This window comes from Pleuronectes platessa, chromosome 10, assembly GCF_947347685.1.
Source record: "Pleuronectes platessa chromosome 10, fPlePla1.1, whole genome shotgun sequence".
In the NCBI taxonomy this organism is placed as follows: Eukaryota; Metazoa; Chordata; class Actinopteri; order Pleuronectiformes; family Pleuronectidae; genus Pleuronectes; species Pleuronectes platessa.
The window spans coordinates 11,778,315-11,922,493 of NC_070635.1; the positions used below are offsets into that span (position 1 = coordinate 11,778,315).

Consider the following 144,179-nt stretch of genomic DNA (forward strand, 5'->3'; position numbering starts at 1 on the left):
GTGTTCAGACTGGAAAGTCACTCCCTCTGGTTTTGGCAGAGGAGGAGGAGGAGGAGAAGCAGGAGGAGAAGCAGGAGGAGGAGAAGGAGGAGGAGGAGAAGGAGGAGAAGAAGGAGAAGAAGGAGAAGAAGAGGAAAGTGATGGGGGTTGCTCCTGTATTCGTACCCCCTCTACTCCTTTACCCTCCACATCCCCCTGACCCAGTTCTCCTGTTTGACCCTCTGCTTTGTCTGACAGGACAGGTCCTGTATTGATGTCCTGAGGGCTGCAGCTGGATGTCTCCTCCTCGCTGCCTCCTCGATCCAGATCATCCACATACACCAGCTGAGTGTAGGTCATGGCCGGTGTTGTGCTCTTCGACCTGTCTTTCTCAATCCTTCTTTCCTTCCGCACTACGTCTCTCCCCCTGCGCCCTGCTCTCGGCTCATTCAGGTCCACGCCCGAGTCCAGACTGGCATCGTTGCCGTTGCCATGCCTCCTGCCTTGCTGACCTCCTGACACTGGCATGTTGTTTGGGCACCCCGCCCGCTGGAGGTCGATGTAGGAGTGGCGAATGTGAGCATTGGAGCGTCCATCCAGTGAGACAAACCAGGCTCGTGGGTGAAGAAGAGGCTTACCTCCTCTGAGCTCCATTAAAGTCTTTTCAGCCCACAAGGTGTCCTCACTGTTTATTTCCACAAGAGATGTTTCGCCTAGAGCTCCTGGAATAGACAGAGACTCAGTTAGGCCACGCCCCCTTTGGTCACCCTGCTGGCTGGGACCTGGCGTGCAGTCTGTGGAGGCTTGCCCCAGGGGCTGCTGGGAATGTGAGGCATTGAGCTCTGCCTGGATGCTCTCCAGATCACTCTGTTGGTCAGACTGCAACAAGAGGGCCTGACCGGATAGTGGGTGCTCCCCAGGAAGGCGCATGTAGTGTGCTGGGATCACCAGTGTTGGGCGCACCCTCGGGTATCCTTCTCCCCCACTCAGGAGGTCCACAGAACCACAGCAGAGCAGCTGACCTGGACGGGACAGCAAAGGCGGGCTCGGCCGCTCCAGGTGGTCCACAGACCGGGACAGAAGGTAGTCAGGAGCCCTGCACTCAACTCCCTCCACTCTAATGGGGGAGTGGGGAGGAGAGGAAGGGGAGATACAATCAACCATCCCAATATTGCTCAGCTGGTTAGTTGACACCTGACCATGATGTGCTGACGAAAAGGCCTCTGAAATCGGGTTGCTGGACGAGCAGACGGAGGTGTATGATTGGCGGTAGCCCCGGTCTGTCCCGGCCTTTAATTGGAACGTCTCCACAGACTGCCGGTAGTCTCTGCTGCGAGGCGTCAGGTTGCCAAGAGATGAGCCTTGGTGGCTGTTGCCGAGAGAGGAGCGGCTGTGTTTGCTGTGATGTATTAAGCTGTGCTGACGCTGATTGTCTTGGCGCTCGTATGAGAACGGCTTCAGCATCGGTGTGGTCATGTCAGGCTCAGTTGCTGTAGAAACAAGCTCCAGCTGCACCTAAAAAACAGTAAGAAACGATTTAGATATTCACATAGAAAACATTGTTTATTCAAATCAAGGAAAGTTTAATTTAATCACAGGGAAGGCAAAGAGAGACAGATTTTGAAATATCCATAGGGGATTGTGGAAAATCCAGAGTCAATACAGCACTTCCCTGGAACTAAGTGGGATATTGTCACTCTTCTTGACACACATGCGCCAAAAAAAGGAGTTTGAACCAAGCCATCCAGGTCTCAATTCTAAAAGGTACTTCCTCCATGTAATATTTACATTACACATTAGTGAATGAACCGTTATCCGAATGTCAGACTGACCTCATTGCTGATGAGGTTGAGGTGGGACATGGAGGTGGCTTGGTCCCTCTTACTACTGTCCAGACTGGAGGACAACGTGAACTTGTGTCGAGATCCTCGAGGCTTCAAACAACGACGCCTGCACAACACAGAATAAGAGCAGAGGTTTATGAATAAATTAGAGGAGTCAGCTTCTTACATAAACAAACTTTTTAACAATTAATTAAAAATGAGCTTTTATAAATTGAAAACAATCACATGAAACCTTCCTTGAGTGCCTATAGTTGCAGAACAGCAAAGTTACCAAACTAACAAAGTACCAGTCTGCTTTAAGTGAGCTCAAATCTGCATTACACCATTTGTGCTGCAACCAGAACAAACAGCAGCATGACGTACTATTCACAACTTAGATTTCCACTGGAATCCTGATGAAGAATACGTAATTACATTATTGTTCAGTCTTGACACTTTCCAAATAGTAAATATCCTGCATTTAGGGATAAATCTGATGAATCTCTGACAGTCTTAAAGATGCAACATATTCCTGTAGAAAGGTTGTTTTCCAAACCTGCAGTAGTACAACAGAAGGCACAGCAGGCAAAGCAGAATGAGAGCCATGCCTCCCAGTATGGCCAGTAGAAACAGAGTGTGGTATGTGCTGATATCCTTCGCAACCAACGGATCTGTAAGAAGGAGAATATGAGTATATGTGTCTGCAAGACTGTCTACTCACAGTATACATCATTGAGAGCACATGCCTAGAGGTATGTTCGATTTCATTTCTGTTTTTTTTTACAGTATCTACTTTAAATAAAATCAGTGTCAAAGTGGTTTATCACCTGAGTGCAGTGGCGACATGGCGGCAACCCAATATCCTAGCTGAGGAGCAATGTAGGTCAGACTGAGCTGGTTGCCTTCCTTCTGCACATGACCCCAACTGCTCTTTATCCAGGCGCCTGCAAACACACACAGACATGAACTATCGGAGCTTGAAATCAAATTCTCAACATTTATTCTGTGTAAGCACCAGGCTCACTGTGTGAAGACAACTGACATGACCTGCAGGAACATCCCGCCTGACTCTTAGTAACTCAATAAACACAAAGCAGCTCTCCACTTTACTCCATTCATCTACGTAAACTAGTTACGTTTAAGGCCAAACTATTCAATAATGTGACAGAGGTAAACTCAATTAACAGGGTCACTGCAGGGTTGGTTCAATCTAACACTTAAAAAACAAAAACACACTTAGATCACCACACAGAATGACATTTAATACTGTATTAAAATATATATGTATACATATATTAAAAAACATTTTTATTATCAGACCCAACACAGTAGGATGTAAAAATATTGTTGTGGTGATTATGGCAAAAAAATATTATTATAATATCAAATTTTCTGTATCCGGTGCTTTAACTAAACCATTTGAAGTTACCCTTTGAAATGTTCACACCATGTTTCATCCATAACAACAACTACAACACATCCTGTTCCATGGCCCACTTCTTCCCAGCACATCATAACCCGAGTGCTCCTATAAAGGCAGTTATTTGACCGACTGAATGAAATCTTGACCCTTCCCTCTGGCTCAGATCTGTAATGGGGTCTCATACATCATGACTCATCCCTCCACAAAATTCCAAAGAAATTCGCTTGAGAAATTTTTGCCCAATTCTGCTAACTTACAAATGTATAATAAAAACCATACTCCCTTTCCGAAGGAAACTAGTAAGTATAATATCTGCAACTAAATACCCAGCCAAATATCATTAATTATAATTTAATTAACCAAATTAATGCAACATGAATCCAGTTAAGCATTTGAAAATAGATTAAATGATTAATCCATCTAATTTAATTAGGTTTTTCCTGACAGCCCATTACAAGACTATGAGCTTACTTCGATGCTACAGGTCTTGTAGTGGTGCTAACTGAACCGCTCCCCATCTCCCAACACCACACCCATACACCAAAACAAATACAATCCTACTTGTACTTTATAACATCCCCCAACAGCCCATAATTTGTTACAATAACACAATGTATGCAACTACCATTATAGCCTACAGCTAGACTTGTATTATCTTTTACAGCCTCATTTGGGCTGAAACTGATGTTAATGCTTTTTGAGACACAATTTTAGACAAAACCTGGAGATACCAGATATGCATCTGGGAAATCGCTATTTCAAGCTCATGACTGATACAGAGGAGAGAGTGTTGTGGCAGTACCTTTCCACAGGGAGGCAGCGCTTTCTATCAAATATTACTGGGAGCCAATGAACAGGAACACAATGGCAGCTCCAACCATGCCAGTAACAAAAACCACAACAAAGCCAAAATCACTGACGGATGGTTCACAGTAAATCTGCACCAAGAGGAAGCATTCAGTTGTGTCTTTACCCTGCCCCTCCTCTTAAAGCCTCAGGGTTAGCACGGGGACAGCTACTTTGTTCCTATGTTTATTTGTAGTTGCACAAGAAGAAGTCAAGAGTCAGCATCAATCTTAAAGAGGGAGGAAACAAAACAACAAGGAGAGGATATTCAAAGAAATAGAAATACGTAAGGAAAGGGAAGAGGGGGAAAAAACAAGGAAGCAAGAGTGGACAAGTGGAAGGAGAGATAAGGGAACAGGCAAAAGAAACAGAGGCAGGGAGAAACTAGAGAAGCTGTGTGACTCAGCATCGCAGGCCTGCACGCACAGACACACACAGCCCAGCTCTGCCCAGTGTCATTCTGGTTCTGTCTTTTCCACAGGGGGGGCCCCATCTCTATGAGGCTGACCTGTTTAATCACGACATTTAATGACTCTGTTCCCACGCCTCCATACAATACAGCGCTGACAGTCTAAAAACTGCTCAGACACAATGCAAACATCTATAATGTGAATGCAGTTTGCATATGACTTCTGCTTCAAGGCCATTCATGCAAAGTCAACACAGCTGACGATGGGACTTTTTACTTCAGCACTTGCATCATTCATAGATCGCCGTCGGCTCTTCCCTCGTTTGCATCATTGTCAGACTCCTCTCAGCATGAAGGTGTGTCTGTTTATGAATAACACATAAGAACTTGATCTGACTAAAAATATGACATCATTCAGCCCAAAGCTCACCTGATGTCTGAGAAGTTGTCAGTTATACAAGAGAAACTGGTTTTTGTGTGTGTGGTCCATGTGTGCACTTTGTAAACAAAACTGGCTTCTTTGTGAGGAAGCTTTTATCAGCCTGAGGTTTTACTCCAAAAGGGCACCAGACAGATATTAAAGTTTCTTCTTTTTGTGTGTTTTTTATCCTCAGTTTTAACAAATATAACACACACACACCCAATACCACTCAATCAGGCGTCAGGTCTTTCTGTTGTGTAACTTATTTGGTGGGTTGCTAAGGAACATGAGATGTGGCCCGGAGAGGGGTCCAGAGATAGCTTCTGTTGTGGAAATACAAGTGTGTGTGTGTGTGTGTGTGTGTGTGTGTGTGTGTGTGTCTTCTTTCAGATTTTATCAAAGCCCTTTTTATAAACTCTGAAAGTTCTTACATTTAAACTAAGCCCTGGAATCCTTAAAAACCATCACAAGAGAAACCCTGGTTGAGATTTTAAACAAAACATTGGCCTAATAAAGCTTTGCTTTCTTAGCAGGAATATTATAAGGGGATATTTGGAGAGTAAGATGTCGGGGATTAAACATGTTTAAAGTGGAAGACATTTATGAGTCATGCAGGGGTATACTTCAGTCCCCTCTGCTACAACTGTTCTCTGCCTCATTCAGCTCCCCTCAACTTGAAGACATCATATTTAGAATTGTTCCATGTAAAAAGTGATATATTTTATAGTATAGTATAGTATATTTGTCAGACTGGTAGACAGAAAAAAGTTGATATTTACTTCACAAACTGGTAGTGACCAAAACTAGAGCTAATAGAAGATTGGACATTGGTCCCGCATCTTACTGTGTGTACGTATGACTGCTTATGTATGCTCCATAGCTGCCATTTAATAAAAAAAAAAATTATAAGCAAATGCCCCAAATGTCCCCAAAAATGACCTGCTGCAGGCTTTAAAAAAAAAAAAAATTTGATTAGCAAAATTGCTCCACATTTAGCTTTTGAACTACAAGACGATTACACGACTAATCTTGTCCACTCTAGATCAAACAACTCAGTACTTTTTTTGTTGCCCCAGAAGAATTTTAATTGGCCCTGCACTCGTACAGCATGACTGTAAAGTGGGGAAACAGTAGATGGGGGAATGTAACACTAATGTACACAGAGCGCGAGGCTTTGTAGTGCAGACACATCTGACTGGACTGATGATCTAATCGCTGTCTTTCAGCTCGGCGTGTCCAATAGGAGCTGGGCGTGTCGTGGTGCAGGATGTCTGACAACACAGATTTAGGACTGTTGAAATAAAGCTTTGGGTCCAGAGAGGCTTGAAGGGGCTCGGCTATAAGACTACAAATTTGTATGCTCTCCAGATTAAACTGAGTTTGAGAAGATTAGGCATCCACGGTCCAATCTTGTGATGTGTAGCAGTACTCTTGTTTTAATTTGCAGATTAATGTGGTGCGATATTTCGAAAAAAAAAAAATGTGACCTTATGAATAAATTCATTCACTGTGTTAATGTTCTCGTGGTTCGAGTCAATGCTCCTATTTTTCCCAATTTTCACAAAACATTTACCCATGGAGAGCAAGCCTCATCACTGTAGTTAATAATTGACTGCATTGCAGGCTCACAACAGTTAACTTTGTTCTTCCTAAAGAGTGATACAAACTCAAATGTAGAGGAGTAAGTATTTAGTGCTCAGAAAGTCAGAAAAGCTTCGGTGTTTGTGTCAGTACATACCCAAGCGCGGGTCAAATCTCCAAGCAGGGATGTGATCATTTTCCTTCAGGCCGCTGTCAGCCGGCAAGGGCACAGACACCGTGATTGGCTCATTCACCTGCAGCTCCACACCGTCACTGGCCAGTAGATGAACAGAGATGGCTGCCACGGGAGTCAACTCAAACTTGTTCTCAGCTCCTGTGAGTGAAGCAGGGAGAGTGTAAGAGGGAGAAGCATGTACCAAAAAGGAGCCAGAGTGGGAGTAAGGTGCACAGGAGGGGGAGCAGGGAAACGAAGTGGGCAGCAGGAGGGGGGGGGGGGAGCAACATAAAACAGCTTAGATAAAGGAGAGTTGTCAGGGGAAAGACAGACAGGAAAGAAAACAAAGGACAGACAGGATAGAAGGAAATGTGCTGCTGAGTGAAAAAAGAGAGTGACCAAGGTTGGAAAGTGTCACAAAGCAAAGCAAGTATGTCGGTGCTGCCTGGAGGGAGATGAGAGAAGACGCACGCTGTGGGGAGGGGGAGCTTTTGAGAGGTATTCAAGCTGAAGGACACACAAAATAATACGACACACATACAAAGACGCACCAAAAACGTGGATGCTTGAAAGCATGCAGACAGGGGTCTTGTGTTATAACAGCGAGCACACACAGGGGTTATTGTGTTTCAGGAGGTCAGAAATAGAGGCCTCTCCAGGGTAGCATCTCTCTGATGTACCACTGCTGCTACTCTTCACTCCGCATCCCCTCCCAGTAGTCTTCTCCCCACTGTCAACAACGCCCGACTAGTGTGGAGTCTTAAAACTGCTTTGTGCTGTTTGCCAGTTGCAGCCTCACCTGTGCCGTTGCCGCCGAGGATCTGCAGGTGGGGGAAGTGCTGGATGTGTGAAGGGGTGCTGGCCACGGTGAGCAGAGCGGTCAGGTTGGCGTAGGAAGTGTTGGCAGGAAGACTCAGGGCTCTGCGGGGGAAATGAACGTTGGGCTGACGTCTGAAACCTGTGGAGTAAAAGAAACACAGATATCAGAAATCAGACATCTTTCATTTATGGTGTTCAATTTTTAAACATAAACAAAGAGGACATGAACAAAAATAACGTGTCGACAACAAACACGTAGCATGGCAATTTATTGTTTTGCATCTTAGACCAAAACTCCCAAGACCAAAACTACAATCACTTTTTCTTCAATTTGTCTTTTTTATGTTTGACATAGCTCCGCTGACCTAGGAAGACCACAGCTTTATTTTTTTCTGTCATCTCTTCTAAGCGCTCTCTAATGTAGGCATTCAATTCCCTCTAAAAAATATGTCCATCCATCTATCATCTTCCGCTTATCTGGGCTCGGATCATGGATGTAGCTGGCCAAGTATGGTATCCCAGAAAGAACTCTCCCTTGGTTGGGCGTGCCCGGAAAACCTCAGAAGAATGGCAGGCAGGATTCATCCTACCTAGAGGCCTGAACATCCTCAACCGTCCCTTTTCCCTCTGAGATCCCCCCAGATGTCTGAACTCCTTACCCAGAGCCCAGCCGACAGAGAACACTAATTTCGGCCGCTTGTATTCGCAACCTTGTTCTTTCGTTCACTACCCAGAGCTTGTTACCATATGTGATGGTGTAAAATTAAATATATACACACAATATATACATACTAAACAGATGTTCTTTGGTTGTAAATAACTGACAATAGTTACTTCTCTAAACTGTTTGGTGTGCAAGATATTGAAGAATGATTTATCACTTTTCTTGCTGGCTATTGTGTAACTTTATTCTAGTCCAGTTTTATTTTACAATATATAGTCCCCCTTTCACACACACAATCATACAGGGCTTTTATATATAGAACTCTATCACACACAATTCACACACTGCCAGCACAGTCGCCGTCCGCTTCTTGCCCGAGGACGTTCCTCCTGAGCTACAGCCGCTGCCAACTTAACTTTCCATTTCAGTGTCCCTGTTAAATTTAATGGAGAAATCTGAACTCAAATCCCCAAACTTCCCATAAACAGTAAACACATTACACAGCATTTCTCTACTCCTCGTCTTTGCAAAATGTGTTTTCATAAATTTACTATCAAATCAGGCTTAATGGACGTAACTCTGGATCAATGCAGTACATATAATGTGTTGTTCTCTCAGCCACTGTGATGCCTCTATTTGATATTTTGTCAAGCCATTAAATATTTATTTTTTCATTTTTCTACATCCCTGCATAAGACCAGTCTCTGTTCGACATTAACAAATTATGGATGAAGAGCAATAAACAGTCAAAACTGCGTGTAGCTGGACTCAGCAAGGTGATGTCATTGTGGTCCGACTGTGCCGAGCACACATTCCTGAGCAGTGAGACACAGATCCAGCTGTATATGAATGTTCGCAGTGTTTGTGTTTCTAGTTCAAACTCTACATGAAGTCTGGCTCTGCAGCAAGACCGGATCTTTTAACTTTCAGGTTTGTTCTTGTTCTTCAAATTCAGGTGTAATTCTTCCTCTGTGGCTGTGTTGGTGAAAGAAAATGAGTTTCTGTTCTTTGTGTGATCGCTTCCTTAACTCCTCTTTGCTTCTTTCCCTCCACTTTTCTTTCACCTCATCTGTTCCTCCTTCTGTTGGACACTGTGCAGCCCATCCCCCTTTCTCCCTTTCACCCCTATTCTCTCCAACTACTCCACCCACAACCTCACTTCCCAGCACATACTGTATCATCCTCCTCCCGCTCGACGCCCCGCTTTTATTCTCTCTCCTCGTGCCACACGCCAAGTTTATGACCCCCCTGGGCGCCTCAGTTCACAACATCGTGACAAACAGCGTGTGTCGAACAGAGAGCACACGTAATGCTCCGCTCAGGCATTTACTGTAGGCAAGAGATTTTACATGTTAATGGCGTCTGTGCTTTTATGTATTGTGTCCGATGTTTCTTTGTAAGACAGCACAGCTGACGTGTTAAATTACTCCCGAGACACACAAAAGACAGAGCAGACGAAACGACCAAATAGATTTTGCCTGAGTGAGAAAGCCTTATCTAATATAATTACCTTAACAAAGAGACTGACTAACAAAGACAGACTATGAATGTATATTTGGGGTTAGGGTTAGGGTTAGGGTGTGTGGGTGTTTGGACAGAGGAGGGTGGATTTTTCAGGATCTAATCAATGAGATCTCACGTAACAAAAGGCTATATAATACAGAGTTTAATTATCTCAACTTTTTTTAATAAAAAAACAGTTTATAAATATATCAGTATTCATTCTGATTGTTGGGCAGGGTGAATGGGTGAAAATCAGATTTTCAAAATACTTAGAGTCTAAAGTCTTATTTAAAGGCAGATATTAGCCAGGTTTAATGTTTGCCATCTCAGTATATCTGATCATTAGCTGCCTTCAGACATGCATTGAAAAAGAGATCCGACGCCGGTGTGTATGTGCTGTGAATAAAAGACGTTAACCTACATGAAGTCAAATCCCAGGAAATTTGGATCTAGACCTTTTCCAGTTTGCCTTTCACATATGAGGAAAGCTGCAGGAGATTGTACTCATGTCAATATGCTGTAAATTTGAATATTGTAACTTTGTAGCTCAATGTGTACGTAATGTACCCAGATGCTACTTATACCCTGAATGTTGCTGTTTTCGTGAACTCATGTGACCCGGAAAAATTTCTGCTACGTTCATCACATTACATTATATTTAGCTGACAAATAAGTGCATTCAACCATGAGGGTACAAACCCAGAACAACACGAATCAAGAAAGTACAATTTTCTTCCTCATACGTGAAAGGCAAACTCCAGAAAATGACCTAACTTTCCAGACATTTTCTGGAGTTCATGTCTGGAAACAGCTTTAAAATAGCATGTTGACATGACAGTGAATGGGAAAGTAGTCCAAGCCTGTGTGTATACGCACGTGCACACACACACGCCCGCACACACAAAGGTTTTAAATATTGTGGCTAGTTGGTATCCCCAGTAAACACTGTATTTACCTTGTAGGCCTGACACAATCTCCACCACATCTTCATACACCATCAGAGTAGCAGCTCTTTCTGGGAGCAGGTCCAGGCTGATGGAGGAAAACACTGGAACACAAACAGAACCACACACTTAACACACATGTACACACTGCATCAACTGATAACAAACATTCACAATCAGATAAGAAACAATTTGCTATCTACCTGGCCACTTCAGAGAGAGAGAGAGAGAGAGATCACTATCCAACATAACAAGTCATTAAAAAATCTTTATGCATTTTTAATAGTCCAGCTTTCATCCTGTCTGCTGTGCGGGACCCAAGTCTGACCCAGCAAACTGCATTTCTTTCCTCTCCCTTCCTTCCTCTCACTCCTCCATTGTTCAGAACTGGTAAGCGTGTTAATCCAATTGGCCGCCGTTCCGTTGGCTTATGATAACCACCCTACTTGAGTGCCCCCACCGAGTGCAACATACACACATGCACACACTCCCAGACACACAGAACTGGTGCTTTGTATATGAGAGTGTGTGTTCCTGAAAGGGAGGCTTAAGCATCCCCCTTGCTGGGCTTTGGCATCTATTGTTATAAATTAGTAATGGAGCAGTCCACTTATCATTAGCTCCAACACCTGGCACAAAGTCGCACAATTTTTATTTCACTTTCAATCGTACACACACATATATATACCCTCATACAGAGAGGACAGAAAACATGGAAATCAATAACCTACCAGCCAGCAGGGCCATTCTAAATGTGGGTATTTCATAACATTCCGTCTGTGTCTGTCCTAAAATATCCAGCAATCCCTCTCTCATTCGCAAACGTAGAAAAACATTAACACACAGACACACAAACCTACCAGGTAATCTAGAGGGAGTCCAGGGCACAGAGTTTGGCACATATCCCTGTTTAGTTGCAGTGACGACCAGTGGTGTCCCGAGGCGGTAGGGGAAGCGCAGGTAGGTGTTGCCATCAGCTGATGAGGTCTCCGTGGTTACAGACGTGTGGTTGGCGAAGAGCTGGATAGCGGCTCCTCCCAGGGGCTGGTGAGTGCTGGCATCGCTCAGGTGAACCTTCAGAGTCACCTCTGTGAACAAACAGAGCGTTTACTGAGCCACGTATACAGAATCTGTTTGTTCTGGCGAGGAGAGGGGAAAACACTGCAGATAAATTCAGAGCCACCATGACAGGGAGTGATGTTTAGACATAAAACACAGCAGTGTTGTAATTACAGTCATCTATTTCACTGGGTTCTGTTTTGGTGCCAGGCCCTTTGCCTCTAAATCCACAGATATGACATTCCGAATCCCGGCCAATCACAAATAGACGGCCATCTGACCATTTCCTGGACTCTTGCCCATGGCACTTCCCCTCTAAAACAATGGACCATTTCCCTCTGTCAAAGAAGCCTTGGACCAGAGAGGAAAAACAAATGTGCATCAGGACACCTTCTCTAATGGAGATGAGGAAAATAAAGTCTTACTCAGACTGCCTGTTGATTGAAGAAAGGCCCACAGAGGAGCGGTGGACTACGTTAATTACATGTTACTCAAAAGGGTCTAATAAACAAAAAGTTTTACAAATTCTTTGTTAGATGTGCAACAAATGCAGTATAATGCTATGATTTAAACAGAACTAATCAAATACTAACTGACTATAAATGTATATGTATTAGTCATTAGTAAGTCATTAGTCAATCAACAGAAAATTACCCCGCTACTGTTTGGATCATAAGTTGGTTTAGTTATTTTACAAGAGTGAGGAGTTGCTGCTTTCTTTGTCATGTGACAGTAAACTGGTAAAATATACTAGTAAAAATATATTTGGGCCATTTAAACCGTTTTCAAACATTTTGGACAAAACAAAAAAAGAATTGCTAGTTCTAGCTGAAGTAAAAAAAAACATGTCATCAACTCATGTCTTCCAATTGCACAACTCGTCTGCTGCAAGCAGACCTACAGGAAAGCTATGTGGCTAAAACAATACATTAGAGGTCTATTTTTAAGTGTAAATAAAGTTGTGTAGGTCCATTGTGAAATAGGACACACTAGGGTAATTAACAGAAAACACTGCTGCATATTTATGTGGAATTTCAAAAATAATTTCAAGGTGTGTATTTAAAGCCCGGGTCAGCAAAAATGTTGACCTTCATTCTGCTTCTGTTGATCTTCACCTTGGAATTTAAAAACAGCAGTTGGCATTCCTCTCACTTTTTCTTAAAAGACAGAAAAACAACAAAAAGACAGAGCCAGACTTTACACTGGTCACAGAATATAGTTCAATACAATAGCTGCACCCAAGGAAAAGAAGGCTGATATGCTGTTTTAAGATAAAATGTTTACACTACTTTGTGTAATCTGCATAATTTAATTTCAGAGTCTGATTTGTTTGTAGTTTGTTTACGTGGGGTGTCGAAGGAATCAATCTGGGAGAATTTGGTTATAAATTTCAGACACCATTAGGGATTTCAGGAATGTATCTTGAATCACTAAAACTCAAAATTATCTGTCATCCATCCAAATATTTCACTATAGTTCTCTCAGAATAGCATTTGTTTGAGATTTCCTAACATTGCAGAGTCAAACAATGCATCTACTAACCCTAACCCTACTAACCACCCTGCGAAGCCAAAAAAGTAGTTTTGTAAAGAAACTGGCAGCTCACTGGCGCTGCCGATGATCATCACAAGCTGAAAAACAAACAAGCCAACTATTTCTGCTTCATATCCCCAAGGTATGAAAAAAACAAACCTGGTACAAAAACATTATTATTCAAGAACAACCAAGGCCCATGCCGCTTCTGTTCCTGGACGCATGATATTTGTTGGCCCTGTTTATGATTGACTGCCGACTGACCCATGGTGACCTTTCAATTAAGGCTGAAAGAGTAGTCACCTCCATCTCCCTTGACCTAAACATACCCACCTCCCCCATACTCACTGAATTTGGTTGTACCTCTTTCTTGTAACCCCACCCTCCGTGACACACGCGCTAACACATACATACCGCTGGCAAGGCTAATCCCCTTCCCCCCACACAGAGATCCTGCGGTAAGCGAGGAACCACTCTGACAATATCTGGTAAGAGTTCAGCCCGAGTGCAGGCTCCACCTAAAAAACTGAGCAGTGCACAAAATGATACCTTTGCCTGGCAGGACGTTATGTTGTGTTTTGTAGGCAGTGAGGTTTGGCGAAGCGACGTGTCGGCCGCAAACGAAACACATCATTACCCTAAAAGGTCTGGTGTAAAGATGCACTCTGACCCTTCACTTCATTCCTCCTCTTTATTACTGTCATAGCAGAGAAAACTAAAGCTGGATTTCCCCTTGACAGAAACTCCCCGCTGCATGAGGATCTGGTGTGTGTGCGCTTGAGAGACCCTGACCTCACTTCCTGTCCCACTCCCACTGATATGTTCTTAGGGGTACCAGCTGTGCTCACTTTAGAAGAACTCCCCTGGGAGACTCCAGACATGCACACTCAAATGCAACAGTCCCCTCCCAGTCCTCATCCAATAAATCAGTACTGTGGTGACATCATTGTTAAACAAGCTCAGAGTCTTCTCTCTGCTCCGACACACTGGGGAGAAGATGGTTGGCCTGAATAACGAGGAAAGACTTAGATTCTGCAGCTAAACCAGAAACTCCATAGCCGCTTCTCAGTATTGTACCCTTATCTGTGTGAGTAGAAGTACCATATGGAGGATAACGGCATCAAAGTGAGTTCAGCCTGACCGACGCTGCAATCTCAGACCAATTATCTCGGACAACAGCAGTCAAAGCAGCAGGGTGGTGGAGTGTTTGTATGACAGTGGAAATACATGAGAGGAGGAAGCAGTGAGGAAAATGAACCGGTGTGTGTCTGTTTATCAGCTCCACATCAACCTGAGTTAATTCATGGTCAGTGTATAAATCAGAAGCTAGACGGACAAGAAGCATTTCTGCCCTCGTGAAAGTGAGCTGTGATAAACTGGAAATGCATGGAATGACCGGCCTCCACTGGGTGTGTGAAGGGCTTTGGTGTTCGTCCAAACAGAGGGGGGGGGGGGGGGAGACAGATGCTTTCTGCACACAAGGCTAAGTGGAAAGCTTGCTTATACACAACATTGAGCATTAAAGGTGTAGTTCCACTAGTGCTCGCTGCTCATTAAAATCAGTCACAAGTTAATGGAGGTGAAAGTGATGCCAGTGAAAAAACTAAAGGTTCATATAATGAAGTTAATCAAACACACAGTTTACAAGCTGTAGAAGAAGAAAAGGTGTTTTTATGTTTCCTAGAAGATTTAAATTATACCATCATATGCTAACTATATTATGTTATATGTGATAGCTCATACACTTACACAGGAGAATTTGTGAACCAGGAAGAGTTTCTATCATCAGAGAAAGTGGAACTGCTCCAAGAGGTCAGCTTGTCTCAGAGAAGCATCACAGAGCAGATAAAGAATGTGTCATAAGAAACTCAAACACTAAAGTAAACATAAAAAAAATGTCAGTTTTTATGTAAAGTAGGCAATATCGTTATGGCCAATGAGGGAACTCCATTACTATGCCAGCCAAACAGTGGTGTAACTCCATCACTCGGCCACTAGCATTTGCATTTCAGGGGTTGACCTCGCTGTTGCAGTCCAGCCAAATAGTAGCAGGTATTAGCTCTGAATTGCACAGATGTGTCCAAGAACAACCTGTTCAGTCTGGAGCTGATAATAAGGGAAACAGAGAAAGTGTCAGTTGCTACAGTTACTGAGTTTCTTGTATTTACAGAGTTTCTAAGAAGTTGGGAAAGTGAAAATATGAAATAAACTGAAAGTGAGTTTCTGAGAAAGACTAGCAAAAACAATTTCAAGTCCTAATTTCAAGTCTTCTTCACTTTGAACAGCCCCACATTAGAAATCTGCTTAGTATTATGTAAATGCTTTTTTACCAGCTTTCACTTTTAGGCAGCATATTGATTTAATTAACTGCTTTCATTTTTAATTGGATTGAAAATCCCTTTGTTTTAAATTTAAAACTGATGATAAACAAAACACTGAATGCTATTAAATTTCCTCGATTCAGCAGTTACTCCCAAGATTTTATAATTAGAAATACATTGCATGCGCCGTCGTGGAGAATATCCCAGTGATCTACAACGGAGTACCAGTTAAGTTTTAGGAAATTGTGATGAAACATTACCAAAGGAGAGTGTGACAGCAAAACAGGGAATTTCACCATCTGAGGCCGAAACACATGGTCGAGCACGAGAGGAGCCAGAAATCATGTGACAAAGAAACAGACACACTGCACTGGGGGAGTCTGGAATAAAATAACACTGGAGAGTTGTTTGAGTAATGAAGTAAATCAATTAGAAAATGATAAACAAAGCGTTTTCTGTATTTTACCAACCCACAAACTGCAATTTTACAAGATTAGATCAACCAGTGTCCGCTAGCCGGTATCGGACCATCACAGATTTATTGAAACATGTTGTCCAACACAAACCTTACAATGCAGAAGAACATGCTTGGGGTCATTTAGAAATAGCATCCTCATATAGTTTATCTAGCAGCACAAGCTCAGACCCCACTGTTTACAATACTGTCAGCACTGTCTGCAGCACATGGAGCAGAGAACACATCACAGAGCAGACAGTGGTGCAAACTCAAGCATGTCTTCACGGTTAATTGCTGCCTTGTTTTTTAAATACATTATTGGAAAGTTGATGACAAGCCCATTATTTCCCTTATCTAGAATTATTTATACACACAGCATATAAAGTACAATTGGTGTAAGGGTTGGCCCTAAGATGGAAGAATGGGTCGGGCACTAAAAGACAACATGATCCATCCCTGCTGTCGAGCAAACAATCAATTCATCATTTTGAGCACCACAAAAACAAAGCCATCCAGTTCAGCGTTACGAGAACTACAATCACGCATGCCTTTTAAACCTAAGGCGCCAACAGTCTGTTGTTTATGCTTCTGGATTTAATAACTCGTTCAGCCGCAGCAGAAGAAAAACCCAATGACTGGAGCCATTTGCTTACCATTCATATGACTATCAAACGTCTGATTTGCAATGTGATGGTCTGACGAATAAAAATAGATGTGAACAGGCATAGTATGAATCACCAGCGGGAACAAGGGACGGGACTCCTGAACGTTTCACAGCAAGAAACAGGTGCATAGGCAAAATGAGGCAACAGAAAAGACGACGCACAAATCACAAACAATATCAATAGCTATCAAAAGCTATCAATAGGCGCTCGGCCTGCTATTTACCCTCACCTGGATTAAAAGCAAGATTAGATAGCAGTGGTCAATTCCATTAACTCAGCAGGGGAGTCGGCAATTAGGTTACATCACCAGGCTTAAGAGCGAGTGGACGCTCTCCATCTTACCTCAGTTAACTCCAGTCTATATACCGCTCTATTTAACATTAGTGGTTCTGCTCTTCGGTTAAGGAGCCAGTGGACACAGCCCCTAAACTCAGTGCCTTCTCGTGACCTGCTGGATCCTGGTCGAAGCGGGCTGCCGCTGGCCCTTTACACCAGCATCTCATGATTACAATTAAGCCAGGCTAGCTGATGACAATATGATTTGATTGGTCTGCTTCCCGGCAGCCCTTGCACAGCTTCGGCAAATGTTTGCCTGTTGGAGAGGCAACACCATGCCTATTATGGGCAGCAGTAATGTGAGTGAGATCTATATCTGCGGGTAGATTGTCTGTCTGGCTCCAGTCATCCATACAGTCTGCTGGACAGACCAGGAGAAATCCTCGGTATCGACCCGAACACACCCCCCTTCTCTTGGGAACAAGTGAAGGTCACTCTGGGTCAGACTAGGGGAGTGGAGAGAAAGAAATGGAAAATAGGGAGCAGGCAGAGGCCGGGATGGACTTCAAAACATCTCATGGAATCTCCAGAAATTATACCTTGTTTGTTTTTTTCAACATTACACAGAGGTTCTAGTGTATCTAGCTGATTATCATGCCTGATGACAAGCCTCAAGACATTAACTGCTTCAAAAAGTCATGAACTTCTTATAAATGATAAAAATAAGTAAGGGACTGAGTAGCCAAGTTAACTTTAGAGACAATAGGTGCTCATTGTTGTATTTTCCAACTCTGGCCAACTTACAGAGACAGTTACTCCATGTTTACATTCATACTCCCACTGTAAACACAGTTGCGGGCGCGAGGACAAAATGTGGGTCGGCCAAAAATGAAGGCGAAGACAGACGGCCGAGTATGAGAGCTTGTGACTGAGAGATATAGTGATGGATAAAACAGATGTGGTTCCACTTCAGCAGCTCCTCTCGACAGAGGCGTCTTTGAAGCGATTGACCGAAGGAGATTCCTGCAGATTATCCTGATTCGTGGTGGCTATGAAACGCTGCATGTGTCTGCTGCTGCGGTGACGGGATACCCTCTGAAAACAGACCCGCTCAGATCTTCAAAAAGTTGGTGTGCAGACCTCACCGAGGGGAAGACAACATGCTCACTTATCACATCTCTGTTTTCATCACAACGCCCTTGTCATTGTACTTTATTTCTAACTTAAGTTGTCATGTTTAGTGCATTTTATGGTTGCAACCTATTTTTAGAAGCAATTACTCAGCAGATTGTTTGTCCCTCAAAGTCTATATGGTATATAAAACATCAGGAACCAAAATCAACCCCAAAACGCATTGGTAACTATACAATTACTTTTTATAAATCAGATGATCAATACCCCAAATTAAAGATGATGGAAAATAATAATTCAAGTACCACTTATAATCCTCACAGATTTGAACAAGATATACATTTTATGAGTCATTAAAGGTCCCATTATTGTTTATTCTCAGTGTAAAGTCTCTGTTTGCTCCAGAGAGAAGGTTGAGCTTTTCAACTCTTCTTTAATTAAAAAAATATATAATTCAAATCGGAGGTAGATCAAATTATGTGTTATACATCCTCACTGTGCACAACGTATAAGCAATTTATCAACATATATTGGACTTTTGTTTTATTGCTATTGAAACAACCTACCTGAGGAGAAAAGGCTCACAGAGACAGACGTGCTTTCTTGTGATGGTGTGTTTTTATCGTTTGCTTTTTTCGCCTTTTCATTTTGCTTTGTCTCATTTATTTGTACTGTCATATTACTGTTTTTATGTGTTCAAGTATTCTGGTGACACAGCTCCATATTTATTCATTTGATTTGAACACCACCTAAACGTGGTTGCCTGGCCTCCTGGTCACTTTGCTTCCTGCTGATTGTTATTTCTCTCATCCTGAAGTTTCTGGCTTTGCTGTCAAAAGAAGTGCCATATAAACAAACTTATTATTATAAAAACCACCTTGAATCAAAAATGCATCAGGCCAACATGATAAATAGTGCAAGCTCTGCAGACCAGATGGAGTTTATATGTCCTGTAGATGTTGACCAGTGATGCTTGTTGGAGAGAGAGAAAACGTGTGTTTACTGAAACACAACAGCTAAAAAGAAGACAAATCCCAGCAGCTGCTCCTCGACACCAGGATGTGCTCACTCACTAACAACACGTTGAACTGCAGTAACTAAACCAACAGCACATATTGGTTTTGAAATATTGTCCAGGTGTATGAAGACTCAAGGGTTTGTATTAAAACAAACCCTTGAGAGGTGGTGAAGTCCTCCTGCTCCCTCTCTCTGTGTGTGTGTGTGTTGGGCTAACCCGCTAACGCTAAGCTACGTTCAGGTCACATCAGCATCCCAGCAGCTAGCGGCACCACTAGCCGCAGCTAACAGCTTTTTCCCGGACAACGTGTGAAAACGCACTTTTACCTTCGGTGGCCGAGTCCTCCGGTAGCGTTTTGGCGGCTGCTTGGGAGGCGAGGTATCCCAGAAGGCAGAGAACCAGCGCGTCTCCGGCGCGGCTCCGGTCCGCAGCCCGCATCGCTGCAGATGTGTGTGAACGCAGGTTAAATGAAAAAAACTAAGTAGAAACCAAATCTTCGGCTTTTTCCAAAGTCACTGACCGGACACATGGGCGCACACACGGTTAATTCCACAAAGGAGGTCCCGCCCCATGTCCGGCAGCCGCAGCGTGTCTTGGTGTTTCACGCCGGGGAAGAGCGTAGTGTGCTCGGTGCTGTCGTGCATCACCAGCCCTTTGGCCGCTCGGTGGATTTTTTCATCGACTGTCCAGAGTCATGGAGGAGGACGGCCCCGCTCCTCTGAGCCTCAGGCCCCAGGAACAGCACCGACAGGCGGCTTCCTCCACACTCAGCACCGCTGACATCCGCGGACCCTCAGCGCCACCTGCCGGCCAGAGGGCAGTTTCTTTCAGCTTTTAATTTATTGAGTCAGCAGACAAGGAAGGAGCCCATGCACTTGATGATTTTGTTTATATAATTATAATAAATAATAATAATAATAAATCGGGACTATAGGGCCCTGAATTGATATATTGTTTAATTGTCAAATCATTTTGATAAAATAAGATAAGATAATCATTTATGTATTAGTCCCTCAATGGGGGAAACTTGCACTATTACAGCAGCAACAGTCAAAAATAAACATCAGTAAGTAATAATAAGTAACATGCAATGTGTAAGGATAATAATACTTAAGTGTAAGGAAATGTCAAAAATATAGAAGATTTTGAACAACTTTAGGTTTGTGTTGATTCACCACAGATTCACAATCTTGAGAAATGGATTTGGATTATTTTTTTCAGTGATAGGCCAGTCAGTTTCTGTTTTCTTTTAAAAAGCTTTTTTTCTTCCAACATTGTAATAAAAAAAGGTTTTTGAATCGACTGGTTTGTATTTCTAATGATCTCCTTGAGAACAATTGTAAAGGCTACACACAAAACAACAAAGCACTCTTTTAGATTTGGGATTCTCTGTCTCACGTGTTGCCACAGCAGACACATACCAGGTCTTGAAGGGACAGTTCACCCAAAAATGTTAATTCAATCATTATCTACTCACCTCTATGCCGATGGAGGGGTGGGTAAATGTGTTTGAGTCCACACACAACTTTGGAGTTTCAGGGGTAAACAGTGTTGCAGCCACACTGCTCCTGTGGTGTCATTTTCACCATGTTTTTAGCCTTAGTAGACACATTTAGGACATTTAGGCTAAAAACCTGGTGTAAATGACCCAGTTTCGAGTTTTCATTACTCAATGAACTATCCCTTTAACAAGGGATGTGCTGGTTAGACACACCTGTCTGTAAAAGGGATAGTCTCTTGGTAGACCAGCCTACCTTTGGGCACCGGCCTCCCTATGCGGCCACCAGCACTCAATTACTTCCTCTTGTAACTTTGTTTATCACGTGATCTGCTACATATTATTGTGTTGGAAGGCGGTTACAGGAAACAGGAATAAAGATTGAAAGTCGTTTCTTGCAGAGAGTCTTCAACAATGACGTTCTCCCTCTCTGCTCTCTGCTCTGCTGTTCTAATCCTGACGCTCAACAACTTCTGCACCTGTTCACAAAGTAAGAATGAATTTACTCCTCTGTTCTTACAAGATCAATAGTAGAGATGTGGAAACATTTATTGCTGAGGGTGTATTTTAAACTTTTGTTACAAATAAAAATGCCTTTAAAGAAGAAGCCACTTTAAACAGAATCTACACTGTAGCTTTTTCCTAAGTGTAACTTTATAGGAATACTTTTCCTCTTTCTCACTTTCTTTTTCAGTTGCCCATGAAGCTGTCACTGTTGTGGGCTGCTTTGAAAATGGTAGCACTCAGTTGCATGAAGAATTTGATGGTGAAGAGATTGTGTACATAGATTTCGACAGAAAGGAGTTTGTATACACCGTGCCCACATTTATCGTGCCGAACCCAAGAGAAATAATTGGTGACTTACTTGATCATGGAATTATCAGCAGAGGATATAAAGCGTGTGCAGTAGCTCTTGCATACAGCATAGCAGAGGAGAAACGTCCATCAGAAGAGAAAGGTAAGGGATGTACTGTGTGGAAAAAAATTAATTAACATTGATTTTTGTAATGAAGTGATCCAGAAAAATGCTGATTTGATTTGTTTTGAACCCACTAAAGACCCCCCTGAGAGTATCCTCTACCCTGCAGAGGACGTGCATTTAGGAGTTGAAAACAGCCTCATCTGCTTCGTGAATAATTTTTTCCCACCTTACATCGAAGTCAGCTGGACTAAAAATGATCGTCCGGTGTCGGAGGGGGTGTCACTCAGTCGATATTACCCCAATAATGATCAGACCTTCCACATGTTCTCCACCTTGACCTTCACACCGAGCGAGGGGGACATTTACAGTTGCACTGTGGAGCACTCGGCCCTCAAGAGGCCTAAAACAAGAATCTGGGGTGACTGTGCAATCTTGTATAAAAGTGATTCAATTATTTGCTCGAAATTACTTCCTTGTGTCTGAATTGATGAATATTTTCTCACTTTCCTTTACAGAAGCTGATTCTAGTCATCAAAGACATGGAGCAGATGTTTTCTGTGGAGTCGGCCTGACTCTTGGCTTATTGGGGGTAGCAGCTGGTACATTTCTGTTTGTCAAAGGACACCATGGATACTAATTTCTCATTCTTAAAAGATGCTGTATTTTTTCTCACTGTATATCTCTACTCGCGCATATTTCAGAGGGGAATATTACGAGTTTTACACCAATACTTTTATCTGATAACTTAATTACTTTACATCTTAAACTCTACATGCAAACATATGATGAACTCATAAGTTTAATTGAAGTTGTCCTAGACTGGCTACAAAATATTGAGTCAGTTTATACAGGTCCAAATGCAGAAATATACTGTAGTTCACCAGAAACTGCATTTGAATCCTTTATGTTAAAAGTAGAACTTCTCAACATGCAAAACTACATAAAAACCTGAATTTGAATCCCGTTGTATGAATTTATATTGTTTAACATTAGTAAGACATTGAAAGTGAGTGAGTGTGTATTTGCAATATTTGAAAATGTTTTTGTGGATTCCAATAAACTTGACACTGTATGTGACTGTGTGAGATTTTATTAATTTGCTCAGATGGTTTGTTCCTCCACACAATTCCACATTCAGTTACGAAACCCTAACAGATGTTGTCGGTTCTCTGGACCTGAACGACACGTAGATGTGGACATGGATCAACGAGAGGGAAGGAAATGATAAAAAACACACAATAGGTGTTGTGGGACGGTAATAAATTATCTGCGCTTGACTGCAGATCGGTGTTTCACCAATGTTCCTATTTACAATGCAAAAAATTTCACACTTCTATTTTTCACTTCCAACACAAATCATCCTTCACCAGGTTCATTTTGGGGAATTCTTGCGGGTTATGATACAGTAATATCCACTGTATGTACTTTTTTTATATTTGGCAAAAGCTTAAAAAATATCATTTTACAGATTCTGACAATACATTCAAAAATGTCCATTCTCACTTTCAGAATTATTTGACTAATCTATCAATACTAAGGTCACATAATAAATAAATAAAAAAAACAAGCAGTGCTCAATCTTGGAAAAGTGTCGAATTTATTTTAATGATAGCGTCGTGGTTGTACAAAATGTTTGTACAAAATTACCATAGATACATAATAACAGGTGGCTCCATTTGCACCACACCTGTTGGCAGTAAATATACAACACTGGGCGGTCCCAGTGCAGCAATTTCACTTCCTCATGTTTCTAGTTTGAGACTAGATTTACTTTCAACTTCTTTATGACTTGATATCATGCATGCTCGCAGCTTCTCTTCACTTCTGTGCGTACTCCTGTGGTTTCCGATAGCAGGTGAGTAACATTGATTCTATCAAGGTTTAGTTGTGTTGTTGTAGTTCAAAGCTGAATTTTGACATGATAGATACAAATCCTGAACTGATGAAAGGTGTTCAGGGAAATTACCTGGCAGTGACCTAATTATATTGAATTAGCTCCAGCAGGTAGTTGAACTTCCTGTTTATTGCAGGTTATTAAGCTTTTGAACTTAGGTAATAATAATATTATTCAACACAATAAAAACTTGGACTTATAATAGATTAAACCGAATCACGTACCGGCTCACTCCAGTATTATTTTTGAGTTAATGTGGTTTCAGAAGAATCGGGTTCCTGACGACGTCCAGGTTTTTTTCAAATTCCGACTTCAAAGCACTTGAATGCATCAAAGTCTGAACGACTTTACAACTGTAGTTTACAGATAAAGTAAAGAATAAAATTAAAACACTAAAGTAAAGTTCAACTATACCTGGGAATCATTCTTAAATTCAGTACCTGATCCCCTGTTCCTGGCCAACTTGTTCATTTCTACCGCTGTCGGGTTTCTTAAAAATGTATGAAACTGTTCTAATCAGCAATACAATTTTAAAAGATTATTCCTATTATTGTTTTGTTATGAATTACAAAACACTGTCTGCAATAATGTGTCAGGGACGAGACCTGTGTAGGACCGAAATTGCCAAAATTAAAAAAAAAAATAAAAATAAATAATTAAACATGTAACATGTAACATTTCTTTGAGTAAAATAATCCCCCAACAAGTTTGTATGTATTTCTGCATTTGTGTAATCATTTGTTATTTTACACTCATTTCTTTATTTCTACATTTACTCATTTATGTATTTCTTTAATTTTATGTTAGTGAGGAATACTTAAATGTGGAATAACATTGACAACTACATATAGAAATACATAGGCTAAATTACACATACCCTCACCGAACTTTATACGTTTTTTGATTTGTTGTTTTATTTATTTATGATTAATTTGGCAATTTCGGTCTTTGATGTAGAACAAGTGACTCTCTGCCTTATCTAATGCTTACTGCCTTTATGTTGCAGATGCTTTCTTCATGCATGGGTTAATTCGTTGCCAACCTATATCCAAGCATGAATGTGTGTATCTGGAACAAGTCTACTTTAATAAGAGGCTTATTGGCCAGTACAACAGCTCCTTGGGAAAATATACCAGCTACGTTGAATACACAAAGGAAGTTGTAGAATACCTTAACAACCGTCCTTCTTTGGAAAAAAAGAAAAAGGATATTGAGAAATGCAGAAGCCACTTATCAAAACTGGAATTCCTTTCAACACCAGGTAATTTCAGAATAGCAACTTTGTGTTTCAAGAATCAATTCCACCAACGGCAGTGACACTTTTAGAGGCACAAAATATGTACTTTTTTGTAAAATAAAGTTTTAGTTTTTTTTCTTGACCTGAGTGCATGTTAGAAATATCTGTGCATCAGAGTAAATCGTATTCAGACAGAGGGGGAAGTGTCTACTTATGATAACCTCACTAAATACTACAATAAATGCAGCGCTTTGACTTTCATTGTGCACAGATAAAAAGGAGAAACTATAAAAGCAGAAATATTCTTGGTATTTCCAAATCAGCTGAAATGGCAGTAAATCCTCAGGAGTTTTTTTGAGTTCATTTGGTGGCTTTTCCAACCCGCAATCGGACTACTAAGGTTTTCATTGACAGCTGTTTTTAGCTTTATCTCTAAAAAACCACGACCTGCTCAGCAGTAGTGTTGTTAACCTGCTCCTATGTGACCTATTTAGTGTGAAGAATAAGAAACACATATTAAAATTTGAATGTTCAGTTGTATTTCAAACACAATTTTGCACAAATTGTGGATCAGGGATTAGTTCATAACTTAACTTGAAAATTATGTATTTTCTCTGAGACATTAACCAGTAACTATTTAACAATGTACTTTATTTTCTAACTAACACAGCAATTGTAGGTCAACCCTGAATCCCAATGTGTTACCCTATGTTCTTCCCTGCATAACGAGACTATTGATTAAAGATCTGTGGGTGTTTCCTCCAGTCAAGCCCTATGTCAGACTGAGTTCAGCTGAGGCAGACAGCGGCAGACATCCAAGAGTCCTTGTCTGCAACGTGTACAACTTTTATCCCAAACATATCCGAGTGACATGGCTGAGGGACGGAAAGAAGACAACCTCTGATGTGACGTCCACTGACGAGATGGCCAACGGGAACTGGCTCTACCACATCCACTCCCATCTGGAGTATACGCCCAGACTGGGAGAGAAAATCACCTGTGTGGTGGAGCACGCCAGCTTTAAGGATCCACAACTTTATGACTGGGGTAAGAGAGAGGCAGGGGAGGATTGGACTAACTTTAATGTCACCAGAGCAAAACGTCTTCAACAATATGAATAAAGAAAAACAAATACATTCAATGTATAAGGCTTGTACAGAGTGTAAATGTTTGTTTGTGGTAAATGTGTTTTCAGACCCCATGTCTGAGTCCGAGAAGAAAAAGTTCGCTGTTGGGTCTGCAGGGCTGCTGCTTGGTCTTGTTGTTTTAATTGCTGGGGGGGTTCAGTACAAGAGGAGCACTACTGGTGAGAGACAGCACTGAATTAATAAGAAATAAATAAAGAATATCCAATATCAGCAGCGAGGAATAAAACTGTTTAGAGATAAATGTTGAAATCTGTCACATCAAACATATCATACATATCAGTGCGTATCAGTCAAAAAAAAGACTACTTCTTTTTAAATCCTATTCAAGTCAAAATTGCCACTGATTATTTGAAAAAGTCTACCAGTTACCAAGTAATTGTGATTTAAAGTCAGTAATATCTGAGTCTGTGTTTTCTGTTTTTACTCCAGGTCGGGAGTTGGTGCCAACGGGTTAGGATTTTACCTCTGTCAGCTGAAATATTTGTATTCAAAATCAAAATGGCACAGAGGAAACGAGGTCATGTGGAGTAAATCACTCGGTTCTTTGAGTATACACTGTTTACGCAGAGAGTGACTTGTTGTAAATCTTCAAGAGTATTTGTGTTTTGATATCAATTTATCAGAAAATAAGCTTTTATGATTGTTTTTCTGTGGAATTTGGGTGAAGTGGAAAATATTAAGGTTTTCTTTTGCACTGTACAAATCACAATGATTCAATGGTATGGCTAAACTGAGGAAGGCCATTTATTGTCATTCAATTGAATTTGCTAGTGGTTCACAAATTTTATAGTTTAAAAATGAAGGTTTGAGGAAGTGATTTTACTTGCTATGAATGGCTGGCATCTTGTAAACCCAGACTGGGGAGGGTTGAATTCCAAGTCAGCTGGCAGTGCCAACGAGTTAAAGTATGTGTTGACATTAAACAATCCTAACAGTGTGTGAAGCATTTGTGACATAAGAGCAATTATCTGCCTCAACACTCAACTCCTCCAGCAGGTTTTAAAATACAAAGCAGATACAAGAAGTCAAAAGAAGTCTGTTTCAATCCAGTGAATAAAGTGAGTGTGTCTGTATGTGTTGATTTTACAATGAATCCTTACATGATTCATTACTCATATTCCTGTTTATTCTGCAAGTATAAATCTAATATTCACCATATATGACTGTGAAATTAATACAACTCGGTAGTTTAAAAGAATAAAAAGCCAGACCAAATTCAAATCACTGATTTCTCTGTACCTCCCTGCAAAATACAACATGATTTGACCCACTTTCTACTATATCATGGGGGTTTGAGGCCCTTAGAAATGTCTTACAGGCAAGAAGAGCGTGCTGCAGTACTGTGGCCTCAACAAGATAAGACAGATTGGATGCATAGCCTTGTTTAATACGCATTAGCAAAATAAATAGGGAAGGTGGAATATCTTATCTTGAGGGTTGCATGGGTTGTCTTCAATGTCACACAGACTTCTTTCCTTACACTAATTTCATCTCCTAACAGGGACCGACTGTGATTGTGCTCATATCATGTGCTCTGTGGAGGTTCACAAGTTTTAATGTTACAGATATGGGAGGATGCCAGTTGAAAAATTACTGTCAGTGCTTCATAACTGGGATCATATTGTTTATAACCTCTTGGCCACCATGAGGCCCCAAATGAATAAATAAATCAGCTTTGTGCACACCTTAAGCCTCTGTCTTTAATTCAAATTTGAATAAACATTAATTTTTAAACTCAAACTAAATTAAATTACTCAATTGACTGATTGACTGAACATTTCTTTTTTTAACTTGTCAGAATTTAGTTTCATGTTTCCTTCTGGTTCCAAATGGCAACTTTTCAAGTAAGCTTTTGGGTATTTAGTTTCTCAATACTATATGCACTAATCAATAGTTGCTGATAAAGATGGATGACGTGTCTCCACTTCCTCCTATACTATTCAGAAATGAAGTCAAAACATCCTGGAGACGAACACCGCCATCTTGCGCATTTGGGTCTGTGCACTAGAGATCAGGGGACGTACACATCCTTCAAATACATCCGCTCAACCAATCATGAGTCAATGGTAACTTTTTAAACCAATTAAAACAAATCTACCAGAAAAAAAAAAGAGGGCTATGATCCACACGTGACATTTAGGTGAAGAACATGGTGTAAGTTACATCGTTTCTAGTCGTGTATGACTGTCGGGGCTTACAGACACTTGGATGACACCACAGGAGCATTTTATGTCTCTTTTCTGTTTATTTTTTTTTTTTTACATTTGAAAAACCATTTACTTCAATTGTATTGGATTTGGCTGCAACGCTGTTTACCCCTAAAGCTCCAGCAGTGTTTTGTGGACCCTTCACCCTTCACCCACCCCTCCATCGGCACAGTGGTGACTGGCTGAGGAGTGAATTGTCAGTATTTGGGTGAACTATCCCTTTAATGTTGCCTGTCAGTCACGGTGCAGGGCTTCTCCTCCGGCGCATGCGCTCTGTGGAATAATGAGCCGCTTCGGATTCTACTGTGTTTTCATCTTCTTACTGATAAAAAGCCCGAGTTTGATTCTCTTCTTTTGTTTCACCATTTTTGTTTTTGTTCACTGCAGAACGCGATAAGAGTGGAACGAGCGGAGAGTGAAGACCGAGATGAGATAGAGACAGATTCTGGATGGAACCTCCATTTGTTTATGTACTCTGTAACGCGTCATGGAACCTGTCGTCCTTGTCTCCGCGGCTCTGGATGGCGTCAGTCTGGAGTGATGGACCGAGCTGTCCCCGTCACGGAGGTCGTCACCCCGCATGGTGGCGTGACCGAGCGGAGATAAGAAGTAAGAGCCTGATGATAAGAGTCTAATAACTCTGATCCTCACAGAGAGAAGATGTCAGCTCCTCTCAAACCACCGCAGGGAAGGATTCATCTGATCAGCAGGTGAGACACGAGGAAACAGTTTTATAAACCTTCTATTGTTTCTAATGACCTAATGTCTATTCTGACTTATTGACACATTTCTCTATGTTAGCTCATCTCAATAGAGATCATTTAACACAGAGGGATAACTCCCAAATACTCCCGAGGGAAACACTGATTAGGCTTGAATTTGATATATTGTGATTTAAAGACCTGTAGATTTAAACCTGTGTATATAAAGATACATAAAATACATTGAATTTGCTTCACCTGGGTGACGACATTAAAATACAGCTTTGACCTTAAACACATTTGTAATCAAAAAAGAGCATTAATTTTTTTTTTCAAACATAAAACCTTTAATGGAGAATTTTGACAGAGTGATATTAGTGCTTTTTCTTAAGTAAAAGATATGAGTACATCTTCCATTCTACTTCAGTCCATCATCATACTGAAATTGAAAAGGCTGAAGTTAGAAAATATTTGGTATCTCTGCTTTAAATCAACAATCGGTTAGGAAAATAGTTTCGTATGAATGTACATTTTTTCTGTTCAAACTTTCAAATTTAATTAAATTGGTCAATGAACTCTTTCATCAAGTAATTTATTTAACTCTACTTCTTCATACTGGTTATTTACCACCACTCTGGTTTTCAGTCATTTTTATACACCTCCCACTATTCTGCTGCACTCCACCTTGTTCTTTGCTATTTTAAACACTTTACTCTATTCAACCTCTAACTCGATTTTAGGTGAAACTCTTCTGTACTTTATTTTTACATGTATGAAAAAAGTGATCAATTAGCAGAGGTCAGACGTTCGTATTTTTATGTTAAGTTATTTTATTACTAATCCAGCACAGTTTGGTTACCATAAATAAATAAAACTAATCTAAGTTCAAAAACAGAACTTTTATGGAATTGATTTTATTTTTTGTGTTTAAATTAATGTTTGGTTTGTCTTCTCCCCAGTTCTTCCCTGACAACACTCAGCAGTAACCCTCAGTCTCTGTCGACTCTTTGTACCGATGGGTCTCTCCCTGTCTGCGTTGCTGTGCAGCAGAGCAGCTCACAGCCCCCCCTCCTCCTCCTCAGCCTTCCCTCCCCTCTCCGTACCCACCTCGTCTCGCCTCGCCATCACCCTGACCTTTTCCCCCTTCCCCCCGGGAGACAGCCGCTCCCACTGGAGCTCTGTCCACCGCTCTCCTCACCTCCGGCTCTCCGCCTGCAAGCAGCAGGTCACGCGTTGGCCCGTGGAGCTGAGCAGCGACGGGGTGAGAGCAGAGGTGGGGGTGACAGGAGGCCTTCACGTCTGGGAGGTGCTGTGGAACCCGGACCACAGAGGGAGTCACGCCGTCATGGGCATCTCCAGGCGGGACTGTCCTCTGCAGGCCGCGGGGTACAACGTCCTGGTGGGTGGGGATGAACAGTCCTGGGGCTGGGAACTCAAAACCAATCAGCTCTGGCATGGTGGACACAGTGTTGGACTTTACCCAGAGAAGGTGAGGAGGTGTCCCTCTGATTTGAAGCCAAACACTTCAGACAAAGAGGATCCAGTTGAGGCCCCTCTCCCAATCCCGGAGCGGGTCCTGCTGGTCCTGGACACCGATGCCCGGACCCTGGGATTCGTTGTGGATGGAATCTTCCTTGGCGAGGCGTTTAAAGACCTTCCTCCTGGGGTTGAGCTGTTCCCAGCGGTGAGCAGCGTGAGAGGGGGGGCCAGCATACGACTGCGCTACCTGAACGGGGCCACACGTGAGTCCAGTCATCATAACAACAATTACTACAGCAACAACAGTGACACAATCATGGTGTAACTTGGTTCTTACGAAACTCATCCTGTAAAACTTTTCCTTTTCTTCCGTTCTCAGGTGACCCTCCTGCCCTGATGGCTCTATGTGGACTGTCCATTCGTCAGTTTTTAGGGGAACAGAGGCAGAATCAAACTCACAAACTGCCTCTAGCACCTCGTCTGCAGAACTACCTGCTTTCTACTCATTAATCTGCAAACAAACACACACACACACACACACACACACACACACACACAAACACACACACACATGCAACCAAACCCTTACCCTTAAACCTAAACCTTATTCTCACTCTAACCCTAAAACCAAGTCGTAACCCTCAAACAGCCCATTGAATTTGTGACGATCAGCCAAAATGTCCTCACAACGATGGTATCAAACCAAAATCGTCTCCCATAACTATAGATAGACACACCCACTTGCACAATAGGAAAGATTTTGTTTTTATGCACAGAACTTACAGTTTGTTTACCTTTATGAAAAACACTGTAATGTTTGCCACATTAGGGTTAAAGAAGTGCATTTATTATTCATTTTATTTATTGATGTGCGATAATTATACATGTTCCACATGTTTTATGTGAGATATTAAAATATCAAATATGAACTGGAAATTGGAAATGCTGGGATACTGGGAATGCTGTGAGCACTGTTTTGCAAATGTTGCGTGTGTCATTCATTCTGAATGTTTCTTTCTTTGTGTATAAAATAAATGTCTCTAATTTGAAGTTACCAGTATTTCTGTTTTACATTAGGAGTAGAAAGGAGAAGGAGGACAGTTTGTGATGTGGAAGTTTTCCTTTTAACAAACAGGACGAAGACAAGAATGATATAAATAGAGACAGTTCACCAACAAATATTCCTGCAGCCCAAACTTTTGACCTCTGCAGAGAACTCAGTATAAACTTACATCTGCTTTAACTGACTGACTATACACAGTTGGACGAGACAGTATTTAGATATCATCAGCATTTATTTGTATCTGTACACGAAAGATAATGAAATCAGAAAATACCTTCCTATAGTGACATTTTTATTATACAACACGAACAACTGCAGATTAAATTATTAGTCATGCATGGACCGTTCAGTCACAAATAATAACACACATAAGTCAGCTTTAGTTTAGTTTTGAGACTCACAACTGGAAAGTAATGGGGAGATTTTACTGACACGACGATACATTTTTCTCTTGTCAATAACATGTCTTGTGTAGTTGATAAAGTACAGAGGTTGCAGAACCAGCTCTGTTGCAGTATAGGCCCTATCTCCCCTTTTAGGGATAAGCAAGTGCCGTTCCTAATCCTGAGCTCTCACTCGCACTTTGATACCATTTTACCATCATACTGTTATCACTGGCCAGTCCGTGCAGAGTCCAGCCTTATCAGCCATCGACTGGGGCATCGCTTATCATCAGTTCTTTCCTCACCCCACGTGTAAGGGGATTTACACTGTGTGTTTCTTCCCCTCAGTGTCCCTCTGTAGCGGAGCCGGGATCCTGGTCATCATGATCATGTTATTAGCGATGGCGTTGGCCATTGCTCCCGAGGCTTTGCAGCTGTGCTGCATGCTGATGATGTCGCCGCTGGTGTGCTCGGGCTCTGCGCGACGGAAAAGCTGTCTCATCGTGGACTGGTCGGAGAAAAGGGCCGTGGTCATCATTCAGGGAATCGATTAAGTAAATATTGTAATAGGTGCGTGATGGAGGGATACAGGAAAGGATGGATGGATCAGGTGGAAGAGAGGAAGGATGAGAATGAGCGACGGTCTTACCTGGAAGTTATTTGTAACGAAGCAGTAGACGACAGGATCCATGCAGCTGTTCAAACTACTGAGAGTGACGGTCAGGTGATAGACGATGACATGATGAGGCATGTCGGGGTAGAAGTACACAACCACCTACAACACACACAAAATTATACTTGACAATAGTGTTCATTTCATAAGAAAAAGTTGCAGAATTAAAAGGCCCAATGATGCTTGATGATGCCTCAGACATTACATATATACGTACCTCCACTTAGGCCCAGCTTATGAAACCACATTAAAATTCACTTGATCCAGGGTCTTGTTTGGATCTGAACCAAATTGCACACCCTCATAGGAGTCCCCAAATATGCCTGATTTAGTTTGATCAAGATCCGTGATTTATTCCCTGGGAAATCAAACATAATGTTTTTCTCCTCCCTGACATATATGACATCTTTCTCCCAAACTCAATGGAAATCCGTCAAGTAGTTTTTGCATAAACCTGCGATCTAACAAACAGGCAGACGAAAACATCCTCCTGGGCAGAGGTAACAATGTGTGATACCTGTTGCTCACCCACCTGTCTGACGTGGAAGGGTGTGAAGCACACGGTGAAGATGATCAGCACTGTGGTCAGCAGCTGGACGGCCCTCTTCCTCCTCTCCCTGACAAAACAGTTAAAACCACCACCACGTCATCCCGTCAGCTTAAGTTTCCCCCTGTACTTTGATTAGTCTGCCATATTTTATTAAATCAAAAGCAGCTACTACAATCAAATACTGGACAACATAAATGTCGGTATTCTTTTTCGTTCCTTTCCATAACAGCATGTGTACCTGCTCTGCTGCATCAGGCGGCGGTCAGCCAGGGCCCACATGATCCTCACGGTGAAGACCACGATGATGACGAGGGGTAGGAAGAACTCCGTGATGGTGAGAAAGAGGAGCTTGGAAAGGCAGCAGCCCGTGTGCTGGAAATAGGTGGAGAGGAAGGAGTAGGTGACCACGATGGCAAAGAGCCACACAGAGACACACACACATTTGGCCACGCCGGAGTTCCTCCACCGACGGGAGGCTTCAACCTGCAAGGTCACAAGAAATTAAGTACTTTTGGATTTCCTGGAAAGAGACGATAAACCCAACATTCACACAGAACCCACCTGCACGATGGCAAGGTAGCGGTCGACACATATGCAGGTGAGAAACAAGATGCTGCAGTACATGTTGACGAAGTAGCTGAAGATGTGCAGGTAGGTGCAGGTGAGACAGGCTCCTCCGCTGTAGTAGAGCAGGATGCGAGTGGGCAGGGAGAGATTCGCCAGGAGGTCCGTCACCGCCAGGTTGATGGTGTAGATCACGGAGGTGGTCCTCTGCTTGGTGCGGACACAGAACACATACAGGGCCATCCCGTTGAGCACCATGCCTACCTGGAGACGAGAGGACGAGAGGAACAGGAGAGACAGATGTGGGCCACTGAGGCAGCACATCTGTCCTTCTTGTGGCCCAAACATGAGCAATAGCAACAGCAACTACTGTATGGCCCAAATATCCCGAAACAAATGTGGGGCTTTTTTTGGTAAACATGCAGTGCTCTCCGCAAGATGTAAACTGGATGTGAACCTAAAGTGGCCCACTAATTCGGGCCACCTTTGGTTGCCAGATCTGGCCAAAAGGAGTTGGAACTCCCTATTGCAATCCTCCCACATTGTTTGTGTGCCAGATGGGGGCCAAAACAATTTGCCAAGTGGATGAGTGTATGTATAAAACCACCAAAGAGACTTAATATAGAACGTTTCCTACCAGGAATATGAGAGAGTTTATGACCATGAGTGTGACCCAGAAGCCGTAGAAGTCGTTGTAGAGGCCCTCGTCTAAATGAGCCAGTCTATGAAGATATGGCTCCATGCCACTCCTGTTAGTGGGACTGGCTATGACAGGCAGGAGCGGGAATGAAGTGTTGACGAACACCCAGGACTCAGTGCTGTTGAAGTCCATCATAATGGGGATGATGCAGATGATGCTGCTGATGATGCTGCTGCTGCTGATGATGCTGATGATGATGATGATGATGATGATGATGATGATGATGATGACGCAGGTAGGTGATAACGGAGATGATGATGATGGAGCTGGTGCATACACTGTCAGACAAAATGAAAGAGTGTTTTAATACATAAAAAATGTACTTTACCATGTTGTTGCTAACGGTGGCATGGTGGTGTGGGGGTTAGCACTGCGGCCTCACAGGAAGGAGGAGTTTGCCTGATCCCCCATGCATCTCCCTGCATGGTCTCTATCCCATCTTTCATCCAATCTCAGCTGGGATCGGCTCCAGCTCCCCCCTCGACCCTCACAGGATAAATGGTATAGATAATCAATGGCTGGCTGTTATGTACAATATGAAGTTTGCATTTGAGTTGGAGGCTATCCCAGCTAGCATTAGGGAGACACGTCACAAACGCACAGTTCTTCACATTGCCACATATGCTCCTGCACCTACTGCAATCAGCTGTGGAAGTAATGTAAACCATATATTTATAATATCAGCAACATATAATTGTTTTACTGTAAATTTTACTTAAAATCGAATGTGCCATTCGCCTCTTTCTTTCTCTTATTTATTAGCTGATCCACCAACATTCAGAAGCATCCACTGTCCTGCCCTGTCGCCCCCCCCCCCCCCCCCCCCTCCGCTCCGGTCTCTGACCACACTGTGGTTGTTGCTGTTGGCACGGCCACACTGACAGAGCCTTGTTTTTCCAGTATCTGATTTATTTACACTGTTTAATTATGATCTAATTGTTTAGTCATGCCTACAGTGTCTGTGCGACTCCATCCTGATCTCAGAGATGGCCTGAGATGGGTTTATTTATCTCGGAGAAAGATGGTGAATTCTTCTGGTAATTGGATATAAACAAAGTGGAACTGGTATTTTTGGGATGTTTCGCAATTTTGTCGTTTCCCATGTTGTTTCACTTCACAACGTACAGAGCACAATCAGAATCCTGCTGTTATGAGACATCACACATTCAGACACTTGAGTATCTGACCTGATCCCTATGGTGTTTTCCGCTGTGGGGAGGTAGGTGCAAATATGAATCAGATTCCACTACTTATAGACAGCAGGGGGCAGTCAGTCACTGCATGAGACTCATGGGAATATGGTCAGAGAAAAGATATTATACATTTAGCTCATATGAAGTGCATCTTGTCCATTGAGCTGTCATATTAGGACAGAGCCTTGAGGTTGTATGAAGAATTACTAAATTAGAATTTCCAAAAAGAAAGCTTTACATATACAAAAAATACATTTGACTTTACATTTTTTATTTTATTTCTATTTTAATGCTAGTCTATGTTTTTGGGGGTTGTATTTCACATTATGTGTTCTCTTAATGTACATTTAAATGTGCTATAATATATATAATATAATATCTATAGATATATTTTCCTACTGATTTTACCTGTTGGTACCAGTTTGTTTTATCGGTTTTTATAGATATAGATCATTGGTTTTACTTTATATGTTAAATTTAAAATGAGTTGATCTGAGGACTCACATTAGGAACAGAATCATTTGAAAACTCTGAGGAGATGCAAAAAAACCCATTTGGACTGAATGTAAAAAAGTATTCAGGTGAGTGTAGACAGCAACATTGTGGTGCACTGTAGTTTAATTGCTTATGTGAGTCCCAGATTGAAAAGGTCTTTGGAGAAGCCAAGCATATTGTGTTGTGTTTATACTCATGATTCACAACTAATCTCTCGCAGCAAAATAATCATGCGGCTGATGAAAAATGTCGTCTATTCAGGCTAATGAGAATCACTTGCTCAGCTGAGGCTGAGGCGTGAATAATGTGATTCATCTGCATTACCACGACCAGTCTGGCCACACAACATTAAGACCACTGAAGAAAATAAATGGCTGTTTTCACAGTAATATCCCCTGATATTATTCAGTGTACTGGAGCCAGTTCATCATCATTAACGACGCTAACGAGTGTTATGAGTGCTGCTCCGAGGGAATTGTGTATTAAACCACTTATTTCATGTGCTGAGAATCAAATGACAAGGACAAGTAATGGATTTCACTTCTTTTCATTGATGTATTTTATAAGCTGACCTAAATAGACTAAGCTACAGACTGCGTTCTTCTTAGCCCTATGTTTTATCAGAATATCTCTGGTGATCCCCTGACCTTTACTCTTGCCCCACCATGAGGCAGACGTCTGTGGTTATGACTTATATCCATAATTATTAGATGGACAATCATTAAGGTCTGTACAGTCATGCCCCCTCGACTTCAGATCAAATTGTGATAACTTGGTGGTCACTTACCTTTCCCCCAGCTTCACCATGAGGTCCATCTTTTTTATTCAACATTAAATTACAAAAATATCTTTGCAGAAAATGTATTAAACAGGATTGATGGGATTTATGGCTCATACTGCAGCCAGCCACCAGGAGGCAATCAAGAAGCTTTGGTTTCCCTTTAGTGAGCAGTCATATTGTCCATCTTTCCTGACGTGTGCATTTAACTTTAAGACGATACTGTGCTAAAGCAAAACCTTCAGTCATTCAGGCATAAAAAGAGAGAGTGGAGAATCATTCTTTCATAACTTTTTAAAAAGTTGCTTATTTAACTGAAGCGATGACCTGAAAAATCTCTTTTAGTTAATATGATAAAACCAAATTACAGGCAAATATAGGCTTGGTGATTTTTGATCTATGAACCATTAAACCTGACTTGTCTCTTGGTAACTGATCCTTTTTCACATATCCAACGACAAAACACAATAATTCAAGCTTTTAAAAGGGAAATCTTTCAATTTGCTGTAAATCCTTGAATAAACTCTGAGCAGAGGCACTAATTAAAAAAGCAGATAAGGAGAAAACAGGTTTTATGTAACCTCAGTTGTTTGATAATCTAATGCATCACTGCTTCTTCCCTATTGTTGCTCCTCCAGCATCAAAGCCAGTGGTGATGTAATGGTTATAAAGGGAGACTGAAAGGAGAGCAGAGGGCCCGCAGGCAGATCACAAATAACACTGTCCAAATAAATTCCAGCAGCGTGGGAGCCCTGTTTGTGTGCGTGTGCGTGTGTGTGTGTGGGTGTGTGTGTGTGTGTGTGTGTGTGTGTGTGTGTGTGTGTGTGTGTGTGTGTGTGTGTGTGTGTGTGTGTGTGTGTGTGTGTGTGTGTGTGTGTGTGTGTGTGTGTGTGTGGGGCTCGGATTGTACGAAAAGACGGAGACATGTATAAAGGGAGAGAGACAGGATGGGACGCTGGTTCATAGATCTCACGCTGTCCTGCATCAAATTATAGCTTTTCACAGAACCCCTGGAGGCAGATGGAAAATGTAGCTGTTGCTGCAACTCTAAAATTAGGGATAGTTGTACTTGCATTTACAGTTGAGAGGAGCCGTTCCTTGTGCTCTGGTGTGAAATATATATCACGGTCTGAAGGGCAGCCGGGGAACTTTCTCTAACATTCACTTATAGAATGAAATCTACTCTCATGTACACTTATGAGGTTTTGTATTTAACCTTCTGATTAGTCTGGTTTCTGGGATGAAACATGAATGTGAGACTTGATTTCTTTTCCTTTCTTTTAAAAACACTTTGCCGGCACCATTCATCCAGTGTGGAAGACAACTTACCTGTGGAGAAAAATAGTCGAACCAGTAGATAAACTGTAGACTTGGATGTAGTTGCGGTGTCTGTATCATCCGTCCCAGTCTACAAATCCTCTTTCAATGTGATTCAAGGTGACGCTGCATCTTTTCCAAGTGGACGCTTCAAACCTCAGTGACCTTTGCACCCTGGCATCACCTCCGAACATCCAGGTACATCAGTGGCTCCCCTGTCTGACTTTCTTCTCCCTCGTTAGGGTGTCAGTCATGTCTCCTCTTTCAGGTTCTCTTTCAGTCATATCAGTTTGATGTAGCAATCAACTCCTCCTCTTCTTCTTCCTCTTCTTCTTCAGATCTGCACATCCATAGCTCTCCCTGTCACTTCTGTCACTTTGTCTCACTCAGCGTTCTGTTTCTCATTTGATTTCTCAAACTCCCTCAGTATCTTCTTCTGCGGTTGCAGGTCTCACTCCCTTCAGTGTGTCTTTCTCCTCCTCCTTCTTCTCTCCTTCTCTTTCTCCCCCCTTAAGCATCATTTTCGGTCTCACTCTCCTTTCAATGGCTGTCGTTCTGCTTCCGCTCCCTCCCCCTCCCCCTCTCTCTCTCTCTCTCTCTCTCTCTAAATCTTCCCTAAGTTTGGGCTTGAGACGGGAAGTCTAAGGATGTGTTTACATTCTGCTTTGACACACAGACACACACATACAGTATGAACACACACCAATGTTGGAGCACACACGCAATAAATAGATCAAAATACCAAATAAACTCTGGGACACAACATCAGAAGCACAACTCGTTCATGAAATGTAGTGACACTGTGCAGTTCCTACGAAATTCTTTATTTATTATTAATTAAAAGACCATTGCTAAACACAAATGATGGATATATATATTTATATATGTTTTTCTGAGTACCTCTCATGGAACTAGGGTTTTGGTGTAACCAGTGTGGAATAATACATCATGTGCTATATTCTAAATTACGAGAGACATGTCAGTGAAAATGTTCAATAGATCGAGTGTGCAAGTGATTCTAGGTGAAGATGAACGGACATCAAGTATTTTATATTTATTTATATTTTATCTATTCAATTGTCTGTCGATCTATCTATCTATCTATCTATCTATCTATCTATCTATTCTCTCTGAACATCAATACCTTCTCATGATACATTCACCTGGTGTCAAAATAATAGAAACAATTTGTTCCACTGGGAAAATTCCTGTGACCACCATCTCAAGTGGGAACAAAACACATTTTGGTCCACGAGTCAATGACGTCATCACACCCATCTCCAAATAGCAGATTTTAATATGAACTTGTCAAACTTTACACTTTTATCAATCTATCTTTCACAAGCACCTAACACCCTCATTTTCGGTCAATACAGATTTTTAGTTTTAATGATGAAGAATAAATTAATCCTTAGATTATTTGTAAAGGATTAACTGAGAGTGTTGTTGGTGCTTCAATAAATCTCTTCCTTTTTTTTGTTAAGAAAACAGTAGAGAGTGAGGTGTCTTGGAACAGGAAGGACGGATTTGGTCTGTTTCTTATTATAAATGTGGATATGAATGAAGATTGATATGTGAAATTGAACTGGAAGATGAAGACACAAAGCGTTCGTGTGCCTGCTTTAAAACAACATAACTCACACTTGTGACACGCGAGTCTTCACACTGAAACACCTCATATATCTACAAACCTAATCATAAACCAGCAAAGCAAAAAAAAAAAAAGTAAATAAATATGAAGACTGTGGTGATAAATCAAAAATAAACTCGCAACACAAAATCTTGAACCCGACCAGAGCTTTTCATCTCACTCTGCCCGGCCCGACGACGACACACGTCAGGTTTAACAAGTGATCAGATGTTCTCTTCATCCGACACTTGTTCCTGCTAAAAGTGGAAAACAAATCAAGACAGGCAACATGGTCTTAATGGGGGGTAATCACTTCCCTCAACCTGATTAAACTTCCTCCAGGCTGCTGGAGTAAAATCTCCACTGGCTGCCTGAGCTCCATTGTGGACGAATTGAAAGAACAAGAAAGATCTAAATGCATTAAAGGGAAATATTAACTTAAATAAAACTGATTCCTGCTGCCGGACACCATCAGACACACAGAAATGTTCATAATGTGGTTCTTTTCCAAATCTTGACAAGCAAATAAACACAAATGAGTTCTGGATATAGATTTATATCCTTATGTGTTAAGTGTGCGCTTGTAAATCCAACTCCAATGCTAAACACCAGTAATTTGTCTCCTTTAAAGTGCTCTTCAGAATATGCTTTGTGTATTAGTTTAACACATCTGTGTAAATACACACGCACCTGACTGAATGTTGTTTTCAAATGCACAACAGGGGGGAGTCTGTCTCTTTATAAGGCGTCTCTGAGCCCTACGCTTCATCCGTCTTTGCAGAATGAGACGGGCCTGTGTCTCCTGGTTTCCTGTGTGGAGGATCATCATCACTCACGGGCTGTCAGTGCTCCTCGGAGATCCGGAATAACGGATGTCAGGAGGAGAGCCATGGATCAACCTGTTACCGAGGAGGACGACGCTCAAAGAGGAGGAGTAGGATGAGGACTTAGAGGAGAGGAGAGCGAGTGGGGGAGGTGTGAAAGCAACAATTAGATTAAACAAGGTATGCAGACAGAGTGTCTGTATGTATAGGTGTCAAAGTGATGCATGGAACATTATGTGACATGTTTGTGTGTGTGTGTGTGTGTGTGTGCGAGAACAAAGCCGATGAATCAGTTTGTGACTCAGTCCAAGCAGGGGAACTGGAAGGCTTTGTTTATGCCAGGAACAGTCTGACTATCGATGACGGATGAGACACGACAGGGTTTCGTCTCTTTTTGTCCTCTCGTGGTTTACTTGTCTGGGAAGAGAAGGAGGGATGGAGGTAGATTTACGGTCGTCCCGCAGGAGAAGCAGCGCGTTCTGGCGGTGGCCACTTTCTTCAGCGTGACATAGGAGCGTTGGGAGATTTAGATGAATTGATCGCTTGTACGGAGAGTAACGCACTTATTGAGATGCACGTCCTCCACTTCTCTTTGTAAAGCATCGACCGACATCACTTCAGGTGCATCACATCTACAGGTCCAAAATAAACCACCTCATTAATTCACCTACAGTCCAATTAAGACCATGAGCTTGTTTACATGAGTTTCTATATTCTTTAAGGTCCCAGGAAGTATAAAACCTGTCCTGACGTCCCCGATTAATTGGTTTGTGAACTGCTTCTTGGTCGGCAACATCTTGGTTTTTTGAATTATCCTTATTTTGAGGAGCAGGGGTTCGGAGGTGAGAGCTTGAGGACACTGTACGCCCACCTACACCCGTGTCCTGCACCCATTGGACGCTAGTACCTATCAATCACACGGTATTTATTGTTTATTTCTGACTCTTAATTGAACCATCATTTATTAAATGAACATCATGCTGTTTTGAAACTATAACAAGTTTAATGTTACTGACGTTACAAACTGGGAGAGAAGTTGCTTAATTATCTCATTTGTATAGAAACTGACTTGTTTTGAAGGAATAAAGGTTTCAGGCACTTTCGCATTGGCTTCACTTTCCTGACCAAGAGGCTAAATCCATTTTTAGATTCAGTCCATGGTCCCAAACTGCTTTGATAAACAGAACACAACTAGTGTTTAAAGCCCTTTTTTGGATTAGAAAAAAAAAACAGGTGTAAAAAAGAAAACATCTGTAAATTCTTAAACTTTGAGCGAGAGCAACGCCTCTATATCGTTCTGTGTATCCTGCAAAGCCACGTCTCCTTCTCCTCTAGGCTGTAATCCCCCCCAGACGATTGTTTAACCAAATGTCACACTTGCAGAGCAGGTACACACACGCCTACACAAAAAGTGTGATCTGCCTCAGACTCGCTGTTTAATTCTCTGTCAACCTGATAAGATGCAGGTTCACAGTCCTGTCGAAGTGACGGATCTCCTCGCACAGTCACACCGACACGTCTGTGACATGTTTACGCATGATTACGTGACCCTGGATGTCCAGTAGATAGAGTGTGAAAATCCCAACATCTTCAGTTTGATTTTCAGCCCAGTGAGAACCACATTCAGAAACTAATGATTTAAGACCTGGTGTCCTGCATGTTTGACTGAACCCCGGAGCATCAGAGAATGAGTAGTGACCGTGTGTGGAGATGACACAGAGACGTGTGAAATGTCATTCACGTGGTGTGTTTATGATTTGGGCTTTTAGCAGATGTTCTTGTCTGGATTCTGATAACAGGAGACACAAAAGGTAATTGAAATGAAACACAAGCTCATTTATTAAGCATATGATTTGTTTTTTAGACTTTAAAAAAAAGTGATTGCATATGTGTTGTATTATTGTCATGGCACATCAGGTATAAAACAAACAAAACAAAACAGAAGTACAGTAATGCTGGCTGTTTTCATAATTGACAGAGTAAAACAGATTATTAAAATAATCCAATAAATTCAACATACATTCATTATTCTTTGTAATGTTCTTCTAGCAGAATAGAGAGATTAGGACAATTTGGCTGTCAAAGAAATAAAATCACAGTGGTTTCATAAATCTAGGAAATAACTTCCAACAAGGCACTTGCAAAACATTGTGTGTTATATTTTTGATCAAATTCAGTGATAGTCACCAAAGAGCCCTAAAGGGAAGACACATTAACGGTCAATAAATAATCCTGCACGTCGCTATTGTTGCAGAATCAAATGCAATAAATTATCCAATAAACTAACATTACAGCCTCAAACTGGCAACTTAACAAGGCTCTGGAAGAAAAGTCATCTGAGTAACAAGCTGCAGTTTTATGTTGTTGCTGTACAATAGTGTTTCAGGTACACATTTCTCTACACAGTCCACTTCCCATGAGCAATTGTTCCCAGCAGAGAGAAACCAGAGCCAAGGGGTCTAATGTAAACATGCTGTCATCATGATCAGCTCATCCTGACATGCAGGCGACAGTATTCATTTTCTGTACCGCAGACAAGTCGTATTTATGAGATGCAGGCGGAAGAAGAGTGAGACAAAGAAACTACATGTGGTTTGTTTCTGTGTGTGTGTGTGTGTGCATCAGTTAGCCTCCTGACTGTGCTGCATGACATAATAGTCATGGACGTACATCAAGACGGCGAACGGCTGACCGAGGATGATGGACATCCACACTGCAGCGTTGCCGTAGTTACCGCGCAGGAAGCGCCCGACGAACCAGGCGAATGGAAGCTGATGAGTCAATAAAGAAAAAGCTAATTAAATAAACACGGTGGGTGATTGTGTTTCTCTTAATGACTAATTACAGTCGGAGTGTCCAGATTCCTCTTGTCTGAGGTGTATGACTCAGCACACGTGATTAAAAAACTAACATAGTCAGCAAAAGAGCAAGAGGCACTTACACAGTATTACCTATTGTTCCACCATATTCCCCCACGATACATCAAACATGCCCTGCACTGCCACTGAGGCCATTAATTACCTTAATGATAGTGGAGCCAAGGCCAAACACTGAGAACACCTTTTAAAGTATCCCACAGGAACATCATCCACAACACATATGATTGAGCTGCACTAATGAACTATTTAATCAATGTCTCACTACCTCCAGCCCATCTTCACCTACTTTTAACCTTTTCAGATGTTAAAAAGTAATATCAGAAACAAGAAAACACTATAAACACTAAACACTAACAATACAATGTCCTTAAAAGGTTTGCGCTGTAAGTTTAACATCAGCTAAATGAGGTGTTGGGTCTTACCTGCACCATCATGCCCATGAAGGCCCAGATTCGGAACATCCTGAGAGGAACACTCACCAGGTACTGACACACAGACAGGAAACAGAACAGGGGGCATTATGGTCTAATATCAGGTAGGGGTTACTAAAGTCTGAGACTAGTCTACAGTAGATCATCACTGAAAGTTGTTCTGGTTCTCAGCTCTTACCTCGTGGAAGAAAGCCGACAAGAAGAAGACAGCTGATTGGCTGATCATTTTACTAAATCCTCTCCTCAGCAGCGGCTTGTAAAAGTGGCTGAAACACAGGCAGAGACGGATTATCAAACACGTTGATGCACAGTGAAGAATTGAAATTATAAATCTACATCTCGATAAGTTTATTTTTCAAGATTTCCGTTTCACTTGGTCCAAAACCCACTGCTGTTCACTTTCCTATCATGTATGACACTTATTTGATGTTTTATTTTACTATTATCCTTCATATTATTGACAAAATGATTTGTCAAGAAAATACTTGGCAGAAAGATCAATCATGAATATAATTTTGAGAAGCAACTCAAAATGGGAATGTGGACTAGAGCGCAGCTTGTGCAAGCCCATGAGGAAACTAACTGAGTCTGACCCAAATCCAACATGTCTTTATTTTTATCAAACTTATTATAAAGAATGAACAAAATGTACTGCCATACACAATAAGAAATACAAGTGATGTGGTATAAATGAGAATCTATTTTGGCCCCCTCGTTATGTTGTCAAGGCTGATATAATATAGATCACCCCCTGGGGCCTTGACACTGGGGTCATTAAAAGGGATCGGAAAGATTTCAAAAATCATCCCAGCCAACTATAGTTTAAACTGTTGTTCTGACATCGGCCTGGCTTAGGTCAACTATCCACACTCAAATATGGGCAGAAAAAAATAAGTAATACTCCGACACAAATGGTAGAAAAGAGTCATTTATCATTTTATTTTGCTGCCGTCTAAAATGTTGAAGCGTCTTCTTAACTGACAGGAAGTCAAAGTAAGTAGTCCTTAAAAAGCCTTTTATTTACTTATGTGCCTGGCTGTGAACACTGTATTTATAACTTCCATTTGCTCTCACAGCCTGATGAATCGGTCCCCCACATACATCAGCCCTGACTGCTTAAGTCTTTTCTCCCTGCATCAAACCTCCTGCGTTCACTTTGATAAATTTCGTCTCTTCCCCTCGATGTGTTAGTGTGCGAGTAACCCACCGTAGACACCACTTGTGTACAGGGATGTTCCAGTTTTGCCAGAAATATGTCACAGTCTCAGAGTTCCTGAAAGAGGAGTCAGCAAATAAGAGTGATGAAGCACGACAGGGTCTAAATGACAGGTCAGTGGCTGTCTGATTAATGTTGATGGATATGAAAAAGTGATAAAACGGTATTGTCACATGGGAAAACAGGAAATTATCCTCAAGTAAACTAAGTCATGAAATTTACATCAATCAGCTAATGTACAATAATAAAAGGATGCATAAAAAATGTAATCTTTTTTAAAATAATTTCATTTAAACTTACATACATACATTTAGTTACTGAATTGTCTGCATGCACATTCCTCTACTGCACAGTGTGAGTGATAAAGTGCTGCAATGTATGACTGAGTAAATGGAAAAACTACACTGTAAAGCGCTTTGAGTGGTCATCAAGACTTGAAAAGCGCTCTATATAAATAGAGATATTTACCATTTACAAGCAATAAACAGTGCGTGCAGTGACCCTGAGCAGAACAAACCCAGGCAGCACACCTCACAAACACAGTCACACAAACGTACCACCAGTCCCTGTAAAACTCTCTGTCTCCAAAGCACAGCAGCTCGGCACTGAAGTTCATAGACGAGTGGAAGAACCAGTAGAAAAACATGAGCCACAGCAGGTGATTAGGAACCTGGAGGGTGTATGAGAATATAAAACTGTGACTGAGAGACATTTAGGGGAGGATAAAAGTACAAATAAAAGCCTCATGCTAAAATGTTCTTCCCCACATTCTCAAACATAGTCATCATTTACATGGTTGTGTGCGGGATGCAGTGTGTAACCAATGTAATCCTTCATTTCGGAAAAAATGTGACTGTGGAGTAGTTTCTATCATGTGTTAACCTGATCTTCCACAGGAAATGAATTTAAATTCAAACAAACAAAATGAACAAAGGTTGTGGTAATGTCGATGCATGTTTTGGGTGTTTATTCACAGCTAATCGCAGGAGTCTCTCAGTCATTCTGGACAGATCCATGTCCTGGTGGAGAAAAGAGGAGAGGAGAGAAAAGACCCATAGGTTAACAAATGATGCACAGCAGAACTCTGCATCTGAAAACAACCCATCCCATAATACTCTTTGCAGTCTCAGCTCCACTGTCATCCCCTCTCTCACCTCCAGTGGTTTCATGGAGCTTGTAATGACGGGAATCATCCACTGAAAGAGAAAAAGAAGAAAAAAGAAACAATGCAAGGTTTTTATCAGAGTTATTGTCCATGCTTGTTTAATTCAGACTTTATAATCATACATCAGTTTCGGTTTGACTTTACCTGCTGCGTGAGACCAACTAACATCTGGGTGAAGAACAGCTGAAGAGAAAGACACAGAATCATAAAGTGAGTAATATCTTTTCACAGATAAATTGTCAACAACAAAATCTGTTAAAAAAACAGAAGCGATATGACAACATGAGACAGATAATTAGAACATAGAAAGTTTTCATCTCTGATTCTCTGATCACTTATGTTCTTGACCTGTTGGTCTTTATTCTCTAGTTGTCCCCAAAATCTCAGATATCATAATTGTTTGGAAAATAATGATTTCCCCCATCACAATCATTTCAACCAAATGTTAAGCTATGTACAGCTTTTAAATCATCATGTTTTTTTAATATGCTTGTGAGACTGTCACTCCTAAGCATTAATTTCGTCGTTTTTTGCCTTGAACATATCGCTTCAGTGAATGTAGGTGTTTTTTGGGGGCTGTTGCTGATTTGAAACATTTCCTCACCATTTCAGACAATCTCCTCAGCAGGAAACCAATGCGAATCGTCGGAGAGCGAGGGAAGTTGAGCTCGTAGCACAGAGTCGGAGCAAAGACGAAATAATACATGTCTGTGATGATAAATGTGGCAAAATGAAACATGACATAGAGGCAGTGATACATGACAGAAACTAGACCTGTAGACTTTTATCACAGCAGCCATTTTAACATTAAACAACAGGTAATCCCTGCGTTACAAACTATTTCATGTAAAAAAACAGCAGCTGTGAAAAAGAAAGCTAGAAAGCTGCAGTACCTCTGATGGTGAGGTTGCCAGGATAACACACCAGTTGGTCACCTCTGTTGAAATGCTGCGGTGTTGGACCTGTGGGATAAATTCATACATACATACATATGCTTCATCTAGTGACACTTAAAATAACGTGTTCTGTAATATTTAATTTCATGGCTCTTTACATACAAATAGAGAGAAAACTTGACCTTTAAATACCATTAATCATTAACTAGAAAAAAAAATGTATTCAGCTGTCAATTTATCTAAAATCTTATTTGATTAAAATTTCAATTGAATTGTTTGCGAGAACAACAATAATTTAGGGCTGCTGTTACACAATTCTGCCATAAGATGTCACTGTAACAGCATGATGGGAGCATGGAGGATCCTCTGGATGAGGAAGATTCACAGAGGCTACGGTGTCTGTGTGTGTTTGTGCGACTTACAAGACATCGACCTGGACAGCTTCTTGGCCTTGACAGAACTCAACTCTCTGCACCACATGTTGACGTCCTTGTAGGAGTAGAGCTTCAGGAAGAGAATGGTGTAAACACCCAGTGCGAACGCGCCGCCAACTGAGGGGAGAGTAGAGAGAGGAAGTCATGTTTAAATTGTGTTATGGATGAGGCTGTAGAGCAGAAACATGCAATCACCGGTTACACTGCTAGGATGTACAAAGAGAAGTGGAAAAGAAATAAGGGGAAAGACAATGGAGGGCAAAAAATAGTCCAGAGGAAGGGATACATGGAAAGAGGAGAAGAAAGTGAAGAAACAATAAGAGATGAAGGATGACGGGAGAGACTGGGGCAGGATGTAAAGCAAGAGAAAAACAAATGGAGAGAAAGGAGGAATTAAAAAATGGAAAATGGAGGGAAAGAGAGGTCGTCATCTGATCTTAGACAAACAGCTCAACAAGCCCAGTAAAATAAATGAACTCAACTCAAAGTAAGAGGGCAGTGAGAGCTAGTTGTTTACCACTGAGTGTTTGTGTGTGTGTGCCAGTGTTTATTGGTTGATAAGGGAAAACTGATTAGAAGGAGATTAATGAGCATATTTTGAGAATCTTGAGCACATACACGCACACACCCCCACACACACACACACTCCAACTGAGCAGTTTCCCTCTGAACGGATCATGTGGATCATGCTGAGCATAGAGAAAAACACACACCAACATACATGCACTAACAAAATCATACCTGTGAACAAACTGCACACGAGAGTAAAAAACGGTTGCCTACAAGGTGAGGTGCAGATCAAACCCCACAGCAGGGGTTTTATTCTGCTTGGTTGACTTTGAGTTTTTTTGTATTGTGACTGTCATGATGATTCACTGATTTAAAATCAACATGCTTCATTTTCTACTAAAAGACATGTCTGTCCTCTTTGGGGGAGTTGGTGTAAAAGGTTCAAAGTGGTTCCACTCTCAGACCAACCAGGCTCAGCTCCATGTGGCAACATGCTTCCTACTGCACATACCTCAGATGCCAAGCTAGCACCTCACACCTCAACTGTACAATATGGATGAGTATCCAGTTTGGAATTTAAGATGAGAAATTCAAATAACATTGGCACTGACTGACATTTCTCATTGAACCTATAATGTTCATGTCACCGGGACTTTGACCTTGGACCAACCAGATCCAATCAGTTCATTCTTGAGTTGAACTGAGCATTTGAGATATCGCGTTCACAAGACTGGGATGAACAGGCGATTACACAAAGCCACCTCCACTGTCAGTGCGAATGCATAAAAAGTGCTGAGTCCATCCCTGTCCTACAATTAATTTCCTTCATTTTGAATTGTTGCTCTCTAAGTCAGTGTCTTCATGTGTTACCTCTAAGGATACTGCTAATGTCCAATGAACAGAGCGTTACAGTGTGTTTTACCCCGTCTTGCGAAACACATTCTGCGCACCAGACCTGCCCCATGAAAAAACAGCAAAGAGGAAATAATGAAATAATGGAAGCAGAGAACAGTTCTGCTTCACCACTACAGTGTTCCTCAAAAGAAGTGTAACATGACTTAAAATGAACATTTTGTATCTCTGCTTCATATATACTGTGTATGAATACTAGTCACATACTCCGGGACTATTGCCACACCCACACACATCTGTGCATACACACACCTGCCCTCTGTAGCTGCCCTTCCTGTGTGAACAGCAGCACAGAGAGAACAGACACACAGATGGACTGACTCCTTTACTCCTTCACCTCCCGGTGAGAGAACATATGAGAGGAGAGGAGAGGTAAACGAAGAGGAGAGTTTACCCAAATTGGAGATCTCTCTAAATTAACACAAAAAAATGTGCGTGATCACACCTGTAAATCAATATCTGTCTTATGATTGTGGTAAAGTTTGCAAGTGAGGACATAAGGGGGTGAAAAAATGGCTTTTAGCATGACACTGGCAAAGTAAGATCTCTCAAGTAGTTTAAAAGGGAGTCGTTTTTAAATAAGCATTGCACCTTTAATGTTCTGAGTAAGTGCCTCAGAGTCATTATATATTGAACTAAAAGGAAACAGTCTCCTTATAAAACCACATTTCAATTCACTTATCTTGATCTGCACCAAATTTCTCACACTCAGAGATTCATTTCATCAATATCCATGAATCATTTTCAGATAAATCAAGGCAAATGGTGTAAAACGCTCTATTTCTCCATGTTAAAGAAAGTGTGAAGAAATTCTTGGATCCGGCCCCTGATCGGAATCCACACCAAAATGTAATGGTTTCTTCCCCAATTCGTTCGGTCGCTGCTCAATAAACAAAAGGGATGGAAACAGAACATTCATGGGCGAGGTAATCATGTAGTTTACAGTATCTTAGTGAAAAGCATGGTTTGTGGAGGTGGTCATACTTTGTGTCATCATGTAGCCTGATGAGGACAGAAGAAGGTGACCTTTAAATGAGCCTCTCCTCTCCTCTCTCTCCTATCTCTCCTCTCCTCTCTCCTCTCTCCCCTCTCCCCTATCTCTCCTCTCCTCTCCTCTCCTCTCCTCTCCTCTCCTCTCCTCTCCTCTCCTCTCCTCTCCTCTCCTCTCTTCCCTCTCTCCTCTCTCCTCTCTCCTCTCATATGAGCCAGCTGGAAATAATCCAGTCATGACCAACTGCTCCATTACCACTAACCGATTCCAATTACGTCTCCGTACAAGACATGTCTTTTACTGCACCAACTGGTCAACTGTTTCTCTGAAGGGCAGGGACGTGAACGTGCTCTTAATCTTCATTACAATCACATTATTTTCTGTTTTATACCCATGGGTACATTGTAAACCACCAATGAATAGATAATGGCGCAGCTGCATAATAGGTGCTACGGTCACAGTCACCGTCTTGGTTATGCAGAGTCGTTTGCAGCGAGCAGGCAGAGGCAGTATTTTAATAACAGCGAGAAACACTTTACCTGGGGTCACGGAGGGGACCAGCAGGATCACTGCAGCGGGGAATGTTAGAATGACTGCCATGTTAATGCAGTGGACCAGAAATCCCACAGGTTCACTGAATGAACTCTGAGTAGAAAATGAGAGAAGGGGCAGCAGGAGGTTTTATGTTAAATCTTAAAAAGCAGTCAGATGTCCTGCTTTAGAATACATCAGCAAAACATAAAACACTTTCAACCATTTGTTTACCCGGCCTTTGAGAACTGGAGTAACACAGAACTACATTTAGAGTTACGGTGGCCTAGTAAAGTTTTAAAAGGCTCATAATTTTCCATGCGCATGCCAAGCAGACAGAGCATAACTGAATATGTCCTAAATACAGATGGTGAAACTAATTTCCCATTTAACATATGCAGATGCAGTCGGGGAAGGTTGGTCAGTTAGTTTTAGAGACATAATCCCTCCTAGGTGTCGGGGGGGAAAGCTTTGAATTCAACAGTTCAGCTCAAATCCACAGCGCTTTGGTATTAAAGTGCAACAAGGGTTTCTCCACTCACCTTCGATAGCTGCCGCTCGGTGTACAGAGCCACCAGAATGAACACGTTGGACACTGTCAGAAACACAAAGAGAGGCTCGGGTCAGTTCATCAAATACACTTCATTTCTTCGTACAGGGTCACTTCTGTTGGATTCCAGCGGAATGACACAATGAAACTTTTTATTTAGAGGTCTACATCAGACTTAATACTACTCATGTTTGAGTGTGTGTAAAATTGTAAATGGTAAGTGCTCTGCATGTATATAGAGCTTTTCTCCTCATCTTGATGACCACTTAAAGCCATTTAAAGCTAGCCCCCCCCCCCCACACACATTAATACAGTGCATCAATATGTAGCACTTTCTCTATTACACATCACTCACACACTGTTGTTACAGCCAGAGGGGCGATTTAGTGTTCACTGTTTTGCCTAAAGACACTTCGGAATGGGGTAGACTGGGATCCAATCGCTGAGATTATGGTTAGAGGATGACCTGCTCTACCTGCTGGGCCGATAAAATTGCCACTAAATTATGAAATTGAGGTAAAAAAAAAAAGAGTCTAGTCGGCAATGTAACAGTTGAGAAAAGAGCTGAATTTCAAGAGGCAGCTCCCAATTTCCTGGGACAACTGTGATTGCAGCAACACTATGTTGTGTGTTGTTCCTCTTTGGTCTCCAAACTGTTCTGTTTCCTCCACATGTCGAACATTATTACATTTAAATGTACATCTCACAAAGCAATATTGACAAGCTTTTCGTATGAATATAGAAATAGTCGGTATTGTTTACAACAGCCAAGGATGTAATGTTGTCGTATACATTTCCAAGAACTACTCAATCGGTTGGGTAACTGTGGAGGGGTGGGGCATGACCCAAGGGAGAACCCACAGAATTGTGGTGTGAATCCAAACGAGGGGGAGCGGCTCCAGGAATTTGTTTTCACTTTCTTTAAAGTTTAGGAGACTGATAGTTATGACTGTATGCAGTTTGGTGCAGCTCCAGAAGATTTTGATCTATTGAATTTAAATGTGGTTTCATAAGGGGACTGTTAGGCCTTGGCAGAGGGGTAGACTCTACTGAGTTCCTTCCTAGTTGGATTATGAATTGATAGACATTTAGAATCATTACTGCAAAAGACTGGAGCTCCACATAATTCAACTTGTTTAGTCATGAACCTGCAGTACTGGTTTTGGCTTTTCAACTGCCTTTTTCACCACACCCGAGCAGAGAGTGAAGAGAGAACTTGTTTTGTTACCATCAGCTACAATATCCACAAAGCAGCGGTTTCTATTGGCCCAAAAATAGGTCAAAAAGTTTTGTGCTTCAATATACACTTTATTATGCATCAGTGTTGGCCACAAACCCTGATTCAGTGAGGTGTGAATTTGGCAGCAGTATCAGGTTAAATTACAGGGAAACTCATTGCTGAACGAACTTGAAGAAACCACTGATATGTCAACTGCTCATTACCCTGACTAGACTAGACTGAGCCTCACATAATTGCAGCAATTGTTCCATTTTAAGACACTAATCCGAGCATTAGCATGTCAATCCATCTAACGTAGAAAGCACAGATGTGTAAACTGACAAGGTTTTTGATTCGTGCACATTATCCTGTCATTGATGAAACTACCCAGCAGCATTATGATTCCAAATCCAAGTCTTTAATGGTTCAGTCAATGGCCTCAAAGATACAACACTTTTTGGTGACAGTGCACTAAACTGGCTCATCTAGACACATCTTAGAGAATCTTATTCAACCTGCCATAATTTACAATTAGTTAGTTTTCTTCACTTGTTTTCTGAAAAGATTCTCGATATAGTTAAATAGGATTCTGTATTAAGGCAAAAATATTTTTTTACATTACCCTTAGCACCTTATGATAAAACTCACAATCAGTTAGGAGATCAGCTTCCTGTACTTTTTGTGTGTGAAGCACTTTGTAACCTTGTTTAGATAAGTGCCATTCAATTAAAGTTATTATTATAAAAGTTATTTTTACATTATATTATCCACGTGGCTTTTAACAAAGGGACAAAGGTGTATATTAAATTAATATTCAATTTGGAGCATCAGGAAATATTAAACTGTTTCTGCTTAAGATTGTGTCACTCGCTCCTCCATTGAAAATATGGTCTAAATAGTAAAACAAACTAATTTGACTAAATGATATTTCATTTAATCTTTGACACAAGTTTTAGGGGAGTGGTCTTAACTTGTCGGCCAGGATGGAGGGGGTGGGGGGGTGGGTGTGTTCATCAGACACAAAGACTCAACTCACTAAAGCACAGCGATGAGAAGAATTTCACAGCGTGCTATTTGTAATGTGCTTTTTAAATCTCTTTTGGAAACAGGCCTGCTCAGCATCTTTGACAAACACCAGCTACTTTACCCACTCATGCATCAAACTGAAACAAACAGCACCATTTAGCACCTGTTCGATGCCCATAAACTGTACACTAGGTATCGGCAGAGGAGCTTTTGGCGGACATTTCCAAAGCAGCACACTTATGATGTAGTGTAAAACCTTACATTAGAGTATAATACATTTAGTCGAATGGTCATTCACAGACCAGTTTCCTTTGCAAATGATACCCACTCGATCATAGGCCATGTTCACAGCTGGCATCAACATGCGTCTCTCGGGATCCCTTGTGATCAGATCTCACTTCCTCGCTTTATATGAAAATAAACACATTCATCTTTTCTTTTTGCAAGGACCAAATCTTTCTTGCTTTTAGCCCATCTGACTATGACAGACGGGTCTGATCTCAGTGTATTTGAGAGAAAGAGAGAGCAACACGAGGCTGAGTGAATCAATGCTGTGCTCAGCTCTACAGTGAAATAAGATTTTACTCATTTGAAATAGTAAAAAAAAAAAATGAAAATCAATGTGTGGTAGTCAATGATGATATTGTGCCCACACACAAATCAATATGACCAGTGGGAAACACGTAGAATTAAAAAAATATATTTATGGTTCATTGTTAAACTGTAGCGGGTCAGAGGACGACAGCTGAGTGAGTGGTCCGGGATATGTTTGTGTGTTAAGTTAGTGTTAAGACAAACAGTAACTTCGGCCCCTACGGATCTAAAACCATAAGACCTGGTTTAATGTCGTCAAAGCAGCGTGGGATCATGGGAGCTGTTGTCTTCACCACCATTGCAGGTGAAAACCTACCTGACGTAACTCAGCAGCAAATCATGTTCACATATGAGGTAATGTCTTAAATTTGTATTAACGTTAAGGGACACTGAATAATCGGGATCCTTTACAAACAGAGGAACCTATATAACAAAGGTCTAGTCATTTAAGTTTGAATGAAGATTTGCTACATATTGTTCAGGCATGAATATGAGTAATGAGTGGCCTCTGGGAATGAGGTCCTTCACTCCCCATGTCACTGTTAACAGGCTCTCACTCCCACCTGTCATTCACCCTAACTCACCCAGCCCACTGTCTCTTTTCTCCTGCCTTGTGTCAATGCATCACTTTATATCAATTCTCTTTCTCATCCCTCTCCTTCTCTTTTCATTCCTGGCTTCTTCACCCTCTCTCCAACCCTCCCTGTACACAATCACCCACTTCATTTTCTCTTCCATAACTCTGCCTCCCCATGCCCCCCCCTCCCCGCCCCAACGATCCCTCTCCCTCTCTTTTTTATCTCACCACCCCTCTCTGCAGCACGGTACCAGCATGCAGTATATAGAGCAGGTGATTGTCCCTCTGGAGACACTGTGAGCTGCACCACTGCAGACTTCCACTGCAACATGCCGTAAAAATAAACACTGGAAGAACTTTGAATATAGCATGTGCCCCTGTGTGTCTTAAAACAAGGCATCGACTGAAATGAGGCAGATCCCACCGTCTGTGCTATACGATGAGGGAAAAAAGTTTTTACTGCTTTAAAATCAGCCCAATGGTACACATCACTTGAAATGGTTTGTTTAGGGGCACTGTCAGACATATTGGTACTCAGTTCCACAAAGCTGCATATGACTCCCACGCCTCTCCTATCAGTTATTGAGGCTGCTGCTGCAGTTGGTTGTTCCAGTTTGAGAAATCATTTCAGTCTTTTCTTCCTTTCAAGCTGCAGCTCTGCACCAGAGGTGACATTTTGAAGTGAGTCCCCACCCCAGCTAAACTGATCATTATCAGATAATCATTCATATTAATTATTAACTGAAATATTTCTCAAGGGAATATACTGCATTGTCTGCTTTCCATAGTGTGGCTATTTGGGATAATTTTACCTACCAATTACCAGGCATGCCGCTGGCCAGCTGTGGGGGTCCTTCAGAAACAATGAAATCACCTCAATAGGGTCCACCAGTACACCGTATCTGACAAACAAACAAATAAATAATTAAGAAAGAGAGAAACAGCACATTTAAAAAAGGAGAAATCTAAATGAAGATGTATGAGTAAGCAGTTTGGATTGAGAAACTGATTAATAAAGCCAATAGCTTAATATAAAAATGTGTTTTACAAAGAGTTTTAAAAGATAATATTGAGGTAGTTTGTCTGAGGGACAATTTGAATTCGGTCAGTTGCTTATAAGTGACAGCAGATATAGATATTATCCATATTGACTTTTTCTTAAATCAGACACTTGTCATAGCAGGAACAAAACCCAAGTATCTAGAAACATTAACAATGTCTCTGCTCTGCTGAGAGACCCAGGAAGTAATTTCAATGAGCCTGAGTGAAATGCATGCAGATCTTGGATTATTATGACTTGTCAAAATATCTTCCATAAATAATGGCGACTGTCAGAATAGAGGTCTTCTTCGTAAGAGGCGGAAAAAGTTTTTAACATTTTTACAACCCTGGTAGAAATTTCCCGTTTCATAGCATATTTCATTTCATAACAACATTGTAATCACTGTCTGAGACTGACACACTGGGTATTAAGCAGCGCAGGAAGCCTCTTGAAATAAGTGGTAATAATTTATGTGAAAAAGAAGAGACTAAGACTCCAGATGTACTCACCTCAAAAGGTTTTCTAAGAAGAGGCGAGCATTACTCAGCACCTAGAATAACACACAAAGGTTAGAGATATCCCTGTTAAACTTCAATATGTTTGTTTTTCACACAATAAATACTCCATGTTTCTTTCATTCTTCACTGTCACTTCTTCCCTCCTAATTCAATGAACTTGTCCTTCCACATCAGTCCTCTCCTTGTCTAGGCTTTTCTCTCTCCCTCTACACTGTACATCCCATTCTTTTCTCTGCTCACCCCACTTTTCCCCCTCTTCATCCTCCTCCTCCCACCATTCTTTTTTTTTTGTATCTCTCCCCCTCACTCTCCTTCCCTCTATATGGATTGTAATATCTCATTACCCAGCACAAAGGATCTTTGCCTGGGCATGGGACAGAAGTTCAGTGAGAAAGAAGGAAAACCTCCTGCGATGAACAAAAAAAAAAATCTGTGTTCAAAGCCTGGATTAACAAAAGGCTTTGCTAGCCTCCTCTGCTCTCCTATTCTCTTATATTCTGTCACTTCTCCTGAGCACAGAGGAGTGAGCGCCCAACTAGATGTTGAGTTTAACATACACTACACTTGCTAATCATTAGCGCTGTCACTTTTTATTTGAAAATCAAACATCTGTTCGAATGTGAGGGAAAAGATGTAATGACCTGTAAGAATTCACAATTCACAGCCTATTGGCACAACAAACTGTATGAAGTAGGTTTCCTTCAAATCCAGCAGAGGGCGCCTTACAACTTTATGATCTGCCTGACCTCTGACCTGCCTCACTGACCTATCAGACAACTCAGGTTGTGATGTTCAGTTGTTTGCCCAAAAAATGGTGGACAATAGTGAGCAGAGCGTTCCTGTGTGAGGCGACAGAGGCAGCACAGACAAGAGGAGCAAGGATTTTAAGATAATACAGATTGAAACTTGAACAACTAATTGTTTTTATTTTGTTCTAATTGTTCGCCTATATTAGAGATTTGACACAGTGAGATCAGTTTGAAAACACATTTGAATTGATTGAACAATCTGGACTTATATATTAGTTATTTTTAGGAACTTATATCTTTTTTTTTTCCATCCATGCTAGTGGATTATCTGCTAATCAATAGGTACTTATTGTGACTTCCTTGATATATAAGACACGATGAGGACAAACTGGTTGCTTTCATAATTTTCATATGAAGATCTAAACTAATAACAGATAAACACAGTAGTGCAACCTGCTGAATAAGAATCACTGTAAAGCCTGTGCTGCTGCAGTAAAACTATCACTACGTCCTACATGGTGGTTGTAGATCTATTAAAAATAGACAACATCTATTTGTGAGGAAGTGAGATACAAATATATTTTAAAACTTCAGAGAACTGGAATGACATGCAAATCTTAGGTGTGCACCAATATATAAATCACCTTATCTGTTCAAACTACCACATGGGGCTGAGAGTACGTCATTCAAAAAGTTTTTCCAGGAAATAGATCCTTGTGTAAAATGCAAGTTTTTATGTGTTTTTTTGTGTGCACAAACGTGTGTCTTACCAGCATCACCACACACCAATTGAGGATTCCTCTGTAGTTGTTGTAACCACTGGCTGAACTCAGCAGCGACTCCTGTGTCTTGTGACAGCCACTACAATAGACAGAGGCATGGCTCATTCATGAGTAATATGATCTTATTTTTTATTTATATTTGACACATGGAATATAATGCATGCACATTGAAGGATTAATATGAGAAAAAAGAAGAGGTTGTTATATTTTGTCTGCCTAAACTGAAATCTGTGTTTGCTGTCAGCAAGAAGAAGAAGAAGAAGAAGAAGAGTCAATAATTAGGTTCAGCGATGAGGCACTTCTTTCATTATTGATCAGTAAGGGGCCGACCTACTCCGTTTGCTTGTTTTTTAAACTTACTTTTTAGTGTTTTATGTCTCTTGGCAATAAAAATATTCAAAAACAGTTAATTTTAGGATTGTATCAAAACCCAAGTCATTTTATCCACTAGCAAGCAAAGCAGCGAATATCCCTGAGCATTAGACCAGAAATACTGATATGTAAAATGCATTCTTTGAGTTGCACAAGTGACTTGATAGGGAAGTGACTGGTGATCCAAGAGTTTAAAAGTCACCCATTTCATTTAGGGTGGAATGACAGGCATGTTATTGTCAATAAGGATGTGTCTTTCTTTTTGTTCTAAATCAGCAGACCCCTCTGTAAGCCTGTTGTGTATGAGACGTAAATTATTCATATTATTAGCTACTACAATGCTATTGGGATTTACATAGGCCACAAGATAGTCACTCAAAGGAGATTTATTTATTATTTCATTCATTGAATTCTACCAACATTTTCATAACTATAAATGGGAAGATGTCATAAAGGGGGGTGGGGGCATTTGTGAGGGCCAACATTTTTTATGTTTGCAAGGCCACATTTAGCCCGTGGGAGACTTTTAACCCAACACTGACCTTCACCTTAAAAAAAGGCTTAAACTAAATATAAAGTACATAATGGAGAATCATATTTACTCAGTTGTAGGAGTTGTGGTTAGGGCTGGGTGATATGGCAATAAAAATATTCGGATAAGTTCACATTGACAATTATCAAGAGAAATGTCACATCATAATGTCTTTTAAGATTAAAGACGGATTTTTGCGTCTGAGTGAAGGTTGTGGTTTTCTTTATGGGCAGAATGACAAACACTAGATAAACATCCATTAAGATTCATACCTCTTCACTGTGCTTACAAAAAGAATATGTAGTCATTTATACTGAACTTTTGCTATATTGGTATTGATTGAATTGTATTTGGTTTCATGGAAGTGCCTTAGCAGATTGTTTTTAATAATTAAAACTATAGTGGACTCACTTCTTTAACTTCAGGTAGGGCTGCATAAACATACACTCACAACTTAAACTGTGCTGTGTTAGGTGGGACAAAGTGCTGGCCTCAGAGGAGATTAAATTTGTCGGGCCACATTTCACTCCAGTTAATGTATAAGATACGCCCCCTGATCAATAACAAAACATGCCCTACCTGAACTATGCAAACGTATCATTGAGTTAGCCACAAAGATGTATTGCTAAAGTTTTTAGAACTACATAGTTGAATTAAAGAGTGAAAACAGAAATATTATGAGCAGAGGCTTGTTGGACCACATTTCACTCCAGTTTATGGGGCCCCTGTTAGATACGCCCCTGATCAGAAACAAGGCCAATAAAGACCACCCTAAGCAAAATAGTAGGTTTGCCAAAAATGCTTTATTTTTTAGCGTAGAAGCTTTAAAACTATTTACATGATATTAAGTATGAATGAAAGAGAAACACAGAAACATTAAGAGCAGAAGCTTGTTGGTCCACATTTCACTACAGTTTACGTGGCCCCCATTAGATTCGCCCCTGATCAACATCAAAGCCTATTTCGTCCTGTTTTTCCAAAAACAGACATATCAGATTAGCCATGAATATTATGTTTTCAGTGTTGAAGTCTTTAAATGATCTACATGACTGAAAGTATGACTGAATGAGGAACACTGGAACTCTAACAGGTTCTTTAACCCGTCTCTGTGACCTTTAACCCGGACTAAAGTCTATCAACACCAGCTGCATCAGGCCCCTTCACCACCAAACAAACGTCCCTCGCCTCGAACTCTTCTGGAAGTTTCCCTCACTGACCTCAGTCGTTCACCCATGTCGTTCCTCCGGCTCCTCTTCTCGCTCTTCAGCGCCTCCTCTGAACCGCGGCTGTCCACCATGCTAGCACCGCCAGCACCAGCAGCTCCGACGGTCACCGGGCTCTGACGGGCCGCCGCGGACCTCCCGTTCACCGGCTGCAGACTCGCGCCTCTCCCCGCCGCCAACGTCGCCCTTCTCCGGCGAGACAGCGGTGGCCCGACCGCGTCCGAGTCCCCCATGATGTTTCACACAGACGGGAAGTGGAGAGGAGTTCACTTCAGCAGTTTACTCCGGGTAGTGGCATGTCTGTTGATGTGGTGGCACAGTGGCCTGGAAGACAGGGAAGTGCAGGAGCGAAGCCAAAACAAACAGCCCGCCTTGAGAGCACGTAGACTTGGAGGAGGGAGTGTCTCCGTGGAGCCACATGAGGTGAACGGAGTGTAACTGCTGATTCACACAAAGACTCGTTATTCAGCTCTGCAGTAACACAACACACTGTGAATATATCCAGGTCTATCATTTAGCTCTGCTAGTAAAGTGACATGTTAATATACAGTCAATGGTAAATGCAAGTAAAGTTTGATTTGACCTGGATTGACCTTAGTATGGTGGCTGAGAGAGCTCAACACACTGCACAGTAAGAAAACACTCAAAAGAAGGAAAAACATGTGCAAAACATAAAACAACTTCATCAATTTGAAGACACATGCAATGCAAAAGTCATAACAATAGCTAAACTTACATCGGAAATGTTTCCAGGAGACCCGGAAATGTATGAACCGGCTGTAGTTCAAAGCTTTGTGAAGTTCTATCACTGCTGATGAGTAACAGACTTCAACAACTTTACAAGGTTCACCACTTTTTTGAGTCCATCTTTACCTACAATCTATACCTTAACACTTTAAGAAGTGTTTTTCTGTGTTTTCTTAAATTGTGTGGTTTAAATTAGTTATTGTAAGTAAATAAGCGAGGAAGCCAACAACATCTGCTGATAAAGACGTGTTATAATCGTAAGCTCCACCCTATCAAGAAACTATCAAACCCCAAAATGGAGACGTCTAACGGCCTTTAAGATTACATATATAATTGAATAACATTTAATTTAGTATAATCTTAATATAAATGATATCAAGGTACTTTACATAGTAAGGTCAAGAAACCCGACCGCTCCCGCAATTATATGTGTGTAATCCATAGAAGAAAGAAGAAATATCTCTAAATTGTTTCATCAGATTGACCTGGATCATGACAAAATAATATATTCAGCAAACGATAAAGCAGTTTGGCTCTATGTAACAGTATATATATAGTTAAGTGTGAGTTTGATCTGATGCAATGGCCATGCTGCAAAAAAAAACATATTGTAAATTAAACAACTTATCCTTTCTCCTGGTTCCACCCTCAAAACCCACCATATATTTGATCCCACTTGTGTAAAGGATGATTTTTTCTTCATCCATCCATAGTTTGATGGTGGGTAACAAGCATTACAGCCGCACACAGCTCGGGGTGTGACTAATATAGACAGTTAGTCTTGTCAAAGCTCCTTCAACTCTATGGCTAAAGAAGTGCCTTTACTTTTAGGGATTATTAATTCACTAATGGATTGGATTTGGATTTCCCTTTTAACTCTCTTCCCTGGGACTCTGTCAGAAGGGACGGTCACATCACACTCTTGGTGTGTTCCAGCCAAAAGGCGGTTTGAAAGCTTCCCTTCGATGAGAACGCCCTTTCTGTCTCTTCCAGTTCTCTGTGCTTATCCATACCGAGATGGGATCTGATCAGTGGCATTGATCCAGCTTTATCAGTCCTGACTGTCTATACACTTGTCTTTTAGAGTAATGAGCCTGTCTGCGGTTGTTGGGATAAGAGACCTTGGGGAGGGATCAATAGGAAACTTATGACTAATTGTTGTAACTCTAAACTTCTTGATGGACTACATTTCCCTATTTTTTCCCTACAGAAATCAAACTAGCTCTTTTAGACTTCCAGGATGTGGCTGGAGCCTGTTTTCTGACAATTTGTAATAATCTTCCTCAGGGAGGCTGTTCCACTGAGGAGACAAGTCGACGTCCCACGGTGTCCACAACCTTTTCATCGGCCCGGTGTATGAGCCAGTAGAGGGTGTCCAAGGCCTAACTCCTGCTTCTGCCTTTTGGTGAGTCAGGCACATGTTGTGTTTCTATTTGTGGCTCCAGTTAGAGTGTGTGTTTGGTCAGAACCTAAATCAACTGATCAGTAAAAGCATCTGTTTCATGCTCTTATGATGAGTCAAAACATTTTTATTATCATTATCATTAAATGCATGAATGAATATGCACCTTTCAGATAACTCACTGATTTTCTTCTATCTTAATAAGTAAGGTTTTTGTTAATGGGAAAGAGATGGATATTTGATTCTAAGTTGGACTGCAGACCTGTGCCTCTTCCTTCCATTAACATAGAGCAGGAGCCACACTGTGTTGCGTGCGAGCCTCCTAATGCTCAACAGATCAGGTTATTTTTGATAACAGCGAGCCATTTAAAATTTAGAGAATAAGAGGTTTTAGCCATGTATTATTCAAGATTTCTGTAGGGCCTCAAAAACTGAAGCGTTCTACAAGCTCTCTTTTCTTTTTTATGTCTCTGTCTTTCCTCCCGTCTCTCACCATAGAAGCATGACCTTTTAAATGACTGTTTCCTTATTTAAATCCTCTTTTTTTTACCCAGCATGTCTCCATTAATCTGTGTATCTACACATGTACACTATATATGCCACATATAATATAATATACAATATACATAATATATACTATATTATGTATATTGTATATTATATTATATCTCTACAGGAGAAAAGTGCCTGTCTAAATTCCCCAGATGCCCCCTTCTCCCTCTTTACAGTACCAAAGGTTAGGTTATAGATAAAGGACCGACCAACAGTTCATTGTAGCTGCTACGCTTTCATATCTAATTCAGATAATCCAGACAGAGAGGCACCAACTTCAAAAATTTCACCAACTTCAACTCTTTTGCGTTTTTCACCAGTGGGAAGACGTAAGGACACAATGTGGTTTAGTTCCATTTAGTTTACTATCCAATGGGATGCAGCACCTACATGTAACATAGAGAGTGACAGCAATTCCAGCCATTCATTGATGTGCTGTTAGAATGGGAGACGCAGGGTGAGGGAGATAAATGCTGATGCTGTGGGAGACATCTTCAGACTTGGGGGTGACAATTGTTATCATGTTGCTCTGTTAGCGTTTGTATATTGTTTCACCTTCTGGTCTGTGGTCTCCTTGATGCAAAAAGTCTACATTAAAATCTTCTGCGTCAGACATCAGTTGCTGCCTGAGTTCTCCTTCCACCAGCTTCCAGAAATCAATTTAGAGTCTCAGATTAACCTTACCCTGATCTGCATGTCTTTGGACTGTGGGAGGAAACCCAGAGAAAACCCTTCACAGGCACAGGGAGAACATGCAAACCCAAAACTCCACGATCGTGCTAACCACCACTGACCCATTACACCGGTACAGTGCCTTGCATAAGTATTCACCCCCCTTGGACTTTTTCCCATTATGTACTGTTACTAACTGGAATTCAAATAGACTTAAATAAACTTTTTCCCGTTTGATCAACAAAACATGCATAGTACTTTGGAGGTGCAAAATACATTTTATTGTGACACAAACAATAATGAGAACAAAAAAGTTGATATCTGTTGGGTGCATAAGTATTCACCCCCCTGTGTCAATACTTGGTAGAACCCCCTTTCGCTGCAATTACAGCTGCAAGTCTTTTGGGGTATGTCTCTACCAGCTTTGCACATCTAGAGATGGAAAGGTTTGTCCATTCTTCTTGGCAAAAAAGATGAAGCTCAGTCAGATTGGATGGAGACCGTCTGTGAACCGCAATCTTCAAGTCTTGCCATAGATTCTGTATTGGATTGAGGTCTGGGCTTTGACTGGGCCATTTTAAGACATTAACATTCTTTAATCCAAACCATTCCTTTGTAGCTCTGGCTGTATGTTTAGGGTCATTGTCCTGCTGGAAGATGAACCTCCGCCCCAGTCTCAAGTCTTTTGCAGACTGCATCAGATTTTCTTCAAGGATTTCCCTGTATTTGGCTTCATCCATCTTTCCCTCTATTCTGACCAGTTTCCCTGTACCTGCTGAAGAGAAGCATCCCCACAGCATGATGCTACCACCACCATGTTTCACTGTTGGGATGGTGTGCTCAGGGTGATGGGCAGTGTTGGGTTTTCGCCACACATAGCGTTTTGCATTGAGGCCAAAAAGTTCAATTTTGGTCTCATCTGACCAGAGCACCTTCTTCCACATGTTTTGCTGTGTCTCCCACATGGCTTCTGGCAAACTCCAAACGGGATTTTTTATGGATCCCTTTCAACAATGGCTTTCTTCTTGCCACTCTTCCATAAAGGCCAGATTTGTGGAGTAGACGACTAATAGTTGTCCTGTGGACAGATTCTCCCACCTCAGCTGTGGATCTCTGCAACTCCTCCAGAGTAACCATGGGCCTCCTGGTTGCTTCTCTGATTAATTTTCTCCTTGTCCGACTCTTCAGTTTGGGTGGACGGCCTCCTCTTGGTAGGTTTGCGGTTGTGCCATATTCTTTCCATTTTCTTATGATGGATTTTATGGTGCTCAGAGAGATGTTCAAAGCTCTGGATATTATTTTATAACCTAACCCTGCTTCATATTTCTCCACAACTTTATCCCTGACCTGTTTGGTGAGCTCCTTGGTCTTCATGATGCTGTTTGTTCAGTAATGATCTCCAACAAACTCTGAGTCCGTCACAGAACAGGTGTATTTATACTGAGATTAAATTGCAGACAGGTGGACCCTATTTACTAATTATGTGACTTGCAAATGTGACTTGTGAATGCAATTGGTCGCACCAGATCTTTGTTAGGGGTTTCACAGTAAAGGGGGTGAATACATATGCACTCAACACTTTTCAGATTTTTATTTGTAAATAATTGTGAAATCAATGTAATATTTCCCCCCACTTCCAAATGATGCACTATTTTGTGTTGGTCCATTACATAAACTCACGATGAAATAAATTTTAATCTGTGGTTATACCATGACAAAATGTAGAAAAGTCCAAAGGGGGTGAATACTTATGCAAGGCACTGTATATGACATTAATTTACTGTTATCACAAAAACCTGGTCATCAGTGGGCAGTTATAACAAACTCCCTCTTGAAACAAACTTTCAAGGGGGATGTGGAAGGGTCTCTGCAGCCCAGTAATTGTTTTGTTGAACATAAATGTCAAAAAAACAATTTCTTTATGGACCTTGCTTTGTGCACAGGGACGCTGTCAAATGTAGACACACAAAAAAGGATGAAGCAGTGAATATATAGAAAGTCAACCAGGCTTAGAGGCACCCCGGTTTTAAACCATGAGTTTAGTCAGGCAGGCAAACAAATAGGAACAGACAACAGCATTCTTCACTCAAGGGACACTGCGAACAAAAGCAGACAATCTGACAGAGACGAGGAGATGAGGCTGGAATAATGCTGGCTTCAAATGTTTATCATGTTCATATCAATCCATATGAGCACGCCCCGCCAGTGGTATGAATAACCCCAGAATCTGCTGAAAGCTCCAATTTCTCTAGTTGTATAGTGTTTGCTGATGTTCTTCCAGAAATGACAGAGGACATGGAGGTTTTGTTTTTTCCTTGGATGATAAGTTAAACGTATTCAAATATTTTCCCTTTGCAATTAAGCCTTTGCATTTCCTGCGACCAGTGATTTTTCATATCAGCGTCCATGCTGCTGTTGCCCGGCAGTGCTCTCGTGACTGGACAACTTTAATGCCGAACATACTGTGCACACGACTTCCCAGTGTCACGACCGCAAGCTCACCAGTTCCATTTAAAAGCAGTTTAAGTAGCTGCACTGTTGATTCTGAACGAGGAGCAGTTGCAGAGAGAGATCGAGTGGCTGCAGGGCTAATTGGGGAAGAGGGAACAGGTGTGTGGATGAGCGTGCGGGGGGGAGACGGGTGATTGGGATTTAGGAGGAGAGTGTGGTGGGCGAGTCGAGAAAGGCAGGTCTGTGGGAAATGAGGGGAGAGATAGAGGATGGAGACAGGGGGGCAGAGGAGAACAGGTTGTGGAAGGGTTTTCAGAGTCTGTGGCCATGTTGTTGAATTAAGATATCTCTAAATGTAAAAAAAAAAGGAAAAAGGAAGAAATGTACTAACATAAAGTATCTGGACACTGGGGGGGCGGCTGTATTATCTTTGTCTGTATCTGTCTGTTTGTTTATACTCTGTTGCATGTGTGTTGCTGCATCTTTCAGTGGGTTAACCATTGTGCTTAACCATGCTGACACTTGCTCCAGGCTAGGTGATTGAAAACATAGGTGAGCGATCTAAGAGACAAAGGATAAATATAGAGACGGAGGAACAAGAGAGAAAAAGCAAGGTTGGGGGTACAAAGAGAGAGAGGGGGAGGGATTTCACTTTCTATCTACTGTATATCTCTGTCTCTCTCTTCCTCATCTGGAGAGACAGAGGGAGCGAGAGATAGTATTTGTCCTTGCAGGTTGTAATGAAGCTGTGGAAGGATAGATGACTCGCTTTAACACAAGCAGAGGAGAAATACACACTCGAAACATCACTCAGCTGACCTGTGTGTGTGGGTGTATGTGTGTGTGGGTGTATCTATTTGTGTGTGTGTGTCTGACAGTAGAGACTGATGCTGATTATATAGGGGACTGGACGGGGCGATAAAGGTATCGCTAGATAGATCGAGATGGTTCACGTTTTGCTGCTACCATGCACATGCAGCACGTGTGTTTGTGCACACACTATAGCGCCTGCTCATGTGGATTTGCACATCACATAAACATAAATCTATGTGCAGATATAAGGCAAGCCAAGTATGCACTTTCTGTGTATATGTTCAGCCATACATTAATATGTGCAAGTACCTATTTAGACATGCACCTGTGATGGTGTTGTGAATACGTGCGTGTGTGTGCACGTGTTAGCGAGAGAGTGCATCATGGAGAGACAGATAGAGGCGTCATCGCGCTGTTAGAGGGCTTGGCGCCCTGTCAGCACTTCTATGGTTCAGCCAAGGACTCCTGCACACACTGTCCATCCATCTCCACGCGTCTGAGGGAGAGAGGAGGAGAAAGAGGGAAGGATGTACTGCCTTCTAGATGACTGGAGTCTGGGAGAGAATGGGAAAAGAGTGGATAAGGCAATAAATAATACCAAACTTCCAAATGTCAAGGACCCTGGTAAAAGAATCTGCTTGTACAGCTGTTAGGGGAGCTACAGCCTCATGTCATCAGATCATGGTACTTGTGTTCTGGGTAATGCAACACGCTGTATTACTAGACTCATCTTTCCCTATAGAGAAATGAGCTGTACTCCTCCACAGGCCTTTCTAATAGTGGATAACCTTCTCATGATTGTCAGAACTGTAGTGTAACCTCCTGTTTTCCGACATATCTGAAAGCTTATCCTTTAAATAACCCCATAGCTGAATCACGCCACTCTCTGGAGTCCCTTCTGTCGGGTTTGAAAACATTGACCTTTTCTCCTCAGCTTATGTTTCGGTGCCTCTTTTCTTCTTAGTGTACATATTATCATTGTAGGGACATAGAAATGTTATATAAAAAGGGAGGATTTTAATCAGTTTTGGCTAAAGAGCCTAAAGTGTTGAGAATTGTAGTTAAAATGATGTTATAATCAAATAATTTTCTTTCACCTGATGAGTGCCCTATTAAAACTATCACAAAATATTAGAATTGGACTATAACATTTATTTTCTTGACCTCATAAAGCCATATTACTCAACAGAATGTACACATATACATACACTAACCCACACATGGCTAAAAATCACGTATCCATATACAGTATATGCACATACACCTATTCATGACCGCAAGATTGATAAGCCATAAGTGTTTGGGCCAATCAGACTATTCAGGACGACTCCCTCATTTAAATCAGATCCTCAGCCAGTTACCATATCTGCAGTTTGGTATTTATTGGATTTGGACAAACGTTGGGAATGTAATATAATGGAAAAAAACTGCAGGAAAATATGGGTGAAACATTATGGCGAAGAATGGATAGTTTTATCTTTACTCGTGGATATGTGCTACGGCCAAACCGGGGTGTAGGATGTTATCCAGTGCCCTCTTTGATTGTAAATACCTGTGTCTCACAGCCTGTGAGCACATGCTTCATGTTGACAATGTTGTCAGGTTGAGTATGAATCACGCTGTGTCACATGTCACGTTGACTCTAAACCTCTGACTCTCGTCCCTCTGTCATTCAGCCTCGCAGTTTAGAGAAAACATGACCAAATATTGAACTCAAGCTCCGTTATAACCATATCATGTGGAAGGTTACTCTCCGAGCAGTTTACCCCCGTCGTGATGTACATTGGAGATATTCGAGCAGCAGGCGGAGTTTAATGCCAGCTAAAATAGTTTGACTTGCTTCAGATTGTTAAAGGGCACATGTGGGAGTTGGACAGACAGAAGAAGCTAAGAGGGACAAGACAGTTTGTTTTCATACGCATGCATTTTGTATGTGCGTGTGTATGTGAAGCAGACCATGTTTAACAGCTGGCCTGGGGAAATGTCATTCACCACTCGCTGTACGAGTAGTGATGTGGAGGGGAAGGGATTTCCGAACGCAGAAGCATTTTAGCTGTTTCATCCGCAGCCTCAGTGTTTCTCCTCCCATGAAATAGGTGAGCTTGGTGTCGTCACCTAAAAGGATTCCATCAGATCTGGTTTCGCTGGAGGAATATTAAAAGCTGCGTGAAGGTTTAGTGAGGATGATTTTTTTTTGGGGGGGGGGGGGGGGGGGTGTAAAATTCTGATGAAGTCCGGCACCATGGGAGGGGATGAGGAAACGCTCCCGGGGTTGCTTTGGCCACGTTACAACAGTGACTGTGACTGATTTAGTTTAACCTTCACACACATTCAGAGCGAGGGCAGGAATTTGTGTTGCTAACCCAAAAAAAACATGTTGTTCAAATCACCCCATTGGTTGTTGTGATGTTGAGAATTGTTATGGTAAAGAAATCTGATGAGTAGAAATGTAATATTCCTTTAAACTCTGGATTAGACCCGATTAATAATTCCTTTTAAAATGTATTTAAAATACCAAAGCAAATTTCAAATATATCCTAATTTACATCTTGTGACCACATGATCGAAGTCATTTGGATTTGATAGAACCAGTAGCAGGGCAGCTTTGTGCTGTGTGGCAGCATCAGTCACTTTACTATTGTTAATGAGGGAATAATATTCTCCCCACACACACAGAAAACTCCAGAAACATGTCATTATGCTGATCTGCTGGAAGTGACACCATTGACACTCGTTAATTCACACTCAGTTTTCAGTGGGGGTGTCACAATATGATGTCATCACATCTGATTTTTGGAAGAAATTTCAAACAAAAAGCTAAAACTAATTTCCATTTCCTTATTCCTCCTGTTTTCTGTTAATTTTGACACACAGTTTTTGATTAAATTGCATTCAATCCTATGTAAAAACCTGTCAAGACCAGAGCCTCCTATGTGTGCATGAACATACAATGAATGAACTAATAAATTAAACTAGGTAACTGAAAAAAATATATATTCTCCAAGTGACAAGTGTGAGGTGATGAAAAAGAGAATGAAATTCAAAATGACAAGATATCTTTTTGACATTTCTAGAAGTTTCAGGAAGCTTGGTGGAGAAAAGGAACTCAAATTAATGTCATGCGCATATAATTTATCTCATATCCGCCAACTGGCTCATCGAAATATTGATTTAATCGCAAGGTTTACTTCAAATGTATGTACCATTTAGAGTTCATTTAAGGCCATGATGTAGTTTTGAACAAATCCTCCAGAGCAGAGCTTCAAATCAACTCTACGAGGGGAACAAACAACACTCCAATCAACTTGTCAGCTCCATATAATTGTCACTGAAAAATCAGCACTCATTAAAACTGTAAAATTCGGCACAAGATGCTAATTTGTTTGCTTGTGTAACTCAGAATATCCGACGCTTCTAATATCCTGAATTATTTGGGTTTGAAACTGAATGTTCAACACGTGAGGCTGAGCTGCTCGTGTTCACCTCATCAGCAAGAGCAGATAATCTCTCCCCCTTTATCTCCAGCCCACTCTGGTCTTCTGTGACTTCTCCAAACAGGATAGTGATACAACAGTTTTCGTACCTCAGAGGGTGCCCAAGGGTAAACGCTCGGAAATGGGAAATCTGGGGAAGGGTGGAGATTTTGAAGGGCTACAAGAAGAGAGGCGAGATGTCCTTTTAGTCACGGGGTTATGAAGCATTTTATCACGACTTTCCTCTGAGTCTGCAGCTCCCCCTGACATTATCAACCTCACACATTGTGAAAGCCGAACTCTGTGAAGAAACTGCAACACTGCAGTCTTCAGACAAACGCCTCAAACATTTGCACATTCCAGGCATTTTGTAGCCAAATGTCTTTGTATGCAAATCGTGGGATCAATTCGGTTTTGATGAAAGAAAAACGTACAAGTTCAGTCTGGCGGTCTGCCGTTGTTTACATTGTGTTCTAGTTTTTAACAGCTTTATAATCAAAGGCTTCCCTCTCTCTGCACCGTGTTGAACTCTGAGCTGTAATGGAGGAATAAATTGAAGTGCACAAGATCTCGGCATACAATTATGTTTTATCTCCTGCTCATTATTTCATACACATACACACCCACTGCTGTGTAGACATAATGTATGAATGCAGGCAGACATGTGCAGTATTTACATGCACCATCACAAACAAATGTAGCCAGATACAGATTTTAAAAGCACGCGTGTATTGTCCATAAAGGACTATGAAGCATTTAGCTTGTAATTAACCCTGATTCAATGATTTCTTCACACTCAGCCTTTGTGTAATTACACACTTTGACTCAAATGAATTAAAGCAGATCTGTTTGTTGGTTGGATCTATCCCCATCCAGGGGTCTCCACTGGTGCAGCTGGGGCGGTGGATGTATTGTGAGTCTCCTATTATCCACACAACGAGGTGGGCATTATGTTAATATCAAGGGTATAAGCAGCTTCAATATGAGTCAGTGATGTAGGCAAAGTTCAAGCGCCTTACATAACTGCGGACATGTGGGGGTTGAGGATGTTACTATGGATTTATCTCCATTTGTTCTTTGTTGGACCTGTACCTGTTTTTCATTATTATAAATAGCGTTGTGAAATATTGCAGGGTTTCCCCTATTTGCACCTGACAGTAACAGTGTTACGCTGCTGCTGAAATATGACCCGCGCTGCTGCAATGTTTTTTCACCCGAGGAGAGGAGAGGGCTCCGTCTTATCTTTTTAGCAACTACCACTATATAATGTTTCTGCTCCGGTTGCTTCATATCCAGGTCAATAAATAAAATATTAGCAAGAAGCTTGACCTGATAAGGATGCACCAGGTAGATATTAACAACTAAATAAGGAGTGTTTATTGAGGATCATCATTTGTACTGAGACAATGATGCTGTGGTACAATAACGCTACAGCAAACATGATCAGTTGATAGGAATATGCAAGTAAACACAGATCTATGGAATAAACAACTGGAAGATTCATCTTGAATCAACATGCACCGATTGTTTTGTTTTCTTCCTGGCGGGCTGTACAACACAAAGAGGCCACTGTCTTCATGTTAATGATTTCTATTATTTTGTTAGGGTTGTTTTAAAGAAACATTGGAAATTCAAGGTTATATTATTATTTATTATATTATAATCATTTCAGTGAATTATTGATAATTCGACAGTGTGCTGATGGAAGTTAAATCTGGAAACAAAGACCCATAATAATGACTTAATGGAAGAATGAATGACAGCTAGTCTCCAGCTAATGATTTGTGTTCCAAATATAAGTATTTGTAAAGATAAAATTATTTATCATCAGTAGTTCAATAATAAGTAATTTTCCTAGATCTTGAAACACATCATACTTCCCTTGTTCACAACTCAAATCTACTGCATGTACCCAGCTTATCATAATATTATACACTAATCAACCGCGTATAATGTATCGCCATACTTCTGTGTGTCGGCATCAAGAAATGCATCAAGTTTAAACATGTGATGATGCTGCTGCTGTGTTTTGAAGGCAGAAGATGGTGTTTATGTGGAGCTGCTTAATTAGCAGCAACAGTAATGAAGCCACATGGGACACAGTGTTGGTTTCTGGATGGCCAGGGTGAGATGATTATTTCGACGGGATTTGTCCGAGAAGCTGTTCTTTTTTACTTGCTACACAAACACAGGCTCAACACACACAATACACAGATGAATTCACACACTCGCAAACACAATCACACAAAACGCTTTCTTCCCTTGATGTGCTGCCATGTGGAGGTGTGTGTTTGACCACTTATGTTTGTGTGTTGGTTTATCCCTTTGTATGCCAATGTGTATCTATAATTGCGTGTGTATTTATCCGTGATTTTGTGTGTCTGTGTGTTTATGTATACTAGCTATTTGAAGTAGCAAGGATTATTTCTTTATGAAAGGTCATTTTACTGTAGAGAATTTTGTGGCTCACTGCTAAGTGAATAAAATATCTCGCTAGCTTTCCTTTACTGAAATATCTGTTTAGATGTGTACCATTTTAGATTTCCGTATCTCTTAATATAGACTTTGTAAACTGAGCAAAGGTAAATTGTGATATATATGGACTCTACTGTACGTGACCTGATTCATTTAGCTGACGGGAGGTTAGCAGACAGCAGTGTCTGACTCCATGTCCATGTAGAGTCAGACAATGATGAGTTGTAAAATTTAAATCATCGAATTTATTGCAGTGAGAATAGAGCGTCTCCCTCAAATTTTATGTGAACAATGAAACTTTGCCTATAGCTGTATTTCTACCCTTTATTTTATGATAAATGTTAAGTTTAAAAACCTTCATCATTCGAATGTACATCCAAGCACATTTTCTACATTGTTTTGAAATGGCAGGGATTTGCACTGCTTATTTGTAGCTTTGCTGTACTGGTTATTCCTGAAACAGAACATACAACTGGCACCACTTTGATACCGTCCAGGGCTCAATGAATGACTGTTGAATGTCGAGCATTTTCAGGCTTTTCACTTGTGTATTCAGGTTTACTCCTCCTTTCACACCTACTGTACATCGAGTGGCGTAGAGGGAGAAGTTCGCCCTGTGTGCATGTGTCTGGAAGCACACATAATTTGTGTGTGTGTGTCTGTGTGTGCCTTTGCATGCTTGTGTTATCCCAGGGAAATGACAGTTTCACCGTTTCAAATGGTGGAGGCTGACAGTGAAGGAACAGAAACTGCAACGAGACCGACAACACACACTTTCTCCTCCTTCCTCCTCTTACCCACACCACTCTTCCCTTTAACTCCATTCTCACTCTGTCTCCTCTAAATCCTCCTCCTGTCCATTCCCATTACTGCCTCTCATTTCTCTGCACTCTCTAACCCCTCTGACTTTTCCCTCTCCTCCTCCTTGTCCCCCATAGATAGGGTCAATAGGACTGTAAGCCTTGTGTTGTACACAAATGATTCCACAGTTTGTGGTCGTAAATCAACCATTGTAAACCTGTACAATAAATCTCTAACCCTAATTTGAGACAAATAAACCAGCATTAATGCTACACCAGCGAGGGGGTTATGGTCTACTACACTGATCTCACCAAACATTTCGGTTGGTTCCAAAATAATTAATCATTCAAAGTGGGTTCTAATAGTGCTGCTGTTTCTGTCTCAATCAGTCACTCGGCTGCAGATATTTGTGTGATGTTTAATTCCTCACTCCAGAGGATACCGCAGAGAACCCCTCGTTATTCTGTCTTCGGTTGTTCACGCTGAAGCGTTTAAGCCGACACATTGCATTCCCAGTGTGTGATCTAAGATAGCATGCAGGCATTCGGAAAACAGAGGTGTTACATGTAATAGAACCATGTTGACGTGTGTCCCACCATGCCACCTTGCAGGAGTTGATCCTGCTCTGACTGCACCTCTGCTGCCGGCATAGAGGGGGAACAACAAAACCCCCGATTCCGTGTCCTTACGTTCAATCAGAATGATGAGGTGGAGTAAATATGCAACTTCCCGGCCTTGAACAGGCAATTTAAAAGGGGCCTTAAATTTATGTTCATTTTTCCTTATTTATATTCAAGGCAGTGCATTAGCCTGTTTTATGGAAAACACAGTGCATATTAAATGATAAAACACACCCTGAATCTTACTCTACTAAAGAATACTCAACAACTGCATATTTGCCTTTACAGACCATTGAGCGCTGAGCGTCTTCTCTAAAGAAAGACTTCTGTATCACTCTTCCTTTTTTGCTTTTATTTAACAGCTTGCTTTTCATTATTCTGTCTCTGTCACATTAAAAAAAATGCTTTCAGTTTTAAATCTGTGCAGCAGGAAGATTACAGCATTGTATTTCATCTCTATATTGAAAATAATAGCTTAAATAAAAAGGGTTTTAGGGTCTCTTCAAAGACTTCAGGTGTTCAACAGAGACTCATGAAAGTGGCGTCCCGATGCCATACATCTCTGTCTGCATAGGAATGATGATTCCATGCCATGGTTTACGAGGACGGTATCTTAAAAATGATTTACAGCCCTCTACAGCATTGCTGTAAAAATCCATGAATCATCAAGGTTTGATTTTATTACAGTCAAGCTGTGAGGAAAATAGTTCACTCTGTCACCTGAGGGTGGAGGTATTGAGCTCTGCATTGCTTCTCTCGTTCTCTGGCTCCAACCTGAGGAAGCTGTGCTACAAGGTTAACATCTGTAGGAATTAGAAAGAAAGGGATGAAAGCAGAGGAAAAATAGAATGAGGAGCGGATGGGAAAGAACTGGGGAGGCTTTGAAAAAGTGAAACGAGAACAGGATGAGAAGAAATGATTGAAGAAGAGGGATTTTCATGGACTGTCAGGGCAAGGTGAAATGTAAAATATATTGAAATGGAAAGAACAGTAAAAAGGAAATTAAATAAAACACTGTGGCAATTAAATGTTTGAAAGAGAGAGTGAGGGGAGGGATGGAAGACAGGAGCAGAAAGAATGATGAGGGGGAGATGGAAAAAGAGAGGGCTGCTGAAACAAGAGATCAATACTTTCTGCTGGGTGCTGAAATGGTGGTGGCAACTGTCTCCCTGAGTTTCCTCCTTAGCTAGACATGCACGCACGCACACACACGCACGCACGCACACACACTCACGCACGCACGCACACACACGCACACACACACACTCACGCACGCACGCACACGCACACAAATGACTGTCTAAAATGTAAAGAGTGCTGCCTGTTTCACCTTTAGTCAACCTGAGCCAGACAGTGTTTGTATAACACATTTATAGACAAGAGTGTGCTTCATATACAGTAAATGGAGAAACAAGGCAAAACAAAAGTACATGAAAGTAAATAGAAAAAAAAGTAGCACAAAGTACAGAATCATATTATATTATCTGAGCCATCTCCATGACGACAGAGTAAACTCCGTCTGCTGATGTAGAACACGAGATGTGACCAAAAGCACGAGAAGATTTTCCCTCAATGGACTTTCTGCTTCGTCATTTTCAAAAGCGACAATTAATGATAAGATTCAGTTTTGTGGAAGCAGAACAGACCTGCTGAATAAATGAATGACTTATGAAGGAGTGTAGAGAAACGATATGATTTTACAGTTTAACTGTGAGTCTGCGTTTGAATGGAGACATTTATTCTCTGAACGCTTTATTCACTGAACGCACACACTCTCACCTTCAAATGTTTCCTCTGAATGTTCTATCTGATGAAGAACTCCTTCCCCATCTTCATCAATTGCCTCCTCTATCACTCTCGCTGCCATGCGGTGCGTGCGCTCATGGTGATGTTCTGGGCAAAACGATGTTTGAAACCCACTTTTCTGTACCCATTACTCACTACCGGAGTTTCTGACTAAGGCAGTATAAAACAGTAAGGCCACTTACACTGATGATTTTGTCCTGCAGTCCTGATCAATATGAATATAAGATGAAATCATGGCATGGCTACTTTTAAAATCTTAATGAAAAAACAATTTCTTACTTTTTGGTTCAATCTTTGTGAAAGTTTTAAGAACTTCCCCATGATAAACAAGCCGATGATAACAAATCCAGAGAGCATCATCTCATCCACATCTGCTGTCAGTCTGAAGACAGTCTCACCCCTTGAGTCCTTTTGTTGCAGCATCGTTCTATAGCCATGGCTGCATAAATGATCCGAAACCAGAGTTTAGTGAACCCGACAGATAATGTATATGGATTTTAGGGGCTGATACGGATTCCATTTTTTGGGAGTAAAACATTTCTTATTCTGTGCATCAACCAATATATATATATATATATATATATATACATATTATATGCTTCGGCTGCAAGGACCTAGTTTGATGACGTATTGAAGCAGTGTGGGATCATGGGACTATATGACGTGACCTGGGCACTAGTGATAGGTTCAGTTTATGGAAGTTTTATACACGTTCCACAGCAAATGGTGATAAATAATAGTGATTCATTACGAGCGACTAAAGGAAACAGTGGAGCTGTCTGGCAGTTAGTCTTTCCTTCGCCAAATATCCTTTTTCGGGAGTTAGAGAGAGACGAGCAAAGCCTGCAATGAAACGTCCCATTTCCTAAAATATTGTTGGAACCATTTTGGATGCAATAGGTTTGTTCAGTTTGAGACATTAAAATGAAGAATTGTTACATATTTTATCTTTAAAAAGATTGACAATGATCCCTAAGATGTTGTCTTCTGAATCTCAAATGAATTGTAATTGAGGCTTACATTTTTACAGTTTAATCCTAAACTTTATTACAAATAATTATAAATAAAATAAACATTTTATACAAATAATATGTACAACATACATGTCTGCATTCTTTATTCAGTATAAGAGAACTTCCATTTCGGCATATTGGCAAACGTAAAAGCTGATATCGATATATCTGAGAAAGGCTGAGAGGTTTATCGGGCGAACTCTAGAGATTTGAGTTGTCAGAAGAAAAATTATTCTCCTCATTTGTTCTTCAAAAAGGACTTGAAAGAGAAACAGGAACTCACACTGTCACAGTTCACGAGCTGGAAAGATGAAAGTCAAAAGTTCATGCCGCCCTCGCTGAGCTGGTGCGGAAAAAATGCCCACCTGTGTAGAGAGCACTCTGACAAGAGCGTCACAGACAATATACTTTATAACTGTTTGGTCTGAGACAAAGTCTACAGGAGTCACCCTCCAGGTCAGTGGTGCATGAGGCCTCATCCTCTTCAACAAAATGACACTGCACAAAGCTGCCAATTGCCAATAACGACGATATAAAGATATATAAAGCATTATAGCACCTGTCAGCCAATCATATGTGAGTTGAGTAGGACACTTAGATCCCACCCACCTTGGCAGCAGAAGACTCTAAACTTTCAGATTTACTATTTATCTATTTTGTTCTGTTAAACATTGGAAAATTAAGCTTCCAAATCTTAATCTTTACTTGTTCTGACAAACAAGAACATTTTAATCAAATTTTTCAAATGGAAAATTGAATTGGTTACCATTACCCAGACCTGGCTGGACTTCTGCTCAGGTTGAAAGTGGGCAGGTCTCCAAACTCCATTTACCAATATCAATAATGTAGTAGGGGAGATGTTGCAATTTTCCTGAGAGGAGGTCTTATCAGTCAGAGAACGTGAAATCATCTCACTTTTATCAACCAAATTGTAATTATGGTAATATTAAACATATTCTAAAGTATTGTATTCTTAAAATATATATGGATGCCAACTTGCGACTGAAGTGGACACTATTTTAAATAATAAGAAAAGAGTGATACAGGTATTTGGGCCATTATTGAAGATCCTATTGTACTTACAGGCAGATTCTGATCACATCGATATGTACTCAGTGAAAACAGAGGCTGCTCTTACTGTAAGCACTGTGATAACAGCACTTAATAAAGACACAGGCATTCACCATGACCAGTCCTGAAATACAGGCAATTACACGCACACGCTGTATAAACATTGTGGGAAATGAAGAGAAGGGATGAATGGAGGAGCTGACCTGCAGCATCGCTGAAGCTTTAAGCTTTTTATCTTTTTTAATATCACAAACACAACTGTGTGAAAATACTTCAAGCACAAGAGGTGAACGCGGAGGTTTCCTATCATGGAGGAGTTAAGTCAATGCATAGGTTGTTATCTCCAAGGTTCTCTGAGTGCAGAGGCTGGTAATGCATGTTGATGCTCTCTGCTGATGACAGATACACCATTAAAGGTAAAGCGAAAGCAGACTCTAAACAATATACAGGCTTCAGGTTTTCAAAATGATTCCTAACATAGAAAATATCTGCCTTTTTCAAACCTGCCACTTTGACTATTAGCACCAGTGGCGTTCTATTAGAGTGTCGCACTGAGCCACGATGGTGAGGTCGCTAATGGGAATCACACCTGCGCTTTTTGTCCCGTGACTTACGTTGTTCTTTGAAAATACTCTATACTCTAATATCTCTTTGATACACTGATTACATTTGATCTGGTTAGTTTTGGTTTCACCTTGCAATTAAGGGAGTGCACGTCAGGCTTTTGTGTGACATACGAAGTCTCTTCGCCATCACCGACATGAGCATAGGCTGTGTCTACATTGATAGAATAGTTTGCACTACCTCAAAAATCATCAATTGCCAACTCACCCCCATCTCTTACGTATACGAACCTTCCACTCAGCTTAGGGGTCTAAAAAGTACTCTACGCACCCTGCCAACTTCCTCTTAATAACTCTGCCCTCAGGGAAAAGACTCAGGGCCATCAAAACTTAGACTTCCCGTTTCCTCAACAGAACCTACTGTAGAACCATGAAGTCACGGAATGGCTCCTTACTCCTGCCTCAGCACTTTACAAATGCAAAGCAATAACTACCACAGAATTTTATTGTATTGTGTATTTCAGTGTATTCAGCTAAGGACCGGAACATACTAGTTTTTACTGTATTTAATTGTATCCTCTCTTTGACATCAACAGATGTATGTAATGTGATTGTTGTCTCGTCGTGGACACACTGTGGCAAATTCCGAACAACTGAGTTGCCTAGCAATAAATGATTCACTCTTAAATCTTGAAAAGAAGGTCCACCTCCATCAAGTTAGGGTGAATGTGCCATTAAAGCACTCATTGCTTTCCTATAGTCTTTCTTTAGCAGCATCTTTGCTACATTGACATTTCAAGGATCATTTTACTTCACCAATCTGACTAATTAATTACATATTCTGTTCTGTGTTGAACATTTAAATGTGGGAAACGGCTGCAGCATTAACTTCTGAAACCAGCGGTGGTTTTGTAGATGGGTCTTGACATTTCCTACAGAGATTGTCTGATCCAGGCTGCAGCTAAACTGCACCAACATCATAAAATACAGCAGGAAAGACGTAAGACATTAAGTAACGCTGAGACCTTCAGAGATAACCAAGACTGATGTATGGCCCCGGCTGCGGGCTCAGATCCAACGTGTCTTGCAGACTTATAAGTGATTTTGCCTCTGAGGATTTGGTGAAGCAGTCAGTGTGAATGCCGAAGATTTACTGTTACAGGAATGATAACGCAAATCTGTGAAGTTTACAGCACTTAAGAAACCACTCAACCAAAAAACCACTCAACCAGTACTGTCTTATAGACTTGTTTCATCCTTGTTAAACAACAAACGTTGACTGATTACTCAGTGATTACAGCTCAGCCTTTTCTGTCCCTCAAATTGTTTTGTCATTGATAAACTTCCAAATGATGTGAAACTCATGAAGAAGCAGGAACACAATCGCTGTCTGCTTCTGCACAGACGCAAAAGAGTTCACACTCCTATCTCTGAAAATCCATCCTCACGGAATCACAAACAGTTAACTTCTCTATGAAAGAATCGCTGCTCTCAGGGGGAAATGTTTAGACATCACACTCCCCGTCCCGCATCAGTGTGTGGGTCTGTTGTGTGTGTTATGTGAGTTGTGTGTATTGTGTGTGTGTGTGTGTGTGTGTGTGTATAGAGTATTTGTGTGTGCTGATTTGTCTCTTGACAGTGAATCGTCAGTCCCTGCTGAGTGTTGATGAGAACATCAAGGGGCCTTTCTGACTCATGGCTGACTGTGTGTGTTCATGTGCGTGTGTGTGTGTATGTTTTGGTTTGTCTGCCTGTCGCAGTACTTGTCAGTCTTCTCTAAGTGGATGACACTTCAGAGAAACTTCCAGATGCTTTGGTATGAATCAGCTCTTGTTATTGAGGAAGAACCTATTTGTGAGTAAGATAATGTAGCTTTGAGTGATTGTAATTTTCCATTAAGTAACATTAATAAACTATTTATTGACTCTGTATCATTTTGTGACATTCATATTGTTACTTTCATTTCCTACAGATAAAATTAGTATATATTCCTGACATTAGATGTGTTGTGTTATACTGGTACTGACGATGATGTTTGTCATTTGATGTATTTTTTTAATTACTTGTTGATTTCCCGATTTCAATAATGCAAATATTGAGTAAATAATCCAATGCATCTTGAATAATTTCCATTTCTTGCTGCTACAGTAAATATCTGGTTGACTCAATAATTGGCTTAATAAATAATAATACACAATAAAGAAGATGAATGATGAATTGACAGATTTTTTATATTATTAATCTAACTACTGTTGTTATTATAACAGTTTTATATATTATAGATTATCATAACTACTTTTGGCTGATGTTGACATCAACAGGTTTGGTTCACCACCTCTTAGAAAGTTGGTTTGTTGCTAATTGTTGAATCTTCTTCCCGGGAGCTCTTGAGCTGAGAGCATCTGTCCCTGATGTAATACCAGGACCCAGGAGTGTTTTGGTTCAGTTGGTCGACAGCGCGAGAGACTGAGCTGAAAAAGCGTCTGAAAGCGGCGGAGCAGACTGGGTCGTTGATTCAGGGAGCCATGTGATCCAGTGTTAATGTAAAAAATATTTCTTAATGCAGCTTTAATGATGTTGGCTGCCACAATAAGAGCCTCCATTTTTCACATGTGTCCTGAGCAGAACAAGCTGTTGCGGCACTGCATTAGTTTAGAGTGTATGTGCTTCTCCCTCTCCTTCCTCTCCTTCCTCTCCTTCCTCTCCTTCCTCTCCCTCCTCCCCCTCCTCTCCCTCCTCCCCTCTGTACTTCTCTCATTGTCCTCCCTTATTTTCTCTTTAAAAATAACACCCCTTGAGAAACACTTGCCGTTCACCTTAAGACACTCAATTTTCCTCTGCCACCTTATCAATAATAAAAAAAGGGAAAATAATGTACAGCACCCGCAGGTATTTGCTGTTCTGTAATTCCACGCCATTTATCAATACAAGCCTCTTGCATTGTGGATTTACATAAACCTGTAACAGCACTGCTTTATCATTTAATTGGTCCTCAGTGAAAGAGACACCTAAACATGCAAATACTTCAGCAAGCCTGAATTAGATGCAGAATACACATTGAGAATACAAGTGGTTGTCTGACAGCAGTGGTACTCTCACTTCAATTTGTTTGCAGGTTAACGGGAATTCTCAAGCTCAGTATTTAAGGTGATGTACGATGTATGACAACTGGCTCACTTCCTCACACTATCCAGAAAATAAATTAGAATATTCTGGATACGAACGCTGCCATCTTGTGCATTTGAGTCTGTGCAGTAATGATTATGGGAGGGAGCCTTGGTTAAAGGTCTCCCCGGGTTAGGGTTTACCCTAACCCTAACCCTAACCCTACACATGCTCAACTAAAAGCAAGTCCGTCTCAGCTGTCAATCATTATATTTCATGCCAGTTTTATAGCATTAAATAATAATTTAGACTGTTTAAATTATCAGTGTGAAGCACTACCTAAAATAAAACAAAAACTGTCTTTGAAAAAAATGTATTTGAACTGTTATATGACTTAATTTGGGCCATGTCCCATCCACCAACAAAGAGGAGGCGGTATTTATTACCTATACTACAGCTAGCCACCAGGGGGCCACATGACGGGTCTATCTATCATCAGATAATTCCTAACTAGCCTATAAAGTATGCAGTGTTTCTTTCACAACCAAGAAGATTCAGATTCTTACAGCAGAAACTGTTAAAAGCTTTTGTGCATTGTGAGCTGTCTAAATTAGGGCTGTGAAATGATTAAACATTTTAATCAAATTAATCACAGGTTTCTGTGGATTAATCATGATTAATCACATATTACCGATTTTCGCGGTATGTTTGTGAGAACAAAACGATTTATGACAAAAGACGGATATATACATTTAACATGTTCTTTTTTATTCATATGGTTGAATAAAACATTTTTCTTTTCTTTTTAAATCAAACATAAAAACAATGGCTAAGAAGCCCAAATAATTTCTAAGATTGTGGAACATTTTTCTCTATTTTGTCAAACAAACATTAACCACACCATGACACAATCTAATGCCTCTAAAGGCCCTCTTAGCTAGTCTTCCTTTAGCCAGTTGGTGAGGCATACTAATTTGTTCACGTTCTCTGACAGTAAAGCTGACCGCTTCTTTTGCACAATGTGTCCTGCGACTGAGAACAGTCTTTCACATGGAACCGTGGATGCGGGAGAGGCTAGATATTTGCGAGCTAGTGAGGCCAGCTGCTCATGGGCTCCTGAATGAGATGACCACCACTCCAAGGGGCAGTCCTCCATACCAATGCTGGGCTCTGCTCTGTACCTGTGTAGAGCTCTGTGAGGCTGCTTCACCTCTTCCTCTGATTCAGAATCTGAGCCCATTACCAGAAGGCTCATTTTCTTCTTGGGTGGCCCATCTTCAGCAGCTTGTGGAGCCCTCCTGGCCCTGGGTGACTGTTCCTGCAGCAATCTTTCAAGTGTGGTCCACACCTCTGGTCTCTCACTCTTGGGTAGGCTCTTCAGGTCTTTAAAACGTGGATCCAGCGCTGTTGCAATCTTGAGCCATTCATTGTTGGTATTTTTTTGACGGGAGGCTAGGTCTGTCTTGAATGCCGTCTTAAATTTCACCACATATGCAGGGTCATCTTCGGTGACTTCCATTACATGACGCAGGTGGCAGAGTGCAGGCAGTACCACAGAGCAGGAGACATAGGCCTCCCCACCCAGAATTTCCGTTACATACCTTCAGTGGAAAAACACAGACACAGACACACACACGCACACACACACACACACAAAAAGATGGAGGAGGTGAGAGAGAGTTAAGTTATTAGAACAGGTACACAAATATAATTTGAATTTAATCAGTTCAACTTAATATTAGCCTAATAGTCACATTATCATGGATTGCTTACTTGCAGGGATCTAGAAGAGACTCCAGTCTCTGCAGTTTGTCCCATTCTTGTTGTGTAAGCATCACTAGTTTGTGGTTGTGCTGGTCCAGGGCTGCTGTCACTGCATCCTTATTGCCGATCAGACGCTTAACCATGTCCAGCGTTGAGTTCCAGCGTGTTGGGACGTCTTGGATCAGTGGCTGCTGCACCTGCATGCGGTTCTCTTGCTCTGCGTTGAGCTCCAACGTGTTAGCGGGGCTGTGTTTGAAGTGGCCGACAATTTTGCGAAACTTGGACAGCGCATTCACAAATCCGCTGTCAGCGAGGCTCACGGTGATGCTTCTCTGCAAGATGTGAGCGATGCACGGCATGTGTTCATATGACAGTAGTCTAGCCGCGGCTATCATATTGCGTGCACTGTCTGTCCCTATAGTGGTCGTTTTGTCTTCAATTGCCCAGTTGCTTGCAACAGTTTGGAACTGTTCCGCACATGCCTCTGCAAAGTGGCGCTCTTCTGTTTTCATGCACGTTAGTGCAAACGACTTTAACTTCCATCCGTCGGTGATTAGATGTGCAGTTACACCCAGGTAGTTATTGTTACTCACAGAGGTCCAGTGATCCCCTGTCAGCGCCACATAATTCGTAGCAGCCAAGTCATTTTCCTTTTTTTTCTTTTCAGCTTCATACAGCTCGTCGATTTGAGTCATTATTGTGCGTCTTTGCGGTGCTCTGATGCTCGAGTCCCCCGTTGCCACTCGCAAAACTTCGGTGAACCCCTCATCCTCAACAATATTAATCGGCCTACAGCTTTTTGCAATCCACTTGGCAACTGTGCTAGTCAACTTGTCACAGGCAGACTTAGTGAGGGGCCTACGTTGTTCAGTCAGAGTGGTTTGGCGCATTGCACTTGAACGCCCCTCGCCGACAAACGCATGCTTCGCGTTGAGGTGGTACTTTAGGCTGGTATTGCTACGGTGAAACGATAACATCTTCCCGCAGAGTGTGCACATCACCTTGGTTTTATTGAATGTTCCATCTTTGTTTTTTTGGAACACGAATATCCCATCCAGAAGGTCCTCAGGTTCATCAGAGTTATCCATGTTTGTTTGTTTGGATGGCAGCTGCCGTCTGACTGCAACTCCGAGCGGCGACTAGTGCAGAGCGCTTGGAATTGTGGGTATATTGGAATCTCATTCTGCACATGCGTTAAATGCGTTAAAAAAAAAACCCGAATTAATCCTGTAATTTAATCATAACGCGTTAACGCGTTATTTTTCACAGCCCTAGTCTAAATAAATGTCAGCTCTGCATTTAAAAGGACTTTTTTTTTTTTCTGCAGTTCAGGAGTCAGCCCCAGGTCATTGTCACCTTCGGGTTTGACATTGTCACATGTTTTCAGCGCAGTTTTTCCAAATGTCTAATAAGTGTGTATCTGCTACATGTAACCCTGCGACTGTGTATCCCTGAAAGTGACAGTGACTGGTAGGGTTGAGGTTGGATGACTTTATTGTTTACTCTCCATAGAGGAGTCCATTTATCATACTGAGAGGAGGAGGAGGTGTGAGTGGGAGTCGTCTGATGACATGGGCTGCTGCACCACACAGAACTAAACCGCTGTGTGTGTATACTGCTGTAAGGATTTGCAGAAAACACATTTGTTTCTGAGAAATGTTGATAATAATTATAATAAGCATGAAAATGTATCAAAACACAAAGGCAGGACAAATAAAAGGGATAGTTCACCGAAAAAATTATATTCACTCATATTCGCTGGCTTTCGCCCAAGGACATATGCAGGGTATGCATTGCTAGCTCCGGTAGAGGGCAGTCAGTTGTAAATTATGCCGTTTCATGACTAATTATAATTTTTTGGCTTATGGACAGTCGGATGATGCCCCAGGAGCAGTATGGAGGCATGTTATGTTTTCTTTCTGTAGATTTATTGGATTTGGCTGCAACACTCCAAAAGTGTTTTGTGGACTCAAACACTTCCCCCATCCCTCTATCCGCATAGTGGTGAGGAGATAATGAGTTAATTTCCATTTTTCGGTGAACTATCCCTTTAACTTACTGCAATTTATCCAAAAGTCCACTATCTAAAAAAGGCCGCCTTCTTTGGTTGGACCAAAGAAGCTGGTATGAACGCTCCCTGCGAGTACTGAACAGGGAAGCTGTTAATGAGCAGTTCATTTCCTGGAGTGACTGAATTTGTCCTACTCAAGGCGTATATTTTCACCCTTTTAAAGATGCCTCTATATTATTCACTGCCAAGCTGTAAACACATTAACTGGATTCTTAATTTGAACTCTACAGTTTTATCGACGTGAACGCAGCCGCGGGCCCTTAGTGAAGTCCAGGGGTTCACAGTACAGTAACTCAGCCCACAGCTACTACAGCCGTGTAAAATGGGGCTAAACGACCCCGAGGCATCCTCCTCTGTGAGGGCTCCATGAATAACCCTGCAGCTTAAGACCAAGTGAAAAGTGGTCAAGGTTTAACAGTGTCTTTGATTACCTGTGTCGACAAGGACATGCTGACTTAGTTCTTCTGCGCTCTGACTGATTGGGGCCCCTACGGACAGATGCACTCACTGATTGGCTCTCGGCGCACAGAGGCCAGTAAGCAGGAAGTCCTCATAAAGCGAGAGGGATGTTCAATCTTCCAGCTCCCCAGACAACAACAAGCTAACTTCTGCTGAGCCTTATCTATTTCCACGGGTGTGTTGCTTTCTCTTTCTGTCTCTTTTCATTCGTGTTTGTCTAACTGTTTAAGCTCGCCTCCCCCACCTCCCACCCCGCCGCCGCCTCCCTTGTCTCCATACTCCCTTCCTCCAATCATGTTGTTATCTCTCTCTCTCTCTCTCCCTCTTTCTGTCTCTATAACTTTCTCCGTTCGTCTCTCTCTAACAGGATCTTAGACCCCACACTCTCATATCTTCCTATTTTTTCTTCTTTTTTTGTATTCCTCCTCACTTTCTGTCGACACCAGTGTTCTTTTCTCTTCCTCTCTCCCCCCTTTCCCTTTTCCCTACAGCAGCTTTCAGAAAATTGTCTTCTGTGTGAAACGAGACAGAGGAGATTGGCTCGCAGTATTCGGGTAGAGAGAAAGAGACACTCTGTAAGGAGGTTGTAAAAATGACTCCTCCATGGGGAAATACCCACAGCTGTATTAAGATTTCTTCGTCTCCCTGTCTTTTAAACGGCTGCCATTCTCCAGCTAATTGTTTTGAAGCCTGGGCTACAAATCCCCCAGTGAGATCTGGCTCCACTCATTGAATTAGCCCGGAGTTACAGAAATATCTCTCTTTTATCAATCTTTCAGGGAGAAATATCTCTTTCCACCCTCCCCATTTCTCCCTCAATCTGTTCGAGTCCTATATTTTCCACTACATACAAGCATTTCTGCTTAATTCATTTCACTGAGCAACAGGAAAAAGGGACAATGTGAAAAAGATTGGGAGGATTCACATCATGTCACAAGACTTAATCCACTGAGCCATAGGGATTCCTCCTAATACTGCAGTATCTAAATGTGCTTACTCAGACCTTATTATTTCTTGGAATGAAAACCCCAAATGGCAGGTACCTTCCCTTCCTTTCAGACAGTTTGTCATCTCCCCCATAGAATTTATGAAACCAGGGTATAGCTTAAACAGTGAGGCCAAGGTTTGCAGGAGACTTTGATTGAAGTTAAAGCCCAAGCACACTGAAAGCAATTTACTGAAATGCGTCATCTGTTGCTGCTAATCTGAGGCTTCTGTGACACGCTGCAGGTGGCAGATGTGAAGTGTCAGCAGCTGCTTTATTTCAGCACAGTAACAGGTAGCAACACTTTTTACAGGCCAACGTCTGTAAAGTGCTTAACACACTTCTGTTAGTACTCCAACGGTGTGCCATCTTTATGTTGAAATCTATGGGTGGGATTTGCCGTTGATTAACATTCTAATTAACAATTCAAAGCAGTAGCTAATGGGCTTTCCTGCTTTTGCTCAAGTTAAAGGTTGAGTGTGTAGGATTTAGTGAAATCTAGAGGGGAAGTTGCAGGTTGCAGCTAAATAACCCTCAGCTCATCTTCCACTTACAAACTTGAAATATAACCTGTGGTAACCTTCAGTTGTCATAAAAACTCAAAAGGTGTTTAGCTGTTCCAGTTTGGAATACAGTGTCAGTGGAGAGGACCTGCACCTGATGTAAATATGAAGTATTTGAATATATTGGGCTGATTCTAGAGCAGGGGTGTCAAAAAAAAAGGGGGGGGGGGGTACGAAGCCATTATGCTATGATTTTACTTGTCTGGCCCACTTGAGAGCAAAGTGGGCAGTATGTGGCCCCATAACTAAAATGACTCTCCACTCACTGTTTCTGTTCCCAGTTTATACATTTTGGAAATAAGTATTAAATGAAATAATTATAAGATATCTTTACTAAACTTGATATTTAAGTGCTTTTATTTACGTTTGATACTCTGATTTTATCTTAAATTAACTTTTATATAAACCTTGCACATTGTACAGTTTATTTCAGATAAAACAAATAACTTCAAACAGTGTGCTTTGATGACAGACCAGACCAGATCATAGCCAACCAACTCTCATCAAAGGAGAAACTTTTCAAGGGGACGGCTGCACAAGAATCTGAATATATCTGAAGTTAGGATGGGACTGTCCTTCAACCTGTTATAGGTTTATTTGAGGAAGCTGGCTGCTAAGAACAAAGCTCTGATGGAGCAGGGGGCAGGGACCGCTGCTCGAGGTGCAGAAAACACCTTTCTGAAGAGGCTGCTGGATGCAGAGAACACCGCTCTGAAGAAAAAGGGTGTATATAACGTAAATCTGGTTGAAGAAAACATTGCACTGAAGAAGAAGCTGATTGCTGCGAACAAAGCGCTGATGGAGCAGCTGAACGAGAAAGCTGCTCTAGGTGCAGAAAACACCGCTCTGAAGAAGCAGGCTGTATATAACCTTGCTCTGGTTGAAGAAAACATTGTACTGAAGAAGAAGCTTGATGCTGCAAACACAGTTATAAAGGAGCATGTGGCAGAGAAAGCTATTCGGGAAAACCTGGCTGGAGTAAACGCTGATCTAGCCGCAGACAGACATGCTCTGAAGAAAGAGCTAACTGATAAGAACGCAACTCTGAGGAGGATATTCTCTACTGCCTCTCAGATGAATCAGGCCGGAGAGGAATTGTTCAAGATTGTGGAAACCTCAAGAATTAGAGATAAAGCCCTGGAGAAGAAGCTCGAAGATCTGAAGACGACGCTAAAAGAGAAGGAGAAAGAAAACTTTTCCCTGAGCGTTGATCTTCAGCTTCAGGACCAGGACAAGGTGATAGTGGAACACAAGTGGAAGGAGAAATTTAAAGATTTGCAGGAGAACTATGAAGAGAAGCTGAGGTGCAGTGTCCTTGAGCAGGTGGAAAAAGAGAGAAAGACGGATGAGGCAATTAAACTACTGATTCTGCAGAAAATTGAGCTTCAGGTATGTTACATCAGATCATTTTAGATTTGAATTATACAGATTGATTTGTTTCATGTGCAGACTTTGAAGAAGAAAATGCTGAAACTTATGTTGTCTTTTCAGAGATTCACCTTGAAGACCAGTGAGTACAGAGAGAAGGTCAAGAAGGAGATGAAGGGGAAGAAGAACCAGGAAAAGCAGGAAAAGAAAGAGCAACAGGAGAGAGAGAAGAAGGAGAAGGAGGAGAGGAAAAAACTGAAGAAGAGAGAGAAGAAGGAGGAAAGAGAAGAAGAAGTTTGGAAGATGTTTTCATGTTTTTGTTTTAAATGACGGAACTCGTCCTAATCTCCATTCTCATCTTCCTCTACCTCAACCCCCTCCTCATCCTGACTCCCCCCACTCCCTGACCCCTTAACACCTTCCCACCCCCCACCCCCCTTACCCCCCTCCCTCCTCACACCTGTATTATATGTATAAATACTCTTTATCAGGATGATTCATTCATTTTGATATAATTGCTTAGACTCGCAGATCCATCCATAGAGTAAAGTGTGGTGATGGTATTATTGTTATTAATCAAGTGAGCTAGATGGTCACTAACAGCTACCATTTTAACACTTTTTCACAATAATTACTTTTAAGTGTAACTGTCAATGTTTGTCATCATCCACTCGATTCAGAAATGTGAATCAGCCCTGTTGACATCAACACGGTTCATTAAAGCACTGATACAAAGACAGAGATTCTAAAGCTCGGCATGTAAATCTTGATATCTTGTCTCAAATGAGCATATTTTCAGAAAACCTGAGCCCAAGGACAAAAGACTAATTTAATTCTACGTAACTATTAAATTACATTTGGGGACCTTGCCGAAGAAACTTGTTAAAACAGCCTCGCAACACTTAGCCAACAACCTTGAGGTAGTGTCGGTGCACAGAGGAGTCAAATCCAAGGTGAAGAGCCTCAACAGACTTTACACGAGGAGGTGGAGGTGCTACCAAAAAAGAAAAAACTTTGCAGGAATAAAGAAAATTGTAGCTTTCTGTATGAGAGTCAGTGTCAACACGGAGCCAACAACCTTGACAAGTTGCTATATTTATACACACAAGTCAAAGGCAGTGTTTACAATGTGACTCCAAGCCAAGGGGACTTTGGAGTAAAGTACTGCCATCCGTTTGTGTGTAAGTCAAATTAAGCCAAGTTAGTTTGACTGATATGGATATTACTGGGCTGGATATTACCATAGAAGCAGGTTTTTCCATATTCATGCTGATTATTTTGGTCTCTTCACACAAAGCAGGATAAAATACAGCCTGCTGAACAGTTAGAAACCAATCATCGGCTTTGATGTGAAGCCTTGGCAGGCAGCGAGGGTGAGAGAAGTGAGAGGGGAGGGAAGGGAAGGAGTGTTTGTAGGAAACGAGGAACCGGCAAGAAAAAATAAATAAAGCGGCACACAGATGAAGGGGCCGAGCGAGAAAGTCAGATGAGAGAAAAAGTGTGTGTGTGTGTTTGTGTGTACTTGAGAAGGACCCAGCAACAGATTGAGACGCAGAGTTAAAAGAGCGTCCGTCCCGGTCAAGAAGAGATGGTTGATTGTGTGTGGACGGCATCCCGAAAGTATCTGGAGTGAATTGGAAGAGCTCCCCGTCCTTTGAGAGCGTCTCTTTTAATCATGGCTGCTGGGGCTGTGGGAACCAGCCTCAACACGGAGAGGACACTGTTAATTAGACGGCGTGTTCCTGCACATCCCTGAAGAGTCAACACGCTGCACGACAATGACTACTCTCTGTTTCTGTCTCACACACTCACAAACATGCACAGGTCTCACAGTCATTCCCGCTGTCTTTCAGATTTTTCTTCTACATAAACACATGCATGCAAATATACAGATGTCTCGCACAGATAAACTGATATATTCATGCATACACACTCTATTTTATTATGTATTGTTTGACTTATGTCCTTTAGCATTTCCTTTTCCTACATTACAGGAGTATTTCATGATTGTAAGTGATGCGGGAGCAATTCAGGCCACTATATATTTAGCATTGTGTGTAAGATACCTTATGTTATTTTCTCAACCCTCCATCAAAGCTCACAAATTCTTCTTATTGGTTTTCTACTTAATGAGTCATTTGTGCACAGATTTCTTTATACCTGCGATTCACAGTTTTACCGCCCTAGCGACATTAATTGACAAAAACACGAAACCCGAAAAGTCGAAATCATTGTATGCTGGAGCAGTGGGGGTTTGTTGGATTGGAACGAAGACTGCATATTGAATGGGTTTTCATTTTTGACTTTTTGACTATCACTGATTGGACAAGATTTTCTATGGTTGCCACTATATTGGCTCGTTGTGGAGTAGGACCCAGCCCAGCATGGAAAACAGACAAACTGTTGACCACACACAAGCTACATTCACACTGTAAGCCTTAGTGCTCTATTCAGATTTATTCTTCAAAATCCAATCTTTGTTTTGGCAGTTCACGGTTGCATTGGTCTGACCTGTATCCGATTTGGACCACTTCTGAAAGTGGCTCGAATAGGAAAAGATCAGCTTCTACTTGAATTGGGTTGTTCACACTGAAATCAGATTTGGGCCACAAGAGTCTGAACTGGATTCATTTTTTGTAGGCGCGACAAAATACAAACAAAACTTCTTATTTTTCTTCGATTCATTTGACTTCCTCTTGCTTTTTTGGTCTTTTCCTCACTTTGCTTCTGTTTTTCTCCGTCACCTCCGTCTCCTTGAGCCACACACACAGATCCTTTCTATCTCCTGCATGCATCGCTCTCCTTCTCTCAGCTGCTCTGATGAAGCCGTCACTGTCAGCCTGCATCCTAAGTCACTTCTCGGATCTTTGCTCAGGCAGGACTTAGACAATTGCCTTCATCTACTGTGGTAATTCTCACCCTCACTCTTTGTCTGTCTTTCTGTCTCCGCATCGCACCATCCCTCTGTGTGTGTGTGTGTGTTCCTGACCATTTCTCTCCCTCTAAACGACTTCTGCAGCAGAGCGGTTTATTTATAGGGCCAATTAAATCTGGAGGAGACGGTAAGCTTTGGTGGAAAATACGTCTAAGAAAGCAGGATAGTTTTGCATTTTTTTTTTTATCTTGAAGACCTGCAAGAGCTGTAAACCGCTCATTGTGTTGAGTAGATATTGTATTTGAGGAGCTAGAGGAAGGAGGGAGGAAAAAATAGGAAAGCGTGGAGGTCTGGAGTGAGATGGAGAGGACAAATGAGAAAGAGAGACAACATCCTTCCTTAATTTTGCCTTTTTTTGGACTCCCTGAAGAGTAGACAGCAGGTAAAAGACGTCTGCTGCTTGAGAGGAAAAGGATTATCCAGTGCAAAGGAAAAATATTAATCTAATAACTACACAATGCAGCTGCTTATACAGAGTCTAAATCTAATTCTAAGTGAATGTGACTCTGATCTGTGGAGCGGCGAACATGGTGTTAGTTTGGGTACTTAGCTAAACATTGTGTTGAAGAAGCAGATGTTCCCTCTGGCTCTGAATCTGAGAAGTTTGACAGCTGTTTCACTAAGCGCACAGCTTGATGCACGGGTCAAGACGATGAACTTATGTGATTCAACGTTATGTTGAAAAAACTAAACACTAACCTCTCAAAATAATGTATGAGGCAGCCAGACTCTAAGAGGAAGCTCAGCTTATTTTCAGTGCGATATCACTGTCTGTGCCTTTATGAACCTGAAACAGCTGTTCACGCTGTGCATTACCATAGCAGCCACATCAGCAAAAAAGAGTTTTCCTTCGAGCAGGGAAACTTAACCAACCACTTGAATAACAAAAAGACTCAAGTAGAGAAGTACCACAAAAAGTAAAGTGAGTCTATCTATTCAACAAGGTTTGATCAACATACATCATCAGTAAGTAACAATCCTCATGTTTTGTATTATAAACTCCAGAATACTAATTGACACATTTGTGAAATATGAAATTATCCCTTTTATAATGCCATCAACCTAAAACACAACATAAAGACAGTAAAGTCCTATTTGAGATTCAGATTTCACCATTTTTATTTTAAACATGCTTAACAATATATACAGTGTATTATATATTTTGCAATACAGTATTTCTCGGGACCAGCAAAGACAGCAAAACCAAGCATTATGAATTGTTTAACCTGAAAGAAACTGTGTCAGCGTCTTTGCGAGCTTACACACAGACACAAACGCTGCATTCTCGAACAAGACATATCATATATGTACATAACATGTATGTGAATTAACATAAATGCAAACCCAAACTGACTTCAATTTCTTTGCTGATGACACCACTTCGCCGCTATATCTGACTCCTGTATTAAATCTTGCTTATATAAACAATATCTATGAAAAAAAACTGTGAGTTCACGAGACCAAACCAGAGCTAATGTTAATAATTTGCTCTTGATGTTTATTTCAAATACATGTTTACATCTAATTGTTATACTAAAAGTTGTATTTACTCAGGTTTTAAGGTGGACCAAATACCATGCATTGAAGTAATTCAGGTTTTTGCTTTCACACTCTAAAATTCTGCTCCAAAACCATGTGACAAGGCCAACTCTGCTAAATGCTGTCAGTGCATCAGTGCTGCTTAGGGAAGGAGTCGAAGAGAAACTCGTTGGAGAGCTTGCCCTCACAGCCAACAGCAGCCCCAGAGCCAGACCCTGACAACATGACTGATGCTAGCTGGCAGCCGGCTACACACTCCTACTGTTAGAGAGGCGGAGAGATAGAGAGAGACAGCAGGGAGAGATGAATGATTCGGGTCAGTGTCAGAGCAGGATTGATTTGGATCAGAACCAAAACCACTGATGGCTTATTGAGACAGGGAGATGGATGGAGTGATGGAGATAGATTGACTAATAGATCTTAGATACAGGATGCTGGTTGGCTTCTGCTGCTGCTGGACCAAGTAGTTCATTGGAAGAGGAGGGAGGGAGGGGTGTGGGGCATGGGGGCTAGGTGGCTAAATAGCTCCTAGCATAGGCTGCCAGTCAGCTTTGGACTGGGTGCTTTTTATGCACTGCAGTGTGCTGCATAATTAATGACGTATCATGACATGCCATGTTTTGAACATTTAATCTGATACACAAGAGAGAATGGCAGAGAGGTTTGGCGTGACGGTACGTGAGAACACGTCTGAGCACTCAAACTCGTGATGCTGTAAGTACATGATAGGTGCCACATCCCGCTGCCCCACAGAGTATCCCTTCTATTGTCCGACTATTGTCCGTTCTGCATTGTCCTCTATAGCAGCCAAATGCCCCGAGCCACTGAACACAACACAATACACAATGGACAGACACAGAGAGGAGCTGGTTGTTGGCAGAGAGGAGACACACACACACACACACACACAAACACAATAAACATGTATACACATACGGTATGCAAATGCACATAAGGTGCAAAGGCTCACACACACTTGCTTATGCACCGGTTATAGACATACACACATTCAACACACACACACACACACACACACACACACAGCTGCTCAAAGGCACAAAGCTGGAATAACAATGGCAGGCAGAGAGGGCCAGACTCGTATACAAGCCCCTACTGGGTTGGAGGGGATACACATACATGACATACATGCACACACAAAGCTACGCATGCACGCACACGCGCACACAGAGAGACACAAAAAACAAGGGCCCACATCCTGAAGGCAGAGAGTTTAGAGATGGAGAGGGACAGTTCACAGTCAGAAAAATCCCAATATAAAGGACAGACACAAGAGAGGGGATGACAAAAATGATACAAGCTCCACTGAGAGAGACCAGCAAGGTCTAATGGGAGACTGTTCTTCCATGTCGACAACTGTAGCTCACACAGTGTCAGAACAAAACGCACTATTGTCAAGTGAAGTAAATCATAAAAGAATGGAAAGCTGTGCTCTCACGGGGCATGCCCGGCCGTCCTGTCTGGTAAAAAAGTTAAGGATAAGCATTTCTTGGCCCTACCATTTTCTGATACTTGAGCCAGTGAGGGAATATCTGTCTCTGTTTTACAGGAGCGTCTTCATGTACAGTAGCTGCAGGCTGCCTGTACACACCTGAAAGTCAAAGAACATTTGAAACAAGAACAAATGACTGTGGTCTCCTCTCGTGAAGAGAGAGGTCAGACCGTTGACCGACATGGACAAACGCAAAAGGTTAATGCATGAGTAATACAGGCCAGCAGCCTCAGCAGGTAATCTCACCGTGTGGACCGACTTTTATCACCGCACCTGGCTTACACAAAATGTGTCATACTGCTTGGTCTGACTGTTTGGCATCATTCAAAGTGGCATCAAACCTTATTTAAATCATTATGAGGCAGAGAATGTGTAGACACGTATCATGCTGGGACCAACTTGTGTGGTCTTGTTTGTCCTGCGAGGCTCGAAAATGTGCTGATAATGGCGTGTGCGACGCTGTAATGTGAATTTAAGTGTCACGACACAATCTCCATGACAGAGAATACAAGATAAATCACTTAGTAGGCTTTTCTTTTGTGCAGTGCTTTAGAAAACCATCAAAGTCACCACACATGACCAAACTGAGAAATTGTTATTGAATAATTAAGGCGGAACATGTGAGATTGAAGTGAACAGCGTGACTGATGTGTATTTGTGTGGCATCTGCTAGCAGGAGCGTGAGACTCGCTCTCAATGTGTGTGTTTGTTTGTGTGTGACTGAGGCGGCATGTACATGTGTACTCAGGTGTGTACTCCTCAAACAGAGTGGCAGTGCTAAAATGCATCCTTACGTAAGGCAAGCACTGAGAGAGGAGCAGCAACGGCTGGGACGTGAAATGCAATGAATGTGAAACAAGTGTTGAATGTTCATCAGGCTGAATAAATCCACTCTGCCTCCCTCTCTTTTCTCTGACAGTTTCTATACAACAGCAAGCGCAGAGCAAAAGTCGTTGAAAAAATTCAAGTATTTAAGTAATAATCCAAAATGCAACAATATCTGTTGCCTACACCCTTTTCTGCCTTGTCTACACTACTGGTAATATTGTTTTTGACGGAATATATTTCCATTTTGAAAGAAATCTTCATATTTCAAAATATTTCCATCTGGACGAGACCATAAAAAGGACTGTTGATGGTCAAACAAGCATGTCGGGCAAGTTGAAAACGTTGTGGTCCAAGTAACATCGGGCGAGGCAGATCCCTGAGAATTCTTGTTATTAGACCTGTAGTGGCAGTGCTAACCAACGCGGAGAGAGCAGAATCTCATAGCCACTGTTGTTGTTGTGTCTGGTGCTCATTACACAAAGAAACCGAGTGTGCATTTAAAGTAAAATAGCCAATAACAGGCTGAGGCTATGCATGCTATGCATTGGGTTGTGGATACCCTGTGATCCACAGCTTGTACCGTCCAATGTGTGCAGGTCACAGATGTAGGTGGGAGTGCAGTGGCATCGAGCTCTCAGTCAGGCTCACCCCCTGCCCCTCCAATCATGGGTACTTCAAAAAACCAAGATGGTGCTGGACAAAATACCCAAAAAATCAAGGCTTCTGAATGGTAGTTCAACTACCAATGGGTGACGTCACATTGGGTCACCACTTGGATCAAATCTGTCACACATTTCCTGGAACAAAGAGTCATTGCCCCCTGATTAAGTCAGCACTTCCTGCAGCTGGAGGAAGCAACTAGAAGATCATTCCAGTATAACCTTTGCCAAACACACACTTGGTCCTTAAGAAGTCAGCCTAGCTTGATTGAGGGCATAGACCTATACAGGACCATAATATGATGAGTCAGCGTGGTTAATCTGAAATCAGTGAAAACACAGAGAAATCCGGAAATAGATTAAATTGCCATGTCATGAAATGTTTCCATGAAGCAAGATATGATCAGAGTGAAGCAAACCTTCATCACAGGCATTAAGGTGAAGTTTGTGACTCTGCAGCCAGACAGTCATCAGACCACCAGTCTTCTCTGTGAGCTCGTAAACATCTCCGTGCTTCCACTTCATCTACTGTGTATCCGCTTGGAGAGTTGGAGACACTGCCCCCACAGACAAAGCAAACAAATTGCAACAAGACAACAAGCTTCAGGCCAGCGCTTTGAAAGATAGTCAGGGTAGAAATGTTTGTCTGTGTGCGTATGCCAGTGTGTGTGTGTGTGTGCACATACAGTACACAACCCACAGACAAAGACAGACACACAGAGACACTATCACATAAAGGAAGCATTAACCTGATGTCTGTCATGATGACTATTCAAATGTTTGTGTGTGTGTGTGTGTGTGTGTGTGTCTGTGAGAGTGTGTTTCCTGATCTTGTGTCCCTGTTACATCAATGCATCCCTATGTGGATCAGCATTTATGACCCTGACACCAGATCAGAATATTATTGTTGTTTGTTTTACACACGTTTTATCTTTGTTTTCCACCTGAGAAATCTTTATGTTTATCTTTGTTCGAAATGAAACACAAACCAGCCTGGGCTTTTGAAAAGGGGTCATGGAGCTGGATCCTCCTCAGTCTGACTCATTACCCCATCTACATATCTGCTTACCAGACTTTCTGCCTCTTATCTGTCCTCCTGTCTGTCCTTCTCCTCCTCTTTTCTTTCCCCCCCCGCCGCCTGTCTGCCTGTTAGCGACAGCCACTGTGCAGGCTTACATCTAGCAGGAAATTCTCTGTCTTGACTAGCTGTCTTCTCGCTTGACAGCAGAGAGGCTGGGAGCTGAAGAATCAGGAAACAGCTTTTATCTTGTCTGTCTCCTGCCTTTTGCTCCCAACTCCCAACTCTACTTCTGAGAGGAGACGCTGCGAGAGAGACGCAGAGAGAGAGAGTGGGAATGGATGCGGGTAGAGGATAAAAGCAGGACAGAGTGTGAAAATTATATTACACAGAGTGAAATGAAAGAATGAGAAAGTGAGACAGAAAGCTGATGCCGGAGTCTCTCTAAGAACACGCTCTTTCGTTCTCCCTCTGTCTCCCTCTCACTCTCTGTTCTTTCTGGCTGTTTTGATGTATTCAGACAAACCCACAGTGCGACGATGGTGAAACAGCCGTGCAGACACAACACAACAGATGAAGAGTGTCAGCTGGTGGTTAGAGGCTCACACATGCTGCTTATCTCTCTCTTTCTCGACCCCAACTGCATTCTCACCCTCTCTCTCTCTCTCTCTCTCTCTCCACACAGCCTTTTGTCTCGCTCTCTTTCCTCCCCTCGCTCCCTCCCGGCGTAGCTGTTGGAGTGAACTTGAGATCAATCATCTCTCTAACATTTGATCGCCAACAGGAAATCGCCAGGCGGGGATTTGTAGACTGTGCATCCAAACCATTAGCACAGAGCCACTCCTGTCTTTACTCAGGCTGTAAGGAATCCCCGTCTCCAGTGGTTTTGTTACACTTGAGTTATGATTTAATCGTACTACAGTGCAGAGCAGAAACGCATTAAAGGGAGCTTCTGTTGTGTTGTAAATGATCGCACGGGTGTATTCATAATTCATAGTCACAGTTTATAGCAGGTTATTATATATTCAATACATGTTTATTGGGAGGGAAGCTGGGAGACCACATAAGTTGTTTTTCAAAACAGGATGTTGGCCATTATGAAAATTAACTCTTTTGATAATGTTGAACATATGGACAGAATGTCATCACAGTCCCCAAAATGTGACTTTTTACTTCAGGGTATAAGCTCTTATAGTCATGTATGTTTTTTAAAGAATATGATTTACTTGAAACCATTTGAATTTCCAGCTTTATTTATACATAATATCACGTGAACCATTTCCAGGCAGGTGTAGGGCCTATAATCTCTCATCCCATCACATCTAGCAAGAATCACAGTTTTTCAATTAAAAATCTCAAATATGATTGCATTTGTTTGTTTGATATTTGACAGGATTGCACAAAAAAATACTCATTACCCAAGGAAAACATTCATTAAATTTTGGTGTGAGACTGGATCAAGTGGTGGATCCAGATTTTATTTTTCTCCACTGTCTTTATATTGCAAGATATGTGGGTTTTTCAACATTTTAGTTATGTTTAGGTCGTGTTTATGGAACGGATATGTATGAGGGTATGCAATTTAGTGCAGAGGCAAATACAACTCTGAATCGAGTGAACTTAAATGTGGTTTCTCAAGGGAACTGTTGGGCTCTGGTGGAGGAATGGTCTCTCTGAATGCCATTGTCGTATTGACGATGTGAACACAAACTATATACGGCAACACAATCTGTTCTCTTCTTCAAAATAACATGCAAATTCAGACATGTATGTGCTGTGTGTTAATTTTAGATCAGCTCAAGGACACCTTCCCCATTATCAATGTGTGGCAGCACTATGCATGGTTCTACTCTGGAATATTGACTGGAATAAGTAAGTGCTTGATGTAGTTTTACATTGCTGAATTTACAAGTGTAGAAAATAACGTAGAGTGGTGTTGAGCGAAGCCAGGCAGAGGTTTGGAGCCGCTGTGATCTCCGGTCATCACTTCTATCAGACACCTAAAGGTTGTACTCTGGTATAACTGAACATATCTGCCCTATTGTTTTCACGAGACACACACACACATACATAAGCACACAGGAACATTCACACACACAGGCACAGACTGTGTACAATAATAACCTTGACTAAGTAGCTCTCCATATTGTCGGGGGTTTTCAGAGCACTCTGCTTCCCTCTGAATTCGCCCATTTTGCCACATTCTCTCCTACAGTGGCCCAGCCCCTGTGTGTGAGGCTTATACTTTGTCTGTGTCTACAGGGGCTTGAAAGAGTTTGGGCACACCAAGTAAAAAATATCTGTGTATAGTTAAGTGAGTAGAAAATGAACAGATCTTCAAAAGGCATAAAGTAATTATTTTCAATATTAGATTATAGATTAATGTATGGTTTTTGTTTTGAAAACGAAAGGAGCACCATGCAGATGGTTGGGCACAGCATTAGATTGGAGCTGTCAGAAAACTTTTACCAAGGTCTCACACCTTAATTAGCCTGGTAGGAATATGACTCGTTGACGATCATCACTTGGAAAGACATAGTGATGCAACGCTTTATAAATACTCGGAATCTGGTCCCAGCAATCGGCAGCAATGGGCTCATCTAAGCAGCTGCCCAGCACAAAAATAACATAGCTGATTCCCACAAAGTAGGAGAAGAATAGAAGGAGATAGAAAACCATTTTCAGGGAGCTGCTTGCTCAGATTGTAATGTAAAGAAGAAATGGCAGATAACAGGGATGCTGGAGGTCAAGTAGAGGTCCATGAGACCAAGAAAACTTTCCAAGAGAACTGCTCTTCTTATTGTTAGAAAGGAAACTCAAAATCCCTCCTTGACTGCACAAGGTCTTTCTGCAACAACCCGGCACATATTGACTGTTCCTAAAGCAAGCTGTAAGTCCGGTTATTTACATTCCTACGCATGTGAACAGGCAGTGTGGACATGTAAGGATCACACGATGAATATATGGAAATAATTAGGTTGTAGCATGTCAACATCTACAAGCTGTTCTGTTTATAGTGTATTGTTTAGGGGTCGTTAGATACATGTAGGTGAATAAAGATAATCTTGGTAGTATCTTTAAGGAGAAAACCTGCCTTTGTTGATCGTGCTGCACACGGTCAACAACTTTCCTCAATATTACTCTTATTAGGTTTACTAATAATAAATGCACTAAACTGCAGGGTAGTGTTTTGGGGTATGGACATAAGTGTGTGTTTGTGTGTTTTGTGTCCATATGTGCATGTTCATGACTGCATGATTGCATATGCATGTCAGCATGTGCTCTTTGTACATCTGTTCATTTACTGTATCTCTTTCTCTGTTAATGTGTGGGCGTGCGATTGTGCACTTGTCTTTCTATTGTGTGTGTGTGTGTGTGTGTGTGTGTGTGTGTGTGTGTGTGTGTGTGTGTGTGTGCGCTTCGGGGTCACCAGTAATTTGAAGTGTGAACGCTCGGTTTCTCCTCAGCATGATGATTTCCTCTGTCAGCAAACTGTGAGCTGGAAAATAGACCCATATTATGATGAGATTAACTTTAACGGTCAAGGATTCCAGATCTTTCCTACAAAGTCACTGAAGATTAGGATGTTCAATGACGCCTCTCTCTGCTCTGCACTTGCGTAGTTTCCACTTCAGTTGAGCCCCATACGGTTTTCTCTCCTCTACTGTCCACTACTAAATAACCAAATATAAACATGGTATGAGTAATGTTTGTTCAAAAAAGAATGATGTATTGTCCATCCAGTTTACAGCTGTAATCCATCCTCCTACAATTTGACAACCTTCAAGGATGACCGAAATGTAACAGTTACCTTCGCCAAAGGAGGTTATGTTTTCATCCCTATTTGTTTGTTAGTAACACGAGATAAAGTAAAAACTACTGGACAGAGGACCATGAAACTTGGTGGAAGGATGTACTATGGTTCAGAATAGAAATAGGACTTTTTCATTTCCGTTGATATTGGCACCTCTGTGGATAAAAGAAATAGTGTTTCCACTGTCTCCTGTCATTAAAACCTCAATCTGGTTTTGGAAGGAGTGACCAGAAGACACACGGCTAATCGAAGGATGCATAGCGATGAGGTAACGCATCTTTTTGTTTCTGTATGATTGATAACTTTAATATGACAACATTCAAATTTTGTTTGGGTACAGTTCATACACTAACCCTGCTGTAAATGGTTTTGTCTGACCTCAACGCTGGTTCCGGCAAGGTTGTATCAACAATTTTCTCTCTGAGTGTCTCCTTTACTTTAGATCGCAAAAGAGGCAGCATTTATATAAAACTGTTTGATAACCAGTTTTAAACTCTTTTTAGTAAGTTGAAGATTGTTCGAGGGCATTTTTCGGGGATATTTTCACTGATTTCTATACGTTTGTGTAATTTGGGTCAGCTTGATTGAATTTAAGGAGACTATTGGGCCTTGGCAGCGGTATGCTCTCTACTGAGGGTCATTCTAGTTTGTACATTTGCTCATTAAACTGTTGTTAACAGCAGCAGAAAGAATACTTACTTTAGTATTCCATTAAAGCACTCTTTTGTTTTAAACTAAGAAACATGATTACTTCTACAGACTTTTTGAAGAGTAATATTATGTTCTGCAATATGATATTAGTTACATTTTTCACTCATAAGAAAGAATTTAAACTCTGTAACAGTTGTTATATGCAAAGTATGTATTATATGATTCGGAAATCTCTTGCTTAACAATATAACCTTCCTTTAGATATGCAAACTCGACAGTCTACAGATTTGTTTTGTTTAATGTGTAATTTTTCAAAAAGCCTGCGTGTGATTTAATTCCCAGCTGAGAGTGAAATAATGTAAAGACAGAAATAATGATTTAATTTTCTCCTCCACATACCTCCTGTCTGCTCACACAATTAAAGATCTGAAATGTCACTTTCTTTAACATCCGCCCTAACAACTATGGTATCAAAGGGAGCCTCAGATTGTTGGAACATGGACACAGCCGGTGGGTGTCATCTTATTTCGAGCGGAAAAAAGGAAAAGAGCTGTATTTGTCTTTTCTTTGCAGATATGGTAGATAGGGAAGATTAAAGACTACTTGTCCTGACAACTCAGGGAAAAGAAGCGAGAGAACAATCTGACAAGACTTAACAAAACCCATCGCAGGAAAGGAAAACTTCAAACAGAATCAAAACCTGCAGACGATGAAGGAGAGATGCAAACACGCCCCCCCGGGCTCTGTCTGCCTGTCCGTCTGCCTGTATGTCTGTCTGTCTCTCTATCTTCCTACCTGTCTGTCTGTCTGTCTGGCTGCCTACCTCTCACTTTACCATCTACCTGTTTTCATAAAGTGGCATCTATCCTGCATCACTGCTGTTGCAGCAGCTGCAGCCGATTGGTGCTCTTGTGTTGCAAATTAGAGATCAGCTGTCAAGTTGTCATTAAAAACCTGTTTCCCACTCGGCTGCTTCATATTATCTCACAAACAACCACAATTCCCACATCTCCACCGCATACCACATAACAAAGTAAAAATATCATTAAACAGGACTTTGACATCGGATCAGATGTAACGACTGTAAGGTTTGATTAGACTCGTTCGGTGCATGTGTGTCTGTGTGTATGAGTGTGTTTGTGTAACTGACAGTTTGCTGGCGGACAAGCTGTCACAGCTCTCTGCTCTGCTGTTCCCTATGGACACATTATTATAGAGCCGTTATCTCACACTCCCTCTCTTTGTGCCTGTATTTCATACTCAGGTCTCCATGACTTGAGAGGACATTTCATTGACTTACATTCATTTTCTGCAGACGTGCTCCAACATTAACCATGACTTCTACCCACTCCACAATTGAAGCCTGTGTTCACCTTAAAACGTAATGATTTGGAAAAAGGGAACTTGATTTTTGACGCCAAAGGGAAAAAGGTCCCCGCAATGTGAAAGATTGAGGTCCCCACAACATGAGCAATACGGAAATTGAACACACACACACACACACACAAAGACAAACGCACGCACACAATGACACACACACACACACACAGTTGTGATACTGTCTGCTGTGCAATACTGTACATCACACCCAGAGCTCTGTCATCACAACCACTTTAATTAGAACTTCTTAGAAGTGTGTGTGTGCGTGCATGTGTGTGTTTGTCTGCGTGTGTGTGAGTGTGAGTGCTGTGATTTTCTATCCAGTCTAATCAGGCTGACGGTAATCAAGGCTGTTGCTGACAGAAACGATGCAAACTTTACTTTTATGTCTGACAGAGGCGTCTAATCAGAATGGCCACATCTTGTTTTTTATGTTGTACACAAAGCCCACATCTTGATTTCTTTCAAGCACCAATCCAGGTTGTACGAGATCAAATACATCTTTTGTACATTTATGATGTAAAAGCAGACTTTGAAGAAGCTTTGAATCATATCGATATACAAACTGTTTATCATACTTAAAGCAGCTTTACTAACAGTTACATTGCAGTGGTCTGTGTGTGTGTGTGTGTGTGTGTGTGTGTGTGTGTAAGTAAGGGGGATCTAATGAGCAAGTTAGCTGAATTCATTAGCAGCATTTCCACTGCTCGCTGACTGGCACACCTGAATCAAACCTAGGCCATGAAACGTGTTCTGAGCAGCAGCTGTGTTCACTGTGCTGTGACGCTGCAGTGAAACGATTGGTGTTGAATGTGGAAAGAAAAGCACAAGTGTCTACGTCATTTTCAGTCAGTGAGCATAGAGCAGAGGTTCATAGAGCTTTCAGGAACTATTTTGTTTGTTTTCTCTCTTTTTGTAACAAGCCAGAAATTGGGCGAGTCCCCTGGGAAATCAATACCTACAGAACTACCAGCTGGTGCAGTTGAAAGTGGATGGGCCTCCGGTCCTGTTCTATACGAAACCTCAAATGTGAAATCACAGGATCTGGTGCTAAACTAGAAAACAGCCATCGACCTTAAACCTTCGTTTTACATTTGTGAAAAGGGATGCTAATATAACAATGTACTGTAGCTAGCTGGCCATGAAGAAACCATTTCAAAGGTTGCCTAACGTCCTGGTCACTAGTGGGTTAAGTTGCACAGCACAAGTTTGGTGTCGTTTTCAGTATCAGTGGGATGGACCATCAAGGTGAATCCTTTTTGATTATGAGTGAGAAATCTATTTATTAACAAGAGGTGGAGCAGACAGTGACGTACTAACACAGCTGCAGAGTTCATGTGATTTTGTTGTTGTTGCTTCTTATCACCACAACCTCTCTTGACATCTTTGTCGGTTTCTTCTACGTGTATGATGCCGCTTTTTCACCGGGATATAATTGTTTTCTTTTTGTTTTTAACATCGTTAGAGACGTGATCAATGTTTTCATTACTCTGGCATCTGTTGAATTTGCGATAAAACTGCGGCTTTTTAAAATCTAAGCTGACAGCAGCTGTCGTCCTCTGTCAAGGACCAGACCTTGTCCCCCTCGACCATCGGGTGTTGAGTGTTGGAGTGTTTGTCAGAGTGTCACTTAAACATTGTGACCCTCTTTCTCGGATGCCGAATGTGTACCGGTCTTTTATTTGTGTGTTTAGTCATTGTAGCTGTTGCTTAGTGCAGTAGAGATTTAAATACTTGATATACCAATTGGATGTGGCATATTATTTTATCACAGTAAAGGGAAGTTCAACATTTTCATTAACTTGGTATACATTGTTTAGATAGCTAGTGAATGAACTAAAAGCAGCATTATTTATATTTATTTATTTTTTGTACGGGTTAATGTTTAAACTGCAGTACACCGAATTTCTCTTCTCTGCCTTTAGGACACCTGACGTCTTTTCGCCGCCTCGTTTTGTCTCCCGCATCAGAATCAAAAACACAGCCTGGCATGTTGCGCTATGTGCCTGTAATTCCACTGACAACTGTGTTAATGGATGACAATAGCAGAGAGCAGAGCACCATATGTCTGAGCCCGGGGCAGCTCGTGAATGGCAGGGCACACACAGACGAACAGAGAGAGGGGGTAACGGATGATGAGAAACCGAGGTGGAAGGAGAAAGAGGGATGACAAAGGGGGCAGAGGGTTAAAAAAAAAAAGAAGAGGAATGAGGGAATCCATCGCAGTAAGGAGGGGAAAATGAGGGGAGAAAGCTGGAGTGAGAAATATGAGGGTTAAAGGGTTCAACAAGAGGCCGGGAAGGATAGAAAACAGGGGAACAGTGTATAGATTGATGGAATAAAGGAAAAGTATTGTAGTAAAGTAGTGAAATGCATAACGGAGAAAAAGAACAAAAACAGGGGAAGTTATGGAAGAGGAGTTTTGCATCAGGAGACAGGACAGGGTTATCTTCCCTCACCACCTTGTTCACTTTAATCTATCTCTCCTTCTTTTCCATATGCCCCTCCCCTCTCTTTCCTCTTCATCTGCATTTAAATATCTGTTAGGTACTTTTGGTGCACACATGATGGGACTCCAGCATTGAGAAGTTGTGAATGTCGCTGCTTCCGTGCTTTTTTCCATGAGGTTATTGACTTTTCCCTTCTTTGGGTTGTGTTATTAGTGTCATTTCTTTTCTTGTGAATTTCTATTTGTTAAAGGCTTTCTCTTATTGTTTAAAAATCAATTCAAGTTTGTATTTTAAAACAGTTTCTGTGGTTTTGTTTACAGCATTTTGGTAGTTCTTGCTATATCTTAAATGAAAACTCTCAGATCTTTGTTTGCATTTAGAATTCACCCCCCACCATTTTAATTATCCCCTCCATGAAATTCTTTTATTCCTTTTTTTTGTTTTGTTTATGCTTTAAGTTATCACTTTCCAAGCTTGAAGTTTCAATTAAATATGAGCAGTAACAATGTTTTTATTTCCTGGCTCAGGTTTACGCATTAATAAAGTTGCAGGAGGTGGCATCCCTATAGAAAAATAGTTGATTCTCATCCCCAGGACACGAAGTACAAATAATTTGTGATGGCGTCTCACTTTCCTGAAGACCTTCCATTAGACAAGCAGATACATGCACTTCATACATGTGACAAATAACCAAAGTTTTATTGCATTTATTTTTGGGTTGCTTTGAAGTTCAGACAGTTGTTGCCAATGCTGGAATTAGTGACCTATCCTGCAAGATGATCTGCCATTGATTCAGTGCAGGGGTTCCAATTCAGAGACATGCACATGCAGCTGCTCAGTTTCACAGCCAATAGAAGTGCCCTCTTTCTGAATGGCCCTGTAATTGGTCAAAGTCTCCCGTCATGAGCCAGATTTCCCCAAGGCTGTAAACAGAGCCTGGAGGAAGTGCAGGAGCCTAGTTTTCTCTCAGATCACTTGATTTACATCATACTGGATGATTATTCTGTTCCTGTGTTTCAGGTTCAGGTTTTATCTGCATTTCCCAAATGTATTCACGATTCACAATTTGCTCACAGTTAACGAGAGCGACTGTGAAAATCTTTCAATAAGACTCAGTGTGAATACTGTTACAAATTATACATCACACTAGTCTAAAATAGCTTTAAATTTTGACAAAGTTTTAAAACCCTCAAACTCCAACCTGCCTTGATGTTTGAATTGCAGTGGTGATAAGACGGCCCTGCTGAGAATCACTTTGGATTACAGTTTGGGTGGCGTCAGTCTGGAATGATATCTGATCACAAGCACATCTCATCTCAGTTGCCAGAGCTCCACTTGCGGTATTCATGAAATCTCAACTTTTTTCTCAACTCCTTTCATGTCTCTCCTTTCATTTCGCCATCTCCTCCTCTTTCAACTTCCGGCACTAGCCCTGTCCTGCTGCATCCAGTGGCACACAAACTCCCTTATTCACAATCACTCGTCTTTATCTCCCCGTGCACCGTACGGCTCCAAATTGTGGAGTTAAACGATCCATTAACAGGAAGCAGGGCGAGCTGCAACATGTCAAATATCAGATAGGACAACTTGAGAGAAGTGGTGGGGACAAAGGAGGAGAGGAGAGGAGGGGAGGGGATATCCCATTGAAATGGAAATAGAACAGGCCAATTAAAACATTTCACTGGGAGCTTGTTTGCATCTCCAGCTCGGCTCTCACAGATTATATATACAGCACATTATGGAGTAATGAATATGAATAAATTTAACTCTGCAATTATCGCACCACCACTGGGTCTCAATTAATATACCACGTTTCTCAATCATAACGTAAATAAATATATTTCTTATTCATAATCAAAAAGCATTCACCTTTAAATCACATCACACTGAGACTGGAAAACGAATCCCACCCAGTGTCTGTTTATGGTGTGGATCAGCGTGTCGGTTATATTTCAAACAATCAAGACTTGGCAATGGAACCAGTAATACGGACTTAATACATATCCCACATTTTCAGTAGTGTTAATGCTTAAACCCTCTTATTCTTAAAATATGTAAATACACCTTTTGGAATAATGACTGTGTTTGGATGTGAATATAAATAATGACTGTGACCTCTGAACGCCTCAATTATTTTATACACCTGGGATTTGGCCAAATAGTTCACCAAGAACCAGTTAATTACTGCTGAGGATGAAAATGTTTATGTAGCTCAACAGTTTTGTTTAAAATCGACCAGACATTTTCATAATCTATACTTCAAATCTAGCAAATGTGTTTAATGAAAGTTCAATTCTATGCCAATACATATATTGTACACCTCAGTCAAATCACATTGAAAAGCCTGTTTACAATTTTTGATTAATACTGGATGACTATACAGTAGATAAGAAAGGTACCATTTAAATGTTAAACTTGTAACATTTTTAAATCATGACACTTAATGATCAACAGCCAACGATTCTAAAAACCTAAATACTCTACTAATGCACTGTTGCTTTAACCTTTTAAGTAAAAAGCATTTGAAGGCATTTATTTTTCCACTTTATCCTAATGTCATAAATACAGATTCTTTAATTTATTCATTTTTACTCATTTACTTACTTAAAAAGGTGTATTTCCAGAATACAGTCTATTTAATAAGATTAATTTCACTTTCGTTAAAACGGTTAAATTCAATCAAGCTGCACCAAATTTCACAGACTCGTAGATATTACTCCCCTAAAGATCCCAGATTTTATTTCCCCATCAACATTCATGAATTGTTCTCTGGGAAAGTGTTGAAAATGTTGAGAAACTCTCTCATAATGTTAAAGAAAGTGAAACAAAATTCTGTATCTGACTCCTGATCTGGAACCGCACCAAGATGTAATGGGTTCTTCTCTGACCCACATCCCTCCACCAAGTTTCATTTGTGTCAGTGTTTTAATCACGGCAAGACCAAGTATTTACGATTGATTTGCAATAATTGTGTAATTAATTGGTTGAGGATAGTGGGTACTTTAGATTATATGTATCTCATCTTGTGAATTGATGTGTTACATGCCCTGAAGGGGGTGATATGTCGGTGATTGGATCACTGGTGCTGAATCAAGATGGAGTCAGTTGTGACGTGCACAAAGTGACTGATCACAACTCGAAGGCTGAGAGATCCAACAGTAAAGTCCGCCTAATTTTTGAGACGGCTAAGTTCTGCTGGTATCCAGGGTGTCTTTAGTTAAATAAGCTAAATATATGACCGTATTCCAGTTTTCTGTCTACACGCCTGATTCAACCTCTTGGAAAACGTCCACCTGTCTAGTGAGCAAGCTTGATCCAGACTCTTGATGCCCACCTAGCCTCAGCCTTTAGTTTAGGTTTTAAAGGGCAGAAAGTTTTCCAAGGACCCAATTCACAGTCCAGAAAGGCTGTAGAAGTTTTAATTACAAGTGGAAGTTACAAGCTACATTACTAACGTACTCAGTCTCTCTCTCTCCTCCCTCTGCGTGTGTCCATCACTGCTCTCTGTCCCATCGAAACCACAAGTTTCCTGACCTCAAACATTAGCCTGAAGCTTCATGTGAGACCAGAATACACACAATCAGAAACACTAACGAACCCCTCTTGCCCACCAGATCCTGCCAGAAGCTCGGCCTCGGAATCAGATGGTCGTCTTGTCTTCGCTGCCACAGAAGAACAGCACTGTTGGAGCTGAGTGTGGGAGACAGTCCAACATTTCACTAAATACAGACGGCAGTTTGAAAGGGCTGTGCTCCTCAGTTTGCCTTTGGTTAGTAAGAGATGCAGCGATCTGCCATTTATACAGAACACAGAATGTACCTGTGAATTGATACAATTATATCTTGCAGCATGAGTGAGAGTGCATCACATGATAAAAACATAAATAAAAGTTTTCTCAGCACTATGATGACGCAGATCAGGTAACACATTCCTCTCCCTGTCAGTGCATATTTCTTTGCTGCACTTTGAATAAGGGATGGATGGTTTGGTGGATCAGTGGTTGATTCTGTCAGCTCACAGGAACAGGGCGTGAACAGGTACCGATTGTTTATATTGTCTCACAGTTACTCTTACTCTTTGGGTATTCTCTTTTCTCTTTTTTTTAATTCAGAGGTCAATTGCCTTTGAGACTCCTGTGTGCAGGTGTGATGGCTTGTCTGTCTGTTTGCATGCTAGACCTGTCACTGACTTGCTTTTCACACGGTGTGCACTGGAATTGGTTCCAGCCTCTCGTGTCTCTAGAAGGATGGACTGAGATGGAAACCTGACACATTGAATTTGATTGGGTCGTCTAGTGCAGATGTAGTACATAGAAAATGCTGGCGTCTTACTTTCTTGTAACACTTCGGCTCTAATCTCAGAGAGTATTACTCAATTCATAACTTTATAAACTCAGAGAACACACCTTTGTTTTTTCTTATACATATTTTTTCCTCATGAATGTACAACTTTAAATCTTGGAAACACAATTTTTTTTCACAAAAATCTTATGTAGAAATATAAAAACATTAAACTGATTTAAAAAAAACTGAACAGTAGTTTACCTAATAGAATGTAACTGTTATTCTATAAGTCTGTAACGCAGCTGCAACTGGCTGAAGCCTACTTGTGGAATACATTTTAAAAAAGTACTTTCAACATGTCTTTGTAACTTGTGTTCTTGATACCAAGTATATCTGCTGCCATAACAACACAGGTGGTATTTGTTACAGTTTTTTCCCAGGTCTGTATTGTTAGCAAGAGGCAGCTCAAATCCCATGAGGAGCTTGGTTTGCAAGTTTCAAATTGTGTCCGGCACACACTACAAGTTCAACTTGTGCAGTGGCTGCATTTGTTCGGTACACATGCCCAACTTAAGGGCCTACACCAGTTACACCTCTACAAATGCGGCACCATAGTTCTCAGATGATGCAATATGCTTAATTCTTTCTGACTGGTAAAAGTCGTCAGGTGAGATGCCGCATCGTACAAATCCTGCATGTATGTTTGGTTCCAGAGGTGTGAGGTCGACTGCTTTGCTCAAATTCCAGTTCAACCAGAGTTGGTTCACCTACTGGACTTACTGGAATTTGATTTTTGACACAAAATTTAAACGAGAAAATAAACCTGGTTAGAACTGTTAGCAGTGTCAATAGAAAATGATGCTTAGCTTTCATTATGACGACTTATTTGGGGCCGCGTGTGAGGACTTGGTCTTTGAAAAAAAAAAAAAGCGGTTGTGGAGAAAATAATGCAGCCATGAGATTGTGGTAGTGCTGAGACCTCTGCTCTCTGTCTCCCACTCTGACAGCCTCCTAGATGAATGCTCTGTGCTTTCTGCAGCTGACTTTGTTGTTTTCTCAGGCAGCCATGTGCAACTAGGCTAATGAGTACATTTAGCTGGAAAATGCTGAGGTAACACTTTCATCACACTATGCGTGCGTGTTTGAGATTGTGCATGTGTGTGTGTGTGTGCGCTCGCAGCCATGGATTTGTGTATGTATGTGTGAGTCTATATCATCTGTTTATTAAGGTCAGTGAGTTATTGAAGTTTGAGCTGAAAAAAACTAATTAGAGATTCCTCCTGCTCCTTGCATCACACCTTTCTACTCATAGTCATCTGTTCCTCCATTCCTTCCACTGTCTCTGCCTCACCCCACTCCCTCTTTACCTCACCCTCTGTCTGCCTTTGTCATGACTGACTCCTTCTTCTTCTCCCTTTGCCTCCCTGCCATCCTCTTTTCACATATAAGAAATGTTTCTCCAAAAGTAAATTGTATTTTCGTTGTACTTACATCATTCCTGTGTGATCTACATGAAAAATATATCTCAGTCATTAACACATACACACACACAAACTAATTAGCAGTGATTGCGTAAATGTAATTATCAAACCCCTTGACTGAGAAATGTAATTGAGGCTTGATATTTTACAGTTTTGCCATAAACTTTAGTATAAACACAAATGCAACCAATTATATAGTAAAATGTAAACGTTTTAAAGGTAAAGAGATATCTCTGTGAAAGGCTTATATCGACAAACTGTTCAATCAGCTTTGTACATCTAAGTTGTTTTAAAATACACATAATTGTTTGCAAACAAAAGTTATTTTGATGCCGTAAAACATTGAACGTTAGATTTTTCTGTCCATAGCTGAACAACTACTGGATCTGTTCTTGTTGATAAAAGAAAACCTGCTCCTGAAACAGTGTCTTTGACGATCATGAGCTTTCCCCTGTCCACACAATTGAGTCAGATTAAGTCAAATTGTTAAGTTTTGCAGAGTTAAGTTAAGTTTCCACCTTAATAACCTTTGCAGTTGTGTTAAGAGAGTTGTATGACGGAGCAGTTTACAGGTGCACAGGGAGAAAAACTGAAACACAACTGGTTACATTAAACTCAGGCCAAGAGTTTGTTGCAGTTCCTCACTCAGTGCTGTGCTGCAGTAATGCAGAAAGACAGAGTTGCTTGTTTAAGCACTTTGTGTTGTTCATCTAATTCCTTAGATTTGTAATCCTGCATTAGTGAGGCCAGTTATTCACTTTTACTTGTCCTGCTAGGTTCTGCTTCTCTGCTCTGCTGAAGACTGAGCGTCTGTTCAGCACAGCAGGAATCCACTTTCCATATCCCTCCACACTTACTCTCACAAAACAGGACTTAGACAACAATATAAACCACAGTTTCTAAGAGGAGCTTTACATTTTGTTGTTATATTTGCAAATATTCTAGATTCTGTATCTGCAAAGAAATGAAATGAACGTGTTTATCAAGTGAAAGTGTTAATTGAGCAAGAAGATGATTTAACACTAAGTAATGAACAGAAACAGTGAGTTCCTTTTCTAAATGTGATGATATAAATGATCATCTTACTAGTGTTTGTTCAACTGCAAAGTTCAGAGCGGTGATGAGAAAACACACAAAATTCACATTATCAGAATACAATAAAGGATTATTTAGTATAATTTAGTTAGACAATTGAGGTTGCATATCAATGTCATATGTTTGTGGTTATGTTATAACGGAAACAAATCCTCTACAGCACCATTTCCATGTATCGAAAGCAAATGTAGATTAACTCCTTTGCAAATAGCAGCATCTCTCCACACTCTTATTTGTAGGCAATCACCAACAACAGGGGTCATTGCATTTCGCTAAGAGGAAAGCAAACCAATTACAAGGAAGTTTGTGCTCAGCAAACCATGAAAATGCCATATCACATCATGCAAACAGAGGGAGCAGATGTTAGGTTACCCTAAATGAACCCCTCCCTCCGGGAGCAGGAGTCAGTTGATCTCTGCAACACAAAACGTGTTTTTAACAAGAGTCTGAAGGTAAAAAAAAAAACGAAAATCATCTTATTCCTCCAGTCAAGAATTCAGCACGTTGAGCTTCTCTGCAAAACCTTACAGGTGTTTGAACAACATGAAAAGTTGACACGCAGACACGATCTAACGGAGCATGCTGCCTGACGCACACAAACACAGATGAATACACACACCTGGAGACACGTATCCTCACACATACAATGAAATGCACAAAAATTGAGTAAATTAGTTCATTTTCTCCCACTGAACACTGTATTATGTAGAACATTTAAATGCCAAACTCTGCTCGGAGTACGCGTCTGTTGTTTATTTATTTGTTTATTTTGGTCCTGTGGTTTATTGTTTAAATTAGTTATTTACCACCTGCCAAAAGGAAAGTTCAAGAACTAAAGCAGCGATAATGCAGTTGTGGTTATCACAGCTACTTTGACAGTGATAAGCACATTTTGATCTGTTCTCCTTCTAATTCATCCTTTTTTGCAAAAACCTTGATTCACATGGTTTTTCATTCTGGTTTTGTTTCAGTATTTGGGCCGAAAAAACCTTGTTCCTCATTCATTTGGCCTAAAAAGTAAAAGATCCCAGAGCTGCTGTAAGACGGTTAGAAAATGAATCAATCAGTGTAACGACGCAAGAGTTCCCCCATTCACTGTAAGATCACTTTCATGTTAGTTTTGTCAGGCAGTGTTCGTCTCCTCATTCTGCTTCTTCATCTTCTGTCTCCCTCCATTTTCTGCCCTGCCTCTCTTTCCTCTCATTTCTAGCCCTCTAATCATACACTTGTATCTCTCTCGTGTGCGTTTGAGGAGCAGGGAGGGGCGGCGATAGTAATAAGACCATTAATCATTGGAAATAATTTGCAGAAAAATCAGCCAACCTTGTTGAATCTGACAGCCACCATATTGGATCTGTATGCTGGAACATAATATATGGTCAGATAAGAAGCTTTGAGTGTGACCCATGGGGCGCTTTCTGCAGTATTGCATGTTGATAAGTCTCTACTGTGAGTTTTATTCAAATCTATGCATTTGTGGTTGCATTTAAATTTCATTGTTCCATTTTTTATTAGGGCAACAATTCCCCGAAGTCTATTCTAAGGACACAGAAATCCCGATGTATTGTTTTACTGAGCATCAGGTCCGAACGTGTTTTATACAACATTCTGTAAATGTGATCCCTAAACTTGACCCAGAGTGTTGTGACAAAATGCATCATGGCTGCCAGTTACATCCTTATAACAGAAACAATATGGCCACAATGGAGCTGATGCAGCAATTTCAACATCACCCAGTGAAATCTAAATCATTCTCCCATTAAAGTCAACTCTAATTACTCCTGTAGTCTTTAAGTATGGGCCCTCAGAGGGTCTTTCACCACATGGGAGTCTTTGTGTCCTAATGGCAACTTATAATATTATTCTTTTAAAATTTCAAAGCAGTTTTTATAAATACTTCAAAAGCTGAAACAAGCTAAAACAAAAAAATGATGCTCACAGGGAATTATTTGACTTTTTTGAAGATCTACCATGGTTTTGAAGCAAGGCTTGACTCATTCTAGCTTGACCTGGAAATGTTTGTGCTGCCCCTGATTGTGAAATCAAGTTTCAGATAGAACTTTTAGATGGCTGCTGTTGTCTTAAGCTCTGTGACTGATTGATGGGGCCATGAAAATGTGAATTGATAATTCTTGATTTAGAAAAATTTGTTTTTGTATAATTGAACAACTTTATGGAAATTCCCAATACAAATACAGTATAGCACTGTTAAACTAAACATCAATTTCAAATCATAGCCGTTTGAGGGTTATTTAACCCAGCCTTGTTTTATGTATGTTTTTTCTATTAGCAAACTTTGCTATTGATTTAAATCCACCCTGCAACCTTCATCTGCAATCAAGCAGATGCTCCTCATCCACAGCAAATGTGTTAAGCTACAGCAAAGGATGTTGGATAAATGTTTAAGCGATGGATTTAAAAACTTGTGTGTAATGTGAGAGGGGAAATAAATGTTTCGTGTAAACTTCTCTGCTGCTTTAAACTAAGCGTCAAGTCACAGATTGTTTCAGAGGGCTTTTTTTCTGGTCCGTACCCACATGAGTGCTGTTTTAATGAGCTTGGCTCCCAGACGGAAATGTTTCGAGCAAAAAAAAACAATTAAGAGGATTAATAACTTCAGAGAAGGGAGCTGTAATAATAAGGATGGAATAATTCTGGAAAGTGTGTGTGGGTTTGTGGTTAGATGTGTGTTGTTACGTTTTTGTGACTAACTGCGTTCAGTTTGGTATTCATCTACGTCTCTGTGTCCTCCAGTGTGGGTATGTTTGTCCGTGTCCTGGTGTTTATGTGTGTGTCAGCTTGTGTCTGTCTGCAACGCACCACACATAATATTGTTGTTGCTATGGAAAGGGCAATGTCACGCATGTATACAGGCTCTCTCACACACACACACACACACACACACACACACACACACACACACCGTGCCGTTATGTTACACATGAAGGGTGTCAGTAATGGGATTCTGGTCAGGCCAGTGTGACCATGCTGTACTAAGCTAAGGTCATAGATACCATATCAGGAGCTGAGAGAGAGAGAATCTGAGGGGAGGAGGGAGAACAGCTGGATGGACGAGAGAGGAAAACAAAAGAGCAGGGTGGCAGGAAAAGGATGGTAAGGAGAGAGGGATGAGAGGAACAAACTGTCATTCACTTAGTTGTATGCTATTGGTGTTGGTTTTCCCTCAGGTGTTATCCATTACACACATTTTCTTCTTGTCTTCTCCTCTGTCCTTCTGTTTTTCCACCACTACTTTCAATGTCTCTTCTTCCTCCAGTTCCTTTCCTCAAACTCTTCCTTTCCCCCTGTTTAAAAAAACAGCTCCTCTTTCTCTTCCTCTCTTCCCTTCTCTTTTCCTCTCTTCTCCCTCTCTTCCCTTCTCCTCGCCTCTCCTTAGACAGGGCTATTTTCTGCCTGTCAGGCAGTTTGCAGACAAGCACTGTTTTCTACCCTGGTGAGACTATTTTCACTCTGTTTGTGTGTCTGTGTGTGCATGCATATTATACAAGTGGCCATTTGACTCATTTTTACATGTGTGTGTACGTGCACAGGACTAGGCCTGTGCACGTACTGTATGTGTGTGTGTGTGGGAGCATATTTTATAAGTAGCCATTTGCTTCCTGTGCCTGCTACCTGCGTGTGTGTCTATGTGCATGTGTGTGTGTATGTGTGTGTTCCCCTGTTGTGACAGTGTTGAAATCCAAGCTGACATCCCCTTCTCCCTGCAACAGCATATGCCCCTCAGCAAGACCACTGGGAGACTACAGAGAGGGAGGGAGATGGAGAAGGAGGGGATGACAGTGAGAGGGGGAGGGCAAAAATAGAGAAAATGAAAGGGAGACAATGGGTAATGGATGGCAAGAGGGAGAGGAGGATGGAAGGAGAGATGAGATAGAAAGAAAGAAAGAGAAGAGAGGAACAGAGGGCGATGAATAGGAAGAGAGCCACCGACTGAGACCAAGACAGAGGGAGAGAAAGCACCCCCACTGCGTTCCTTTTCAGTCCTGGTAGCGTTGGCATGTGTTAAATGTAAAGCTGCTGGCTGACTCACCATGCTACCAGCTCATATTCAGCACTCTCTACTGCTCTTGTCTGACAGGGAGACAGACGGAGAGAAAGAGAGGGAGAGAGAGAGAGGGGCGAGCAGCTTAGATTCAACACTGTGCAATGTTGGCGGAAGAGAAAACAGAGGGAGAGGCCATCGCTGAATTATCCCAAAAATACCATCTTCACTGTCCTGCTTCCCAAACACATGATCAGTGGTACAAGGAAACATCGGTCGACAAAGACACTCACCGAATTATTCACCTCATGCCAACAAGTACAATAAACTTATCCTGGGGTGCAGTTTGTGTGTTTCTAAACTTGTGCTATTTTAGATGCATAAGACAAGTCATGCAACGTGCATCGAAAAAGTTTGCATGTAAACCTTCTTCCCTTCATTAGTTGCCGTCCTGGTTACCTGGCAGCAGGGGAGAAACCACCAACGTATTTTGAAACTTGTGAAAATGGCGGCCAAGAAAGGGAGACATGTCGTTGGTGCCAATTTTCCTTTGCAAAACAGACAAAAAGAAAAGAAATAAAACAATTTAATCGAGCAAAGCAGAGAGCAGATATTTAGGTGGACGACATTTGTGGTCACATGTTGCAACCTTCATTTTCGGGGTAGCACACAGCTGCCATGTTTTGGGACAAGACCTCTCTGCTGGAATTCACAAAGCACACCAGAGAAAATACTATAAGAATAACAATAAAAATACATTTTATCTATAGGCAGCACTCAAGGTCACCTTACAAAGCACAGATGAAAACAGAACAACAAAAAAAACCGTATCAAAAAGATCAATACAAATACCAGTGAATAAAACATTATGTAAGTTGGCCGAAAGGAAAACAAAACAGTTCTGGACTTGTTGAACTTTATGAAGGTATTTGTGAGGGAGACCAAAAAGAAGGGAGTTACAGTAATCTGTGTATATGTGTGTACACCTTGTACATGAAAGTGTACTATCTCAAGCCTTTAATTTAAGAAGCAGTATAAATGGTCAAAGTATTCTGTTTGTCCTTGCATCCAAAAAGGACTGGGTCTTCTATTTTCCAATGGTCCAACTCGTCTTGAGGTCTGGTTGAGTTAAATTCTAATAAATATTAGGTGAAAGTTAGAGAGAGATTGTCTTTGGGGTTTTTTAAAAGCTTGTGTGAGGGTTCTCACTTTATATTTACTGCATCAACTCGGCCCAGATGTGATAAACATAGTTTGTGTTTTGAACTTGCTGAATGACGAGTCCAGAGAAATCATCATCATTGTGATAGTTTTCTATTCAGTTGGACATATCTGAGAAATTAGACTTAAAATTCTTGTACTCTCCAACTCACAGTTTTATTCACTCTCTGGTGTTCTCATTTAGACGAACAGACACATGAACACACCACATATTCAGTGACTGTAAATCTTAGAACTAAAATAGATACACAAGAGTTCTACACATGATCAGACTGTAGTGTGTGTGCGTTTGTGTATATACATGCATTGACATTGACACAAACTGACACACACACACACACATAAGCAGCCTTCAAACACAAAAAGACAGTTCACTTCAAGTTGCAAAAATCTGACAGATGACTATATTTAGGACAGAACCCCGAAACCATCAGATCAAATTAATAACTTGTAGAGTAACAAGTCTGTGTCTTTAAGTGACTCACTTGTCTCTTGGGCATGTTTGGAGGATCATTATAAAAGTGTCTGTGAGAGGAATGAAACGGTAGATGTGGGTTGGGATGTGGGGGCTGGGTTGTTAGATGCTGTGCGTTCAAACTTGTTTTACAGAAAGAAAAAACACATTTTGTGCCTTTGCTTCAATTCCCACCGGGCACATCCACACGAAAGATGTACACTTTGCTTTCCTGGTATTTTAAGGCTCTCTTGATCAAATCTCTTTTCAGTATAGTCAGTATGTCAGGAGAAGTGAGGCCCTGTGATCACTCTTATGTATCACCATCTTGTGTGATGGCGTTTTGTATCAATGATTTCTGCTTTTTGTCATAAGGTGTGCAGTTTCTTTAAACATACAAACTCACAAGTGCAAATAACAGCTAGCCCTTTAGCAAAAACACTGCTCAGGCATGTCTTACCTCTGCTAACATAATGTCACCTCGCATTTCTTTGTTTATGTTAAGAGAAACTTTCCAGATTGTATAATGTGAAATTTATTTTTATACACACAGCATTTCTATAGAATAGTGTTTTAATACAATGCAGCCAGCAACTGCAGTATTTTCATATCAGCACAGGCAGGAATCTATGAGCCTTCGTAATGTTTTTTTTTTTTTTCTCATCATGCAAAACCACTTGAATAAACAGTTTAATGCCGCAGTGAAATGTTTTTGGTGGAGGTGAAGAAATGGAGGGTTGAAGGAGAGAGAGACTGGGGGTGGGGGGGGGGGGGGTTACTGTGTACATAATAATATAGTGTGCACATGTGCATGAAGGTGATCCAGTCCCATTATAATGTATGCAATGGCCTTGGAGAGAATACATACATGTATATAGACCAGATTAAAATTTAATTGGATGAGAAACATCAGACAATGTTTCTTATTTATCTACAGATGGAAGAATATATTGTAAAACCATTTGTAAATATGTATAATTAACTTTGACAACAAACCCAGCGTAGCCATAAAAAATTAAAATAAATAACCAAGTTGTACTGTAAAGCGTTAAACAGCTTTTTTAAACGGGTGTAACTCTGTCTTCTTCTCCCCGTCTCCTCCGTCCGCCTCCTTCTAGTTGTTTCAGCACGTCAAACCGCATTTTCACTACCTGCTGATATGGAGCCTTGATGACCACACTGGATGTAAAATGATTTCCTGTGCAATTTCTTTTCTCTGACATCAGTAAAATGTCATGCAGGTAGTGTCGGCTGTTTTCTGGGACTGATTGCATAGGCAAGGAATTCACTGCACTGCTCATACAGCATGACTGATGATGGAGCGGTCCAGCCGCAGAGGACCACGGTCCTATGAACACCCCATTCATTCATGCTATGTTAAAGAAAGAGTTAAAGGCTAAAATCAAATTACCCAAAAAAAGGATAAAGAAAAAAGTATTTTCTCACTTACCTCCAGCATTTCTGAATCAATCTTTGTTGTTATTGGGTTTACTTTGTTTATGTGAGATGTCAAGGTTTGTTTATGATGCTATCAGCATTAAAACATTCTTTTCGTCAACACGTTCTAAAGGAATGATTACTGAAAGGTGCAAGTGTCCGTCCATACAGCTAGCCCATACATCTCTGGTTGAACGCGCATGGTCGATGGGGACCCATGTGGAAATAGGCCGATGATGTAATGTATGTCAAGTTTAATTTCAACAGGGAAGTTATTTATAGTAAGACATTTTACGGTTTTAACATTAACATGCCTAAAATGCAAACTTTAGACTCTGTTTACCTTCATCTTCCAGAGGTGGAAATCTCAAAATCAGGCAAGCTACTAGAGCAGATGAGTTACTGTGTGTAGATGAGTAAACAGTAAAGATGATAAAATTAATAGTTTGTTTTTACTCAACAGTTTTTGGACACAACATTTCTCCTCCTCTTCTCACCCTGTTTGACAAAGCTCTTCCTGATCTTCAAACCCCCTTCAACAGAGCTCTGTTCTCGTGAGGCCTGAACCCCGTAACCTCCCCCCTCTCTCTCTCTCTCTCTCTCTCTCTCTCTGTCTCTCTCTCTGTTGCCCTCCTACTGTCTAGGTGCTGCTCTCTCCTTTGCCCTCCCTTCCCTCTTTGTTCCAGGGATCAAACGAGTATCTCTCGCGTCCATGCTCCGTCACCTGGGAGCACGTACACACACACACACACACACACACACACACACACACACACACACACACACACACACACACACACACACACACTCACATGTTCATCCTCTCTCCTTGAGTTTGTAGAGATGCTCATGTCACTGTTCAGGATTTCAGAGTAGTCGTGGTCAGAGAACAACCTTTCAACTTACCTTATTGCTCCGGATCAAAGAGGAGCGAGACGGAGGAAAAGAGCCGAAACTCAAAGAGGAAAGCAGAACAATGTCAAACAGGACAGATTAAAACGGAAATGAGTTCTTCTGAATTGAACTGAAATGACCGTGATAAAGATCAGAGCCAACTCTCACTGAAATAAATCAAATGGCAAAAAGCATTGCTCAATGTTAAAGCCCAAGTGGGACTGTACTCAGATGTAGTCCTGCAGCTCCTACAGGAAGTAAACGTCTCCACAAAGGTTTTCATCATCATCAATTGAATCTCTTTCTTTGAATTAACTCATTTGAATTGACTTAATTTGGTTGAATTAACTCACTTAGATTAAGTAGGATTTTTATTTGTGTAAAATATGTTGTTTTCTTAAACATCGAATGTATGTGATCATATCTCAGTGATATGAGACTCCTGAGGGTTGAAGGCAATCAAATGGCACCAAATTGCAAACCCTCATTGTTACCAGTCTTATCAGTTCATCTCCAAATAAGTTTAATTGTCTTTTTGAAATTCTTTTCCTTCCGTGTAAATCTTTATATACAACCTTTTTGAAACTAGAATTTTCAAAGAAGTCAGGTGTCATGTTCAAATCCATCCGACTGGATTATTCCTCCTACTCTGAAATGTGCTACGTCTTTCTGCTGCTGCAGGACATCTGCAGCATCTTAAAACGCCTGTTTCTGCTTCTAATTTATGTGTATTTACAATCACCAGTGTTAAAAATAGACAGAAGACAAACTACTTCAATTGCTCTTTATGCTGATGTAATGGATTTATTATCCAGGTCGTTGTATCTAATTTTTCTTTTACAACATCTGAGGGCTGGGGGGAGGGTGTAGGAGAGGGTGAGCAAACTGTCTCTGTTTGTGTCTGTGTATTTGTAGTTTTAGTTTGTTATGAAATATTGTTTTTGTTTCTGTGGAGAAAAGAGAAACAGAAAAGTATTATTTTTCACAATTTAAGTATTTGTGATGCTGAAAAATTTGATGCAACATCCCAAGGGTTTATTCTTTCATCATCTTTTATCATTAAATAAGTAGAAAAAAGAAAAACATATTTTTTTAAATATAGTGTTATATTTAAATATTATTGTAGAAAAATAATGATAAAACCAAAATTCAATTCAGTGCCTTTATTGTCATAGTGTACAACAAACAATTACCCCATTTGTACAAATAGTAATTCACAGGACAAGTGGACAACTTAAAAAAAAGCCTAAAATATTAGTATAAAAACAAATAATCAATAATAATAAATGCACAAAACTGCTTTACATAATCATGTCCAAAGTATGTTTTCAATGACCTGGGCCACCAAAGTTGACAACAACTGTATTCACCTCTGTGCGATCCAGACTTCCTTCCCCCCCTGTTCTGGATCTGTCCATTCTCATCCAGGCTGGTGCAGCTCAGTGCTGTCCCATCAGGGTTAGTGTAGTTCACTTTAATGCAGTCCTGTCCGGCTGAGAACTGAACAGGTGGTATGTGACAGCAGGTATGAGCCGACTTCAAAGGGTCCAGGAAGCAGGGAACTAACAGAGAGAGGGAGAGAAGGGAGACAAAGGCAGGTCTGGAGTCCCAAAAAATAAAATGGCATGAGGGTAAGGCTGAAGAAAAGGGAAAATGTGGACAGACGGGTGGACCGAGAGGTGAGATGTGAGTGGTAACAGACAAAGTTGGACAGGGAAAAGGTGGAGGAAGGGTGAGAGGCGGGTGGGTGTGACAGAGGGTTGGGCACTTGTCTCTACACCAACAGCTTGTGTGCTTTACGCTGGTGAATACCAATTGTTCTGCAGCAATTAAAGTCGACTGCAAAACTTCCAAAACTTCCAATCAAAATATGTCTCTTCATCTCTGACTCTGTCGTTGTCACCGGTTCTCCTCTGACATTGACTTCAGTTTCCTTTTCCATGTGAAAGATACTTTTCCTGGACCGCTTCATTATGTCAATGCTTGAATAAACTCTCCTTATTTCCTCTCCAAAGCAACACATGCACGCTCACACTCTTTGGGTTTAGTCCAAAGTGCGCGCGCACACACACACACACACACACACACACACACTGTCACCTTTGTAGGCGGCTCTCTGCAGATGATGTCAGGTGAGTGTGGACATTGTTTAACGAGCCCTGGGCCCGGGAACGAGTGGGGAGGTTGTGGGAGGAGACAATAGGAGAGAGTGAAGAGGAGGAAGAGAGCTGAGGCAGAGGACAGCAGTGGGGGGAGAGAGAGGGGAGGAAGTGATGGATGTGGAAGAATTGGGGAGAAGAGGAGAGGACGAGGGGGGGGAATGTGCAAGAGTGGATGTGGGGAAGAGAGAGAGGGGAAAGAGAGCGACGCAGGGACTGAAATCTGTCACATATAGGAAGAAGTGGCTGGAGGAGGGGGATGGCGACAAAAAACAAAAGTGGAGAGGAGAGAGGAGATGAGGACAAAAGTGTGGAGGACATCTGGTCACAGGAGGGAGGTGGAAGAGTGGGAGAAAGTCATGTGGGAAGGATTGGGAAGAGTGTAGAGGAGAAACATAGGAGAAATGTATGTGATGTGTAGCCTGAGGACAAACTAGAGAGAAAAAGCAACATGTAACACGTTGACACGGGTTGAAAAAGACCTGTGCAGGAGGTGAAGGGTATAAAATCCCTCCTTCCTTTGACCTCACCTCTCTCCTCTGCTGTTCCTCCTCGCTGCTTCTCTCTCCTCCTCCTCCTCCTCCCTCTCCTCCTCCTCTCTTGCTGTGTAACGTTAGACTACTGGAAGGTAAAATCTCCAAAGTCAGCTCTTCTCGTGCCCTTTTCGTTTCTCTCTCTTTTCACATTATGTCATGTTATTCGTGCTCGCAAAATGGAAAATGTTGCAGAACGTACTCTTCCTAATTAAACACACGTTTGCCTCAGCAGCTGCTGATTCGAAACGATTCGCTTTAAAACTCGAGCTCTGATCAAAGTCACCGGTTCTTTTTGCTGTGCTGTTGATCCATGCTCAATGGACACTTGTGAAAGATTTGCAATTTTCTTTTTCCTATTTCACATTTTCTATCCAGGAGGGGTCTGACATCCAACTGTATGAGGGAGAGGAGTTATATTACAATAGATCCAGTTATGTGCAATGCTGTATCACTGTGTAGCTTTGGAGATTAATCCTTTTTGCTAAATCTGCTGCAGGATCGATTAAAGAGACGTGTGGGTGACCAGTGAATCTACGTATCTATATCCTCCCTTTGTTATCTGGCTTAGCGCAGCTTTCTCAGCAGATCTGTCAGTATTGGTCATTGAATCCAATGTGGACAGACAGTTGCAAGACGGCGACAAAGGCCACTGTGTGTGTGTGTGTGTGTGTGTGTAGTAATGTGGAATCTTTTCACCCTTGAGCATGTGAGCGCGGCTCATATTCTTCTTCTTACTCTGCTCTCCTTCGCCTCAAAGCATCAAGTCTATTCTTCTGTCCATTTACATCCCGAAAATAAACTGTCACTCAGTTCATCAGCAGATGTATGACTGCCTCTTGTGTTGCTGCATATGTGTAGATGATCATGCGGTTGAGTTTGGAGAGTTGTCTGCGCACATTGGCGCGTTGTGGCGCCTCACACACGCAAAGCTTGTGTATATTTTTACACGTGTGTGTGAGTGGGTGTGTGTGTGTGTCTGCGTGTGAAGCTGTCAATTTATCTTGCCCAGCTCCATCCAAAAAGACAGACAGCCCATTGAGGCGTATGCTGCAGAGAAAAATAACAACTCCAACTGACAAACATACTTTAGTCAGTGTGCAAACACACACCCCGACACTGAGGGACACGGTTTTGCATTTAAATTGAAGATATAGTTTACTTTTTATACTTATTGCACTTTTTCCTCCATGAAATTGTCTGTTTGGTTTGTTTTGCAGTTGTTAATTCAAAGTATTGATTAACTCTGAAGTGAAATAAGAGAAAGGAGCAGGGGGCGGGGGGGGGGGGGGGGGGGGGAGCTGTAGTTGTGCCAGCGTGAATGAATTTGGACCATGTTCAGCTGCAGAAGGCAGCGTTTAGTGCCCATAAAGACTGACCTTCTGTCTGCTTATCATGTCGCTCTGAGGGGTCACATGGGGCGTTTGAGGTCATATGATCCCCTGCAGCAGAACTCTGTGTGTGTGTGTGTGTGTGTGTGTGTGTGTGTGTGTGTGTGTGTGTGCGTGCGTGCGTGCGTGCGTGCGTGCGTGCGTGCGTGCGTGCGTGCGTGCGTGCGTGTGTGATCTGCATAGCAGCAAACAGTCTGTATACAGTACTCACTGTCTTTACAGTTTGATAAGCCGAAAAAACTAAACAATTTCAAACCAGTGAGTTTAAATCACTTCCCATTTGGCATATGGTTCATTTATACTTGCAGTGATACCTGATATGAAAAATGATAGTTTGGAAGTGGAGCAAATAGTATTTATCACTCTGTGCTAAAGTTTCATTCTTTATCAGGTAAAAAATAAATATATCTCTCAACAGAGACAAAGAAGAAACAGAAACAGAAAGGATAGTTTTATCGGTGCACGCACTTTGCTTGGTCTCCTCACAGTATTCTCTTTGTATATTTCTAAATAGCTCATATCTAATATTGAAGAAATGTTGAATTCCTTGGTAAAAGATATAACTGCTAAAATCAGATCTGTAAGCAAATCATTAATCTAGTGCACTCAGTGAAATCAAATGTTGGCAGAACTGATCCAGATCATTTATTGCTAACAAGAAGATATATTGTAGTTAGATGTAACAGGGATCTGACATTTCATTCCGCTTGACTAATGTCCTCCATAGTAGAAATATACAAAAGGATATATCAAGGATGGCTTCAGTTTTGTAAAATCTGAGGAAGTGAAGACACATTGTCCATAGTTAAGTAGCATTTTTGTCTAAATTGAACATCTACTCTCTTGCATGAGTAAATAATCACGCATCATGAGAAGAACATGTACATGAGAATGCACCTGTTAAATCCAGGTATTAGTCTCCATCCAAATATATTCATTTCTTCCTCTCTTTATCTTTCTATCATTCTCTGCCTCTCATCTGCCTCTCTAACCCTCTTTATCCACTCTACATCTTTCTCTTCCTCTTACCTCTCTCTAACTTGTTTGTCTCTGTCTCAATGTTTCGTCTCTCCCTCCGTCTCGCCCTCTCTCTGCGCTCCGCACGCCCCCCCCCACCTGTCCGCACCAGTTGAGAAAAAGCTGTAAACATGAAATAAATTATGCATAATTTCTATACGCACAGCTACACCTGTAGTCAGCAGCACTGCTGAGAATGATGAAAACAAAAGCAATAAATCAAGGCAAATCCACAAGTCAGAGGCAATAGTCCTGCAGAAGTATTCTGGAGTCATCTCTCTGGAGAGAGCTGTGCCACAGAAACCACCTTAATCCCTCATGCTGTTTGATGGGTTCAATGGTCGAACGTTACCAAGCAGGACGGCTCCTTTTGTTCATGCTGCTCGGCACAAATGGACATTAAGAAACTGCACCTACAGAGCGCTCAATTTGTACGATTCTGTGAAATGTGATATCTTTCTTACGTTGGATATTTTGTAAAAGTGAAATGAGTAACACCGTGCCCTGCAGTGTAAGTTGACTTATTAAAGTTAAGCTTTTTTTGCAAACAGGAACACACTTGACACAAAACTTTTTAAATGTATTGAGAAATCATGCTAATTTTTCCCTTTCCTCCTAAGGGTTAAAAATACATTCACCTTATTTTTAATTCTAATTGCATTTCGCTCCTGTATGACTGAGGTTTTCAGGAGAACCTAGTTATGAATATTAAAATCATCCGAGGCTGGCGGTGTTTGTGGAAGGTAAACACATCTGTCACAACTGTTTAATTGGTAAACAGGTCGGACCGCTTTCTGTTTGTTTGTAAACAACTGTGTCACTGCATGATATGAAAGGTCATTAGAACAACCTGTCTACTAGTCCGTCTACTCTGTCTGAACTGTCTGCACCTCTCTGAGCCGTTCAACAAACACGTTTCATTTACATATAAATGATAGGTCCAGAGATGAGGGTATTAACAGGCAGAGAAGCAAACTGATTTCTCTGAGTTGTCCCCATAGTGAGTGCAAAGCTTGACCGTTTGACCTTTACTCCCTCGGTGGGGGGGGCATATTATGTAGAGGGGTGATATGGGAGAGCCTCTGATGTGAGGACTGAGTTGAAAAAACTATGGATGGCAATGAATTAATGCTGGTGACTTAGACTAAAGTCAAAAAGTCATTCCGCTGCTGTTAAACCAAGAGGGAGTGGAGGTGAGGCTGAGGGATGGACGGACACAGTGGGTAGAGAAGGAGGAGCTCAGCGGTCAAGAGTTTGAGTTGCAGGTTTGGGCAAAATGAGAACTTTGAAATGTAATGGAAATGTTTTTCAAATTTAAACGTTGGCTCTAAAACCATCTTATATAAATATACTGCACAATGCTCCAGGTGTTGAGGTTGTTGTTTTTGGATACGTCTTCCTGTTAGTGTGTCTTCACTTTAGCCATGTGGTCTCAGACTGCCTGATGATGGGTATGGACATCCATCACTGTAGCAAAGTTAAAGGAGATAAATGCTGTTTCATTTGTTCTTTAATCTAGTTGTTTCTGTGTATGTGAAAGAACTGTAAAGTGAAAAAAGCCCTTGCTAAAACCAAGTGCATTTTAGACAGAGGTTGAAAAGAGGAGCTGCAGCAATGGGCAGTATGAGGAGATTGATGTGTTATCTTAACATTAGAGCATGTAAACCTTTTCAAATAGTAACCAACATAAGAATTATTAACCTTAATATGAGCAGAATGTCTCCTTTCAATTCTTAGCTGATGATTGTATTGATTTGAAGTGTTCTTAAATAAATATTTGCATTTACAGGAAATTTCTACCATGTGTTATAATGATGATGAATTTTGAATAAGACCATATGAGATTAGATCCTAATTCCAAATCTAGACAAACTCTGTCTTTTTATATTTATTCTTGTACATTTTTACTGTACAAATCTTTACAAACAACTGAAGGTTGCAACCAGAATTGAACAGTGAAACATATTCGCTCCTCACCTCTGATGAGAGAATGAGTCCGTGTTCAAGGTCCATTATATTACAATTGCTCCTCTGTCACACAGGAACCCAAAAGGAGGGAGTGTAGTTTCTTACCCGAGGGCTCTGGCCAATTTAAAACATATTAGTGCTCTTGTCGTGCAGGGATCCAAACTCTCAGCCTGAGACACAGGCCAGAGAAAATATCCCCGAACAAACAGGATTAGGAAGCATCCATCAGGCAGCAAAACTCAGATCATTCTCTGCTGCTGTTTGTAGCCATGTTTTACAGACTGTGCTCTTTGTGTGGTACATCCTCCACCTTAAACTACTACTATTCAAATACAATGCTGGTTATAATCCTGATCTATGGATGCAAAGAAGTACTTGTGCTCGTCATTCCCTTGGGAGGAATCCATAATGAATAACAGGACAGAGGAAGCACAAGAGTCTGTCAACACTGAACTGTTTACGTGTTTTACTCTGTGTGCACAGGCAAAATGGCAGCATATTTTAGAAGCGTGTGTGTGTCTGTGTGGGTGTGTGCGTGTGTGTTTGTGCATGTGTCTCTCTCTCTCAGAGTGGCACTGATCCAGTGACCTGACAGCTCTTCCTGAGGGAGCGCACACATCCCTGTCATTACTGCAGTACCCAGTGCTGATTGACTGCTTTCAGCTCCGCTCAGGAGATGTCAGCCAGTCAGTCACACTGTTGATTTCAAGCCAGATTCAACACACTTGAGTGCTGCTGACAGCGCCGTCCGGCCACTGATGAGTTATGAAGTCCGTTTCATTAACACTGTTTTACTCCACGAAGTTATTGACCTACCTGTGGAGTCGGGATTTCCAGCGGTTTCAGCAGGGTGCAGTGAGGTGGAGCACAAAAAGTCAATAAATCTTGTGCCTTGGTTAAAACCAAACGCTATGACAAGAGTTCATCAGAAAAAGAATGAGTTAGACGTGCCTCCTTTAGCTATTTTTCTGCTGATATATTCTAAAAATGTGCTTTACAAACCATTTCAATAATTCTTAAATAGTGCAACATAATTGTTCACCCTTCACGGACACATATTGGTAGAGATAAAAGTTAGGGTTAGTAATTTGTTTCTCCAACCCTTTCTTTTAATCTTATTTGATTAAATCCTCCCATGTCCAGCCATCCAAAAAATACAATCGCCTGAAAAAAAAGAAAAAAGACGGTGTTTGTGACCCTCACAGGACGGTAATAAAAACAATCAATCATTTCATAATGAAATAATTGGCGAGAGTTCATATCTGTCAATAACCGACCGGGTCCCACTGCGCATTACTGGAGTCTTCACAAGCCGAACAGGCACACATCTGATCTGAGCATATTGCCTAAGATCTGTCAACAAATTCTGCTATTCGATGACACTGTATGTGTGTGTGTGTGTGTCTGCAAGTCAGAAAATATGTTAAGACAACCCCCAGCCCTCCATTGGCATTTTCTGTTTCACTGCATAGAGTACATTACATTACATGTCATTTAGCTGACGCTTTTGTCCAAAGCGACTTACATTTTTAGTACACTCAACATTTATGAGGGGCCATTTAGGGGTTCAGTATCCTGCCGAGGACACTTCGGCATGCAGATGGGGAAGAGTGGGAATTGAACCGGCAACCTTCTTGTTGGAGAACGCCCACTTTACCCCCTAGGCCACACCGCCCCTATACATGTGGTCATATGCTAATTAATTTGACATCTCCCAACCCTAATGTATCTGAAGCCTGTGCATGCTAGTTCTTCCAGGATTACCAACCCTAGCTTTAAGTCTTTCAGATGTGGTTGTAGAACTTCCTACTGACTCAGAGTTATAGACTGAGCTTGTTCTGTTAATTTAGTTCATTTTAATGTACACATAATTATTTGCATACTGTGTACTGGGGGGGGGACTAAACTGACTGCAGTAAAATAACTTCTATAATCATTTACATCACAGCGTTCGTTTATGAGATTGTCTCCTCTTGATGACAACAACTTAAAAATATAATTTTTATTGTTGCTGCCTGTGGAGTTCTCAATTATACTTTTAATTGAACAGTAGCTATAGATATTTAACAGACGGGCAGTTGACGAATGTGAAAGACTCATTTGTGGGTACACAGTGCACCAACTGCAACACAATACCTTGAACACAATGTTTTAAGGGTTTTATTGTGCAATGATTCACTCCATGTGACACACCCACTGTGCTGATCCAGTGTAATGCTGTTTTCATGTAGGAGCAAAAACTGGGACCAAAATAGAGTCAAACATCACAATGAGCAACACAATGAGAATGAAGCTGTTGTTACATATTTCTTCAAATGTTCAAATCAACAGTTTATGGCAGAGGTTATTAAGCACAGAAATTTAAGTGTGTCTCTCCCTCTCACACACATGCACGCACACGCAAGTACACGCACACAAACACACACACACACACAGTGTTTTTGAACTGCTTCCTTGTAAGGGATTGTTCTGCTCAGCACCTTCACATCTGATTAATTGACTTGTCAGCACAGTATTTTTATCCAGCTCCCCAGTGTACGTGTGTGAGGGAGCTGGTATACGCATACGTATGTGTGTGTGTCTGCAGTCCTTCCCAGTGTCCTCTCTGTATTGGTGCTCCTCCCTAGGCATTATGGCAACCCAACCTATAGAAGAGCATTTGTGTGTGTGTCCATGGACAGGTGTGTGTGTGTGTGCGTGTGTGCAAGGGTGCATGCACTTGAATTTTTTTATAAATCTGTGGTGGGCTGGTCTAGAGGGATCTTGCTACACTGATTGGCCAGCGCTTTTGAACACTTCCTGGACTCTTCCTTTTGTGTGTGTGTGTGTGTGTGTGTGTGTGTGTGTGTGTGTGTGTGTGTGTGTGTGTGTGTGTGTGTGTGTGTGTGTGTGTGTGTGTGTGTGTGTGTGTGTGTGTCTGTGTGTGTGTGTGTCTGTGTGTGTGAAGTTACTAGTTGGCTGGTAAAAGAGGAAGGAGACAGAAATACCTTAAACAGAAAAGCAGAGTAATGAGACTGGACAGGGAGAGATTCTAGGAATGTAAACTCCTTAGAGGTAATAAAAACATTTGAATGGTAAATAATTCAACTTTTCAGCCAGACGGGGTTTTAATCAATGTACCTTGGCCTGTATGAGGGTAAAACACACACTAAAAGTTAGTAGTAGGTCTTGAATTTTACATGATGAACTCTGCAGAGACCCTGGTTGAAGTAGAGAAAGATTCATACGTGACATCACGTGCATGGGTATCTTTGCATTTTTAACGGATATACTGAGGTGGAGATGGACGGACTTGGCATTTACCAGCAAGGAGGCTTTTTACACAAGATGTTACTGAGCTGAATTATGGGAACTGTCGAACCCAGTGATTTGAGAGAGAGAGAGAGAGAGAGAGAGAGAGAGAGAGAGAGAGAGAGAGAGAGAGAGAGAGAGAGAGAGAGAGAGAGAGAGAGAGAGAGAGAGGGGTAAGGATGTCCAAGGCTCTGCTGCACTGTTGTTATGAAAGTGTCATTGTCTGAGTATATTCTAAAGATGTGTCTCATGAATCAACCTCCTGCAGACCAACCCGTTTTTTTTATAAAGGTGAATCTCCTCAAGCACATCAGTGTTTCTCCTGGTTATATGAAAAAACTAAATAAAACCTAGCATAGACCAGGATGCCAGGATTGACACAATTTATTCAATCAACATTTTCAAAACGAAAGGAGAGATTTAGCACATCGCTTCAACAGATTCATTCCAATTTTTTTATTACTATTGACTCTCTTCTGCTGACATTGTGACCCAAAGTAAATAAATCCATGTTCAATCAAAACACTGATACAATTAAAAGTGGAATTGTGTGTTTGCTCAGATTTAACATAATATTTAATCTTCATTTCACCAACAGAAACAATTTTGACTCACATGTAGCTGCAGCTTGATGCATTTCCACAAGGAAACACAAACTATAGTTAGTTTGAACCGCCGCCTCTTTGCTTCACAGCTCTTCTTGTTTCTAATCCCCTCGTCCTTGTTTTGACTTCCTGTGCCAGTGTTCTAATTTCACAAGACGCACAACATGGCTCTCCACTCTCCCAATGCCTATGTGTGCACCCAAGATTTCACGCAAACAGCCTCTCACACACAACAACAAGTTGCCGTATTCATATTCAATGTTCATCAGTGTCGTATTAATATATATTTTGAGCAAAAAAGAATAATTTACGGCTTAGGGTTTCATGTTGTGTTACCTGATTATTCTCCCCAGCCGTAACAATTTATAGTTTATCAAAGAATGCAAAACGTAGAATAGCTCTTATTCGCAGCTCAATCTCTTCAGCTCACTGAAGTCAATTTGTGTTGACATGAATACGTGCCAGGAGTAAAACGCAGTCATGCTGGGAGGATGCTCTGAATAGTGTTATTATGTTCACAATCCAGAGATTGCTCGTGGAGAAAAACACGTGATTTGTTATTCAATGTAGTTTACTTCCACTGTGACATTTCACTGATGGGCCCTTTAGAAACATTTAAACACAAACATCTTTGTATTTAATGTGATTCTCACTAAGATGGTAAAGACTGCAGACACAGTAGGCAACACTTTCCACCATGCAGCACTTGCAGAGATCTTCGTTGTTGAACTATTAAAAACAATAAACATCTGGTTTTCTGTGGAGCACATATTGCCACTGTGCATTGCAGCATTCGCTAATTAGCCACTTTTCTCCATACACTTGCACACAGGCTTCGTACAAACACTCTTGATTACACTCTCTTACCCAGTCGACTGCATACACACTTGCAGGAATTAGCCTACACACACACTAAATATAGACAGGCATTAAAGAGTTTGGGGACATTAAGAGAAACACATAAAGAACTTCAAAACTCCAATTCCCAACCTCCCACTGGGGCAATCCCAACTCTTTTCTTGCCTTTGGAGCCAATCAGGGGAGAGCTAAATGAGCCTCAGTCATCAGAGGGCTGAGTGATTGGTTTGGGGGCTTTGAGGGCGAGATAGGGAGAAACACACTCATCTCAAAACCCTGAGCAAGACTTCACAGTCTTGCACCACATTCTGTAAAAAAAAAAAATACACAGTGATATTCTAAACAAGGTGTCTGAATCTCAGCTGAGTAACATGAAACTGAAAGACCATGATATAAACTCAGTTGCAGAGACTCTCACTGTAGCTGTTAATTTGTCTGGATGTGTTTTTTTTCCACAGTGTCACATGCTTCCACCAAGTGTTTGAGTCCACAAAACACTTTTCAGTTTCAGGGGTAAACGTCGTTGCAGGCAAATCCAAATCAATTGAAGTTAATAATGAACACTTCTTCAAACGTACATAAAAACAACAGAAAAACACATAGAATGCCTCCGCACAGCTCCTCAGGTGTCATCATGAAGGATCCCTTTAAGGTTGAAGTGCCGTTGAAAGCTGCTTCTCGATCTACAAGTGCACCGGCAAGGCCCTGCATAGTACTTGGTTAAGATTTCCGTCCATGCAATTGTAGCAGCTTACCAAATGGACAGAAAAAAAGATGCAGGTTTTTTTGCAGCATTACCTCTGCTCATCTGACGTCTCGGTGGCGGCAGGCTAAGTGGGGCGTTCCTCCCCGAACAGGTCCCACACCTGTCTTCTGCCTTCGTAGCTGCCGCCGTGCACCCGACTGGCCTCCCTCCATTTGCTATTAGGTGTTCCAGGACACCCCGGGGTCAAGACAAGTCAGAAAGGCATCGTTCTTCAACCTGACAGCTCGCCTCCGCCTCTGGTGTGAATCTGTGAGTGTGTGTGAGTGTGTGAGTATGTGTGCCGTTAAGATACATAAAGCCACACACCTCGAGTAAAAAGCACAATATTTGAAACGCCCTTCTTTGTGCATGTGTCTGTGTGCGTGTCTTTCTCTTTCAGTGTTCTGCTTAGGAAAATGCTGTCTACTTCTTAAGTCTAATGAAACCGCTTTTTTTTCCAACCAAACAATTTCCTCCTAAAAACGAAAATACGTTAACTTCCGGCATGTTTTGATTTCACTTCTGATGCCCATGCAACAGTCTTTTGCTTTTTAACATAATGAAAGCAAGTCATGTAGAGAGGTTTTCAGTGAAGCTCAATAAGAGGTGAACAAAGTGTGAATATGAAGTGTGTCATCTACCTTCTCAAACCACTGGAGATGGAGTTGCTGTTTACACGTTTATTGTCAGTTCTAATTTAAGCTGATTTAGAACTAACTTGCACATTTTGAAAAAATCTCGGCAACACATTGGCTGCCCATCTGATTTGTAGGTGTTATTGTTGTAAGTGAAAAATACTGTTGCTCAAGACATTATTCATAATTTTCAAATGTAAAACGGAAATATATATTTGATAATAAATTCTACATTTGATTTGATTCAGTCCTATTCTGTCAAACTCCCAATCTCTATATTGCTGAGCTGCATTGTGGAATGGGATCAAAGTTGCACCAAATATCGACAATGCTGTCTCCTCTCTTGTAAAACTCCAATTTGCTCATAGATTGATTTTGTAAGCAAACTAAATCATCCACTACTACAGAAATATAGTTTATTCTCTCCAGTGCTCATTTGACGTGGACACGTCCTCAGACTGATGCTAAATTATTTTGTATAGTGAAAAGTTTCTTGTTGTACCTCAACAAAGGAAAACGGAAGAAGAGACTTACATCATAATGCACAATATAATGTAGGAATGCTGAAATATTTTCTCAAATGATCAGATAGTTTAATAAACAGTAAATTATTCATAAACAATCCCTCATTAAAGTCATTCATGCAGAACAAATTTGGAAAATATGTGAAAGAATATGAAAATTTGTTTTCCTTTCTTACCTTGTTTAAATTATTGAAAGTTTAGAGATTCAATCCTCACCTTGAAAACACACTTCTGTGATAAGACAAAACAAAACTCAAGGTTCACTTATTGTCTTTTTGAGCTTTTCATCCCAAGGTCTTTTTAAGGGATTGGAATTCACTTTGAAATGAGGTGATATGCAGATTATGTTTTTGTCTGTGGAGAAACGGATGGACAGGGCAAGCGGGTTGGATGCCACCCTCTGGAAAAATGAGTCCTGAAAAACAATCAACACATTAATACAAAAGTAACACAACGTGATAATATGTGTTAGTTGTTCCTTTTGTCCTTTGAAATTGTCCATCTACAACTTGAAAGCTTCGCCATTGGGAGGGACAGTGTTGACGGAAAATGACCACTCCTCCTTAGTGTTGTATGATTGTTGATTTAAATTGTGTGTGTTGTGTTACACAGAGGTTAGAGGAGCTGCTTCTTTGAGCCGTTAGCCGGCGGAATCAGCGTCTGGATTCCTGTCATATTAGCACGGATGAGGCGTTAGCTCGCAAAGTTGGAATGGATGTTTTCCCTCCCTGGATGCTCCTGCCGGGATAAACAGTCCATCCATAATTAACTGCCGCTCCGCCCGCATCCTGAACCACTCTGCTTTAAAAAGAACAACTGTCACCATCGGTTAGAGAGGTGGACGGAGGGAGACACAGAGGGAGTGTGGGGGGGAGGGGGGGGGAGAGAGATGGGGCAAAGATTCCCATGCTTGATATGGCAGATACCTACACATACACAAACGCGCACACGCTTACCACTTCACTTCAGACTGTGGAATGAACAGTGATTGGTTTTATAATGTATTCAGTAGGAATACATCCAACAGTCAAAACAGGAAGCTCCCACATCTGTATAGAGCTTCTACAACTTGACATCATTGTATCCACCCGCTGTTCCTGTACCAGCCAGTGTCAGCCAACAAACATCAAGCCTGTTAGTTGTAGGGGAGTCATTGTTCCATACTGTCTAATGTGACATGTTGTAATAACAGTCTTTATAAATACAGACTGCAGGTGTTGTATTGTTACCAGAGGGACGGGCCTCCACCATTTAGCATCTTCGATTGATGTGAACAAATACTGGTATGTTTCCAAAATGTTTGAAGTGATGCTGCAAACTCACATTAGTGTAGCACATAGAGCAAGAAGCGGAGAGAGAAGCACTGATTCCAAACGTATGTGTGTATCTCCTGTTGTGCTGTTGTCATGCTGTTAGTCACCGTGTTCAACTCGGTGTCACTGTGACGTCACTGCATGTTCACTGGAGTTTAGACACACAGAGGAAGCAACACTTTGCATTTCACCGTTCTTCACATGGCTGGAATGTTACAGTACATTTTCACAAATACTTAACTTTTTAGATACTTACACTTATAAGAAAGTGGTGTTTTTTTATGCTCCTTTACAATTTAAGCAAATCTTATTCATTTCACACCAAATTTACTCGGTATTTAAGATACGTTTAAAACATATAATAAGAATAAGAATAAATGCATTATTAAAGATTATTTTATCCTACAGAGCTTAAATGAGTTCAGAATAGGTCCACCGTCACAAATCTAAATGGCAAAAAAGATTTATTGATCTATTAAAATATATAATATTATAGCATTACCAGGGGCCATCTTCTGTGTAATGAGCACTTGTACCTTTATTGCTTTAAGTATACTTTTCCTATAGTACCTTTTAATTGAGACATCCATTAACTTTAACTTTAACTCTATTAAACTAAATATACAATTCAACTTCGGATTTAACACAAAGTGTACTGTACTAGGTGGATTGGAAATGATCCCCCATAATGCACCTGACTGATATTTGTGTTATTACCTTCCAAATTCCCAGGAACAGCCATGATGATGTATGTACTTGAGCAGCCATGACTTAAACAACTTACATCACTTATAGAAGCTTTGTCGGAGTCTATAGTTGGTTGGTAAATGTTTGAAATTGAACCGGTAACTTGATAACTCCACTACTGGTGCTGCCCATCGGCTGGATGTGAAGTATTCACACAAGTAGTGCACTTATGAGTAGATTTGCATAGTTTTAGTTTTACTAGTGGTATCTTATTTCCAGCCTATTTATAATAGATGTGTGTTTTTATGAAATGCATGCATCAGAATCCAGGACAGTTGTCATGGGGACCTGACTGATGGTGAAACAACAACAGTTGATTGTACAGAGTGTTTCTGGCAGAGAAAAGTAGTCCTGTTCCTTTGTGTCTTCTCTCTTCCCTCCTTTTTCCTCTGCCATCTCTCCTCCTTTACCTCCCCCCTCCCTCTCGCCTCTCCTCCCTTGTGTTTCCTCTCCTCCTCTCTTTTCCTTTTTGCCCCATCCCTCCCTTCTTTCCTCCCCTCTCCTCCACTGCAAATCTATATGCAATCATCCCACTGCAGCAGTCTAATTTAAATGTGGAACAAATGTTGTGACAGACTAAAGCTGGATAGAAGTCCTTATCCGCAGAGTGAGAGCTGAATTATCCTGCTTGAGTGAGCTGCTGACACACACACATTGAGAGGAGGAGAGAGAGAGAGAATGAGAACCGGAGAGAGGGAAAGGGCACGAGTCTCGTCTGAATTAAACCAACCTTTTCTGTCTGTGTATTAGTCACCCTGGGAACCAGTAATTCCTTATTACCACTAAGGAGAGACATTCACACATTTTCTTTGACTTGAATGTATTTGCCGAGTCTCGGCTTTGCTCGCCGGTCACCCTGAGCCGCGAGGACACCTGTGGAAGAAAGGAAATGAACGGAGAAGATTGTTTAACTGTAAACCTCTCCCACAACATATTTCCAAGGTCAGAATTGAATTGACACAGTAAGCAGGTTTCAAAGTTCCCTTTAAGCTCTTTCTCTTTTTATTCATCACACAGCAACTTCCGTCTCTACTCTTGCGTGCAACACCATGAATGATTCTGAGCGTGCTGCTCAGACAGGACAGCGGGGGGAATAATCCTTACAGGCAAAAGAGCAGAGTTGCTTTATTGATTAGATTTTTTTAATTACACCTATAGTGCCGCATGAGGTCAAATGTTGAAGTCAACACTGTTTTCCTGGAAGATCAAGAGTATATTGAACGGGGGCTTTAAGAAAGGAGAAAAAAAAAAAATGGCTCCACTGCTCACTGCTGCAGAGGCTGAGATATAGTTTGCTTTAGTCTTCAGTATCAGCCAAAGACTCTGGATCCTACATGTCTCTCAATGCAACTTGACAGCATCTCTCATTTAACCTTTAGCTGCTAAATAGCCACGTCAAACCATGTTTCCTGTATGATATGTAAAACCCTAACCCTTTCTCTTTCTTTCTCATTCTTTTTCCTTTCGTTCATAAAATTACTTTCTTAAGGAGTTCCAGAATGCATTCTGGGAAATGTAGGGTTTGTTCACGAACTACACGGGCTGAAGTACTGTACTAGACCAGGGCTGAGGGAAAGTGGTTTGAAGAAGAGTGTTAATTAATCATGAACTAAATCCTGTGACGTACTGATGACGACACACAGACAGTGGGAAAGGAAGGCACTCCAATTACATTGTTTGATTTTCAGATTGTCCCGATAAATCCCAAACAGAGAGTAACTGTGAGAGTAGTCGAGTAGTTCTTTGGTCCTATTTACAGCTCTTCTTGTTTGAGATTCCCATAGGGCTAATGGAAACCAGTTTCTGGAAAGATAATCTCGCACCAAAATGGGTCCCAGCAGCAAAGCTCGCTTTAATTGTTCACTGCAGACAAAACAGTTGTTTATCAGACAATCCGCGATGTCGCATCCAAAGAGTTTCCATTTTGGGTCATCCAGTCTGGATGATCCAGATTGCCGCTGTTACAATAAAAACACATCAATGTTTAATAGTCTGCAATGCAGAGATAACGCCTCTGATAGTCGCACTGAAATCTGTGTTTGTGTGCGCAAGTGTTTTTTGCATGTAAGTGTGAAATAGAAGCAGAGAAAGAAAGATGACGAAAGACAAAGAATCCGCTGGAGTATTTGTCATTAATACACTAAATAAATATATGTATACTGTATATAGTTCCATTGCCATCAATAATTGTTTGCTTCTACGGTCTTGCTCAAAGTCACACTCTTATTTCTTGTCATCCCTGAGCTGTGTGCCAGTCCTGTTTCATAACAGGATTCTGATTCATATACTGATTTATTCTGCCAACAGGGACATTGATAAGAAAGTTGATATTGCTGCCAAGTCCTCAAAGAACAGACTACAGAGGACACAGCATGAAACATTCAGCTGAAATTGGCAACTGCTTTTTTAGTGTAAATAAATCAATCAGACGTACAGTGCCTGGAATAAAACACATTTTCCGAGGCTACGGGCCCATTTTCCAGTTCAGAGCTGCTGGTGTTGTTATGAAATGGAGCTCATTTGGGTGGAAAAACCAAACAAGGACAGTACATTTCCATCAATTCAGAAACCAAATCGCAAGAAGGAGATAATATTGCTGATGTGTTCTGCAAGTGCAGGAGACTTCTAATATGAATACTGTGAAATCTGCAGTTTAAAATTTTAGTATACGATGCATCAGCAGTAATTCAACATACACAACAATTTGTGGCATTTGCTTTTAAACCAACACTGTAGCATTTCTGAAATGTCTTTTTTGGACATCAGTGTGAAACACTTCAGAAAAAGGTAGATGAAGTTTGTTTTGTCACTCATAACATGAGCCTTTACTTGCAGCTTCTATCCCTCTGATGGCTGTTAGCTCTCTTTTGGTCTCCACCAATTCATGTGGCTCATAAACTGCTAAATGCTCTATTGTGTTCTTGAGCTAGTCAATATATAATTTGTGTTTCTTATTTGTAGCTGAGTGGGTTGTGTAAAGTAAAGTACAAGTGATATTTGACATGTTTATTTATTTATTAACCAATTGTTAATGTATATAAAAATGGTTTGCGCAGCTTTAAGTTAAAGTATGTTTACTGCCTGCTGCCATACCAGCAAACAGAAGCCATCACTTCTAAAGATACGCTGAGAGACCTGTCAGGCCTCTTTAAGGCCTAATATCTCTGCAATGAAGCGTAAATACATGTACTTGATATAAGATCCCATCAAGATGCATTTGATAGTGAAATAAACCACTAGCTTCCTATTAGGTTTATGTTGGGTAGTCATTTAAATATGGCCTCAACCAACATCTATCAATCCATCATCCGTTTATTACTCATCACTCTTTGCAGGGTACTACACCTCACACTGGCTTCACTGACTTGCCATGGCTTTTGTTGGCTGAGTGTTGTTATTTTCAGATTTGAATCATGGCTGCTGCATGTGTGAGCCTGAACTGAATCAGGTTTTCACACTCACTCTGATCTGAGACAACAGATACAGCAGACCTGGTTGGTTGTATGTTAATAAACACATCAGTGGGTGTTACGAGAGACATTTCTGTATAAAAGTACCATACACATGCACATTCGTTTAAAAAGTGTACCTCCGCTGTGTGTGTGTGTGTGTGTGTGTGTGTGTGTGTGTGTGTGTGTGTGTGTGTGTGTGTGTGTGTGTGTTTCATTGTGTGTGTGTGTTTCTGTGTGTCAGGTGCAAGTATATGTTATATTTTGAGTGCTGGGTTGTGTAAATGTATTCTAAAGTCTGTGGCTGATTTTGCTACTGTGCTTTGTTTACCCTAAGGCAAACAGACACACACACACACACACACACACACACACACACACACACACACACACACACACACACACACACACACACACGCACGCATACACACACACCCAGGTGACTATTGCTTTCTGCCATGTTGTTCTCCCGAGGGCAATCACAGAGCAGTAACACACACAGGACACAGACTCACACAGACACAGCATCCAGCTCCGCTTTGCAGTTTCCTGTGTGTCCTTCAACTCTTTATGGTCCTTTCTAAATGTATCCTATGGTGTTCGGTGGCACATTTAAGAAAATACACAACATTTTCAAGCACAATTGGCCAATAGTGGTTTTAGTTTGTAAGAGGAAGTGAGTGTACCGGTTAGTTTGATTTAATTTACTCATTTGCTTATGAGGTTGACAAGGTTAAGGTCCGAAAAAAATGCTCGATAGATAAAGAGGTTTGATGCCACCTTTTTAAATAAGCTCGTAATTCAAATTCAGCCGAACCATATTAACAATCATCTATTTTAAATTTTCCCTGAGCGTTTTTACTCCCTCTCTACTTCCATCCCTTTGTATCTATGTCGTCTGCCACTCCGATTATTTTTATTTTATCTCCTCTTGTTTGTGTTTGTTTGTGTTTGTTTGTGTGTGACCATGACTAACAGGTCGCTGCTGTTCAGCACTGCAGCCAATCCCTCCAGGTCCTTCTCCCTGCTGCTTGTTTAGCGACCTTGACAGCCTTTCTCTGTCCCTCTGAGTCGCACTACCCCCCTTCTCTGTTCCTTCTTACCCCTCTATTTTTCTCTCCCACCTCTTTAATGTCTTTTTCTCTCTCCCCCCCTCTCTCTTTCCCTCTCCCTCTGATCTCCCCTACTCTCTGTTCTTGCTCTTGTCCCGGTCTTTTCTCTTTGCGCCATGTTCAGCAACCTTGACAGCCTTTTTCCATCCCTCTAGGTCAAATCATCTCTGCTCACCCTCTGTCCTCTTGTCTCTCTCTCATTCCTCTCCTTCATCTCAATGACTTCACTCTTTTTCTTTCTCTTCATCTATTCTTCTTCCCCTTGTGTATCCAACTCTCCTTCTTTTTCCCAATTTTACAACTAACAGTTAACCTCAGTGTTAATGTCAGATACCAACTAATACAAGTCCAGTGGATTGTGTCAGTATTGGTAAAAATACTATATGTGCTTAAAGTAACCTGCTGGACTCCGCAGGGCGACGCTGCACACTGATGCCTAACCATATTTAATATAAAATGCTTTTTCACTTTTTCTTAACTCTAGTGTGTAATAAAGTATTTGGGGGTTTAAAATGTCTGCTGAGTTAAAAAGTCCATGTTAAAGGAAACTCTTCTCCTTTAAATACAATACAGCTCCTGAAGCTCCTGAAACACCTTGTTAGTCATCTAGTATTTTTAATACTCCTGCATCATTGTGATGTCACTTGACATCATAACAATGCGGTTGCATTATACACACCTAGCGTCTAGTCTGGCACGTCCCTAACAAAGCCTGGTAAAGTTGACCAACCACAGCAGAGTGGACCAGCTGGCCCATCAGAACAGACCAGGAGGGGGCCCTTAAAGAACCAGGAGTTAAAACTAAGTGTTACAGACAGTTGCTAATAAGAGGGGCTGCAGCAGTGAGCAGTTTGAGGACACCGATGTGTTTTCTGAACATTAGCGCATGTAAACCTTTTCAAGAAGTGACCCATTTATAATTATGTTTTTTCAATAAGTGCATTTAGTCAGGACACAATGTCTCATAATATTTCCAGTGTTAAGATTGGTAACAGATTCAGATTTTAATTGAACGTAGAAGAAATTGAAAAAATGTAATTGTTTGTGTCCCCAAAATCTTTGACACATTGCATGTTAATTTTAGTCCTTTGTTTGTGAGTCTATTCAGGCTGTCGCATTGTATTGAATCGTTTTACTCATCCTTCATCAAACCTCAAAATCGTTTTGTTTTCTCCTGAGAAATATTCAACAATAGCAGAAGCATGATCCTCCGTGTGTTAATACCAGCAATGTACAGGTTGAATCATTTACCTGAAGGCACAGAAGAAACAATCAAACCCACTGAAAAGCATCCCTAAGCCGAGTGATATTGATAGACACTGGGAGTGTCGGCTCACTGTATCACATTGCAATGGAACATTTGACTTCTGTGGTTGTTTCTAAGGCAACTGCAGCGTGCTTCCTTTTTATGTTCCGTCAAGGTTGCATGTGTTGTAGTTTGTATCATGAGATGAACACAGACTCTTTTGGCCCTCGCACCTGAAGCCATTTCCCACCGAGCACTGCTGTGTTTGATTTTGTCAGAACAGTCATTATGAGCAGAAGCTGTATTAAGGCTGCTGTGGCTGAGTTTGACTCCAAGCGAGTGCTGAGACTCCCACTAGGAAATAAACTCTGAAATCACTTCAAACATCGTCTAGTGTAAGATCAGCATGAGCCAGCAAACCCTTTGACTCACCTCCTCCCATTTGTCTATCTCCTCCCCCCCCCTGCCCTCTCCATCCCTTCTCTCTCCCCTCTCCAACCGCCCCATATCTTATCCTCTCTATATTGCACCTCTCTTCTTCCTCACTTCCTCCCTCCCTCTGTCTTTGTCCTGTCTTCTCACTTACCCCATCTTCCTCTGCCTCTCCCCTCCTCTTTCTCTTGCTCGTCTCCTAATCCCTCCTCTCCACCCTAATTTAAACTCTTTGAAGCCTTCAATAAGGCTCCATAATAAGCTTCTCCCTCTCCAGGCAAGGAAAGGGAGCAGCCTCCCAGTTGCATTCTGCCACTGTGTGAGTGCTGGCGTGTTTGTGTGTTCTCTGTTTATTAGCGTCTCTGCTTGTGAGCTTTAATGCCTATGTTTGTGAGTGTAGCATGTACAAGTGTGAGTGTGTGTGTGTGGTTGTGAGTGGTGTGAACCTAAACGCTGAGCAGAGAGCCGTGAGGGGAACAGAGGAGCACATTGTGGAATTGAATACAACTCTGCTGCAGATTAAACTGTATAAGTAGGTTATTGATGCAAACCAGTTCTTCAACAGCAAAAATTCAGTTAGTTATCACTAAATTGAATTGAATTGAAAAAATGTTTGATTCAAAATGAAATCGGAGGAACAGAAATGAGTTGAGCTCCTTATTGAGGACGATGTTAAAACTTAATGCTCGGACCAATTTACCAACAGCAGATAAGATCTGGATGATGCCAAACTGTGCCACTGATGTCATTCAAGGATCTCATTCAAATACCCAAGAGACAGAGAGGGATCAAAAAGCTGGTTAAACCCCACACCCCCCACCTCACCAGCACATAGCTCATTAATTGCACATACTAATACTCATACTTATACTCAAGGGAAAACTCTTTCACTGGACAAAATAACAAACAAGAATTCCTGCAAATCCTGCAAAATGTCTGATGGAGATAAAAGTGACGCTAGAAGTCACAGAGGACTGGATCTACTGTGTAGGACATGGGACATGTTTCCATGAGAGTTGTGGAAGCAGCCTTTTCTCCGCTCATCCTAGTAGCCTCAGACCAATGAAAAGGAAATATGTAGCTGCTAAGCAAAAACATGTTTCTGGTAATATTTAAAGCCCAAGATATTAAACTTTATTTTTCCCATTTTACATGATCTCCCAGATTAGCTGACTTCGCTAATGTAAAGCCCTCCTGTCCAGAGATGCTAGATTAAAAAGGTGTTTATTGTTTATTTTCCAAAATAACATTTACACCTCTGAGAAAATTTGGAGAAATTATCATCATGAGCATCAAGTGATCAGTGGATTTAAACTAAATATTTGTCCATCGACACAAACAGGCATTAAAAATGGCCACAAAGCTTTTAGCACTTGTCCGACACACATGGACAGGCAGAAATTAGCCAACACACATACAACACACAGTATGTACACACACTCGCACACACACTTTCACACTTATTCAGACAGCACACAAAGGCACATTGCCCATTGGGCTCACAGTGCAGGGACACACACAGACGCACACTTCCTGATCCATGGCTTTATCTTCATGATGATAAGGAGACTGCTTGGTAGTCATTACCGCTAGCATAACTGTTTACACCAGTTAATCAAATTAGCATGTCGCACACACACACACACACACACACACACACGCGCACACAATTTTAGATACATGCATGCAAATATCTCATACACACTGTCACAGGATATGTAAGCATAGAGAAGCGCTCAGAGTTTCATGAGAGATTAATTATCTCTGTCCAAAAGCAAGAGGCAGAAAGGTGGAGGGGAACAGGAAATGATCTCCACCCCTCTGTAGGAGAGATATAAATGAGATAAATACAGAGAGATGCTGAGGAGCCAGTGGGTGGCAAACCGACAGATAGGAACAAAGGATATATACAGGAGTTGAACTTGCTCTTCCCCGTCTCCTCTCAAAACTGAAATCTCAGAGCACTCTGTGTATCCCAAAAAAAACAGACAAACAGTGACAACCACAGCAAGAAGCCTGGAGGCTGTAAGAGAGCTTTTTATATGTAGCCGTGTCTGAGTGTGTTGTCTCCAGGCCAACGTTTTGAGGGGCGATGGTGATGGGAAGTTTAGTTTCCAGTAAGGTTGAGGTGAGGGAACGGATTAATGAGTGAGATACTAAGGGCTCTGGAAAAATAATATGTAATGAAATCGAGAAAAACAAGGATAACTGACAAGTAAGGAGCTTCTTACAACTGATCAGGAGTCATTCGCCTTCCAAGTAAGAACTGACCAGTT

At 41.2% G+C, this 144,179-nt stretch overlaps 8 protein-coding genes and 1 long non-coding RNA gene across 12 annotated transcripts in view; 5 read left to right on the plus strand and 4 right to left on the minus strand.

The window, feature by feature from the left end:
• fam171a1 (family with sequence similarity 171 member A1) overlaps positions 1-19,756 on the minus strand; it is a 22,013-nt gene extending 2,257 nt beyond the window's left edge. The window contains exons 1-9 of one of the 3 annotated variants that reach the window (XM_053433050.1): positions 19,374-19,756; positions 11,448-11,675; positions 10,599-10,691; positions 7,457-7,615; positions 6,640-6,816; positions 2,630-2,746; positions 2,359-2,473; positions 1,812-1,929; positions 1-1,494 (exon numbers count right to left, since the gene is read on the minus strand). The exon at positions 1-1,494 is cut by the window's left edge and continues 2,257 nt beyond it. In XM_053433050.1, the coding sequence (XP_053289025.1) occupies positions 1-1,494; positions 1,812-1,929; positions 2,359-2,473; positions 2,630-2,746; positions 6,640-6,816; positions 7,457-7,615; positions 10,599-10,691; positions 11,448-11,675; positions 19,374-19,485 (2,613 nt within the window). In that variant the 5' untranslated portion in view covers positions 19,486-19,756. Of the gene's footprint in view, positions 1,495-1,811; positions 1,930-2,358; positions 2,474-2,629; positions 2,747-6,639; positions 6,817-7,456; positions 7,616-10,598; positions 10,692-10,790; positions 11,078-11,318; positions 11,425-11,447; positions 11,676-19,373 lie in introns of those variants that run through there. The other 2 variants (XM_053433051.1, XM_053433052.1) reach the window with 2 other exon arrangements.
• Positions 19,757-20,825: 1,069 nt separating this feature from the next.
• On the plus strand, positions 20,826-22,539 carry LOC128449063 (H-2 class II histocompatibility antigen, A-U alpha chain). Its single transcript, XM_053432062.1, has 4 exons — positions 20,826-21,035; positions 21,240-21,503; positions 21,604-21,885; positions 21,983-22,539. The coding sequence occupies exons 1-4, from the start codon at positions 20,960-20,962 to the stop codon at positions 22,102-22,104; spliced, it is 744 nt and encodes a 247-aa protein (XP_053288037.1). The 5' UTR covers positions 20,826-20,959; the 3' UTR covers positions 22,105-22,539.
• A 625-nt stretch (positions 22,540-23,164) lies between these two features.
• Positions 23,165-27,436, plus strand: LOC128449064 (RLA class II histocompatibility antigen, DP beta chain). Of its 2 annotated transcripts, XM_053432063.1 has the most exons (5): positions 23,165-23,322; positions 24,368-24,622; positions 25,364-25,645; positions 25,794-25,904; positions 26,176-27,436. In XM_053432063.1, exons 1-5 carry the CDS (start codon positions 23,265-23,267, stop codon positions 26,199-26,201), a joined length of 732 nt encoding a protein of 243 aa, XP_053288038.1. In that variant the 5' UTR covers positions 23,165-23,264; the 3' UTR covers positions 26,202-27,436. The 2 variants fall into 2 exon arrangements, with proteins under 2 accessions (XP_053288038.1, XP_053288039.1); XM_053432064.1 differs by lacking the exon at positions 24,368-24,622 and having other exon boundaries at positions 23,183-23,322.
• Positions 27,437-28,140: 704 nt separating this feature from the next.
• Positions 28,141-31,183, plus strand: si:ch1073-228j22.2 (SPRY domain-containing SOCS box protein 1). Its single transcript, XM_053433514.1, has 3 exons — positions 28,141-28,663; positions 29,614-30,396; positions 30,513-31,183. Exons 2-3 carry the CDS (start codon positions 29,670-29,672, stop codon positions 30,641-30,643), a joined length of 858 nt encoding a protein of 285 aa, XP_053289489.1. The 5' UTR covers positions 28,141-28,663; positions 29,614-29,669; the 3' UTR covers positions 30,644-31,183.
• A 226-nt stretch (positions 31,184-31,409) lies between these two features.
• On the minus strand, positions 31,410-38,391 carry gpr20 (G protein-coupled receptor 20). Its single transcript, XM_053433513.1, has 7 exons — positions 37,862-38,391; positions 34,004-34,344; positions 33,364-33,630; positions 33,041-33,285; positions 32,785-32,869; positions 32,229-32,354; positions 31,410-32,087 (listed from the first exon to the last, which is right to left on the minus strand). The coding sequence occupies exons 2-7, from the start codon at positions 34,199-34,201 to the stop codon at positions 31,902-31,904; spliced, it is 1,107 nt and encodes a 368-aa protein (XP_053289488.1). The 5' UTR covers positions 34,202-34,344; positions 37,862-38,391; the 3' UTR covers positions 31,410-31,901.
• Positions 38,392-42,118: 3,727 nt separating this feature from the next.
• On the minus strand, positions 42,119-59,797 carry dgat1b (diacylglycerol O-acyltransferase 1b). The gene is made up of 17 exons (XM_053433003.1): positions 59,447-59,797; positions 57,314-57,404; positions 55,786-55,826; positions 55,051-55,136; positions 50,811-50,863; positions 50,277-50,382; positions 47,313-47,441; positions 46,888-46,956; positions 46,599-46,702; positions 46,139-46,177; positions 45,984-46,025; positions 45,804-45,848; positions 45,387-45,499; positions 44,821-44,886; positions 43,792-43,879; positions 43,605-43,667; positions 42,119-43,074 (listed from the first exon to the last, which is right to left on the minus strand). The coding sequence occupies exons 1-17, from the start codon at positions 59,683-59,685 to the stop codon at positions 42,925-42,927; spliced, it is 1,524 nt and encodes a 507-aa protein (XP_053288978.1). The 5' UTR covers positions 59,686-59,797; the 3' UTR covers positions 42,119-42,924.
• Positions 59,655-108,823, plus strand: LOC128449716 (uncharacterized). The gene is made up of 3 exons (XR_008339901.1): positions 59,655-59,875; positions 61,487-61,604; positions 108,625-108,823. It is a non-coding gene; the product is annotated as an uncharacterized LOC128449716 (long non-coding RNA).
• LOC128449715 (zinc finger BED domain-containing protein 4) lies at positions 81,949-83,002 on the minus strand. Its single transcript, XM_053433005.1, has 2 exons — positions 82,790-83,002; positions 81,949-82,617 (listed from the first exon to the last, which is right to left on the minus strand). Exons 1-2 carry the CDS (start codon positions 82,981-82,983, stop codon positions 81,954-81,956), a joined length of 858 nt encoding a protein of 285 aa, XP_053288980.1. The 5' UTR covers positions 82,984-83,002; the 3' UTR covers positions 81,949-81,953.
• Positions 87,355-88,626, plus strand: LOC128449714 (calponin homology domain-containing protein DDB_G0272472). The gene is made up of 2 exons (XM_053433004.1): positions 87,355-88,247; positions 88,350-88,626. The coding sequence occupies exons 1-2, from the start codon at positions 87,489-87,491 to the stop codon at positions 88,554-88,556; spliced, it is 966 nt and encodes a 321-aa protein (XP_053288979.1). The 5' UTR covers positions 87,355-87,488; the 3' UTR covers positions 88,557-88,626.
• Positions 108,824-144,179: the final 35,356 nt, after the last annotated feature.

Bases quoted from the DNA above. Each gene is read 5' to 3' on its own strand.
- LOC128449063 (XM_053432062.1), top strand. From the start codon at position 20,960: ATGACGTTCTCCCTCTCTGCTCTCTGCTCTGCTGTTCTAATCCTGACG. The intron at 21,036-21,239 runs GTAAGAATGAAT...TTTCTTTTTCAG, and splicing joins CTTCTGCACCTGTTCACAAA to TTGCCCATGAAGCTGTCACT. The intron at 21,504-21,603 runs GTAAGGGATGTA...AACCCACTAAAG, and splicing joins ACGTCCATCAGAAGAGAAAG to ACCCCCCTGAGAGTATCCTC.
- LOC128449064 (XM_053432063.1), top strand. From the start codon at position 23,265: ATGCATGCTCGCAGCTTCTCTTCACTTCTGTGCGTACTCCTGTGGTTT. The intron at 23,323-24,367 runs GTGAGTAACATT...TTTATGTTGCAG, and splicing joins CCTGTGGTTTCCGATAGCAG to ATGCTTTCTTCATGCATGGG. The intron at 25,646-25,793 runs GTAAGAGAGAGG...ATGTGTTTTCAG, and splicing joins TCCACAACTTTATGACTGGG to ACCCCATGTCTGAGTCCGAG.
- si:ch1073-228j22.2 (XM_053433514.1), top strand. From the start codon at position 29,670: ATGGGTCTCTCCCTGTCTGCGTTGCTGTGCAGCAGAGCAGCTCACAGC. The intron at 30,397-30,512 runs GTGAGTCCAGTC...TTCCGTTCTCAG, and splicing joins CTACCTGAACGGGGCCACAC to GTGACCCTCCTGCCCTGATG.
- gpr20 (XM_053433513.1), bottom strand. From the start codon at position 34,201: ATGATGGACTTCAACAGCACTGAGTCCTGGGTGTTCGTCAACACTTCA. The intron at 32,870-33,040 runs GTACACATGCTG...CTGTTTTGTCAG, and splicing joins CGCCTGATGCAGCAGAGCAG to GGAGAGGAGGAAGAGGGCCG. The intron at 32,088-32,228 runs GTAAGACCGTCG...TTCTCCGACCAG, and splicing joins TCGTTACAAATAACTTCCAG to TCCACGATGAGACAGCTTTT.
- dgat1b (XM_053433003.1), bottom strand. From the start codon at position 59,685: ATGGGGGACTCGGACGCGGTCGGGCCACCGCTGTCTCGCCGGAGAAGG. The intron at 55,827-57,313 runs GTAAGACACACG...GTGTTATTCTAG, and splicing joins ATTGGTGTGTGGTGATGCTG to GTGCTGAGTAATGCTCGCCT. The intron at 46,178-46,598 runs GTGAGGAAATGT...CTTTCTCTTCAG, and splicing joins TGAGGAGATTGTCTGAAATG to CTGTTCTTCACCCAGATGTT.
- LOC128449715 (XM_053433005.1), bottom strand. From the start codon at position 82,983: ATGCAGGTGCAGCAGCCACTGATCCAAGACGTCCCAACACGCTGGAAC. The intron at 82,618-82,789 runs GTAAGCAATCCA...TTTCCACTGAAG, and splicing joins TCTCTTCTAGATCCCTGCAA to GTATGTAACGGAAATTCTGG.
- LOC128449714 (XM_053433004.1), top strand. From the start codon at position 87,489: ATGGAGCAGGGGGCAGGGACCGCTGCTCGAGGTGCAGAAAACACCTTT. The intron at 88,248-88,349 runs GTATGTTACATC...TTGTCTTTTCAG, and splicing joins TGCAGAAAATTGAGCTTCAG to AGATTCACCTTGAAGACCAG.